General features: G+C 47.3%; 3 protein-coding genes across 15 annotated transcripts; 2 read left to right on the forward strand and 1 right to left on the reverse strand.

Moving 5' to 3' along the window:
* The first annotated feature begins 710 nt into the window (after positions 1 to 710).
* TM6SF1 (transmembrane 6 superfamily member 1) lies at positions 711 to 26,108 on the forward strand. 13 transcript variants are annotated; one of them, XM_051834261.3, is made up of 10 exons: positions 711 to 1,159; positions 6,982 to 7,085; positions 10,681 to 10,778; positions 12,782 to 12,885; positions 13,360 to 13,442; positions 14,049 to 14,170; positions 16,421 to 16,525; positions 18,222 to 18,314; positions 18,460 to 18,579; positions 25,224 to 26,108. In XM_051834261.3, exons 3-10 carry the CDS (start codon positions 10,758 to 10,760, stop codon positions 25,413 to 25,415), a joined length of 840 nt encoding a protein of 279 aa, XP_051690221.1. In that variant the 5' UTR covers positions 711 to 1,159; positions 6,982 to 7,085; positions 10,681 to 10,757; the 3' UTR covers positions 25,416 to 26,108. The 13 variants fall into 13 exon arrangements, 11 of the variants coding, with proteins under 11 accessions (XP_051690221.1, XP_089166910.1, XP_089166908.1 ...); XM_089310784.1 differs by lacking the exon at positions 25,224 to 26,108 and adding an exon at positions 18,933 to 19,126 and having other exon boundaries at positions 1,046 to 1,159; XM_051834256.3 differs by lacking the exon at positions 711 to 1,159 and adding an exon at positions 1,210 to 1,677.
* A 958-nt stretch (positions 26,109 to 27,066) lies between these two features.
* HDGFL3 (HDGF like 3) lies at positions 27,067 to 80,950 on the reverse strand. The gene is made up of 6 exons (XM_008251043.3): positions 80,638 to 80,950; positions 43,693 to 43,769; positions 40,445 to 40,583; positions 39,950 to 40,108; positions 37,646 to 37,792; positions 27,067 to 28,272 (listed from the first exon to the last, which is right to left on the reverse strand). The coding sequence occupies exons 1-6, from the start codon at positions 80,719 to 80,721 to the stop codon at positions 28,267 to 28,269; spliced, it is 612 nt and encodes a 203-aa protein (XP_008249265.2). The 5' UTR covers positions 80,722 to 80,950; the 3' UTR covers positions 27,067 to 28,266.
* On the forward strand, positions 77,245 to 83,178 carry LOC108175905 (uncharacterized). The gene is made up of 3 exons (XM_051834265.3): positions 77,245 to 77,312; positions 80,081 to 81,579; positions 81,969 to 83,178. The coding sequence occupies exons 1-3, from the start codon at positions 77,245 to 77,247 to the stop codon at positions 82,385 to 82,387; spliced, it is 1,986 nt and encodes a 661-aa protein (XP_051690225.3). The 3' UTR covers positions 82,388 to 83,178.
* The last annotated feature ends 30,235 nt before the right edge of the window (positions 83,179 to 113,413 follow it).

Here is a 113,413-nt window from a genome sequence, read left to right on the forward strand (position 1 = left end):
TGTTGAGCACAAGGAGGCCCAGGCAGTGATGCCGAGGGAGGAGCCGAGAGCTGGGAAGGATGACGTGGGATCTGCCAGCGTCCACATGGTCAGAAGAACTACGCGTGGACGAGACAAGAAGGAGAAGGTGGCACGTGGGGAGAAAGCTCAGGCCCTGGGGATGCCTGAGCAGGTGTCTGTGGCAGGGATAGGATGCAGAGGGTTCTGGGGGTTCCAGGCACAAAGCAGAGGGAAAAACTGAAACAAGGAGGACTGATGGGGGGGGGCTGGCTTCAGATTAGCAAGAGGGAGGCACAGGGGCTCAGAGATGTCTTCCTCATCGCCTGCAGGGAGGGGTTAAGGAGACCGGTGACCCTCAGCAGTGGTCGTGGAAGAGCGTGATGGGCAGGTCACAGGTGCGGCCACCTCTGGATGAAGCTTTGGCGTCTGGAGCTCAGACGTAGGGAGACCCACCTGCTGAGCCCGGTGGCCCTGGGGCTGTCTGCTTTGTGGCTCATTTCCCCTCATGGCCAACACAAGCCCAGCAGTAAGTCCCCCTGCCCCAAGTACAGACCCGTGCCCCTCTCTTAGGCGCGTCTGAAACTCCCTTCCCCACCCTCCCGCAGCCCCGGGCAGGTCCGGACCCTGGCTGCACACGGCAGCCACAGCCCCCCTCCCGCCCCCGCCCCAGCAGGAGCTGTGACCGTGACCGCGACCGCGCTGCGAGGCCCGCCCTGGCCTCCCAGCCTTTGTTCCCCCTCGGGTCCACCGGGCTCCTTTGGTGGCAGCCTGGCCTCCAGCAGCTTCCTGGAATAGAAACCAGCAGAGCCCTACCTACCCCTGCCCCGCAATCGCGCACTGCCCTGGGGGGCAGCTTCATTGCCACCCCCCCCAACCCAGAGACGGGAAGAGCGGGGCAGGGTCCGACTCCAGTGTCCTGCGCAGGGGTGGCCAGCCTGTTTGCTCCCAAGGGCCATTTGGATAATGAGAACATTATCCCGGGCCGTACAAAATCCTCAATTTACAGATTAGCCTGCGGTAGATTCACTGGATTTCGATATCCTAGGCAGCCCCAGGCGCAAGGATTCGGGGCCCTGCGTTCCCTCGCGCTTGCGTGGAGGGGGTGACCACAGGGAAGACACGCACAGAGGTTAAGTCATTTGTCCAAGAGTCACTGCCGGTGAGTGGGCACCCAGGGTTTAAAACCAGGATTCCGATTCTTCGCCCGCTCCTCCCAAGGTCGCCCGAGCGTTGGTCCCGCTGGGGACCCGGTCCCAGGCCCCTCCCGCTCCGACAGCCCCGGGTCCGGCCGCCGCGTGACCGTCAGCTCCGCGGTGCGCCTGGGGCCGCCGTCCCGCCGCGGGCGCGCGCCGGGGGCACCTGTGCCGGGGCGGGGCCGGCGCCAAGGGGCCAGCGGCGAGGCGAGGGCGCCTCCCGGGACTGCACCGCGGCGCTGCTCCGGGCGGCCGGGGACGCGGCGCGGGGCGCGCGGGGCGGGGCGCGGCCGGGGCTCCGAGGGCCGACGCCGCGGGGCGCGGGCGCCGCCGGAAGCGGGCGGGGCGCGGGCGGGATGCGGTGAGGAGCGAGCGGCGCGGCGGCGGCGGCGATGAGTGCTTCGGCGGCCACCGGGGTCTTCGTGCTGTCCCTCTCGGCCATCCCGGTCACCTACGTCTTCAACCACCTGGCGGCCCAGCGCGAGTGAGTGGCGGGCGCCGCGGGGGTCGCGCCCGGGGCCGGCGGGGCGCGGCGGGAGCTCGGGCAACTTTGCGATGGGGCCCCGAGTCCGCCCGCACCGGGACGCAGGGAACCGGGGCCGCCTGGGGGCGCGCGGGCCGGGGTCTACGCCGCCTGCCGGGGGCGGGAGGGGGCGACTGCCGGGTGCCTGCCTCTTGCCTGCCCCGCGCGCGTGGCCGGGTCACGGAGGTCAACGGGGCGATGCCCCTGTCCTTGGGCAGCGCGGTGGGGCGCCGGTGGGGAGCGGACCAACGCGGAGGCGAGGAGCCTGGCCCCGCTGCCAGCCGGCCGCCTCCTCCCCTCCCCATTTCACCGGGAAGTTTCCATGTATGGACTTCCACATACTCACCATTTCTTATTAATTTTAGAAACTACTGTGGCTGACGCGCAGGAGTCGCCCCGAGCCAGCAGGCAGGGCCGTGGGTTCCAGGCCTGGTTTGGGCACTATCGCTGGGGCCTGGCCTCGCTTTTCTCGTCTGCCAAGTGGGCTCTGTTTGCATCCTGTGGTCAGGATGCAGGGAGGCTTGTGTGTGTAGGCGCAGCCGCGAAAGGAGAAGTGGGGACAGGGAGGTGGGTGGGGCCGAAGGAGGGGCCCTGAGCCTGGGTCCGAAGCCCCGCCTGGGGTCTCAGCTCTGCAGGGGCAGCCCAAAGCCCCAGGGGCGCAGAGGGAAAGGGGACAGCTTCAGGGCCTGCCGTGGTGGGGGGAGGCTGGCGGTTGGTGCTAAGGAAATTGCATCAGTCTGCAGGCTGCAGCTGACAGCCGCTGAGTGTCTACAGCAGAGCAGGGACGCCTGTGTGGCGCTGGGGCCACCTTGTCCCCGGAAGCACCTGTACCGGGGGTTCCCTGTGCGCGGGCGGTGCCTGCCCTCCTCCTGCTGCCTCTCCATGCCTCTCCTGTTAAGTGTCTGCCATTGGACTGCCCAAGGGGACCCTGTGCCCCTCAAGTGGCATTATGGGCAGTTCAGTGACTATTTACTGGGTGCCTCCTGTATCCTGGGCTGTTCCAAGTGTGGGGACATAGCCGTGACCAAGCCAGAAAAGGCCGGGGGGGGAGGGGGGAGCACTGGTGTTCGGCTGAGTGGTGAAGAGCTGTGTCCCACATTGGAACACCTGGGTTTAATTCCTAGCTGCCCCCGACTGCAGCTTCCTGCTAAGGCAGACCCCGGGAGGCAGCAGATGATGGCCCCGGTGATGGGGAGCAGCCTCACACGGGGGAGGGAGAACCTGGATGGTGTTCCTGGCTACGAGTTTCTGTCTGAACCAGCCCTGGCCATTGCATCTGGGGAGTGACCCTGTGGATGGGACTTCTGTCTGTGTCTCTGCCCTTCAAAAAAAAAAAAGGTTGAGACAGACATCCACAAATGCATGAAGAGATGGGGACGGGAAGGGGGCTGGTGGCCAGGGGAGGTTTCCTGGAGGAGGGGACGCCAGTGCTGGGAAACACGGGGAGCAGAGCGGGCAGGAAGTGGGTGCACCTGTCAGGTATCTTGGAGGAGAGCAGGGGGATTTGCAGACGACTCCAGGGTTTCGGCCTCAGCCACTTGGAAGAGACAACGGCATTTGCATCTGCCTTGGTGGGGACAGAACTGGGTACTGCTGGGCCATACGGATCGCGTTGCTAAGCCCTGCCGCGTCTTTGAAGCTTTGGTTCCAGCTGCTCCTCCCGCCCTCCTGTAGGTTAAAATTCCAGTGGCCTCAGACCCTCACTCGCCTCTCGCCACCCCCTGCCCCACAGGTGCAGGGACTGGCCTGGTGTCTGTCCCCTCCCTTCCCTGCTCTGTGGCCCTGGCCCTCTCTGACCTGGCCTGCGGCAGAGGCTCCCAGGTGAGGCCCCACCCACTATGCTAGTGACCTTGCCCCTTGAACCTGCCTGGCCCTCCCCTGCCTCTTTGCTGGGGTGCCGCTTCTCTCCCTGGGGGCACTGACAGTTGAAGACATTGCATGGCCCACACAGAGTAAAACCCCGCCCCTTCCTTTTGTGGCTCTCCCTCCAAGTGAAGGGGTGCCTCTCCTCTTGGAGCAACCCCAGCCTCTGGATCGCACCTTTCCCACAAGAGTTCCTTCCTTGGGGCTGGAACACACCTCCCCAGGCTGTGGCTCACCTTGGTTTTGTCTGCCCAACCCAGCACCTGTGCAGAGTGGGCGCCTGGTTATATTTCAGACTTTGTGAAAGTCTGAAAAACAGAAAAGGCAAATTAGGTGGGAAGGTGGGGAGGAGGTAGGTCAGGAAGGGTTGGACTCTCTCTCTCTCTCTCTCTCTCTCACACACACACACACACACACACACACACACGGCTCCTACGCATCCATCCGTGCCCCTCCTTGGGAGGTGTCTGTTCCTGGAAGGGCATCTGTAACCCCCGTCCCTCCGAGACTAACAACCATGTCACTCTGGGCTTGCCTGCCCGAGCCCCTACTTGGCCAGTCCCTCTGTTGGCCACTCCCGCTGACCTGAGCAGATCCTGTGCTTGGCTGCTGCGGGAGGTCTCCAGGGACCTGCCGCCCCAGTTTCCCTTCGCTCTTTCCTCCTCCCTAGAGGTGGCGTGCACAGGGGATGCTGTGAACCAGTTTGCACGGCTTCCCCCTGCTCCACCAGGGCACCGGCCGTGTGACTGTGCTGCCTGTGAAATCGGGCTCTTGGTAGGAGCAGCCCACCACCTGCCTCAGGCTGTTCTTCATGAAAGTGCTGCAGCGTGCCTGACCTCTGACCTCCTCCCTCCCAGGCGCTTCAGCCCAGGGTCATGTTCTTGACCCACATCAGCCTTCCCTTTGGCTCATCCCTAAGGAGGAGCATGGAGCACTCACGGATGTGTACTACCAGGAGCCTCCTAGCTTTTAGATTCGACACGGCCATCCATTCTCATTCTTATCACACAGCTCTCTGTCCTTCCATCCATCCATCCATCCATTAGCTATCATCCATATTATCCACCATCCACCATCCATCCATCCATCTGTCATCCACCATCCATCCATCCATCCATCATCCAACATCCATCCATCACCCACCATCCATCCATCCCCAACATCCATCCATCCATCCATCCATCAATCCGTCATCCACCATCCATCCATCATCTATCCATCCATCCCCACCACCCACCCATCCATTCATCCATCTGTCATCCACCATCCATCCATCCATCCCCACCATCCGTCTGTCATCCACCATCCATCCATCCATCCATCATCCACCATCCATCTATCCATCCATCCATCTATCCATCCATCCATCCATCATCCACTATCCATCTATCCCCACCATCCATCCATCCATCCATCCATCATCCACTCTCCATCCATCATCCACCATCCATCCATCCATCCATCATCCACTCTCCATCCATCATTCACCATCAGTCCCTCCATCCACCCATCATCCTACATCCATCCATCCATCCACCCATCATCCAACATCCATCCATCCATCACCCACCATCCATCCATCCAACATCCATCCATCATCCACCATCCATCCAACATCCACCTACTCATCCAACATCCATTTCTCTCCCTCCCTCCTTTCCACTTTCGCTCCTAACCTCTTTCCTTCCCGTCCTCTTCCTTTATCCTGGGGCATATGGCAAAGGTTATCCAAAGTCCAGTGTCAGGTTGCCATGTTGGGGTGTGTGTGTGTTGCGTGTGTGCGGGGGGTGGTGTCGGCTCAGGAGAGGCACTTTCTGCAGCTCTGAAGATGGTAAGTCCTGGTGTAGCCATGAAGGCCATTGGCGTGGCCTCAGGTGGTTCTTTGTCTAGAGCTGGGGGCCCTGTTTTTGGAGGTGTGGGAGGGAAGTAACCTCGTGGAGGTGGGAGTTATTGAGGTGGGTTGTCTGTCGCTCCCCATCTTCGTGGAGGAACGACACTAAACCCTGCGCTGTTCTTTTGTCTGCTTGGCCCTTCCCGGGTTTGCTGCTGGTCCTTCCCGGGTTGGCTGCCGACCCCTCCACTCCGTGGAGGGGCAGCTCCCCCTGCCACTTTCCCCACTTCCGCGGGGGAGCGGCACACCGCCGGCCGGCTCTCTCGGGGGCTGCTCAGATGTGGGCTGCTCAGATGTTATCCGGATGTTCCTGGTGCATGTTGTCTCTCTCCTCCTTTATAGTCCTCTTCCACCAATCCCAACTCTGCTGCCCACACGCCGAGCACGCTGCTCTCCTCCAATCAGGAGCAGGATCAGCTCCTGCAGCTTATCAGTCAAATTGGCAAGAGGCAGCTGCGTAGAGGTTGTTTGGTCTCTTTCTCTCAGCGCCATATTGTGGGAGAGCAGATGCATAGAATAAGTCTTAATTCCAGTAACTTAGTCTAGTCTCAGTTGCTCCCCACAGTGGGTCTTCCATGCAGACAGGAGCCCCTTGTATACATGGTGTCCCCAGGACCTGCCACAGAGGCATGCAGGGTACGGATTTTTCTCAGTAGGTTTTTCAGTAAATTAAAAACCAGATGAGTGCAGAGGATGTGACTTTGCCACGGTCACGCAGTTGGAGAGGGCGCCAGGGTCCAGCCTCCTGACTGCCCACGCCCTGCTCTGCGGGGTCTCCCTGCCACCCTGCCTTTCCCGGGAGCAGATCTGGGGTTTGTGCCCCTGGTTTGCTGCTGGAGACCAGGCTGGCCCTGGTGTGGGCTGACTCCACGCTGGCCTCAGGCCTGGCCCACACTCTCCTCCTCCTAGGATTTCCTGGCCTCACCCTCTGGCCTGTTTGGATATACAAGGGGTCTTGAAGAATTTTCTAGAAAACCCATAGTGTATCATGAGAAAAACTATGCATGTGTTTCAAAACTGTTTTGCACTGAAATGAACGTATCTTCAAATTCCATTTTCTCACGAATCATTTGAAGTCCTCTAGTACACGTGACCTTGCCCTTGTGCCCCGGAAGGTGTGTGTGGGGGCAGGGAGCTCTGTCTGTGTATTTCTTCTGGCTGGCCTGGAGGAAGCAAGCGATGGGGCACTGGGGTTGGAAGAGGGTAGGTGGAGCCCGCAAGGGCCAGTGGGGGTGGGGTAGAGGGCGCTCCAGACCTAATGCCTGTGCACAGGAGACTGGTCAGGACACGTGGAGGCTGAGGGCCTGGTGGCTCCCTTCCCCTGAAGTCCCCGGGCTCTGGCCCGGAGGGTGGCAGAGGAATGTCCCTGCCTGTATGGTGACAGAGCTGCAGGCAGAGGCCAAAGGCCGTCCCTGAGGCCCCGGCCGGCCAGTAAATTCAATGGTCAGGAAGTTGCAGGCACCCGGTGTTTGTTTTCCTAAATGACCGCCTCCCTCTTCTGGTTGTTGCAGCTCCTGGACAATTGTAGGGGTGGCTGCCTTCATCCTGCTGCTGGTGGCCTTGCTGGCCCGGGTCCTTGTCAAAAGAAAACCGCCCCGGGACCCGCTGTTCTATGGTACGTCTCCTCCTCGCACCTGTTCCTCTTTGGTTGTGTACCCGCCGGTGACAGCGGCCGGAAGTGGGCGGTGTTTCAGGCGCCTGTCCTCAGCTGTGGCTCCGCCCTCTCGCAGGTGGGACCCTGGAGGAGGGTTTCCGCCAGGGCCACCAAGCCTCATTCCCCCAGCGCCTAGCATGCTGGGGCCCTGACCTCTGACTTCTGGCTTCAGCTCGGGTACCAGCCCCTTCGCGGGCTTCCTGTCCCCCGCCCCCCTAATCTGGCAGAGAAGTGGGGTGCCTCTGTCTGCACAGTTTGTATAAGACAGGAAAACAATAAAGCGAGGGCGCTTCAGAAAGTTTGTGGAAAATGGAATTAGAAGATAAGTTCATTCTGGGATTAAAAAAGGTTCACCAAGTAAAATTGGCTTAGTCTTCAAAAAGTTCATGGAAGCTACTTGTTATGTAAAAACTATGCATGGATTTTACACTTTTTTTTGCACCAAAATTATGCTTTCCTTTTAACTCTATGTTTCCACAAACTTTCTGAGATTCCCCCTTGTACTAACCATGGGGGGGTAAGATGAGGAGGGGGATGGGACAGTTCCCAGCCAGCACGTGTGTGTGAGTGTGGGGGTACGAGAGTGTCATTGTGTGTGATTGTGAGTGTGTGTATGTGTGTGTGAATGTGTGATTGTGATTGCGTGAGTGTGAGTTGTGGGAGTGGGTGTGAGAGTGTGTGATTGTATGTGTGTGGGTGTGTGAATTTGTGATTGTGACTGTGAGTATGTAAGGATGTGTGTTGAGTGTGTGTGTTGTGTGTGTGATTGTGAGTATGTGATTATGAGTCTATGTGATTGCATGTGTGTGATTGAGTGTGTGTATGTGTGTGAGTGTGTGTCAGTTTGTGTGTGTGAATGTGTGATTGTGAGTGTGTGGGAGTGGGTGTGAGAGTATGTGATTGTATGAGTGTGTGAATATGTGATTGTATGTGAGAATGTGTGAGTGTGTGAATATATGAGTGTGTGAGTGTGTGTATGTACATGTGTGTGGGTGTGTGGGTGTGTGTATGTGCATGTGTGTGTATATGTGCGTGTGTGTGTGAGTGTATGTGTGTGTGTGAGTGTATGTGTGTGCGTGTGTGAGTGTGTATGTGCGTGTGTGTATGTGTGTGTGAGTGTGTGTGTGCATGTGTGTGTGTGCGTGTGTGTGTGAGTGTGTATGTGCGTGTGGGTGTGTGAGTGTGTGTGCGTGTGTGTGTGTATGTGCATGTGTGTGGGTGTGTGAGTGTGTATATGTGCGTGTGTATATGTGCGTGTGTGTGAGTGTGTACGTGCGTGGGTGTGGGTGTGTGAGTGTGTGTATGTGCGTGTGTGTGGGTGTGTGAGTGTGTATATGTGTGTGTGAGTGTGTGTATGTGCGTGTGTGTGTGTGTGTGAAATGAAGCAGACTGCCGCCGGTGCTGGCTGAGCACCCGCTGGGCTCTGCAAGGGCTCTGAGCGCTCACTCACACTGTTGTTTTATTTGATCCTCATCACAGTAGCCCTCCATATGCGAAGGAAGATGCTGGCTCAGAGCTGCAGAGCCATGGGATCAAGGTCACAGGGGCCTTGACCTTGAAGCCCATGGCCACGTGTGCCGCCTCCACAAGGCTGCCCTTGGCCTGTGAATGCTTCCTGTGGCCTGCACTTTGCCAGGCGTTTCATGTTGTGTCTACACTCCCCAAATCTCCGGGTCTTCTCGAGGCATCCAGTTTTCTCACTCCTGGGGCTGTGGGTGGGATTCAGGGCTGTTCCCTGCGGCTCCCTGCCTTCAGACAAGCAGCTCCCTCCCCAGAGCCTGCCCTTCTCGCGGTGGGCAGAGCAGCACAGCGGGATGAGAGGAGGGGAAGCCAAGTCACTTAATGCCAGCCGTGCTCTGGAGTGGCCGCTGTCACTCGCGAGGCGGCGGGCTGAGCGCAGGGAGCAGTCTCTGCCCACGGAGGGCCTGGCAGAGGCAGAGCGGGAAGGGAGAGTGGTGAGCCGCGGGCTTCTCCCAGCGCCCGCCCACGGAACTCGGGAGCTGAGAGGAATTGTGCGGCTTGCTGCTGTTTTCATAGCCAGGGAGCAGATGCGCTGGGCCCAGGGACCTCAAGTTCCACATCCTCTTCCTGCCCCACTCCACGCAGCCCACACTTAGCTATGCCAGTGTCCTTGTCTGTTACAGCTTTGAGCGCACGGCGGCCCGAGCCAGGCTCCTCGCCCACTGGAAGCCAGGGACCACATCCTTGTCCTCGGTAACGCGGCATCTGCCAGCCGCGGTAGCATCTGCTGCTGTCGGTAGATTAGACTCTCATCGCCTCCTTCCCTGCTAATCCTGGCGCCTTCCAAAGGAGGAGAGTGAGGAAGTGGGGGCCGGCGCTGTGGCGCAGTGAGCTGAGCCACCCCCTGCAAGGCCGGCATCCGGTATTGGAGTACTGGTTCAAGACCCAGCCACTTGGCTTCTGCTCCAGCTCCCTGCTCATGCTCCCGGGAAGGCAGCTGAGGCTGGCCCCTGCTGTCCGTGCCCAGGGTTCGACACCAATTTGTTCTTACTTAAAATGCGGCTGTCTAGAAAAAATAACAAACACAAAGCTGATTCCCCATAGCCGTTGTCTGTGCCAGCTATGTACACCCCGGCCGGCGACACGGCTTTTTCTCCTGTAATAGCCCACCGTGCCATCTTGGCTTCTATTTTTGTCATCCCTTGGCCTTTTATCCTAAAGCCTCTTGCATAGAGCCCGGCCTGGAGCAGGCAAACAACCGGACACGCGGGGCTGCAGCCTGGCCCCGGGACCCATGAAACGATTCCCCTCTGCTAAGTCACTGTTTTCAGCCCTTGGGTCACCACTGTGCTTCACAGGCCCGTTGGCCGCTGGCTTTGTCCCTGCTGCCCAGTGGGATGCTGGGGTGGCCTGGTGTCATTCCCCACCTTGGGGACGTGCTCCCTACACCCAGGGTGGGCAGCCTGAGACCCACTGGGTGTGCAGCAGGTGTCTGGTCTGTTAGTCTAGGTTGATGACGTCAGCAAGATCTTCTAGAAAACGTGAAGAACATTCCATCTGCTGGTTCACTCCCCAAATACCCACAACAGCCAGGGCTGGAGCCAGGAGCCCAGAACTCCATCTGGGTCTCCTACGTGGGTGGCAGAGGCCCAAGCAATTGAGCCACTATCCCTGCCTCCCATGATTCCCGCTTTTTATTTTTATTTATTTTTTAACATAATGCACCGTATTATGCCTTTACAATTTTTAAAAATATTTATTTATTCATTTGAAGGTCAGTTATGGGGAAACAGGAAGAGACAGAGAAAGAGAGATCTTCCATCTATGGTTCACTCCCCAAATGGCCACAATGCCTGGGGCTGGGCCAGGAGTCAAGAGCTTCTTCCAGGTCTCCCACGTGGGTGCAGGGACCCAAGCACTTGGGCCATCTTCCACTGCTTCCCCAGGTGCATTAGCAGGAAGCAGAATCGGAAGTGGAGCATCCGGAACTCGAACTGGCGCCCATACGGGATGCTGGTGTTGGGGTGCGGCTCTACTGCTGCTCCACAGCGCCGCCCAGAGGCCTGCTTTGTAAACTGCTGCCTCCCTGCCCTAGTGTATGCGGTTTTCGGATTTACGAGCGTGGTGAACCTCATCATCGGGCTGGAGCAAGATGGGATCATCGACGGCTTCATGACCTACTACCTGAGAGAGGTAGGGGCCCCTGGCCGGTGGGCAGCTCACGCCGCGGGCCTGGGCGAGCAGGGCGGCCTGCGCACCTGTCTCCTGCTCCTGCGACTGCATCGTGCCGCCCACCCGCCTCTCCCCTCGACCTATACCTAACATAAATGAGGAACTCGCGAGGCCCTTCATAGAACCTGCGAAAGCCCCCATGTTAAATTTGCTAGGTGCCAAACACAGAGGCATTCAAGGGAGCCATTTGGTTGTGCTGTTTAACCCCCACCTCCCACCCCCTGTGCACACACGCAGCTCAGAGCATCTGGGAGAGAGAGCGAGCGAGCGAGCAAGCTAGAGAGCTGTTTCCTTACTTCTGATGTGACGATGTAGCCGCACAGGGATTCGGGGAGCTTCTCAAGGTCACACAGGGAAGCTTATTCTGCATCTGCATTTCAAATTCTGGACAGATTTCTCTGTGAGCCAAGAGTGTGGACTCCATCCTGTGTGTGGGGGAAGACTTTAAACTGTATTTACTTGAAAGAGCAACAGAGAGAGAGAGTGAGCTTTCACCTGCTGGTTCACTCTCTGAATGCCCACAACAATCAAGGCTGAGCCAGGCTGAAGCCAGGAGCCAGGAGCCCCATCTGGGTCTCCCACGTGGCTGGCAGGGACCCAAGTACTTGAGCCATCACCTGCTGCCTCCCAGCAGGGAGCTGGACCGGAAGTCGAGGCGGCACTTGTTCCCAGGGGTGAGGGAGGATTTTAAATCAGGGCGGGATCGGCCCTCAGGGAGGGGTGAACGTGTTTTTCTGCGTGGCAGGGACACGGCTCTGCCCACACAGAGGAACTGCCGCGTACAGCGGATGGCAAACGCTCCTGGCTACCCAGGGAGGCAGAAGGCACCCAGGGAGGGGACAGCTGGGGCAGAGGAGGGAGCGGACAGGGAGTCCGTGTCTCCCTGGGACACATCCCCACCAGTGGGTGGTGCTGAGGTCCCCTGGGACACGCGGGGGTTTCCAGGGCTCGGGGACATCCACAGGGCTTGATGGGGCTTTGTGCTGAGGGCGGGTCCTGCAGAGCGACTAGGGGCCTGGGACCCCCGGGGCCAGGGGAGGAGACTGGGCTGAGCTTGCTTCCTGCCCTGCTGGGGTGCTAACCCTGATTTGTGGGGAGCACCAGCCATCGGAGAAGGCCCCGCCTGCTTGGCTGACTGCCAGCCTGGTGGATCCGCACCCTTCCTTGCTGGGGAGGGACTTGGGGCATCCTTGGGCGACAGGCGAGGTGAGCCGGGAGAGCAGGAAGGTGGGAGAAAGAGGGAAGGAGACAAGGTGGGGCCAGGACGTCACCTCAAAGCCAGGCACACCTGACAGTGACTTGCCAGCAGCCACACCAGCACGGACGTGCTGTCCGTCATGTAAGATCTCATGTTCATCCCAGTGACGTTTTCTGGCTCTTCCTGGCTGTGCCGTCTCTGCCAGGTGCCAGCTGCGTGATCTCGGGCAAGTCTTGTAAAATCTTCCGGGGCCTCAGTTTCCTTATCTGTGAAATGGAGCCAGCGATGTCCATCCCACAGGGCTGCTGGGAAGGGTAGACGAGGGGCTGTGTGGAGCGCTGGGTTCCCCGCCGCCCGTCTGTGCATGCAAGGGGTCTTCAGAAAACTCACAGGAAATGGAGCAGAAAGATAAGTTCGGGGTGAGTGTTTGGCCTAGTGGTTACGACTTCAGTTAAGATGCCTGGGTTCGAGTCCTGGCTTGGCTTTTGATTCCAGCGTCCTGCGAATGCTGGCCCCGGGAGGCTGCAGGGGATGCCCAAGCATCGGGTCCCTTCCTGCCACCCACACCGGAGACCTGGGTGCAGCTCCCGGCTCCCGGCTTTGGACTCATGCAGCTGTCGTGGTCACTGGGGGAGAGAGCCAGTGAGCGGATGGGAGCTCGCTCGCTCTCTCTCTCTCTATGACTGCCCCCCAGTCAAATTAATTAACTAACTAAAAACCAGCGTTTGAGTCACTCACAGCAGCCTTCCGTCGGATGCCTCCTTAGGGTGAACCCTACCTGAACACCGCCTACGGCCACATGATCTGCTACTGGGACGGCTCGGCGCATTACCTGATGTACCTCGTGATGGTGGCGGCCATAGCCTGGGAGTAAGTCGGTCGCGAGAGCAGGTGAACTGGACGTGGGTGCCAGTTCCGTGGGTGGGAAACAGACCTGGCCTCCTCGTCCCCCCCCCCTCCCCCCCCCCCCCCCCCCCGCGCCTGCCCAGTTCACACAAAGCCCCGAGGCTCTGCTAGGTCTCTCTCTCCTCCTATCTCTTCTCACCTCACCTGGCCTGGCCCCAGTCTCCGTACTTCCTGGGACTTTTTTTTTTTTTCCCCTTGTCGTAGCGAGTTTTTTCCGCAGTAGGAAAGGCAGGCGTGCCGTGGCCGTGAGGATGGTGTTTGGTTTCATAGCGCCTCGGTGCACACAGCACCATCTCCCTGTGTGTTTCGTCCCTTGCTCCCAGCTCAGGAAGCTCCGATTCGCGAGCTTTGCTAATGAGAACGCGCAATGTTGAGCGTCTTTGCTCTCCTAAGACAAAGTGCGCCAAGTCAGATTTTTTTTTTTTTCATTTGTTCCAGGGAAAGTTACAGAACCGTCGGCCTCTACTGGGTTGGATCCATTATAATGAGCATTGTTGTCTTCGTGCCCGGGAACATTGTAGGTAAGACACTTTTTCCTCTTTTACGTCTCTGTCCTGGAAACAGGGGCGATCGTCTTTGAGCAGAGGTGCGCTTCCGGTTACGGTAGAGCCGGGAGCCCCCGAGCCTGTGGTGAAAGCGGAATTGCTCCCGTCTGCCTCCTAAACCTCACCCTTGTCTCAAAAGCTGTTTCTGAGTAGTTGTCAGACGTGTGCACGGATCACAGGCAAGGGTTAGGGAGTCTCGATTTCTTCTGGACCTCGCGGGGTGGAGGAGGGTGTTGGTGACGACAGTGGGCAGATACGGTGACGTCACGCGTCGCGAGCACTCAGAAAATGTTCTTGGAAATGGAGACCCCCGAGGGCCGAAGGAAAAAGACCCTGATGCCTACGGGGAATCAGGGTGCTCACTGTTGAGTTCTGAGGACGGGGGGTGCCTGTTAGGAAATGCCTGATGGTTTGAAACGGACATTGCTTTTTCCATCATTCCAAGTCCTGGCGGGTCTATTGCACATTTTCGATGACCGGGGATGGGGGGAGGGGTGTTCGGAGTGTTCGCTTGTGGCCGGTTAGCTGTGCTTTCGGTCAACTTCTGACTTTCTCTTTTTTTTTTTTTTCTCTTTTAAATAGGGAAGTATGGAACACGAATTTGCCCAGCTTTCTTCTTAAGTATACCATACGCGTGTCTTCCTGTCTGGGCTGGTTTCAGAATTTATAATCAGCCGGCAGAAACTTGTAATTATCCCTCAAAGGTGACTGGATTAAGTTTCAATGTAAAACGCGTCCCCAGACCCACGGGGGTCACCTGTGCCTCCGAGGCCCGAGCGCCCGCCGTGTGACGGCGTAGTTACGGGGGCCCAGTGCGGGGGCAGCTGCTGCTGTGGGGGAGGCCGTACTTCCGGGCAGCTCCTGTGCCCCTGGTCCCGCTGGCTCCCCCTCCCGACCCCGCGCCGGCCCACAGCCTGTGGTTTGCCGGGTGCTGTTAATGACACATTGAGCACCTGGGCGCTGCTTCCTTAGCTGGAGAGACAATGCAGCCCACAGAGCCGCAGGCTCTGAGACCCGAGATTTCAGCCCCACGGATGTCTTCCGGGGCACCTCTCTTCCCTGCACAGCCACGGTGGTGACAGTGGACCAGTGCCGGCCTGACAGGTACCCTGGGAAGGTCTTGGTTTTAAGCCCGCGACATCTCTCTCAGTCTCTCTTGCTTTCATAAGTATTAGATCCGTAAGCAGTGGCCTTTAAGCAAAGCTGAATTACTAGAGACAGAACACGATTCCACGAGGTTTACAGAAGCCGCTTACCGGGGCTCATGTACACCTGGTTTGTGAACATTTAGACACCTGCTGAGCAAACACAGGCCGGCACAGTGACCGCCGGCACCCCCTTCAGTCACTCGGAGGAATGAGGTAGTGGTTCAAAAGAAAACAAAAAGAGTGACCTTGGCCTTGGCCTTTACCTCCTCGGCTTTGGAAGGCTCCGCGCCTGAGTGTCGGCAAGAGCGGTCATGCCAGGAGACACAGGGATCTCTTTATTAGCATTGTTTTTAATGCCAAACCGCAGTGCTAACCAGGGGTGACCACACGGTGCTGACAGGTGCACAGTCCAGACTGAGCGTGCAGAGTGGTTTGCATTGTGATCAGCCTTAACAAACACAACGCTTTAACCCAGGGATTTCAATTCTTGGATCCTGTCCTCAGAAAAACCACTAGAGGTGCTGTTAAAGATTCACGTATAAAGTTGTTCTTCATCACATTAAATATAGCAGTTAAAAAAAATGCTTATATGTCCAGTGATGGGAGAGTGGCTAAGGTCTCTTCCCTATGGAATTTTTTAAAAAAATTTTTTGACAGAGAGAGACAGAGAGAAAGGTCTTCCTTTTTCCGTTGGTTCACCCCCCCCCCCCAAGTGGCCGCTACAGCCAGTGTGTTGCGGCCGGCGTGCTGCGCTGATCCGAAGCCAGGAGCCAGGTGCTTCTCCTGGTCTCCCATGGGGTGCAGGGCCCAAGGACCTGGGCCATCCTCCACTGCCTTCCCGGGCCACAGCAGAGAGCTGGCCTGGAAGAGGAGCAACCAGGACAGAATCCGGTGCCCCGACTGGGACTAGAACCCGGTGTGCCGGCGCCACAGGCGGAGGATTAGCCTAGTGAGCCGTGGCGCCGGCCGGAATTATTTTAGTTTTAGAAGAATTTTTAATAATATGGGAAAGTGTTTTTTTTTAAAAAAGATTTATTTATTTGAAAAGCAGAGTTACAGAGAGATGGAGAGACAGAGAGAGTGAGCTTCCGTTTGCTGGCTCACTCCCTAGATGGCCACAGTGGCCAGGGCTGGGCCGTTGGAGCACGCATCCAGGTCTCCTGTGTGGGTAGCAGGGGCCCAAACCCTTGCCCATCTTCCCCTGCTTTCTCCAGGCACCTCAGCCGGGAGCTGGATCGGAAGTGGAGCAGCTGGGTCTTGAACTGGCGTCCATACGGGATGCCAGGGATTGCAGGCAGCAGCTTTACCCGCTTGGCCACCGTGTCAGCCCCACCCGGGAAGAGCTTTTAATATAGGTAGAGGCTGAGGCCAAAAAGAACACATCAAACATTTTTTTAATATCCACGATATCCTAATTTTGTGAAAAAATAGAGATTTTAGGTGTGCCTTTGTATACATAAATGCATGCGACTAGGAAAGTATGCCAGCTGTTGTGGTGGGCAGGCTTATGGTTGACTTCTAGGGCTGTATTTTTCAATGAGCGTAGTTAACATCTGTACTCGTGGAAGTGGCATTTCAGGGAGCAGGCGCCTCCTCGGAGAGCTGCGAGGTGCCGCCTCTCCGTTTCCCAGATGGGGGGCCGTGACTTAGGGGGGATGCCTAGAGTCCCATGGCCAGTGGTTCCAGACGCGGACTGGGGGGGAACATCCTCTCCTCGGCCCTCGCCGTGGCGTCCGCCTCGCCAGTGGATTTCCGATTCTCCTTCGGCACCCGGGGCCTGCTGGCTAGCCGCACGCTCTGTTTCAGGTTGTGCAGGAAGCTCAAGCCAAGGACCTGCTGAGACGCCCGTTTGATTTCGTGCTGGTCCTGTGGCTCCTGCTGGCGACCGGGTTCTGCCTGTTCCGAGGCCTGGTAAGTCCCTGCTGGGCGGCTCCGGCTTGCAGGCGGGGAAGCCAGGCTAATCAGACCCCTGGGCCTCCGTTAGAGCCTGGGGGCCTGCGCCTCTGCTCCCGAGAGGGCTCCTCTGGCTCCTGAGACGTTTCTGATTCGAGTGTAAATGTCTTTGCGCGCGGGCGTGGCGTCCTCGGGAGCGGGGTGGGGGGCGATGGGACTGAGGAAGGGGCAGCAGGTGCCCACAGCCTAGCGGTGCAGGGTCACGTGACTGTCTCACTGGCCAGCACGGTGCTGAGTCCCCCGAGGTCAGGTTTGCAGCCTGTGTATCCAGGGGCCTGATTCACGTGCAGGCATGCGGGCGCCCTCTACCGACGCAAGAGCGCACAGGCGAAGAAAAAGACCTGTGGGCTTGGGAGCTGGGGTCCTGGCCGTGTACTAGATGTGTGGTCCTGGATGCCGGCTGTGCACTAGATGTGTGGTCTAAGGTCTTGGCCAAGTACTAGATGTGTGGTCTGGGATGTCGGCCCTGTACTAGATGTGTGGTCCGGGATCCTGGCCGTGTACTAGATGTGTGGTCTGGGGTCCTGGCCGTGTACTAGATGTGTGGTCCGGGATGCTGTCCGTGTACTAGATGTGTGGTCTGGGGTCCTGGCCGTGTACTAGATGTGTGGTCCGGGATGCTGTCCGTGTACTAGATGTGTGGTCTGGGGTCCTGGCCGTGTACTAGATGTGTGGTCCAGGATCCTGGCCCGTACTAAATGTGTGGTCTTGGACACAGGACTTAACCTCTTGGAACCACAGTTTGCTCCTAAGCTTACGATAATGCACCTCCAACTCTTGGTAGGGGCCTCACACATAGTAAGTGCTCACTGAATGGTGGCTGGGTGACAGGTCGTTCAGGAACCCAGGGCCCCTGGGCTGGGAGAGATCTGTGTGGGCCGAGGCTGGGCAGGACCTCCCCGGAGGAGCCGGCTCACAGCAGCAGGGGCCGCGGCAGGGGAGATGAAAGTGGCCAGGCCGGGAGCTGTGCTCAGACCCCCTCGCTGACACTGGTGTTTGCTTAGCTTGCTGTGTTTGCCACGGTCCAGACCCCAAATCACCAGTCCAGCGGTGTGCTCACATGGTCCCGTCCAGTTCCCCGCACACGGGGAGAGAACCGGGTGCACGTGTGGGGGTGCGGGCCTGGTGAGCGGGGTTTTCACCGTTTGGCTTTGGGGTGGGGCCCATTTGGGGCCCCCTGGTGGGCAGCAGGTGCTTCGGCCTGTGGTCTCGGCGGAGCAGTGCCAGAGCGGGGAGATGAGTCAGAGGGGACCCAGGGCTGTGCTAGAGGGATGCTTGTCTGTTGGATGGCCGGTGCCAGTCACTGTCCTTGAGTGCTCTGGGCGGCAGGGGGAGAGGGGACTCCCACAGTGGTAAGATGAACGCGGTGTGGTATGGGAACGGTTGACCAGTTAGCCGCTTATTCCCACACGCTAAAGCCAGCTGTGCTCTGGCTAGCCCAACCCAGACACTTGACCGCCGCTGCCCAAGGCGAGGGCTCCCCTGCCGTCCTCTGCTCCCCCTCCTTGGAGAGATGCTGCCTTGGCCCCCCCTCCCCCGCAAGGCCACACAGCAGAGCGGCCTGTGCCCGAAGCCGGCACCTTAGCCTTCCTGGCAAACCCGAGGAGCCAGGCGTGACCGCGCGCGTGTGTAACCAGTTCCTCTTTGTCCTCAGATTGCTTTGGATTGCCCCGCGGAGCTCTGCCGACTCTACGCCCAGTTCCAAGAGCCCTACATCAAGGATCCTGCTGCTTACCCTAAGATTCAGGTCAAGGCGTTGTGAAGCCCAGGAGTTTTCTGAAATTCTTTTTTTTTACTCTTAAACCACCACAGTGGGAACAACGCGGTCCCACGGAGGCGGCGAGCCGGCCGAGCGCCCGTGAGGTCGCTGACGGTGTTTCTGTTCCGTACAGATGCTGGCGTCCATGTTCTACTCCGTCCCCTACTTCGTGATCGCGCTGTACGGCTTGGTGGTCCCTGGGTGCTGCTGGATGCCGGACATCACGCTCATACACGCGGGAGGCGTCGCTCAGGTACGAGGCGCACTGCAGCCAGACGGTTTCTCCCCATCTCCCGGCTGCCGCCTGGGGGCTGAGCTATCCAGGGATGCAGAGGAGGGGCCCGGATGTTAAGTGATTTGCCCTAGGTGCAACCCCCCCCCCCGCCCCAGCAAATGGCACGGTGGCTGCATAGGACCACTGCCCAATCTCTAGACACCATGGCTACTAAGAAAGGTTTGGGAGCTGGGAAATCCCAATGCTATCCCTGTTTGAGACCTCAGCATTCTGCTGTTGGCCTCAACCACGAGACACAGAACCAGGGAACGGGCTTAAACATTTTTTTTTCTGCTCCTGAAACGCGAGGCCTGTCATTTCATTCTTCCCAGCCCCGTGCCTGGCCGGGAGGAGCTGTTCCGCGAAATCTTACTGCATGGAACTGAAGTGAAACTGTCCATGGAATTAGCGCACAAAGCGCAAAGGTAGCACTCAGCAAACAAACCGATCTTCTGAACAAAGAGATTAAAGTAATTGTATCCCCTTAACAGAAATTTAAAAATAACTTTAAATTTCATTTTTATAATTATATACTCGTGCTATATAAATAGACAAACTAGAATTTACAGGGTTGAAAAACACAGTATTTGTGGGGGCATATTTGGGTTAAATCCTTCCAATCTGAGGCCCTTTGTTACAAAGTTAGAATATTGGCATCAGAGAAGCGGATGCTGCATCGGAAGTGAGCATTCAGACCTGGGAATTCAGGCCTCCGTCTGGGGGTCTTTGCTTTTGACTTTTCCAGCAGCAGCCGCGAGGGAACGGCTTCCAGTTTCGTTTTTAGCCCCTACTGCTCCCAGGCTCGCATATTTGGTTTCACACTTGGCTGTCTCACAGGCACCTCAGATTTTATGTCTAGAGCAGGACTCCTGTTGATTCTATGTATAAATTATCCCCCCAAAAAACCTCAGGAGTAATTTACACCTGCCATGCGCTCCCCTCCCTGTCGAGCCCCTCTCTAGGTCTGGCTAGTTGTCTCCAGAGTGATTCGCAGATCCATCCATTCTCTCCCAGCTCCGCTGCACTGGCCTGAGTTCTCAGGAGCTCACGCACTTGAGGCTAACCAGACTCCAGCTCTTGCTCCTTTAAAGATCACGGGGTGGGGGTGGTTGGGGGGTGGGGGGGCATTTTCAAGGGCCAGGCCTGGTCAAGGTCATGTGCCGCAAGAGACACAGCCTGACGCACTCATGGTATTACCTTTGCATCTTTTTTTTTTTTTTTTTTTTTAATTTTTAATTCCCTGTTGCAAGATGAGGAAGCCGGGCCCAGGACGGCTTTGGTTCACTTGCCTCAGGTTGCAGGCTCGAAGATGGCAGAGTAGAGACAGGAAATGCTGGCAGAGTGCACGCCCACCTCTGCCCTGCATCCCTGCGCTCTGAGCCGTTAGCTAAGGCCCAAAGGTAGATGCTGGATGTGGCACAGGGCAGTTGAGAGCCTCCAGGGACCGGGGGGGGGGGGAGGCACCTAAGCTGATCTCTGAGGCTTTATAGGGCCAAGTCTCCCCAGGAAACACCAGGAGGAGGCATTTAGGGGTGGGAGGGAGCAGAGTAAGCCTTGGCTTTGGTTTTCTTGGTCCCCAGATCTGTTCTCCTGTATCCTCCACTACAGGGGGCCTCACATCCATCTCCCTCTGGCTGGCTTTTATTGGTTCTTACTATGCATTTTTATTTATCCAAGACAGAGACACAGAGATCTGCGTGCTGGTTCACTCCCCAAATGCCCTACCAATAGCCAGTGTTGGGCTAGGCTGAAGCCAGGGTCAGGAACTCAATGTGGAGTTTCCCACGTGGGTGGCAATGACCCAGCTGCTTGAGCCATCACCTGCTCCCTCCCAGGGTGCACAGCGCAGGAAGCTGGAATTGGGAGCAAAGCCAGGATGGCAGCCCAGGGCCCAGAGCCCAGCACCAGCCCCACGCCAGGCCTTTCCTCTGCATGCGGTGCGCCCCGGCCTGCCCTGCACTGGCCCCGGGTGCAGCAGCAGCGTTGTCAGCTAGGAGGCTAGCAGAGACGTGGCACCTGGGGCTCCTGCTGGGTGGTGCTGCGAAGGGCAGTGTGGCCCACAGAGCTGCAGCCTCAGGCAGATCTCAGGGCCTGCGGCCACTCCTGGGCTTTGTCCCAAGCTCCTCTCTTGCCAGTGGGTGTCCAGGCCCAGAGCCTGTGACTGTCAGATGGCTCTCCCAGCCCCCCGGGGCACAGCGGCCTAACTCAAGAGTGAGGTGTCGTGCCCGTGGTCCTTGGCCGGGCTCTAACTGATCAATTTCTTGGTACTAATTAGCCTAAGGAAAAAGCAGAGAGGCATGTGATCAGAATCCTGAATTCCTGATCCCAGCAACTTCATCAAAACCTGCTGTTTTGGAAAGACAGCACTCCCGAGACCCATGCAATTTAATAAGAAAAAAAAATCCTTGAAAAACTTTTAGGTCAGTGGAAGACACATCAGATAGTTACTGCATCCTGGAATTCAGATGTAGGAGTTCGTTGGTACTGAAGGCAGGATTTCTGCCTTCAGAAATCCAAAGAGCAATCAAAATGCAAAAAGAAATAGAATAAAGCCAGGACTCAATTTTAGACTTCCACTGGAGACTTACTCATAACAACTATCTTTTTATAAATATTTATTTATAATTTATTCCAAAGGCAGAGTTACACACACAGAGAGGGAGAGAGAGAGAACCAGCCACTGATTCACTCCACAAATGGCCACAACGGCAGGAGCTGGGCTGGTCTGAAGCCAGGAGCTTCTTCCAGGTCTCCCACGTGGATGCAGGGGCCCAAACATTGGGCCGTCTTCTGCTGCTTTCCCAGGTGCATTAGCAGGGAGCTGGATCAGCAGTGGAGCAGCTGAGACATGACCCAGCACCCATATGGAGTGCCGGCGTCACAGGTGGCGGCTTTATCCGCTGCGCCACAGTGCCAGCCCCACCAACTACCTTTTCCTAGCAAATCCTTACTGCAGCACTAAGGTGGCAAGTCTGACCTGGAAAGTCCAGTCCACTTGCTGGCATTGTATGGTTGGCCCTCTGTAGTGGAGGCTCAGCCACCTTTGAATGGAAAATGTAGTTAGGCTAACCGTGGTTTTGCTGCACTGAATAGGCACAGACTTGTTTGGTCCACTCCCTACACAACACAGTCTAAAAACATTCACATAGCACTTACGCTGTCCTGGGCATCCTACATAAATCAGAGACGGCTTGAAGTAGACAGGTTATATGCAAACACCATGCCACTTTATAGAAGGGACTGGAACACCCATGGATCTGGGTGTCTGCTGTGGTACAGGGGGCCAGCAGCACATTCTGTGATGCAATAGCCCTGGAAATCGAATCAGAGGCAACGTGCTCCATATGGCTGGGAGCCTGCGCTCTGGAGGCAGACGGCTTCCAACCCCAGCTGTACTCCCGGGCCCGGTGGCGCCGGCTTCTTCGCCCTAACCCTTTCCTCTCCTGGTGAGTGACGGCAGGAAGAGCTGCCCCCTAGCAGAGTTGCTGAGGATTAAATGGAAGAGTGCTTGGCACACACCAGCTATCTCACTCTTCATCACTGCTGGGAAACCCCTGGTCGCAAGGTTGCAGGAGAAATGCCTCACGTTGCCTAGGTGATGGGTTAGTCTGTAGACAGTGAAACCGACTCCTCAGTGTGTATTGCACATAATTATTACCTGAAACGTCAGCCTCAGGACTTACAGTGCACTCCCTCCTGCCCCTCAGCCGCCCCCACCAGCTCACTCCTGACTGGGAGGCACTTGCCATTCTTGTGTTACCGTTACTACTGAACATCATAGCCTTCACAGTAGCCTTTGGGGTTTACCATCTACATACTTACTGGCCCTCGCTGGAGACTCTTGACAGCCATAAGGTCAACAAGGGGAGTTAGAAACAGCCTAGGTGTCCAGCAAAGGAGAGCAGGGATCCCGGCTGAGCTATGTATGTGTCTGTCCTGAGCGGTCCCCGGCTGGGGGTGGGGTCCACCATGACCGGCTGTCCCAGATGAGGCCGCCAGAGGCGCCATGCCTTGCCCGAGGCCCCGCTGCAGGTTTCTGGTGGAGCTGGGATTTGACTGTAGGTGCCCTGCACCTCTACTATGCTGCTCAGAAAGCTCTTGAGACAGGTAACAGGGTTCTGACCCAACAGCCCTGCGACTGTTCCGTGTTCACGCTGGCTGTTGCTTGTTACTGTTCGGTGTTCACACTGGCTGTTGTTTGTCAGGGTTCGCGGCGACACATTAACACGCTTGCAGCATCTACAGCATTGTGATTTTCAGTCACCCTGTCCAGGCTGCCTCCATAAATATAGGACAGTGCTACTAAAAGTGAACCTTTGGGTGCCTTTAGCGGGTCATTTTCTAATCATCCATTATGGTAAGAAATCAGAGTATATCTCAATGATTTCTGTAAACAGTGATCTTGAACGACATAGAAAAAAATGACTGTTAGGACTCAAGCTCATGTTCCTGAGTTGTGGAGAAATTTCTGGGCCCGGAAACCTTAGGAGGCCCCACAAGCAGGGAAACCACTCCCGTGTCTGCCCCCAGCTGCTGCCTTGGGAAGGGAGGGGTCCTCAGGTGAGACTGCGTTTTGTTTGGAACTTTGCAGCCATGAAAACATAACAGGATTCCACCCGGGGGAGCAAACCGTGTGGCTGGGTGCCCCCCTAAATGCGCCAGAACTCGGCGCAGTCGCAGGAGAGCTTCCTAATTCAGAGCACAGAAAGAGGCTCTGGGGATCTCTTGGACTCCGACAGCCACAAGACCACTGTTGCTGAATGTTTATTGAGCTTGAACAATGCGACACATCAGACACAGGACCTGCCCCGTGGGCTTACAGTCTAAGGACACAAATGAGGCTTTAGTGCTGCTGTCTGTGAGAATGAGGTATTCACTGCCCTGGCGGTGCAGGAAACGGGCCTCCAGGACCCCACTTCCCTATCAGGCGGGCACGACTGCTCGTGTTCTTTGAAAGCTGGTTGGCCTTCCCCAGTTGTGCCGATCTTGTGATGTGAGCAAGTGTTTATAAAGGTAGAGCCACCAGGAACCCCTGCCTCTGAGACCGGCTATATATTCAGAAAAACGCGGCCATTCAAAATAGGCTTTAGGGAAACACAGTGGCCGGAGCCAGGCTCCGCTGCAGCTTTCCTGGAATGTCCACATGGTGGCACCTCAGGAAGCCCCACGTGTGCCCTTGCTTTCTCATGGTCGCCTGTCCTTGTAGCCCGCGGGTGCAGATACACTTGCTGGTTCTGTCTGGGCCTCTGCCTGCGGGAGGCGTGCCAGACGACTTATGTGCTGGTCTTTGGCCACACATCACGGGAACTCCTAGCTCGAGAGAGAAGCGCGGCTGTACCCAGGCGCCGTGAACATGTCGGTGATTTGTACAACTGCAGTCTATTATGGTGTCTGCCACGGATACAAACTCATGAAGGGGGCGCCTGGAAAAGCCCGCCGCGTTCCTGTCGTGGCAGAGTCAACAGGCTGTTATCTTAGCCGACTACACTGACTTCCTATGGAAGGAAACCCAAGTTCTGTGTTGAAGGCCAATCATTTAGCTCTCTTCTTGTCACTTGGGCGACTTCAGATTACAGTATCTTCTGTCTCTTCACCGCGACCCTGCTAAACTAATAATTTACTGCTTGTTATATTTAGATTCCCCATCTCTTACGCACATACATTTTGAATTTTGGCAAGATATAAAATGCAGACTCCAAGGTGGGGTGTGTGTGTGTGTGTGTGTGTGACAAGAAAAGCCTCCTAAGGACATCCTCTCATAGGAGTTTTTAACCTTGCTGCTAGCATTACCCTTTCCAAAAATCTTCCTCTGTGCTTAAGTATAAAAAAAAAAAAAAAAAAAAAAAAAAAACAAAAAAAAAAAACCTGGCACATCCTGAATGTGTGTTCTGAACGAGGACGCGAGTACCCTGGGAAGCCCCTGACTTCCCGTTTGGCAAGCTCACACCTCGGAACACATCCCTCTCTGCACGGTGGCCTGCATGAGCTTCTGCCATCTTATACACGGCAACCGTGCCCCTGCCCCACCGAAGCTGTTAGCAGCCTCATCTTAGAAAATCACCCTTAGTATTTCTTCAGTTGTGTAAAAACCAACCACATGAAGAAACAAACAGAAACTACATCGGAAGGGGTCTAGAGCCCTTGCTCCAAGGTGCGGTTCAGACTGACAGATGAGGTGCAGGTGCTTAGTTTATTATGCTAAAAGCTTTTAGAGATCTGTACTTTGTTTTTATTGGCACACGGTCTGGGAACCACAGCCGAGTCTGTCATGTAGGACCTCCAGAATGCACAGCAGAGTTTAGACTTTTCTGCTGGGTCACTGATGTTTGGAATGTGGCACTGCCTGGGCTGAGGAACACGTGACATGAGGAACCTCGCTGAGGAAGGTATATACTTTATCTGACAGCTGTATCAGGAATCGCCTGCAATTTCATGAAAGACTACATTTAACGGAAGACTACCATATTCACAACTAGATGTGCTGAAGGTGTCGGGCCTGTGGGTGAGCCTGGTTTGCAGGGCACAGGAAAGCAATCTAACCGAACCCTTCAGAACCCATCACGCATCCAACCCAACACGGATTCATGCTTACTCATCTTTTTGTTTTTGTTTTAATGCAACAGGCTCAGTTTTCTCACGTTGGTGCTTCCCTTCATGCTAGAACTGCCTATGTCTACAGAGTCCCTGAAGAAGCGAAAGGCCTTTTTTTAGCATTAAACATAGCATATGGAGTTCTGCCTCAGCTCTTGGCCTATCGTTGTATCTACAAACCAGAGTTCTTCATAAAAACAAAGGGGGATGAAAAAGTGGAGTAAAAATATGACTTCACGTGCTCCCTCTCCACGCTCCTGGTTTTTGTCGCACGGGTACTGGTTTTGCCCCACTGTATTCCCTTTTCATTCACGAATACTTAAGAAGAAATTCTTGCTCTGTACTGTGTGAACTCTAACACGGGATTTTGTAAGTAGACTTCTCCTTGAAGGGGAATTCAAGTTGTTGAGAAAGTTTATTTAAATATATTCAAAGTTATTTGTGAATAAACTTGGCCGTTTATCTCAATGTTCTGTTTGCATATAAGAAACAGTTGCTAAGTATGAAAAATTGTAATTTAATCACCTACAATAGTGAGCATGAAAATGAAACTACTCAAAACTGAATATGGCCCACGCACATAAAAAATTCATAACAGGAAATGAGGGTTGGGGCAATAATTAGTTACCAGACACATGCGCCTTATATGGGCCTCGATATCAAAGTCAAATCATCAGACTGTTTCATAATGCTTGAAAAATGTTTTCCCAAGGAAATATTCACTGCTGTTTTAAAATCTGCTTTTACTAAAATTTTTTCACGTGAATCTTAAGTAGCTAAAGAGAGATTAACTTTCCCATTACCTTTAATTGACACTTGTTTTATTGGTGGCTAGAAATATTTTTATTGTGCTTCCATGTGTATTTTTAATAAAATATTTTTGGCCTTTTATGAAGATAAACCTTATAAATTTGAAATATTTTGTCTTTTTTTTTTTTTTTTTTTTTTTTTACCCATGACAAGTTCTGGCATTTTGTTTAAGTAAATCTGTCAGTTACATAGCCCAGTTCAAAGACGCCGTCGGGGGGGGGGGGGGGGGCACATCTGGCCTAGTGACCAGGATGCCCGTCCCCCTGGAGTGCCTGGGTTTCACTCCTGGCTCTGGCTCCTGACCCCGCCGCCCACCAGCGCAGCCCTGGGGAGGCAGTGGTGATGCTCGGGTATTCAGGTCCCTGCCACTCGTGGAGACCTGGAGACTTCCCAGCTCCTGGCTCCAGCCCTGCCAGCTGTGGGCGCCTGCGGAGTGGCCAGCGAATGCAGCCCTGTCTGTCTGTCTGTCTGTCTCTCAGGTGTCTTCTACATTCTCCTATGTTTCAGTGTGAGCGATGAAGAATCCCTTGGTGAACTGATTTTCATTAGTCTCAAAATAAATTGAAGCCATTCAAAATCAAAAAGCACATTTTCAAGAAAAAGAGCTGGACCGGCATCCCTCTTATCTGTTAGCGAACTTCCCATATTTGGAATTGTGTTTAATAGAGAAAATATCTGCTAAATGAGAGAAACAAACCACAAGGACAGTTGCCTCCTCAGTGTCGCTGGCGTGGTTCAGTGCGTTGGCGCGTTCACACCCTGGGCTGTCACCATCCTCATCGTGGCCCTAAGCTTCAACATCTTCTCCCATTTTACCTTCATGCTGTTTATTAGCTCTTCACCAAGATACGCAGACCAAAATCAAATGGGATATAAACGAATGCACGGATGACGGCAAATGTGTGAATGCAGGCCCACTGAGCGGTACAGATTTTCTTACACGTGTGGGCAAATCATGTAATAATCTCCCGTAAGCCCCCCAAGTGTTTCCAAATAGGCAAGAATCCAGAGTGTTTTAAAAAAAGAAAAAGAAAAGCCTCACCTGCACTTGATTCTACCGTCAACTTGCTGTTAACAATTTTTGCTTTAATATATGAATTACATTAATACCTCACATTACATATATGAAGCCAAATCACACTAACTTAGTTGTTTACAGCCTCAAATCTTACTCCCAGTACACATTCCAATAAATTTATTCTGTAAAAACAATACATTTTTTTGTTTTTGATTTTTTTTTTACAGTAAACTTTTCAACTACAAACCTGGAATACGAGAAAGATGTTCCAAGGACAAGCATAATAGGATTGATAAAACCAAACTGACTAAATGTGTTCTCACAATATAAGCTGGCATAAAAATAAATAAAATTCTCTATTATCACAATAGCAACAATAATGTACACATAATAATGGTTTGTCGATGAATGTTAACTATTCTACCTCTAGTTCCAAAAGAAAACAGTTCATTTTAAAAGTCTATATTTAAAAGTCAGTGTTCTGTCTGGTTTCCCACAGGGCTGCTGCTCATTACAGCTGTAAAATGGAAGGACCCACCTTGAGTGATCAGCTCAAATTGTGTTGGCACTGGGAAAAAATAGATCATTGCCTTTATTTTGGAGTAACACAAAGAGACTCACTAACTTCACATACAGAAACTCAGTTTGTGTACATAACAACATGAGTCTTGAGAAGTATAAGCTGTCAACTAGCTATTTCTAATACAGAATAGGTATTTTACAATGTGGTTAAACTTTACACATGGCCTCAAAACTGAAGGACAATTTTAATTCTTCTTCAATATACCAATGTTATGTATCTAGGAATTAGTTCCTGGGTTCATTAAAGAGAGGAAATCCCACCCTTATGCATTATGTTGAGTGGTAATCTAAAAAAATGCAAATTAATATTTAATAAAGTGTTTGGTGATGGTGGGCCAAGGCAGGAAAACGGAGGACATAACTGCCTTGGTCAAAGGATCCTAGACATGTATGAGTCTGTGCAAAAAATCCTGACAATCCTTAGTGGTTAAGGGCAACCTCATGCAGCCAAATAACATGAAATGAAGTCAATAACCTTAAAAAAGGCTAAAATGTCTTTTGTTTCCCAAACACAAACAGGAATGTGAATAATGAACATACAAACTGGGGTTCTGTCAACAACAACAACGACTATGTATTGGTTCATAGTAAATCCAAGAATATCAGACAACCAAACATACAACCTTCTTGTGGTTTCTCTTAATATGCAGCATTCATTCTAGTAGTTAGGTCTGGAAAAAAAGAGAGAGAGAAAATAAACCCTTAGATGATGTAGGGAACTAGCAATGGGGGCTACCCGCACCCACAGAACATAAAACCAGGTTTTCTGAGATGTTCGTCCGCACTGCAGCATCAACAACACGTAGCGAGAGCTTCTAGGGCTTAACACCTGTGAACGCGAACGGAAATACTAAACTTCGCTGTCTGGAGGGCAGTCGTGTGCATTCTGCGCCTGTTGCTGGGACACACAGAGTTAACGGGGAAATGGACTTAAGCCATCTTTGTGGGGACTATGGTGTCAGAAAGGCAAGCCGCACAAAACTGAAGAAGCACTTGGAGTGCACACATGTTAGTCTTCAAAATATTTACAACCTGATTAGTCGTGTCAGGAGTTAACCAAATAAAGATCTATAAAGTCTGACTTCGTGCTTTTGAAAAAATTATAAGGTGAAATAAAATGTAAATATTCCATTTCATGAAGTAATGTGTTTGAATTTGGGACCCACTTTAAATGGAGTCAGGTTATATTTCTCCAAAGGTATCCTATTTTTGTTTTCCTCATCATTAATCCAACTATATCAAACTCCCCAGTAACACTCTCATGGGATGAATGAATGCGAACTCAGGCCCCAAACATCTTTTCAGAAAACAGCCTGTTTCCGTTCTTTCTTCCACTAAAGTGGATGAACTTGTGTTTAAGCACGTGCATGCGCACTCATGGGAATGTTCTCACTTAGACAGCCAAACCTATCCTATTCTGTATATAAATCATTCTAGCCCCTCAAGATGACAGAAATGTTTTTTAGCCTTCCCTGTCTCTCCCAAAATGAGAAAGATAATCTTAAAAAAAATCACTTAAAACCTGTGAACTTGCGAAGTGCAGTGCCCAGCGACTCCTAATTATTTATTAACAAAAACACTCAATGGGTACTGTGGGTGGGGGAATAGAAAAACGGATGCTTGTAAAAGTTAATTATAAAATCAGATTTTTAAAAACTCTGGTACCGGCCGGCGCCGCGGCTCAATAGGCTAATCTTCTGCTTTGCGGCGCCGGCACATGGGGTTCTAGTCCCAGTCGGGGCACCGGATTCTGTCCCAGTTGCCCCTCTTCCAGGCCAGCTCTCTGCTGTGGCCAGGGAGTGCAGTGGAGGATGGCCCAAGTGCTTGGGCCCTGCACCCCATGGGAGACCAGGAGAAGCACCTGGCTCCTGCCTTCAGATCAGCGCGGTGTGCCGGCCGCAGTGCGCCGGCCGTGGCGGCCATTGGAGGGTGAACCAACGGCAAAAAGGAAGACCTTTCTCTCTCTCTCTCTCACTGTCCACTCTGCCTGTCAAAACAAACAAACAAACAAACAAAAACCAACAAACTCTGGCACCATATCACTACATCTATGTACTGAAAAATTTAACTTGTTAATTCATGATGGCAGGTAGTCTGGACATGGTGTTTTAATTGTCTGCCTCTCAGTTGCCATTAGTAGCTCATCCTGCGCCGGTCAGCACGCGCTGTGCCATGCACCCTAGGGAATGGCTGCAGAATCCAATCCCATTCCCTCGGAGACTGCAGGCTGGCGGGAAGCAGGCACTATGAGACGCAGACTCACAGGGTACATGGAGCACCAATTTCATGTGAAAAAATGATGCTCAATATGGCCAGTTAGACTTAGGTATTTGGCGCTTTGTAAAAATAAAGCGACCTATTCAAGGAAAAGAACTGACAGTATTTGTTGCCAATGATAGAATTTGAGTGTTTAAGTGAAAATCAGAATTTTGAATCCTTCATGAGTGACAACTTCCCAACACTTAAAAGACTTTTTTGAAAAGACAGGTGGTAATATTTAAAAAACATTAAAAATATTTGATAATGAAATGTATAACAGCAAACCATTATCTTCCAAATGGGTAAAAGCTATTCAAAGTGCCAGAGAGCCCAGTGGATTTTAACAGAATACAAAAAATTCAGATGGCACACTGCAACTAACTCTTAAGAAATTACTATTTACAGAATTTACGTAATATCAAATAGTAATATCCATAATTATCTGGAAGGACTTCCAACTCCTTGAGTGCGCCTGGAAGAGGCGCCACCCCAGCGGCGCGCTGAGCCTCGCCCTGATCTGAGCCTCTGCTGACGGCTAGCTGCATCTGGGAGAAGCCGAGACACAGGACGCGCAGTTGTACCTGCCTGGACCCCCATCCACAGGAAAGACAACATAGTGAGTGCTGCTTTCAATTTATTTCTAAAAACATTTATTTGAGAGCAAGAGAATGCAAGGGTGCTTCCATCCGCTGGTTTCCTCCCCAAATGCCCCCAACAGCCTGGGACAGGGCTGGGGCTGAAACCAGGAGTCTGGAACTCAATTCAGGTCAATTCAGTGTTAGAGTACATGGGTGCTGGGAACCCAACATTATATGAAGCATCACCACTGCCTCTTAGGGCCTGCTAATCAGCAGGAAGCTGGAGCCAGGAACTGAATCCAGGTTCTCTAATGTGGAATGTGGGTCCAAACCAGCATCCTCGTTTGTTTTTGTGGAGGGAGAAGGAGTGTGAGGGAGCACTCCTATCTACGGGCTCACTCTCCCAGTGCCTCAAGAGGCCCAGAGCTGGGAAGTCCATCCAGGTCTTTCCCATGGGCGGCAGCGACGGTGTCAACTGAGCCATCATCTTGGCTTCCCAAGGTCTGCATTAGCAGGATGCTGGAGTCAGGAGTCAGGACTTGAAAAGGGCATCAGACCCAGGTGCTCTGATATGGATGTGCGTCGTAGCCAGTGCCTGGGCCACCAGGCCAGTTGCCCTGTTAACAAACGCTCCTTTAAGCCCATTAGGTTTTAGGGTAATCTTTTATGCGGCAACAGATAACCAATACAGCAGGCCTAAGCCCATTAGTGCTTGGTGTTCTAGTCACCTCTAACTTTGTATCCACGAGAGGCAAGAGGGGGGCTCCAAGGTGCTCTGGATTAGGCAGCCTGCCCCTCTGCCTCGGGATTCCTGTGGGGGCAAAGAGGGTGCCCTTGTGGAAATTCTCCCTCCCCTGCAGCGCTCAGCCTCAGCCACCACCACCTGCCTGGGACGTCAGGCTCTTCACCTGCACGTCCTTCATCCTCGCTTGCTTCCGAGGCCAGAAGATGGGCTCCAGAGCACCCGCCCCTGCCCGGGCTCTCAGCCCCTGGGAGCTCTGCGCATGCGCTTTTATGACCTCATCGCCCACCCCCTCCTCCCCGCAACGCCTCTTTGCCCCTAGCCCAGTGGAAGTCACAGTTAGCCACGAACATCTCCAACATTCCCAACGTGAACTTCCAAGATATTCCACTCACCAACTTGTTCTAACTGCGGCTGGTTTCCTAAACACTCACATGATGAAGAGTGATTCTACTCACTATACCAATACACCCACACCGTTACCACCAACTGCTGCGACTTTCCATAATTTGATTCGAACAGCTCACTCTTCTATCATCACCTGTGTCTGTAGTTGTTTTTTTTTTGTTTTTTTGTTTTTTTTTTAAAGATTTTATTTATTTGAAAGAGTTATAGAGAGGCAAAAACAGAGAGAGAGGTTTTCCATCTGCTGGTTCACTCCTCAAATGGCCTCAATGGCCGGAGCCAGGAGCTTCTTCTGGGTCTCCCATGTGGGTGCAGGGGCCCAAGGACCTGGACCATCCTCTGCTGCTTTCCCAGGTGCACTAGCAGTGAGCTGGATCGGAACTGGAGCCACCGGGACTTGAACCAGCGCCCATATGGGATGCCAGCACTGCAGGCCAGGGCCTCAACCCACTGCACCACAGCGCCGGTCCCTAGCTCACTCTATCTTATACTCCAACTCCACTAATTCTTTGACATTTACAATCTGTTGATCCAGTCTCTTCCTCAAGTCTACCTTTTTCTTTTTTATGTATTTTGGATGCTCTGGTCCATTGTTACAATAACTTTCTTGCGCTTCTCAATCCCCTGGCTTCAAACTCCTTTCTCTTGGGGTAAGCTTCAGTTCCAGTTAAATTCAGCTCTCTGACTCCCTGTGTAACTGAACACACCTGCAGCACACACACAGCCTCCCCACTGCTCTCTCCGTGCCGGCACGCCCACTGACCAAGAGCCACTGCTCTCACCGTGCCGGCACGCCCACTGACCAAGTCCCCATTGCTCTCTCCGTGCTGGCACGCCCACTGACCAAGACCCACTGCTCTCACCGTGCCGGCACGACCACTGACTGACCACATCCCACTGCTCTCACTGTGCCAGCACGCCCACTGACCACGTCCCACTGCTCTCACTGTACCGTCATGACCACTAAGTGGGCCCCTACTGCTGCCTGCCAATTCAGCTTCATTTCCCAAGTCCATGCACTCTTCTGCTTTTAAGTGACTATTTTGTACATTTTCCTCTCTCTTGAAACTTCCAGTACTTCTTCCTGTTCTTACTCTCAAATGCTGACTTTGTCTCCTAAGGAAATGGAAGTAATCAGATAACTTTTATGTGTTCCACCCCAAGTATCCACACATGTCTCTGTATCCCCAAATACTCTGCCAATCCTGTTGCAATGGATGAAATATGGTGCCCCTGCCTGCCACGGAACGACTTTTATGTCTTTTTGCCTTCTGAAATTCACTGTTTCAGCACTTTTTTCCAGTACATTATAATTGTGTGACAGCTCCTCACTTGGATCATTCTAAGAGCTGTAAATTCTCTCAAGAAAAGTTCCTCGGGACCTCTGTCCCGGACCATGGCTACACAGTTTGAGGCCACGTTCCCTGTGGGATCCTAGCACTCGCTAGAAAACTGCTATCATGAAGAGACCGTGGCACTGACCAAAGGAACAGGAGAGAGAACTCAGAGAGAGACCCATGGATATATAACAGATGACGCTGCAGCTCAGAGAGGCAAGCAAGGAGGGATGAGTCAATAAACAGCAATGGTTCAAATGCTTTGCTTAAACAAGGCAGAAAAATGCTAACCATAAAAAGAAAAGTTTGATAGAGCAGACAATAAAATTAAGACAGTCTATTTTCTATAAAGGTCAGAAAGAAATTGAATAGAGAAGCCACAAACTTCAGACACTGAAGGGCAAATGAAAATCCTTGTTAGTCAGAATCGACAGGCCTTATGAGTTTAAAAAAAAATCCAACAGGAAAATGGGCAGAACCGTAAAACAAGCACTGACCAAAACAGGACACAGGGGTGGTCAAAAACCATGGAAAGAGATGAGACTCCTCCTCACCATGGCTGGAGAACTGCAAATTAACACTTCACAAGACCTACTACATTGGCAAAAACTGAAGAGTCTTGATAATGCAGGTTAATCGCAGAAAGCTCTGACACACTGCTGGTGGCAGTATAAATTGGTCCAACTGTTAAAGAAAAATAACTTGGCATTATCTGGCAGGATTAAAGCCACACACTCAGGACAGCCCCTTCTTTTCTTGCTACATGCCCTCTGGGAACTCTCCTCCATGTGCACTTGCTAACGAGCAGGGGCTGCCTACCACAGCTCCTGACTGCACCACGCTGGAAACACACCAAACGCCCCTCGGCGGAGAGCTGATAAATAGGCTGTGGTACACTCCCAACACCGAGCAGCACACAGCATGGAAAGATGGAGCGACTACTGCTGTAGTTTCGGAGTCCGTGTATTTGAGGCCTTCAAGAAGTTCATGAAAATGTGTATCATGAAAGACTGTACAGAATTAAAAAATGTCTTGCATCAAAATAAGCTTATGTCTTAATTCCATTTTTCCATGAACCCTCTGAAGCACCCCCATATACTGTATACACCTATATGTGAGGTATGGGCTGACATTTTTTTAAAAAAAGATTTATTTATTTGGAAGAGTTACAGAGAGCGGTAGAGACAGAGACAGGTCTTCCATCTACAGGCTCACTCCCCAAATGGCTGCAATGGCCAGAGCTGAGCCAACCCAAAGCCAGGAGCCAGGAGCTTCTTCCGGGTCTCCCACCTGAGTGCAGCAGCCGCCAAGGACTCAGGCCATCCTTTGCTGCTTTCCCAGGTGCATTAGCAGGGAGCTGGATTGGAAATGGAGCAGCTGGGACTTGAACTGGTGCCCATATGGGACACTGGTGCTGTAGGCTGGGGCTTCAAACTGCTGTGCGACAGCATTGGTCCCTGGGCCAACATTTTTAAAATGGAGGCCAGCGCTGTAGCACAGCAGATAAAGCTACTACCTGCAACACCGCCATCCCATATGGGTGCCAGCTTGATTTCCAGCTGCCCCACTGACAGCCCAGCTCCCTGTTAACGGCCTGGGAAAAGCAGTGGAAGCTGACCCACCCATGTAGGAGACCCAAACAGAGCTGACTTCCGCCTGGTTCGGCCATTGTGGCCATCTGAGGAGAGAACCAGAGTATGAAAGATCTCTCTCTTTCTGTCTCTACCTCTCTCTTGGTAACTCTTTCAAAATAAACAAACCTTAAAAAACATTTTTTTAATGAAAGCAAGTAATACACATCTAACAGTGGTGCTCATCTCTGTGCAGAAAGTTGGGATGGAAGGAACATGTGAACCCACACAAGCTGTTGTTTCAGTTCTTGGGGTGTGTGATAGGGCCGCTGGCGTTCACTTTGATACTATGCTCTTTTACATACGTGTGTGTGTGTACGTCCCCTTGCATTTAATAAATATCTTACTAAAAACAGGTTAAAGATAGAAGAGGATCTCAGGCTCTTGCTTTCCCACTGGCTTCTACTAGTGGTGCGCCTGGGTCAATTCTTTTAACCCCAGCTTCCCCAGCTACAAAATGGAGACACGAGCGGCACCTGCCCACTGGGCTGTGTGTGAGCTGAAGGGAGGGCATTCACAGCATCTACGCGGCACGAGCCACAGGGACCGCTGCTGTCTCCAGCACCAGCTGTTTTCCGAGGTGCTTTCAATCTACTAGAGTAGAAATGGTTTCGGGGCGGCACTGTGGCGAAGCAGGTTAAGCCTCCGCCTGCGGTGCCAGCATCCCATATACATGTTGGTTTGAATCCCAGCTGCTTTGCTTCCAATCCAGTTTCCTGCTAATGGCCTGAGAAAGCAGTAGAGGAAGGCAAAAGGGCTTGGGTCCCTGTACCCGCATAGGAGACCTGGAAGAAGCTCCTGGCTCCTGGCTCCTGGCTTTGGATTGGCCCAGCTCCGGCCGTTGCGGCCATTTAGGGAGTGAACCAGTGGATGAAGACTTCTCTTTGCCTCTCCTTCTCTCTAACTCTGCCTCTGAAATAAATCAATCAATCTTTAAAAAAAAGAAAAAGAAACAGTTTCACTAGCCGTTAGAAAAATACATCTACACTGTAGGAAATAGACAGTGGGGACAGTGCTGTGGCACAGCAAGTTAAGCCTCTGCCTTTGTGGTACCGACATTCCATATGGGCAGTGGTTCTCACCCCAGCTGCTCCTCTTCCGGTCCAGCTCTCTGCTGTGGCCTGGGAAAACAATGGAAGATGGCCCAAGTGTTTGGCCCCTGCACGCACAATGGGGAGACCTGGAAGAAGCTACTGGCTCCTGGCTTCAGATTGGCCCAGCTCTGGCTGTTGTGGCCATTTGGAGTGAACCAGCAGATGGAAGATTTCCTCTCTGTTTTTCCCTATCTCTCTCTGTACCTGTGCCTCTCAAATACATAAATCTTTAAAAAAATTAAAACAAGGAGATAGACAGTAATGTATACTAGCTGAGACCACATGAGAGGTAAGACACACAGAGCAAGCTTTCCGAGGAGAGAAGTGTGCAAAGGTGGATGGAAGAAAGGGGCTCTGGAAAGAGACCAGCAGGAACAGGCAGACAAAGCAGACGGGGAGAGAGGAGGAGAAAGTGACTGACAGTATTAAGTGCCACAGAGGTAAAGACAAAGATTAAAGGAGCAACTGGGTCTGGCAGTATCTGGGCCCTTTCAGAGCAGCTGTCAGGGAAGAAAGGAACGCAATGGGTTACAAGTCATGAATCGGAGGAGATAAGGACAGGGAGACTGGGGGAAAACAGCAGTCTTCTAAGAAGGTTAGAGATAAAGAGAAAGTGAGGAGGGAGACAGATCGCTGGAGGTAGGTCTCCAACAGGGGGAAACCTGGGACTGTCTAGAGGCACAGGGGACAGGGACCAAGCCAACGGACAGGAGGGACAAGCAGGTGAGCACGAGCTAGATCCTGGCAATGCCAAGGTACAGATGAGTGCTCCTGGAGCTAACGTGCGTATGACTTACTCGGGGATTTAGTTAAAACGCAGATTATAATTCCTGTCTGGGGTCTGGAGCTGGGCCTGAGATTTGCATTTCTAACAAGCTCCCTCCCATGTGATACTGATGCTGCTCTTCCATGGACTGCACTCTGGCTGTAGAATAACTTCGTGTGTCACAGAAGTGCACTAGAAATAAATTTGGTAGTAAAGGAGACGGAAATTGTGGGCGTGTTTGCTACATGCATATTGAAGCTACCTGGGATGAAGACAGCAGGTGGGATAAGAAAAAACTCAAGCGAGCAGGTATTCAAGCCCTCAGTGATAGACAGCAGGTGTGTGTCCTGGGAAGGCTGCAGGCAAGGACAGAGGACATGTGCTGGGGAGACGCCAGGAGTGGAAGAAGACAGGCGGAGGACAGAGTGAGGGTCAAAGGTCAGACAGCAATTAGGCTCCCACTACTTGACAGTCATTTCAGATAACTAGGATGAAGCAGGAAACAGCTGAGAAGTGGACAGGACCAACTCCAATAGGCAAGAACTCAGCTGAATCTGGAGTTGGACAGACGGCTAGTAGCAACATATTTCATGGCTTACTATTTGAAAATGATTTGACACTGTCCAGCTATTCAGAGAAAAGATGTGTGGAAACTGCTAGGTGAAAACTCTGCCTACATTAACACTGTTCCTAAGGTAGACTTGCCGGTAGCTTTGAAGTTACGAAAAGTTAATGAGTTAAATTAGATAAATTTGACCCTATAGTTATTTCAAGTATTAATATTCCTTGAATACTTAATTATTTAAAGTTCACGTGGATTATGAGGTTACACATACTTCTGGGAAAGAAGTGGTGATACGCAATACTCTATTTTGAACTTATCTTCAATTCTGTGATAAGAGAAACACAGCTGTCCAGTTTCATAATTTCAGTATTTTACACCTCACTTTTAAAAGACTCTGACATTGCTGCAATTAGTTTAAAAGGAACAAACCTGCAGACAGAGCTCCAAATTGACGGCAGGTGTAATTCCTGTTCTGCTGTCTTATTCTCACACTCTAAGCAGCCAATCAGTTACGCAGGAGCTATGAGTGGATGTACTCACATAGCACAGGCCGAGAACACGTCTCCATTTGCCAACACAGTGTTTAATAATGCTGAGACGAGGATGCTGGTTCTGAAGCAAAAGGTCTTCTAATTTAATAGGAAATAAATTATAAGCATATCCTTACCCCCTCACTGGTTTTCTGCAAGTCTGAAGTTGTATTTCTTGTGTCATTGCCAGCATCTCCACCCTCAGAGCTGCTTTTGTTTTCCTCTTCTTTGCAGTCTTTGTCATCTTCATCTCCTGGAGATTTCCTTGACTGTTTAGAGGATTTCTAAATGTTTAGACAAGTTAAAGGTCAGGGTCAAAGGAGAACTACAAATGCACACATGTAAGCAAGAGATGAGAAGCAGCTGACTCGCATCCAGTCTCTGTCTTGACACACATGCAGTGTGCAAGGGTGAGCTAAGTGACACTGGACAAGTCCTTTCACCGCACTGGGGCTCAGTTTGGCCAGCTAGAAAGGCTGCGCAGATGACTAGATGACCTCTTAGTCCTTTCTAGAAGTGTGATATTAAACGCAGGAAATATTCATGCATCCAGAACACTGTCAATGAATAAACACGAGCGTGGGAAAGGTATAGAACGCCATCTTACTATTCCTGATCACGTGTTACATAAGCTAACCTTCATCTTTTAAATTATAGTTACTTAAGAACCCAAGGTTATACTGGTGAACCAGTCCCTTCTGATTCCTAGACTCCATGCTGGACGTCTAAACAGAAATTTGAGGGGTGAGTATCACCACGACGCATGTGAGCAAGCTGTCCATGGGGTTCTGATGCATGTGATGGTCAGAGAACCACTGTGCTAGGGTACGTAGTTGATATTTATAATGTTACGGTTCTTAAGTGATCATGGAAGATACAACCTCGAAGGAAAGCGAAGGAAACTACCCTTCAACTTAAAACAGATCAGCCTTAGGAAGTGAAGCGTGACTTTACTCCCTCATTGCCCCTTACTTCTGGGCTGTACAGTGGCACTGAAAAGCCCCCTCCCATACTACTAAATGTGCAAGTAGTGACATTACACAGAAGCTCAGCAGGCAACTGTAAATTAAATACTATCAAAATTCAAGTGGCTGTTCAAGTGAAGTACAAAGTGTTTTATAAAATCAGCCTAAAAATAATTTTAGTGGAATGTACAATTTGATAGGAAAAAAAATTCTATTTTGTTGTCATTTGCAAACTTTATCCTCACTCAAGGCATCATGTATTTTTCAATAGGTGCACAGAAAATAATGCTGTATTCATACAATTTTTACCGGTATGCCAGTTGGGGGGATTTTATAGACTGCCAAAATAAAACGTAAGTAGTCTGACAAACTCTTGGTAGCTGTTTGTCTCAAGTTTCCTAAGTATATGCAGCCTCTAAAAACAAGAATCTGAATGGAAATAATTTTTATCTATGTATTTAATTGTGTGACAGACCCAATAGTGTGAAACCTGTACAGATCTCTGGTCTTCAAAGATCTATTTATCTTGCTTTCAGTTTCTAAAACGTGAAAGCTTTTTACAACCTCATAGTTTTGAATGACTATATGAAAAACCTAGACTTTCGATCTATTATGTTACTCTTCTGTTTAAAAGCTTTGGTTATGGTTACATTAGGAATAAGATCCAAACTCCCTGATAAGCCCTGAGTGTCCGAATTACTTGGCCTTTGCCTCCTGCCTTGTTTATAATCCTCCAGCCGCACCTGCCTCCTCTCTGTTTAGGAACTTTCACACTCTACCCACCTTGGACTTTTGCACCCTGCCCCTGCCTCTGCCTGCATACCCTTCCTCCAGGTCTGATAAACTCACCTTTGCAGAAACGCCTGGCAACCCTATCTAACAGAGGTCCCGTATTCTGTTTCTCCCCACTCCCGTTCAGGGCCTGCCTGGCCCTTCCGCAACTTGCATTCACTCAGGTTTACTGCGGTTCTCCCATCCTATTCTAAGTTACATGAGGGGAGGGATGCGCTGCATTTGCAACCCTGTACAGTGCTTGTCATAGACCAGCTGATTAGAAGCTGTAAAAACGGAATAAATAAAAAACCCAAAGCACATTCTCTCAGGCAGAAAAACAAGTAAGAATCTACGTATCTGGCACACAGACACAGCATCGAATCATATCGTGTCTCCTGTATTTCTAAATCCTTCCCAACTCCTCTGGAGGGTACCATTCTAGGGAGAGCTACTCATCTGTCTTCCACTGAAGCAGTCCTCCTCCAACGAGCAGGCAGTATTTTCAAGGCCAAATCGGCCCGAAAGCGTCAACAGCCACATTACCCCGACATCTAAGGTGACCTGCCCTATTCCCTCTGCTTGTCTTCTTTAGAGGTAAGAAATTCCACAGACCTAGTCCCTACGAACAAACTGAAAAATTATCCGGAAACTCTCAGTGAACATGCATGCAACGTCAACAACAACAGGCAGCGCCGCAGTAACCTTTGAAGTGTATGACTTTTTCCGTTTTGAGCCTGCTTTTTCATTCTTTCTTTTGCCTTTTCCATCTTCTTCTACTCTATCACCTTCTTCCTCACTGCTGGCATCAGCAGTATTTCCACCTTCTCCCTCCGTTTCCGAGGAGCTCTGTTGCTGAATTGCCTACGAAATAATAAAACACCAGCTAAAATTGTATTTTTGAAAATAAAATAGCAGACTGAAAGGAATCACTCAATTTTAATTTGATAGCATTCAGCTTCCTCTTAAGGTTTTTAAAATAAAGGGCTATCAAAGTCAATATTCCAGCGGTCACTTGACTTGAACTCTTGTCAGTAAAAGAGTTACATCTAACCCAACATGACACTGGGGCCAAAAAGAATTCTCACTTCAAATGAATGCAAGGTGACTTAATACAAAGGACATGTAACAGAGCTGATGAAAAATTTAAACCAAAGGTTGAGACACAGTCAGTGACAACGAAGTAAACTAAACCATTACCTGGTAACCTGTAAACTTTACTCCTGGGTTATTTTCTATTTCCCATAATCCTTCATTAAATCCTTTCCGTTTGTTGGACTTTCCAAACTTGTCTTTGTATTCCTTATATGGAAAAAGGTCTTTGGGACCTAGAAATGCACTGCAGAGATATATTAAAAATAGAATTGACATGCTGAACTTCAGATGTAAGATATTTAAATATCAGTATCAATTAAGGTGTCAGAGCATATTACAGTAAACAAATTTAAATTAAAGGGAATCCTTCTAAGTTAGGCACATATCAAGATGTTTTAGATACATACTTCAGAAAAAATGGACAGGTGGAAAATACTACTAGGTTGCACTACTTTGATTTTACTTTTATTATTTTAAAAAAAGATTTATTTATTTATTTGAAAAGCAGAGTTAGAGAGAGAGAAAGAGGGAGAGACAGAGAGAAAAAGAGAGATCTTACACCTACTGGTACACTTTCCAAATGGTTGCACCAGCAGGGCCTGGGCCAGGAGGAAGCCAGGAGCCTGGAACTCCATTTGGGTCTCCCACATGGGTGGCAGTGGCCCAAATATTTGGGCTATCTTCTTTCCCAGGCTCATTAGCAGGAGCTGTATCAGAAGGCAGAGCAGCCAGGACCTGAACTGGCGCTCAATGGGATGCCAGAGACGCAGATGACGGCTTGATCTGCTGCATCACAACTCTGGCCCAATTTTACTGTTAAATTACCAACATCTTCTTTGTTTTATGTTTACTTCGACCATGTATATCATTTAAACTAAGATATAGCTATGTTAATCTTAACATAGGTAAGGGCTTTGTGAGATTTACAATTAAAGATATTAACACTGGGACCCGTGTTAGGGCACAGTTGGCAAAGCCACTGCCTGTGACACCAGCACCCCGTAAGCGTGCAGGTCTGTGTTCTGGCTGTTCCACTTGCAATTCAGCTTCCTACTAATAGCCTGGGAAAAGCTGCTGAAGAAAGCCCAAGTGTTTGGGCCCCTGGCACCCATGTGGGAGAACTGGATGAAGCTCCTAGCTTTGGCCTGGCCCAACTCTGGCTGTTGTGGCCACGTGGGAAGTGAATCGATGGATGGAAGACCTTCCACTCTCTCTGTAACTCTTTCAAATAAATAACTGAATCTTAAAATACCTGTATCTATCTATCTAGCTACCTATCTATCTATGAACATTGGAATACAAGAGTTCTAACTCTACATACCACATCATTATCTTTATTCACTATTATTTCCATAAATCCTGGCTAACAGACCTGAGCACTCCAGCTAGCATCTTCAGCATTAGACTATGGGGGTGGAGTGACTGAGGGAGCCCCTCAAGCTTACATGTCAAACAGAGCTACACTCATCATTCAGAAAATATTAACTGAACGTCTCCATGTCAAGACATGATTCCAGAGCTGCTGGAGATGCTGCAGGAAACAGAGACAAACATCTCTGCCCTCACAGAACAGGCGTTCTAGTGGGAGGGGCAGGAGTATGGATGATAACAAAGGGAAGTGAAATATACAGTGTGCTAAAATAAGTCACTGCATACATACACCAGAGAAGGAGGGGTGATTTTACAATTTTAGGTACACAGAGCTGGAGAGGCTTCACCAAGAAGATATCCAAGTAATTAACTAAAGGAGGTGAAGGTACAACCCATACACCGAGGTGGGGAAGAGGCTGCAGAGAGACCAAATACAGAAGCTGTGAGGCGGCAGAAAGCCTACCTCATGTGTCTGAGAAAGCCAGGCCACTGTGCCTGCAGTGAGGAGTGGGCCAGATAGGGGTACAGACGACGCAGGACACTGGAGGCCACTACAAAGGTTTTGCAATGATATGAGGCTTAAAACTAGTATCACTCTGGCTGCTGTGTTGAGCAGACTGACTGGGTCATGGGGTGGAGGCAGGAGGACCACCCAGAAGGCTATTGAAGCAGGCCGGTGATTTGCAGCAGAGTATAAGCAGTGAGGCCACCAGTAAGTGGCTGGATCCTGACTTCATCGTCGAGAGCCCAGTGGTTTGTAGATGTGCTGAACACGGCATGTGAAGAAAAGGTGGAACTAAGGGCATCTCCAAGGTTTTAGAGTCAGAAATGAGAGCAGAGTTGGTATTTACTAAGATGGGAAGATTTGGGGGAGGGTAAGATGCAGGGGTAAAAAGCTCAGTTTTGAATGTCAAGTTTGAAATTCCAGTTAGCTATCCGAGCGAAGGTATCAGGTGGGCAGCTGGAAAGATGAATCTGGAGTTAGGGGGAAGGTCTGAGCTGGAAACACACACTTGGAAACCATCAGCAAACAGCTGATATTGACAGCTTCAGACAGCAGGTTTACAAGTTTATAAATTCCATTTTAATGGGCCTCAGTATTGATAATTTACATTGTCCAGCTGATCAAACACTTCAAGTTGACAGACACTCGTGGAAGCTTTTTGACACCAGAGCTGTTTAAGAATCACCAAACCTTTTCTTACTGTTGACCTTTAATTGCTCCGTCAGCTTGATTCCATCACATTAAACCCAGAAATAACCTGTGAACATTTTCATCACAAACACGTCAAAGTCCTACTTCACCAGCTGAATGTGACAAAGAAATGAACGCTATCTGTGGACGCTTCACTGAGAGGGATCTGTCAGGAATGATTAGACTGCGGCTTCCGACCTTCCCAGCCTTTGACTCTACCTACAGGAAATCACCGCGAGGTAAGCTGCCTGTGTTCACGTCAGCCACCGGTGCTAGCCAGAGCACGTCTATGCTCCAATAGTGCCACAAGAGTTGGGATTAATGGTCACGCTTTTCTAACGTAAGACTTAGTCATTTCCAGCCTTCCTTATTTATATCTCATCCCTTATACCACCTTTGGATGTAGGAGACACATGTCTTTCTTACAAATAAACGATATGTTTTTTACTATCACCCTCCAGGAATGACTGACAACTGGCCATGTTATCACGTTCTAGCTGTTGCCAGAGCTATTCTAAAACAAGTGCGGGCTGGCGTCTGGCCTGTGACGAAGACATGGTTGAGACCCCCATGTCCCACATCAGAGCACCGCGGGCGGATGCCCAGCTCTGCCCTGATCGTTAACAATGATGAAAAGTCTTCCTATTAAGAAAAGTATTGCATTAGGTCAGTGATTTGTGTGACTATATGATTTTTGACAACACGTAAGACATTGCAGATAGTCTATAAACAGTGAAGTCTAGCAGAGTCAAGTTACAGCTGTGGAAACTTTACTTCGTTAACTTACGTTTCGTGGGTGCCGAAAAAGAAGATAGGGTATTTGTTTGCTGGAGGCTTCACAGCTCCCTCTGGGAGTTCATCAATCTATTAAACATAAATTTCGTTAGAAAACAGTTACTAGAAACACAATATAAACACTGTTCTGTTAATTTATTGCTAATTTCAAAATAAAATTATTCTAATCAAAATCTTCAGTTTTGCTTAACCTGACAAAATGATTCTAAAGGTCACATCTGGCCCACTACATGGATGTCCATACTCTAAGCTAATTATAAGCAATTATGATAATTCATAAGCAGGAGCCAAAACTACTAATTTCCTTTGACCCAAAAGAATTAGTCCTGGGAAACTGTGCTAGTGAAGTAATTCAGAATAAGAATTTTAAAAAGAATGAATAAGATGTAACTTTTTTTTTTTTTGAGTAATACCAAATACATTCATGTCCGTAGAAACATAAATGTGGTAAGATAGCAGAACTATGGAAAATTAACTTGATGAAATGTCAGGAAATTATTAAACGATGTCATCTCTTGCCTGGACTAGTACAAGTCTTTCTCCTAACTCAGCTGGCATTGTGGTGTACAGTTTCAGCCGGCATCTCATACAGGTGATAGTTCTGAGTCCTGCATGTTCCGCTTCCAATCCAGCTCCCTGCTAATGGCCTGAGAAAGCAGTGGAAGACTGCCCAAGTGCTTGGGCCCCTGTACCCACGTGAGAGACCTGGACGGAGTTCCAGGCTCCTGGCCTCGCAGGCAGCAGCTTCACCCGCGAAGCCACAACGCCAGCCCCAGTGACATCCTTCTTATAAGGTGGCTATGGTCATCAACTGAAGGGCAGTTTAGAATCCCTGGCATGCAATCAGGAGCTTAATAAATGATATAGTTGTTACTGTTACTCAGCTATCAGAGGCACCAGAGAAAGAGCTACTCCTCTGTGGCTTCAAAAAACCTTCCACTGCCAAGCTCTGTTCCTCCATTCCTCTTTCCTGTCAGCTGGGAGCCCAAATTGGTGGCACTATCAGGGTAATCTAATCAGGATACAGGCACAGGACTCCACATAATGGCTCAAGCTTGTATGTGTAGTAACTCGGTGTTTTCATTCATTCAAATGGTAGCTGGGGGTGGTGTGGTGTGGAGGGCAGGAAGTACAAAGGGCCAGGGAGATCAGCATGGATACCAAAGTTCCCCCCGAGGCAAAGTCTTCCCTCAGAACCCTTACTGCATTCAAATACTACTCAAATATCACTTAATCAGACACTTCCTCTATAACCTAACTTTAAAATTGCACCTCTTGGGGTTGGTTTTGTGGCAAGCTGGGTTAAGCTGCCGTTGTGATGCCAGCTTCCAATATCAGAGTGCTGGTTACAGATCTGGCTGCTCTGCTTCTAATATGGCTCCCTGTTAATACAGCTGAGAAAGCAGTAAAGATGGCTCAAGTACTTGAGCCCCTGGCTGAATTTCCCAGCTCCTAGCTTCAGTCTGGCCGACCTGGCTACTGCAGTTATTTGGGGAGTGAACCAGCAGATGGAAGATCTCTCCCTCCCTCCTTCCCTCTCTGTCGCTCTGCCTTTATAAATAGCACCTCTTTCCCTATCATTTTCTATTCCCTATCCTGCTTTATTTTTATTCTTAGCATTTTCCTGACATTGAGTATATGTTTGTTTCTGGACATTAAAATGCTCTCCATTGGTGGGGGGTAGGGAGACTTGGTTGGTTATCACTGTAACCCTACTGCCTGAAGCAGTGCCTGATAACTAACAGGTGAGAAATCAGTATTCCTTGAAGGGATGAAGTTCCTAAGTCTAGTCTCCGTGGGGTTATGCCGTGTGTGTGTGTGTGTGTGTGTGTGTGTGTGTGTGAGACACAGAGACAAGGAGACAGAGCAGGGGAGGGAAAAGAGAAGTGGTGAGCAGGTGTAAGGACTGCCATGGGGTGGGGTCTAGCTCTACAGCTGGAACAGTGGATATCGAATCTACTACTAGGAACATTTATTCCAGGCTTCAGTAACAGGACAGAGCAAACAACAGACGGCAGACAGCAGGACCAAGGTTTCCTGACTGACTCAAGATCTGACAACCTCTACACTGGCATAGGGAGAGAACCTCCAGCTGTGAGGGGGAAGAGAGAGGACAGCTATGGAACAGTTTCAGTAACAAATTACCGGGAAACACTATTATGAAGATACAGTATACAGCAGTCTCCATGCATAAGAGAAGAAAATGAGGGCAAGCAAACTTGTCTCTGAGTATGCCAATGAGGACTCTTTTTTTTTTTGGGGGGGGGACAGTTACTGGGAAAGGATGGCACAGGAAACCCACCAACTTCGTTTACTTAATGTATGCTAAACTGATCTTCTGTATATAAAGAGAATCGAAAATGAATCTTGATGTGAATGGAAGGGGAGAGGGAGTGAATAAGGGGAGGGTTGTGGGTTGGAGGGACGTTATGGGGGGGAAGCCATTGTAATCAATATTCTGTACTTTGGACATTTATATTCATTAAATAAAAGTTAAAAAAAAACTATAAATAAAGTCATAGAAATATAAAAAAAAGTGTACAAGGTATGGTGAACTAGAATGAAGAAGAAAAAAAAAGTGTACAAGGTATGGTGAACTAGAATGAAGAAGAAAAAAAAAGTGTACAAAGTATGGTGAACTAGAATGAAGAAGACCCAAATTTGTGATCTTATTCTAAAAATGAATTTAGACAAAGAGAAAATCTACAAATAAGTCAAGAAATTTACTGTAAGGGGGGCCACAGCTGTCGCGTAGTGAGTAAAGCTGCCACCGGCAGCGCTGGAATCCCATATTGAGATCCGGCTGCTCCACTTCCGATCCAGCTCCCTGCTATGGCCTGGGAAAGCAGCAGAAGATGGCCCAAGTCCTTGGGCCCCTGCACCCACATGGGAGACCTGGAAGAAGCTCCAGGCTCCTGGCTTTAGTTTGGTACAGCTCCAGCCGATGTGGCCATTTCGGGAGTGGACCAGCACATGGAAGACCCCCCTCTCCCTCTTTCTGCCTCTCTGTAGCTCTGCCTTTCAAATAAATAATCAATCTTTTTTTAAAAAAGGTATTTGGAATATCAGTCCCTAAAGTATACAAAAATCATCACCTACTGGTTGACTGATCAATTTCATAGTGAAAGACATTTTGATTTGATAAAACCTTGAAAAACATTGACATTTTATTTCCGAGGAGTAATAAATAATTGTGAAATGTCTTGATATACTTAGAACTTCTCACTTATGGTAGCATCTGGTAGGGACAGGCCAGATACTGAGGCCCCTCATTAAAATGTACATTGCTGCTTCTGGAAGAAGAATGCATATGGGGAATTAATTCATTCTCCTGGTACATCTGCAGAGAGCCAGTCTCCAACAAGAACTCAGGTTAATCAATGAGAGATTCCGGTTTATGACTGTCGCATGAGATCTTATTTAAGTCTCAATGGGATATTCTCATTCTTGTACATTCCCTCTTCATCCTTCCCTCCATCCCATTCTCACTTTCTTTTAGAATTCTAAAAGAATTTTAAATTGAGTTGTATAGAAATCTAGCATATTACCCTAAATCCCTTTTAATCCCATCAGTTTTCTAAGCAATTGTCCACATAGGTTCAATTTTGAATAGGCATAAAATATACTTCCTTATTTAGAGTTTATTTTCACTTTTGTTGATGTAAAATTTATTTATAGTGAAATGCACTTAAATGTATATTTTACGACAATCTGATAAATGCATATACCCCTATAACTGTCAGCCATTCAAGTACTGTTCAGAACATCTAAGTCATCCCAGCAAGTTTCCCTCTACTTCCTACTAGGTTCTTCCTATCCTTATAATCACTTTTCTAAGTCCTTGAACCAAAATAAAAAGAATCATACAGTAAGAACACTGGCTGGTCATTGGCTTCTCGTGCTCATGTGTTTGAGGTGAATCCAGACTGTATCAGCAGTTCACTCTTGTATATTGCCAAGTAGTAGTCCACTGCCTCAGTCTCCTGCTGATGAACGCCTGCATGACTGCCAGCTTTTGTGTTAGGAGGTAACATCACCAAAATGTGCCATCAACATTTCTGTATGCTTCTTTTTGTGGATATGTACTGCCTTTCTCTTGGGTAAATACCAAGGAGGATTACAAGATAATAGTGGAGGTACATTTTTAACTTTCTAAGAAACTGCCAGACTTTGGTTGATTTCATCCTCCCTCAAGTAAACTACGAGTCTCAGGTGTTCTACATCCTAATCAACAATTGCCAGTCTTTCTCGTTGCAACCATTCTAATAGGTGTGAAGTGCTGTCTAGCATGGATGTCTTTTAACATACTACACTGTACTTATCCAAAAGAAATGACAGCATATGTCCTCACAAAGACTTACTTAAGGATAAGCACATAGCTTTATTTATTATAGTCAGAATAGCTGGACTAGCCCAGGTGTCGATTAACGTGAAAATGCCTACACAAACTGCGGTACATTCATAAAAGGGGATACTATTCAGTAATAAAAATGAATGGTGAACGAGTATTTACAATAACATAGATGAATCTAAAAAACATGCCAAATGAAAGAAGCCTTGGCCAGTGCCGTGGCTCAATAGGTTAATCCTCCGCCTGCGGCGCCGGCACACCGGGTTCTAGTCCCGGTTGGGACGCCGGATTCTGTCCCGGTTACCCCTCTTCCAGGCCAGCTCTCTGCTGTGGCCCGGGAGTGCAGTGGAGGATGGCCCAAGTGCTTGGGCTCTGCACCCGCATGGAAGACCAGGAGAAGCACCTGGCTCCAGGCTTCAGATCAGCATGGTGTGCTGGCTGCGGCGCGCCAGCCATTGGAGGGTAAACCAACGGCAAAGGAAGACCTTCCTCTCACTGTCCACTCTGCCTGTCAAAAAAAAAAAAAAAAAAGAAAGAAAGAAAGAAAGAAGAAGCCTTACACAAAAGAGTGCATATTGTGTGATTTCACTTAAATGAAGTTCCAGAACAGGAAAAGCTAACGCAGAGTTAAACAATCTGAACAGTGATTACCTCTGGGGGAAGCTGTAGGAGGTGACCAAGACTTTTCTGCGGGTGATGGTAATATGTCATATCTTGATAGGGTTTTGGACTATATAAATTTGTCAGAACTCATCAAATAAAAACACTTAACATTTATGCATTCACTGTATGAAAATTTTACTTCAAAGCGTAAATAAATCTAGCTAACTTAATTCAGACTGAAGAGCTTAGAGATGAAATACATTAATCTCTGAAATTGACTTTAAAATATAAAAATAAGATGGATTGATGGATGACTGAAGATTGCTAGGTGGACAGAAATTTGATAAAGCATATTTGGTAAGATACGAATTATAGAATCTAGGTGGCATGCACATGGGTGTTCACTTTCATGTTAAATTTTTCTGTATGTCTGAAATTTTTATACTAATATATTGCTAAAATAGGTAGATGAGCAGGTTAAAAAGGATGAGGTACTATAATAAATTGGATATATTCTTTAAGTTATAAAATCAACAGATTGTTTAGTCAACAAATTAAGATGAAATAGAAAACTTTCATGCTTCATTATAAGCTGGAGCTGATTTTTAAAAATATGTACATATTTGGGGGCCGGCACTGTGGCACAGTAGGTTAATCCTCCACCTGTGGCACCAGCATCCCATATGGGTGCTGGTTCTAGTCCTGACTGCTCCTCTTCCGATCCAGCTCTCTGGTATAGCCTGGGAAAGCAGTGGAAAATGGCCTAAGCACTTGGGCCCCTGCACCTGCGTGGGAGACCGGGAGGAATCTCCTGACTCCTGGTTTTGGATCTGCTCAGCTCCAGTCGTTGCAGCCATTTGGGGAGTGAACCGGCAGATGGAAGACCTCTCTCTGACTCTCCCTTTCACTGTTTGGAACTCTACCCTTCAAATAAATAAATTTAATCCAAATAAATCTCAAAAAATACTTTAAAAAATAACTTCAAACTTGCCAATCACAGGGATTGCATCAATTATATTCCCACCAATAATATGTGAGTCCCTATATCTCTAGATACTCATGACGAGTATTATAAATTTCTTTTCTAAATTTGCTGTGTGAAAAATAGGCCTTTAATTTGCACTTCTTTAAAAAAATTATTTGACAGAGTTATGGACAGTGAGAGAGAGAGAGAGAGAGACAAAGAGAAAGGTCTTCCTTCTGTTGGTTTACTCCCCAAATGGCCGCTACGGCCGGCGCTGCGCTGATCCGAAGCTGGAAGCCAGGTAATTCCTCCTGGTCTCCCATGTGGGTGCAGGGCCCAAGCACTTGGGCCATCCTCCACTGCACTCCCGGGCCACAGCAGAGAGGTGGCCTGGAAGAGGGACAACTGGGACAGAATCCGGTGCCCTAGCTGGGACTAGAACCCGGAGCCCATAGGGGATGCTGGCGCCACAGGTGGAGGATTAACCAAGTGAGTCACTGCACTAGCCCCTTGCACTTTCTTAACTGTACATGTTGTACATCTTTTCAAGTAATAAATTATTTATATTATACTTTCTGTAAACTGCTTTTTCATATCCAATACTATTTTTCTATTGTGTCATGCTCATCTGCTACTGATCTGTAAAAGCTCATTTTATTTTATTTTTTTGACAGATAGAGTTAGACACTAAGAGAGAGAGACAAAGAGAAAGGTCTTCCTTCCATTGGTTCACTCCCCAAATGGCCGCTAGGGCCAGCGCTGCGCTAATCTGAAGTCAGGAGCCAGGTGCTTCCTCCTGGTCTCCCATGCGGGTGCAGGGGCCCAAGCACTTGGGCCATCCTACCCTGCCCTCCTGGGCCACAGCAGAGAGCTGGACTGGAAGAGGACCAACTGGAATAGAACCTGGCACCCATATGGGATGCCAGCGCCACAGGCAGAGGACCAACCAAGTGAGCCACGGCGCCGGCCCCAAAAGCTCATTTTATTATATCACTTTATTTATACATCTCTTGGTATGCACAGAAGACTGGTTTTGGATTTTCTGTGGGTATCACAATCTGTAGATGCTGAAGTTTCTTATACAAAATGGCATATTAATATATAAGCTATGCAATCCTCTATCACACCCTCTCTTAGATTTTAAATCATGTCTAGATTACTTGTAATACCTAATACATATACACAGTTGTGATACTGCATTGTTTAGGAAATAATGACAGAAATAGTCTGCATATTTTCTTTTTTCTAGATTTATTATTTTATTTGAAAATCATAGGTACAGATAGGCAGAGGCAGAGAGAGAGAGAAAGGTCTTCCATCTCCTGGTTCACTCCCCAGATAACCACAACAGCTGGAGCTGTGACAATCCGAAGCCAGGAGCCAGGAGCTTCTTTTGGGTCTCCCATGTGGGTGCAGGGACCCAAGGACTTGGGCCATCTTCTAGTGCTTTTCCAGGCCATATCAGAGATCGGAAGTGGAGCAGCCGGGACCAGAACTGGCGCCCATATGGGATGCTGGCACGGCAGGTGGTGGCTTTACCACAAAGCTGGTCCCTGTATACTTTCAGTATGGATGCATTTTCTGATTTTTTTTTTTTTAATTTGGGAAGAGAGAGCGAGTGAGCTAGCTCCCATCTGTTGGTTTATTTCCCAAAAGCCCAGAAAGGCAGGGGCTGGGCCAGAGTGGAGCCAGGAACTCAATCCAGGTCTCCCCCACACATGGGTGGCAGGAACCCAATTACTCATCACTGCTGTATCCTGTGATTTGCATGAGCAGAAAGCTCAATTCAGGAGCAGAGCTGGGTACTTGCTACTCTGATATGAGATGCAGGCATCACAGCTTGGCTAAAGGCTCGCTCTGAATATTTCTGGTCTTGAAGATGTGGAAATCACGGACGCTGACTGTGCACGTGTATACACAGCTCGGCCCTTTTTCTATTTCATATTCCAAACATCCCCTCCCATTCACTGACTTGACTTCATTTGCAGAATTTTCTAGCAGAAATTAAGGTTTTTTAAGATTTATTCATTTGAAAAGCAGAGGGGGAGGGAGGGAGGGAGAGAGGGAGGGAAGGAGAGGCAGGCACTCTCCATCAGCTGGTTTACTATCCAAATGGCCACAACAGCCAGAACTGGGCCAGGCCAAAGTCAGGAGCCAGGATCCTCCTCCTGGTCTCCCACATAGGAGCAGGGGCCCAAGCACTTGGGCCATCCTCTGCTGCTTTCTCAGGTACATTAGCAGGATCAAAGTGGAACAGCCAGGACTTGAACCAGCACCCCTATGGGATGCCAACACTGTAGGTGGAAGCTTCACCTTCTACACCACAGTGCTGGCCCCAGAAATTATTATTTATATAGTAAAAGCTATTAATCTTTTTCCTGTGTGGCTTACAGGTTTATATCTTGCTTCTGAGATTACCAAAAACTCTCCCCTGTCTTTCCTAGAATTACTTCTGTGGTTTTAATGAATTCTTTTCTTTCTTAAGATTTATATATTTATTTGAAAGGCAGAGTTACAGAGAAAGAAAGAGAGAGAGAGAGAGAGAGAGAGAGAGAGAGACACAGAGAGGAGAGAGAGAGACAGAGAGGAGAGAGAGATCTTCTATCTGCTGGTTTACTCTCCAAATGGCTATGATGACCAGGGCTGGGCCAGGCTGAAGCCAGGACCCCAGAACTCTATCTAGGTCTCCTATATGGATGGTACTTGGGCCATCGTCTGCTGGCTGCTATCCCAAGTACATTAGCAGGGAGCTGGATCAGAAGTGGAGCAGTCGGGACTTGAACTGGCTCCCCCGTGGGATGCTAGCACTGCAAGCGGTGGTTTAACCTGCTCCACCACAACACTGGCCCCTCAATTATTTTTGTAAGCTAGAAATCTGCCTAGTAGTATGTGGAGGGAAATAGTCATCCACAAAAATGATTACTGTTAGGATAAATTGCTACAAGCATTTAAGAAGTTGACATGTCTGTATATACCATAAAATTCAAAATCTACATGCACATGCCCTAACAATTCACTTCTAGGAAACAATTTATCCTAGAGAAATAAAAACATACGTATATAAACAATCCAAGATGTTCACTGGAGCTTTCCTGCCAAAAGCAGCCGCAACTAAAAGGGCCATCAGTGTAAGAATGGCTCAGTTATGGTGTATACTACTGCATATCACACAGCCAAGATCTACAGTACTGACTCAGAAAACTAGTACATATAAAGGAAGTGAAAGAAGGCAAACTACAGAATAAAAAAAAGTAACTCCATAGAGCTGTGTGTGTATTCATTAGGAAGGATATCCACCAAACTAGCAATGACATGGGACCAGCAATGATATGAGTTGAATTTACAATTCAAATACCTCATTTTTAATTCTGCAAGCCTTTCAAATATTTCAAAAACACTATTAAAACAATATTTGTACAATTCCAAGATGATATTTATCTATTTATTCTAATCTAACCCAAGGTAATCTAACACACAGTACTTTCCTTTTTCTTCTTCCCTTTCTCTTTAAAAAATCATTTATTTGAGAGGCAAAGAAGGGGGGAGAAGGGGAAAAGGAGTGGGAGAAAGGCAGGCAAGAGAGACAGGAGAGAAGAGTGAAGAGTGCGGAGAGAGGGGAGAGCGAGCCAGTGAGCACCAGGGCTCCCATCCACTGCTTCCCTCCCCAAATGCCCACAAAGGCAGGGCTGGGTTCAGGCTGCAGCTGGGAGCCAGGAACTCAATTACCTGAATCATTACTGCTGCCAGCCAGCGTCTACATTAAGTCTGGAGCTGGAATTGGGTGCTGAACTCAGGAACTTGGATGTGACAAGCAGCTAGCTGTTGTTAACTGCTAGGCTAACCCCTTGTCCTATTTATTTATTTATTTATCTATCTATCTATCTATCTATCTATCTATCTATCTATCTATCTATCTATCTATCTATCTATCTTATTTGAGAGGCAGAGGGACAAAGAGAAAGCTCTTCCCAGATGCTTGCAATGGTCAGGGCTGGGCCAGACTGAAGCTGGGGGTTGGGAATGCAATCCAGATCTCCAGGTGGGTTGCAGGAACCATAGTTGAACCAACACGCTGCCTCCCAGGGTACGCTTTAGCAGGAAGGAGCTGGAACCAGGCATTGAACCCAGTTAGTCTGATGTGATACAGGCATCTTAGCTGCTGCTGCTCTTTCCTACTCTTAAATTAACCCTTCTTTCATTTTTCTCCAATAGGTTCTACTGTTTGGTTTAAAAATCATTTAATAATCACTTTTCTTGCTACAATGACTTCGGGGAAACTCCCCAGGGCAGATGCTTTCAAACAGAGTAGGAAGAAGGCAAACAGATCAAACAGGATGTCAATAAGGAGCTAGGCAAGAGTCAGCTCCGGCTGAAGTTCAAGCAGTAGATAATACATTCCCCAAAGAGGCGAGCACTCAGCACAGCAGACCCGCAAAGGAGGTGGCCTGAAGGCTCCAAGTCTGCAGCCCTAGCATAGCAAAAACAAAAGCTTAAACCCAACACAAAAAGCAAAATAAAAAGGCAGAAAGCTTGGAGAGAGGGAGAAAGGAGTTGGCATCTATTAGAGGATCTCTGGAGAAAGCTGTAGCATGGCTGGGGTCTCTGCCCTCCTTCCCCAAGGACCTCAACCTCTTCCCTAAGACCACTTGGAGACGCCTTCTAGAGCCTGGGAGTCACAGGAGGCCTCTAATGTTTGATAACTCAGTACTTTTTTTTTTTTTTTAAAGTTTATTTTTATTTATGTGAAAGGCACAATGACACACACACACACACACACATACACACAGAGGCAGGGAGGTAGGGAGGGAGGGAGAGAGGGGGAGATAGATGGATGGAGGGAGGGAGGGAGGGAGGGAGGGAGAGAGAGAGAGAGAGAGAGAATATCTTCTATCTGCTGGTTCACTCCCCAAATGGCCACAATGGCTAGAGCTGGGCCGATCCGAAGCCTAGAGCCAGAAACCTCCAGGTTTCCCACATGGGTGCAGAGGCCCAAGAACTAGGACCATCTTCCACTGCTTTTCCAGGCACATTAGCAGGGAACTGGATCGGAGTGGGGCAGCAGGGACACAAACAGGGGCCCAGATGGGATGCTGGTACTGCAGGCAGTGGTGTTACCTGTTATGCCACAACGCTGGTCCCACATAAGCAGTCTTGAGAGAGCACAGTACTTTCTGGCTGGTTGCTCCCACAGCACAGCGAATTGGGTGATGGTAAATGCACTAAGACTGACTTGAACTTCCAGTTTCTTGTGGTAAAAAAATGCAAATCTTCCATGGCAGATTAGCCAGAGGTACTGTGGGGCTGACTTAAATACTGTCAGAGGGGGCTCCCTAGAGAAAGCCTCCCTAGTGAGGAGGCGACCATAATAGGTAAAGCCTGAAAAGATACTCTGGAGTGTGCAGAGTTATGAGTAACCACTCAAAAGAGATGCAGAGGCTGGCACTGTGGTACACCTTAAGCCACTGCCTGCCATACTGGCATCCCATATGACTGCGAGTTCAAGTCCCAGTTGCTCCACTGCTTTTTTTTTTTTTTTTTTTAAGAGTTATTTATTTATTTATTTGACATGCAGTTGGAGAGACAGGGATCGTCTATCCACTGATTGATTCCCCATATGGCCACAATGGCCAGGGCTGGGCCAGGCCCAAGCCAGGAGCCAGGAGCTTCTTCCAGTTCTCCCATGCCAGTGCACACTTCAGCCATTGTCCACTGCTTTCCCAGGGCACTAGTAGGGAGATGGATCTGAAGTGGAGCAGCTGGGTCTCAAACCAGTGCCCATATAGGATATGGGCATCACAGGTGAGGGCTTTACCTGCTACATCACAATGCCGGGCCTCTAGCTGCTCCACTTCCAAGCCAGCTTCCTGCTAATACACTTGGGAAAGCAGTGGAAGATGACCAAAGTGCTTGGGTCCCTGCCACCCACATGGGAGACCTGGATGGAGTTTCAGGCTCTTGGCTTTGGCCTGGCCCAGCCCTGGCCATTGAGGACATTTGGGGAGTGAACCAGTAGATGGAAGTGCTCTCTATCTCTCTGTAACTGTACCTTTCAAATAAATGAAAATAAATCTTAAAAAAAAATCCTGGATGCCTCTGCCTGTGTATCAGAAGTGAAGATGAGATAATCCCAGGAATGTTGGTGGGGGTGTGTGTGGTAGGATATTTCTAAAAAATCTCCAGTGATCCCCATTCCTGGCATTCGTGCTTTGTGTAAAATTCCCCCTGTGAGCATGGGCTGGAACTAGTTACTTATTTATAATGAATGGAACATAACCAAAGTGCTTGATATCACTTAAAAGATTAGGTTACAAAAGACTGACTTCTGTCCTGCTGACTCTTGCCCTCCTGCCTGTGTCTCTGAGGACCTCGGCTACTGCCAAGGGGCTGTTCAATGAAGCCCACATGGCAGGATCTGGCCAAGAACCCATGAAGAACTGAGGCCTGTCAGTAACTACCTCTGTGACCCTGAAGATGGTTCCACCCTGTCGGCAAGCTCTGGATGACTGTATCCTTGTAACTGACTCAGAGCCAAAGGACCCAGGTAAGCCATGCCTAGATTTTAGAAACCACAGAAACTGTGAAACTGCATTGTTTTAAGTCACTAAGTTTTGCAGCAATGATCAATATGGGGTAGCTCTGAAGAAACGACAACAAGTTTTTATGAGCAGGGCAGGCACTGTGGCACACTGGGTGAAGCTGCTGTCTGGGGCACTCACAGCCTGTACCAGAGCACCTTCTTCCGGTTCCCACTACTCCACAATTCTGATGCCACTTCCTGCTAATGTGCCTGGGAGGTAGCAGATGATGGCTCAACTAGTTGGGTTCCTGTCACTTACTTTGGAGACCCAGCTGGAGTTTCTGGCTCCTGGCTTTGACTTGGCTCATCCATGGCTTTTGTAGGCATTTGGGGAGTGAAATCAGCTGATGGAATTTCTTGCTCTCTGTCACTGCCTTTTAAACAAATGAATGAATTTTTAAAAAGAGTTTATGAATGGAATACTCAGTTGTAGGCAGCTGCCAAGGTCAGACAGCATCAGCATCAAGTCACAGTAATTATTAATCCAGTAAAAATTTTCTGCTACCTCCACCCTACTCCAACTTTGGAGGGCTGGAGAATGTGGTTAGCAAGAAAGTGGGAAGAGGGGTCAGTACTCTAGGTAAGGCCAGAAGCGTCAGCTGACCTCTCCTTTCCTACTGCAGGATCAGGATGCAGGAGGTATAACTTCTTTGGAAGGGATAATTTTGGCTTTAACTAAAGTCTGAACTTTTTAATGATTACACAGAATTAACCATATTAATGATGAACTTGGCTTGTGTGTGTGTGTGTGTATGAGACTAGAACTGATTTGAAGACTTTCATTGGCAGCAAGTGAACAGAACAGTTGTGGGACCTCACCCAGGAGGGAGGAGAGGCAAAGCTGGCAGCACACGGCGGGTCTGAGCAGGGAGCACAGGCTAAACCAAGCTTCAAAGGAGCAAGATGAGGAAAGAAAGCAGCCACAGCAAGCCGTATGTGAAGGTGACACTCAGAGCTACAGCCAGGCTAAGGTGGCACTTAGAGCTACAGCCAGGCTAGACCCAGCACTCTATAAATGTGGCCAGCAAAGCCACAGCTCTCCAAGGTGCCCGGGAGGTTTGCAGTATTAGTGACAGTCATAATGTCTACATCCATTTCCAGCTAAAAATCTGTACATCCAACAGCACAAGGACCGCATCATGCCTACTGAACAAATATGTGTAGCAACAGCAGGTATGAGTTAAGTTGTCCACACTTGAGACAACCAGTTAGGTTTATAGCTGAACCACACTGCTAGCTGCCTGTGGATTTGACTATTATCCTGTTCTTTTATTCTTTGTTTTGCATTACTTATTTTACACCTAGAGCAAAATGTTCAACACTGAAAGCTTAGATAGCAATGAAATATGGAAACAGAAGTTAATGGAAGCATAAAATAACCCTTTAAACTTATTTCAAAATCATCTTTTTCTTTTTTAAATGAATATATATTTATTTGAGAGGCCAAGTTACAGACAAAGAGGGAGAGACAGAAAAAGAGTTCTCCCAACTGCTGGTTCACTCTCATTGCTTGGCTGCAATGACCGGAGTTGGGCCAATCTGAAACCAGGAATTTCTTCTTGAGTCTCCCTGTCCAAGCACTTGGGCCATCTTCCACTGCTTTCTCAGGCCATGAGCAGGGAGCTGGATAGGAAGTGGAGTAGCCGGGACTAGAACTGGTACTCATATGGGGTGCCAGCGACACAGGTGGAGGCTTAACCTACTACAGCACAAGGATGGCCTCAAAATTATCTTTATTCTTTCAGTAAGTTTAACTTATCTGATCAAGATTCTTCATCTGAACCAGAACTGAAAGGTGAAAAAAAATGTTGACAAGCATATTCCAATTTAACATTTTATTTTTAAAAATTAATTATACTTTGGAATTAGTATTCTGTGACTATCTTTTCACATCTTTTATATATATGAATATATGCACATATATCTTACATAAATTGTATATGTCAGATGGACATCATTTTTTGTTGTGGAGATCCTTTTTTTTTTCAAGAGATCTGTGCTTATTGATTGAGTGAGTGGAGGCGTATCTCCCTATCTTTCCTCAGACTTGTCCCCAGGTAATCATTATTTATAACTAAGGATTTTTTCTCCATGTCCATACACAAAATCATATAAACCGGTATTTTATATTTAGCAAAGGTAGGTTCTGTTTTTGTGGGAAGGGGGGTCTAATATCTTCCTCTTGCTCTCACATGGATACCCTACACATGGAAATAAATTTCATACTTGAAGTCAGTTGGCATAGATATAATTAATGTTTATAACTGCTGCATAATAATCCAATGATTAGATCATCTTTAACCTTTCCCCAGGGGGAAGGCATTTACCTTGTTTTCAGTGTTTCTGCCCTTAAAAAAGGCTGCAATGAGAATACTTTTATTTTTTATGCACTGGCGCTATTTGTATGAGATAGATTGCTAGGAGCGATTGTTGCATCACAGATTAGTTATTTTTCATTTTAATATATATCACCAGACTGATTTCAAAAACGGCTCTAATAATTCACACTTCCGCAAAGATATGTAAATGACCTCCCTTCCAATCTTTGACAGTCTTAGATGTTATTGCTCTTTTAAGTTTGCATTTCCATGATTAATGGCAAGGGTAAGCACCTTTTCATAGGTTTATTGGCTATTAGGACTTGCCCTTCAGTGATTGCCTAGTCACATCATTTTTGCATTTCTCTACAGGGTTGTCTTTTTACTATTCATTTGCAATATATTAGGCTTCTATCTACACATCCCACTGCATATACATTTCCCCATTATATTTCAGTTCACTGAAACATTTTCTTCTCTTGAGCTTGAGGACACTACACTCGTGGTGTTCTTCCTGTCTCATCACCCACCTCTTCTCTTCTACCTGCACTCACACCCTCAACCATCTCCTGCAGCTCCATGGTTTTAAATGCCATCTGCATGTTTATGAGTTTCACATTTCTACCCCCAAACTCTACATCTCTTTTCTGAGCTTCAGATTCCTATCTAGTGGTGTCTCATAGGCATTTCAAATTTAAGAATTGTAAAACAACGACAACAAAAAACACTTCATCTTGGGGCCTAACATGCTAATCCTTCAAGATTCACTGTTTGAATAAACGGCATGACTATCCACCCAGCTCTTCCCTCTAGAAACTTAGTAAGTCATTACTGATTTATTCCTCTTCCTCAGATACAGCTCAGCTGTGAGTTCATTCAATTACACTCACAAACACCACCAAACTAACCATTTCTTTCTACATCTGCTGTTACTCTCCCCAAATCCCATCTATTTTATCTACTATCACCCAATGCCTAAACTTCCCCCCCCCAAAAAAAAGCCTTATAATTGGGTCCTTCGCTTCCAGCCCCCTGCCTGCTCCCCAGTAGTCAGTTTTTAGTCCTGAAACATAAACCAGATCATGATACTCTCCTGCTCACAACTCATCGTGCTTGCAAAATTCTAAACTTTTTACTAAAACCATAAGGCCCTGCATGCTAGGGCTATTATCTGTCACACCCCACCCCCTTCACGAACTTACTCTTCATACCCTACTTTTCTTCACTGAGATGTGCAAAATATTATAAAGAAGGGCTTCAGACAATCATAAGGCCTAACACAAATGACTAAAAAGGCTGTGGAAGTAGCAAGAAAAAACAAAGACAGAAAGGAAGATATACTCTTTGCATACTTTGAAATTTAGGATTGCAGCAATTATCCTTAATACTTCTGAAAACAGGGCCTATGCCCTAGACTGGTAACAGACAAAAAGCAACAATTACTGATGGAAGCACAGGAATGATAGTCTAACAATGTATCAAAAACCTCACCTATAGCAGCATTAACAACATCCTAAGAATTCAGAACCATTTGTTAAATGCATCCTAATGTAATTTATGCCTTTCTAAGGATACAGAAGTGAAGATAGTTTTGTCTTTCTGCCAAAAGTTAAAATAAAAAAATAAACAAAACCAAAAAGCTTTGATGGACATATATGTGTTCCTAACAGGATTGCTAAGCGAATATTTAATAACAGAAAGTAAACAGTGGGAAGAAAACGACCAATACATGCCACAGTCAAGAGAGCAGACAGTAGTGAATATTTTGATTAGGAAGCCAGTATTAGTTTTCTGATGGTTCAATGTAACTGACAACAAAATAATAAGAAAAAAAAAAGCACAGAGAGCTAATTTTAATAGATTCGCAAGTAGAAGAGATGACTTGGTTCTTAGAACTAAAATGCCCAGAAAAGGCAGCATGTGAGGAAAGAAGGTGTAGATGAAATCAGAAATTAACGATTTCTCTATCTAAAAGGAGAATGTATTAACAAAAACCACAACTAAAGTTTTTTTGGGAAAATGCCAATAAAGATGACATACCATTGGGCCCAGCACTGTGGCACAGCAGGTAAATCCACCACCTGTTCCACCTACATCCCATATGGGTGCCAGTTCCTGTCCTGGCTGCTCCACTGCCAATCTAGCTTCTTGCTAACAGCCTAGGAAAAGCAGCGGATGACAGCCCAAGTATTTGGGCCCCTGCTACCCACCTGGGAGACCTGGTTGAAGTTCCTGGCTTTGGCCTGGCCTAGCCCCAGCCGTTGTAGCCATCTGTGGAGTGAACCAGCAGATGGAAGATTTCTTTCTCTGTATCTCCCTCTCTCCCTGTTAACTCTGATTTTCAAATAAACAAATAAATAAATCTTTAAGATGATACACCTTTGGCAAGCCTAATTTACAAAAGAAAAAATATACAACTAGCAATGAGAGGCTGTAACTATAATTACTGCAGATTAAAAATTGCAATATTATATTTGGTACTCACCCTATGCAACATACAGAAAGGATTATACATCAGGACCAAGAGGATTTATTCCAAGGCTGGCACTGAGACGCAGTGCGTAAAGTCACTGCCTGAAGTGCCAGCATCCCATATGGGCACCAGTTCAAGTCTCGGCTGCTCCACTTCTGATCCAGCTTTCTGCTATTGGCCTGGGAAAGCAGAAGAGGATGGCCCAAATCTTTGGGTCCCTGCACCTGTGTGGGAGACCTGGAAGAAGCTCCTGGCTCCTGGCTTTGGACTGGCGCAGCTCTGGCCGTTACAGCCATTTGGGTAGTGACCCAGTGGATGGAAGATCTCTCTCTTTCTGCCTCTGCCTCTCTGTAACTCTGCCTTTCAAATAGATAAATAAATCTTTTTTTTTTTCAGAGAGGATTTATTCCAGGAATGGAAAGTTGGTTGAGCATATGAAAATCAAACTATGCAACACACATAGTAATAGAACAAAGGACAAAAACCACATGATCATTTCAGTAAGTAGATGAAAAGCATTTGACAAAATCTAATACCCTTTTATGATAAAAGCACTCAACAAATCAGGAAAAGAAAAGAAAATAGCCTCAACCTGATCACAAGGCACCTACGAAATGCCCACACCCACCATCATATTTTATGGTAAAAGAATAGCTTTCCCTCCGGGTCAGGAACAAGATAAGAAGGTTCATTCTCTCTACTCTGATTCAACATGTACCAGAGGTTCTAGCCAGAGCAATTAGGCTTCTGGGAATGTAAAATGGTGTAGTCCCTTTGGAAAAGAGTCTGCCATTCTCTTAAAGGATTAAAAAGTTATCGGGCCAGCGCCGTGGCATAGTGGGTAAAGCCACCGCCTGCAGTGCCAGCATCCCAAATGGGTGCCGGTTCAAGTCCCGGCTGCTCCACTTCCCATCCGGCTCTCTGCTATGATCTGGGAAAGCAGTAGAAGATGGCTCAAGTCCTCGGGCTCCTGCACCCGCATGGGAGACCCAGAAGCTGCTCCTGGCTTCGGATGGGCACAGCTCCAGCTGTTGTGGCCAACTGGGGAGTGATCCAGCGGATGGAAGACCTCTCTCTCTCTCTGCCTTTCCTTCTCTCTTTTTGTAACTCTTTCAAATAAATAAATAAAGATTAAAAAAAAAAACACCAGAGTTACCATATGACCAGTAATTCTATTCCTAGGTATATTCCAGAAAAATTCAAAACAGAAGTCTACATAACAACTTGTACAAGAATATTCACTGCAGCATCATTCAAGTCAGCCAAAAGCAGAACAACAAAAATGCCCGTTAACTGGTGAAGATTAAACAAATGTGATACACCCAAACAAAGGAATATTACTCAATCATAAAAGGAATCAAGAAGGGGTTGAGATTAGAGGGGAATAAAAATTTCTCTTAAATATGGGGTTACATGTATTGACACATCACATAGTGCTGCATAAATATTTATAACTTATGTATTAAAAATTTAAAAAGATTACTTTAACATGATGAACAGCCATTCAAAACAGCCAAAATACTATGTAATAATAAAATGAGATCTATTTCTAAAAATCAAGTGTAAGACAAGGATGTAAACTATTTCCCATGGTTAACGTTACTATTCTGCAAGTTCTAGTCAACGTACAAAGAGAATTCTCAATCTGCTCACCAAGAAACAAAACATCAGAAGAGATGAGACAAGAATCCTTATTTGTACATGATTTAATAAAAAGTAAATTATTAAGAAAACAGAGAGTTACAGTACAGTAGAATGACAAAGTAAGTAAAAAGCTTTGGTATGTATCACAAAAGGCCAGACTAAAATACAAAAGACAAAGACTGAATTCAAATATTCATTGAATGACTGTGCAAAACACTTACGGGTGCTGAGGACATACCAATAAACAAAAGGCAAGGATCCTTACTTTTTTTGACAGGCAGTGTTAGTGAGAGAGACAGAGAGAAAGGTCTTCCTTCCGTTGGTTCACCCCCCAAATGGCTGCCACAGCCGGCGTGCTACACCGTTCCGAAGCCTGGAGCCAGATACTTCCTCCCGGTCTCCTATGCAGGTGCAGGGCCCAAGGACTTGGGCCATCCTCCACTGCCTTCCCGGGCCACAGCAGAGAGCTGGACTGGAAGAGGAGCAACCGGGACAGAATCCAGTGCCCCGACAGGGACTAGAACCCTGGGTGCCGGCACCGCAGGCAGAGGGTTAGCCCAGTGAGCCGTGGTGCCGGCCAGGATCCTTACTTTTAAAAGGGAAAATAAAATAATAAATAACAACTATAATAAAGAAAAATTCTTGAGTATGCAAGAAAGTAAAAAAAGGCTGTAAAAATAGAGTTAACGATGAAGACTGAGTTTAATTTTAAACAGGGTAGCTTAAAATTTCTCAGTGAGAAAGTGATATTTAAATAAAGACTTGGAAGAGTTTAGGAGATATCTAGGGCAAGAACTTGAGCAAGGTCCCTGAGACAGCAGTACGACTGGCATGGCAGAAGAATACTGATATGACTAGAGTTGAGTGAAGCCAAATCTGTGTATTCTGCTTTAACAGGATCACCATGCCCACTCTGATGAGAAGACTTAGAGAGCACAAGTGGAAATGGGGAGTTAGGAATCCACTAAATAATACAGGGGGAAGACAGTAGCTTAGACCAGGATGCTGATAGTTTAAGTGGGCAGATTTTGGATATACTTTGAACATAAGGTGGGGAATGAGAAAACTTGAATTCAAGGATGTTTCCAAGATTTTTGTCATGTGCAACTAAAATTCAAACTGTAAAAGCACTAACAACAGCAAGTCCAGTAATTAACAACAAAACAGCATGCATCCTTTATGAGGAAAACCAGAACATGCTTTTTTAAAAAAGATTTATTTATTTATTTGAAAGGCAGTTACAGAGAGGCAGAGAGAGAGAGAGAGAGAGAGAGAGAGAGAGGTCTTCCATCCCGTGGTTCACTCCCCAGATGGCCACAAAGGCCAGAGCTGAGCCAATCCGAAGCCAGGAGCCAGGAGCTTCTCCGTGTCTCCCATGCGGGTGCAGTGACCCAAGGACTTGGGCCATCTTCTACTGTTTTCCTAGGCGACAGCAGGGAGCTGGACCGGAAGTGGGGCAGCCGGGACACAAACTGGTGCCCATATGGGATGTCATCACTTCAGGTGGCAGCTTTCCGTGCTCTGCCACAGTGCGAGCCCCCCCAGAAAATCTCAATAAGGTAAAGGGGCTGGCATTATGGAGCAGCGAGGTAAGCCACTGCCTGCAAACCCGACACCCATGCAAACTGCAGTCAGGTCCCGGCTGCTCTACTTCTGATCCAGTTCTCTGCTCATATGCCTGGGAAGTCAACGGAAGATGACCCAAGTGCTTGGGCCTCTCCCACTCACGTGGGAAATGCAGATAAAGCTCCTGGCTTCAGCCTGGCCCAGTCCTGGCTGTTGTGGCTATTTGGGGAGTGAACCAGCTGATGGAAGACCTCTGTCTCTCTAACTGTGCCTTTCAAATAAATAAATCTTTCAGGAGAGTTTAGTAATGTAGGAAAATAAATAGAACCATTTCAAGTTTCTGGATGAAAAGCTTCAACATTGGGAAAAAGGTAATTTCTCCTAGTATTAACTCATAATTGAATTCACTTGAAAATAAAATTCCGGGGCAGGTGCTGTGGCTTAGTGGGTAGGGCTGCTGCCTGCAGTGGCGCCATCCCATAAGGGTGCTGGTTTAAGTCCTGGCTGCTCCACTTCTGATCCAGCTTTCTGCTATGGCCTGGGAAAGCAGTACAAGATGGCCCAAGTCCTTGGGACCCTGCACCTGCGTGGGAGACCTGGAAGAAGCTCCTGGCTCCTGGCTTTGGATCGGCGCAGCTCTAGGAGTTGCAGCTATTTTGGGAGTGAACCAGTGTATGGAAGACCTTTACTCTTTCTCTCTAACTTAACTCTATCTCTGAAATAAATAAATAAATAATTTTGTTTAAAAAGAAAATTCCATTAAGAGATCTTTTGAAACTTAGGTGTTTCTAAAATCAATCTAGAAAAATAACTGAGTAGGGGGCCAGCATTGTGGCACAGCAGGTTAAACCGCTGCCAACGATGCCAGCATTCCATATGGGTACTGGTTCCAGTCCCAGCTGCTCCACTTCCACTCCAGCACCCTGCTAATGTGCTTGGGAAAGCTAAGTGCCTGGGCCCCTCCCACCCACGTGGGAGACCCAGATGGAATTCTAGGCTCTTGGCTTTGGCCTGGCTCAGCCCCAACCACTGTGGCTGTTTGAAGGAGTGAAATAGCAGATGAACAATGTGCTCTCTCTCTAATGTTGCTTTTAAATAGATAATTTTTTAGAAAATTAATTAGGAGAAACATGCTCTTCTCTCAATATTCACATGATTCTCTCCTTAACTTCCTTCAGATCTCTACCAACTCTCCTTTTATCAGAGTTATGAGAGAGGCTTTCTCTGAACATTCTATATAAGACAGAAGCATCTTCTATATACTCCAGACTCCTGCCAACACTCCGTATCCCCCTCAGGTAATCATATTTCTCCTTAGTACTTACCATCATTTGAGAAGTACAGGCATTCAAAAAATAGCTATTCAGGGAGTGGCTGTGCAGAACCTGACAAAACACACAATGTACTGTATGGGTGCTGGCGCCGGGTTCTAGTTTACTATGATTGGAGGCAACCTTGAGGAAGATACTTTTTTTAAAATTTTTTGACAAGCAGAGTGGACAGTGAGAGAGAGAGACAGAGAGAAAGGTCTTCCTCTGCCGTTGGTTCACCCTCCAATGGCCGCCGCGGCCAGCGTGCTGCAGCCGACGCACCACGCTGATTCGAAGCCAGGAGCCAGGTACTTCTCCTGGTCTCCCATGGGGTGCAGGGCCCAAGCACTTGGGCCATCCTCCACTGCACTCCCTGGCCACAGCAGAGAGCTGGCCTGGAAGAGGGGCAACCGGGACAGAATCCGGCGCCCCGACCGGGACTAGAACCCCGTGTGCCGGCGCCGCTAGGTGGAGGATTAGCCTAGTGAGCCGCGGCACCGGCCAGTGGAAGACACTTAAAATCTCTCCAAACTTCAAATTTTTTCATCTGTCAAAAGGTGGGTAATAATACCTATAGGGGTACAAGCTCTCAATGATAAGTACTAAAACTTCCTCTTTTTAAATTGCTTTCCCGTAAAATAAGCTTATTTAAATCAGTTCCCTCTGAATTTCTATCCTTTGATTCTAGTCCCATTCATCTTACAGCTGTCAAAGAAGGAAAGGAATTTTATTATATTTGTTTAGCTTCACTTACATGTTAGGTTCTTTTAATTAACTTACCTCTTTTTGGTTTACCTAATTTCTCTCAACAGCCTTGTGGGGTAGGCAATGAGAGTACTTCAAAAAGTATGTGGAAAAACAGAACTAAAAGACGTTTATTTTGGTGCCCAAAAAGTTGAAGTCCATGCACAGGTTTTTCCCAATATGCACTTTCATGAATATTTTGAAGATCCCTCACACTGTCTCCATCCTAAAGAAGAAAAGGCGGCTACCAGCGATGAATTATCTGCCCAAGTCACAGTTAATTAGTGGTGGAGCTCAGTTAACACTCATGGTCCCCTACTTCTTTTGCTAACTCACATTTCCTACCTCTCCCACATAAGAGTCCTTCAAATATCTGAGAAGCACTATCAGAGCCCTTACAGCTTTTCTTTGACTATAATTCAAATCTACCTCCTCATAGGTCTGTTTCCAAATCCCTTCCTGCAAGCACTCATTCTAGTTTGTTGAGGTCTCTAAAATTATGACGCCTTGAATTAACCATTTTAATTGTAAAAGGGAACAGAATCTTGTAGACCTCCAGCTGTCATAAAATTTTATTGTCAATGTTCTGAAATATGCATAAACTCCTTACGGTGTATGATTATTATAAGCACACATAAAATCCATATTAAATGGAAATAAAATTAGGACACCAATAAAATTCAAATGAATAATATTAATTTAATGTCATATTGTTCTGCTGAGATTATATACTGTTTACACATGAATATGCCTCAGGTTCTCTTGCGTTTAGCATCTTTACCCTGCTCTAAGCTGCATGGTCGATCTAATCTCACACTTTTCCTATTTCACAAGCACTCCAAGGCCTCCACCTGTACAGCCCGTCATAACATCATCAGGTGATCAATAAGAGGGAGGAGTTGAAGAAAAAGGATCAGCTAGGTGGACTGGAGGTCTCTGGTTTTTAGGGTGACTGGCTGGACAATCTAAGACAGGACTGTCTGGGTGGGGAGGGGCAGTAAGTGGCTCTGGTGGGACAGCTAGATGGAGCTGTTTGGTAGGGAAAAGGAGTTAGGAACCTCAAGTTCACAATAGGGGAGTCAGGGCTGAGACAGAGGTATGGAAGGTCCCATGGTGGCTGATGTCAAAGAAGCACCTGCAAAGACATCATCAGAGAAGCAGAGGAATCGAGAAAGGAAGCACAGCAGGGAAGCCACGGCCAAAGAACTTTAAACTGGGGGATTAAATTCCACAGAAGCACAGATCGAAATGAGTTCTCTGGTTGGGCAGGCAATGGGGACTTCTGGGTGAGGAAGACGTGGTGAGGCCAGTTCTTTGGAGCCCGGCTACCACGGGAAGCAGAGAGAGCAGCATCTGAAAGGTAAGACATCATTTCCAATCTGAAGAAGAAGAGCTAGTGGGAGGGAAGAGGCTGACAACCTAAATTATGTGAGAACAAAGCCTTTGTTTAGGCCACTTCTCTATCCCTAGCAACATGAACTTTCTCAAGTACCCTTCTACAGCCAGAAGAAAGAAAGAAAAAAAAAAAAAAAGCAGAGAGGGGGCTGGGGGAGGAAAGAGGAAGGGCCGGGAAGGAGGGAGATTCTCATTTATAAGCAAAGGATGGGAAGTTGTAATTCAAACCTGTTGGCATCTATTCTATCAAGTTTGAAGATAAAATTTTGCTACAAATGAGGGGAAAGGAGATGGAAGAGAGTCGTAAGTACCTGTGAAGAGAGTAGGGAGTGCTGACCCAGGACAAGCCAAAGGATAGATGAGCAGTGTTGAGGAAGCCTGGAGTCGCTCCAGTGCACAGAGCTGTGCCGGGGCTGAAGAGGCAGACTGCAAGAGGGACCCAGGAAGGGGAGGCAGCGTGAATGTGTCCAAGTAGAAAGGAGCCCGGAGACTAGAGGGAGAACTGCTCCAGTTACCACGCCTGGTGGAATAAAGCCAGGAAAGGGCTTCTCAGTGCTGCTGAGCAGCAGTGGAGCAAGGGAGGAGCTTTCAATCACAACCAACAAACCATTTCAACCACCCACTCTTGTTAGGTTGCTCTACTTTTGTAATTTGCTTTTACAATCAAAAAGCAAGGGACACATTTGTTCTGGCCACCTGATCCTTTATAGCTAAATAAATCTTTGCCTCAAAGAACCTGTTAAAAATGAAGAATGGGGAGCATCATGTTTCATAACTCCATCAAAGACCTGGTCTTTTCCCTGCTGCCCTGCATAGCACGAGACAGGGACGATAAACCAGCATCGCCACAAAAGGCTGACCTGGAGAACAATCGGAGCTCTGAAACACTTGTCACAACACAAAATTAACTTCACCTCCCTTCTTTTGTTCCAAGATATTGCAATAAGGATAGCAGGGCTATTTCCTGATAGAAATATACTTACTCTGAGTCATTTGGCCAGAAGCGATATAAAATTGTGCCTACTGTTACTTTCAGAAATTGAAGAATGCCTTCATCAGTACTGGGCTCTTTCTACTGAGACTGTACGTAACAGCAGCAAGGAAATCTTTTTGGTTTGACAAAGTGATTAAAAAGGAAATACAGGGGGGCCCGCACTGTGGCGCAGCAGGTTGACACCCTGACCTGAAGCACTGGCATCCCATTTGGGTGCCGGTTCGAGACCCGGCTGCTCCACTTCCAATCCAGCTCTCTGCTGTGGCCTGGGAGGGCAGTGGAGGATGGCCCGGGTACTTGGGCCTCTGCACCCACGTGGGAGACCTGGAGGATACTCCTGGCTCCTGGCTTCGGATTGGCGCAGCTCCAGCCATGGTGGCCAGTTGAGTGACCCAGTGGATGGAGGACCTCCCTCTCTCTCTCTCTGCCTCTCTTTTCTCTGTGTAACTCTTTCAAATAAATAAATAAATCTTAAAAAAAGGAAATACAGAACATTAGAAATATGTTAGTCCCAAAGACTTTACTTCAACTTCAGAGGGTGCCACAAACCTGCCCTAAATATGTCGCCCGAACTTAACTAAACCCCAGTTATTCTCTTGGTCAAGATGGCCTGACACAGACACAGTCTAGTCCCACAAACCCAGGAAAACCCCAGAGTTGCAGTATTATCAGCCAGAACACTTTGGTTAAACAGTGTATATAACGGGGTAGTTGGCCAATGTAGTCCCTGTTATTTGTAGTCTGAGGATCGGAAGGAAGATGAGAATAGAGATGTCTGATCTGTATACACAGCCTTTGAGATCGGGAGAAATATCAGCTTGGATGATTAAAGACCAAACACAGCAGCATGTTCATTCTAATGCCCATGTGACCTTCATGTAAGACTGTGACTACAGCAGAATTACAAGCTCAGGACTGCTAACAACTCATCATCACCTCGGAAGCCCAACTACTGTGTTTTCTAAGCATACAACTCACATGGAGTATATGCCCTTTGGCCTAACAGACGTAATCAGTGCTTTTCAAATTGTAGGTAATAAAATTGATTGAATGGGTTGCAACTTGATTTACACAAAATGAAATACCAAAATGCATCACATATAGGCAGTACAATTTGGTGAAAAAATGTTCTGGTGTGTGTGCAAGTGTGAGCAGACTGGGATGGTAATGAATATTTATTTCTTACAGTGGGTTACATTTAAAAAAAAAAGTGTGAAAGCCACTACACTACCTCAGAGTCAATCAACAATCACTCATTTCTGAAGCCCAAATATTTTTTTCATAATCACTGCCTTAATCTTCATGTAGAAGCCCCAGGAAGAAGAAATTTACCTTGTTTTAAAATAGTTGGTCTCATTTTGAAGGCCAGAGGTCCAGAGGAAAATTATTTTCAATCCATTCAACATGTTAACTCTAAGAAAATTAAGTCAGAATTTATACTACTGCTCCCTCTGAATATGCATGTCCTTCAAAATTACAGATGTAATTAGTACAAAGGTTCTACTTCAGTGTCAAAGAAAAAGGACATACAGATCTAAAGCTGTGAGTTTATTTTCTGACACCCTGCCTACATAAAAAATTTTTGAATCTTCTATGAAACTCATTTTATATGTGCTAACTACTACCAAACCTATCACTTAAACCATTCTCATCTTAAACATATTTTGCAACAGAAACTCAGAGGTTACGGCCATGTTATCAGAATTTTCCGGTCCCTGTGGAGGCAAGCTTGCTCCCTACCACTGACTCCTGTCTTTTGAAAACTGGACACCTCCACTTCTCGGGAGCCTTCCAGACTCTCTAATCAGAGAGTCTGCTCAAAGGCTTGAGTCTCCCTGATCAAATGGGCAGAGCAGTTTACTGACAGGCTCTTTCAGTAGGACAGCATAGTTAGTTTGTCTGGTCCCCACAGACTAAGGCTATGTGGAACCTCTAGAAGTAAATGGCTCACCACGCTCAGGAACCTGAAGGAGGGGTGACAATCGGAAGTTCCCACAAGCCCAGAGCCACAGGAAACTGCTGAAAAGCTTACTTGCCAAGCCACAGAAGCATTTACCAGGACTACTAGATTTCTTGCATGGTATTAACAATTTTAGCATTCCTGGAAGGTAATCATTTGGTAATTAATTAGCAGAGTTCTTTCGTGTACATTTTAACACTGAATCTCTAGGAAAAAAAAAACAAAGTAAGAAATTCTCATCCTATTTTACAAAGAAGTTGTGATAAAAATGATGCCCAATCTAAGAAACGAAGACAATGGCAAAATGAGGTGCCTGTCTTTTGAATTCTAGCCTAGTTCTTGATTCTTATGTTGCAAGACGTCCTCAGAAATCTGGAAGAAGTCTTTCTGAAGACTTGAGTTCAGCAGACATGATATTATTTTTTGTATTAGTACTTTATTTTAAAAGATTTATTTATTTTATTTGAAAGGCAGAGTTACAGAGGCAGAGAGAGAGAGAGAGTCTTCCATCTGCTGGTTTACTCCCCAAATGGCTAGAGCTGCGCCATTTGGAAGCCAGGAGCTTCTTCCAAGTCTCTCATGCAGGTGCAGGGGCCCAAGGACTTGGGACATCTTCCACTGCTATCCCAGGACACAGCAGAGAGCTGGATCAGAAGTGGAGCAGCTAGGACTTGAACTGGCACCCATACGTGATGCTGGCACTGCAGGCAGTGGCTTTACCCAGTACGCCACAGTGTTGGCCCCTGATATGTACTTTTTTTTTTTTTTTTTTTTTTTTTTTTTAGATTTTTTACTTGAAAGAGTTACACAGAGAGAAGGAGAGGCAGAGCCAGAGCTGCACTGATCTGAAGCCAGGAGCCAGGAGCCAGAAGCCATTCCCGGGTCTCCAACGCAGGTGCAGAGGCCCAACGACTTGGGCCATTTTCTACTGCTTTCCCAGGCCATTGCAGAGAGCTGGATGGGGAGTGGAGCAGCCAGGACTTGAACTGGCGCCCATATGGGATGCCGGCACTGCAGGCGGTGGCTTTGCCCAATAAGCCACAGCATCGGCCCATGTATTATTACTATTTTTTAAAAAATGATTTTTTTTATTAGGCAGAATTATACACATAAGGACAGACATAAAGATCTTCCACTCCTGGGCTCACTCTCAAAATGGCCACAATGGCCAGGGCTGGATCCTGCCGAAGGCAGGAGCCTAACTCCATCTGAGTCTCCCATGTGGGTGGCAGGAGCCCAAGCAGTACAGCTATCTTCCACTGCTTTCCCAAGCTTGATGGGAAGCGGAGCAGCTGGGACTTGAACTGGTGCTTATGTGGAGGCCAGTGTTGCAGGCAGTGGCTTAACCCACTGAGTCACAACACTGGCCTCCAGTACTTCTTTTTTTTTTTTTTTAACTTCTATATGATCCCTTGTAATTATACAGATGGTTATTTACAAGGCTAACTGCAATAAAAATTCCCATTGAGGCAAGAAAAAGATATGACAGAAAAATTAATTTACTATCTTTATTTTCAGCACCTGAAAGATTTACCTGTATAAATGACAGTAAAATAACATATGGAAACATTATCAGAACAGGGAAGATGGTAAATGGGCAAAAATCTCCACTAGCTAGTAGCTGTTCTGAAGATTTAGCTTCCAGGCTCCACTGAGCCAGTAGCTTTCCCAATTATCCTACCTGATGTTCAAAGTAAACAGATTCTCTCACATGTAAAGGCTAGGGAAGCTGTGTGTAAGCCAACACCATACTCTGTCTTCAGAGTTAATGCTCCTGGTTCTCTGCTTTCTCTACCAGCATAATTAACATTTTATTTATTTATAAACTTCCTTGTATAGAGGTGCTTTCAAAGAGATACAGGCTAGAGAGATAATCTACTACAATAAATCTTCTCTAAGGTGACCAACTTCATAGCTACTTTCAGGTACCACACACATGGTGTTCTTACAAACTGTCAAATGCCTCTCTAGTCCCTTCACCTAACCTAATGCCACATTTCTTATGTTCTCGTGACATTCTTAGCAGAAATGGGTCAAGACATTTGTTACTGTGTGATCCTGGGTTAATTTCTTCACTTAAGTGTTGGGAATAATATGTCTCACAATAGTGCTATATATATTTACCCTAACTTGTAACCAAGACATATGTACAACCTATGAGTTGATATATTCTCATGTGATCTATCTTTTTATCTAGGCTCAACCTAACTTGTAGGTAAAGAAATTCAGTTAAGTATTTGTATTTATTCAATTGTCAAAAACTTTAAAAATTCTGAACCATATACTTTAAGTAACTATGTAAAAGAACAGGCATTCTCTTATTCTGTTAATGAGTGTGTCAGACATTCAAAATTTTATGAAAGGCAATTTGGCAACGTAAGTCCAAAACTCCAAGATATGCACATACCCCCTGACTCAGAAATATTGTATGTAGAGGTTTTTCCTAGGGAAATAACCAGTGATTTAACAAAAAGAATGTTTCTGAGTCTTGTTTTATAGTTAAAAACTGAAAATTATTTTAAATGTCCTAATAGAAAATGGTTGTAATTTATAATAAATAGGTATATATCATATCATATTATATATATGTATTATATATTATATTATAATAAATAGGTCTATATCATTACCACATAGCTGCTACAAATATTGTTACAGAAGTATATTCACTGCCATTAAAAAATGTTTAAGGGGCCAGTGCTGTGGTGTGGTGGGTTAAGCTGCCATCTGCCTCACCCAGCACCCCCATATGAGTCCCAGTTTGAGTCCTGGCTGCTCCACTTCCAGTTCAGCTCCCTGCTAATGAGCCTGGGAAAACAGAGGAAGATGCCTCAGACACTTGGGCCCCTGCCACTCATGTGGGAGACCCAGACTGAATTCCAGACTCCTGGCTATGATTTGCCCCAATCCTAGCTGTTGTGGCCATTTGGGGTATCTCTTTCTGTCTCTCTCTCTGTGTCATTCTGCCTTTCAAATACATAAATCCAAAAAAAAATCACTTAAAATATATTCTTCTTGTTAAATCTTGACAACATTCTAAACAGTTCGCACTACCAGCACATTGTTTAGGGTTAAGGACCACTACTGGCCTTGAAGGGTTCTTAATGGTCAGCGCTACTACAGCCCTATCTGTGGTGAAGGATTAGCTTTTTGTAAATTACTGCAAACTGATGTTTTTATAAAATATAATAAGAATAAGCTATTAAAAATAAAATACATATATAAAATACAAGCCTCAGTTTTCCAATTAGAATTAGAAACATAAAGTTACTCTAGCAATTGCCCAAAATGTTTCTAAGCCTGTTCTCAATTTCTGTACCTATTTCATTACTGACAGGTAACAGTCAGCAGACCATGCTTCCTGCAGCGCTGCTGGGAGTGATAAGGAAGTCTTTTTCCTATGGACTAATGACCGCAACAAGTGCACTGGAGTCTCACTTAACACCTGGAGACTTTTCTGAGGTAGAAAACACTCTTTAATAAGTAAAAATACTTGGACTCCTCACCTATCATGTTTACTATCCTCATTAGCTTATAATGCTTTTCTAATGCTAACAGATATTTTCAATAAAGTTGTACATGATTTTAAACCATCAGTCATTTTCCAAAAGAACAAATACAACCCTTACAGTGGAAGTCTGCAGAGAATTAATAATATTTCCCAAGTCATGGGGAAACAATAATCACTATGGCATTCCAATAATCACCAAGGAATACAGATTTATGTGACTGAAATGGGAGCATTAAAATTGTACTTATTGGTATTGAGATTTAAATTGCCCATCTGCTCCCAATTTAAGTAGAAGAAAACATGACAATCTGCTAGTTCCTTGGCAAAGTCAACATAGTCCCTGGGGAAAAAGCTGCATGAGCTTGTGCCATATTACCTGAGGACTCAACTACTGATGGATTTCTCTGGACTCAGGCTAAAATAGGCACAGTGGTGTAGTGGGTAAAGCCATCGCTTGGAGTGCCAGCATCCCATATGGGTGCCGGTTGAAGTCCCAGCTGCTCTACTTCTGATCCAGCTCCCTGCTATGTCCTGGGAAAGCAGTAGAAGATGGCCCAAGTCTTTGGGCCCCTGCATCCATGTGGGAGACTGGGAAGAAGTTCCTGGTTCCTGGCTTCAGATTGGCGCAGCTCCAGTGGCCAACTGAGGAGTGAACCAGCAGATGGAAGACCTCTCTCTCTCTCTCTCTGAGTAACTTTGACTTTCAAATAAATAACTAAATCTTGGGGGGGGGGGAGGGGAAGAAGCAGAGAAGCCGGGACACGAACCAGTGTTGCGATGTGGGATCCTCCTATGGTATAGGCTATGGCTTAACCCACTGTGCCACAACGTGGGCCCAACTGTTGGAATTTTAATTTATGGGTAGGAAAGTAAAAAACTTACACCATGTACTGTACTTTACATAAAGTAGGTGGGTGAGCAACAAAAGTTCAGTAGAGGGCAACTCTTCAAGCAGTCTAGAACAGCAAGATTAAATGCTTTATTTCTTTCGTTTTATCAAGTAAGAGGTTGAGAGCTAGTGATTTAGTAAGAAAGGAATAGGAAGACCCTAGTGTGGGAAACAAATAAGACAGAGGCTAAAACCAGAACTAAAAAGAAGCCTGGCCGGCGCCGTGGCTCAACAGGCTAATCCTCCGCCTAGCGGCGCCGGCACACCGGGTTCTAGTCCCGGTCAGGGCGCCGGATTCTGTCCCGGTTGCCCCTCTTCTGGGCCAGCTCTCTGCTATGGCCAGGGAGTGCAGTGGAGGATGGCCCAAGTGCTTGGGCCCTACACCCCATGGGAGACCAGGAGAAGCACCTGGCTCCTGCCTTTGGATCAGCGCGGTGCGCCAGCTGCAGTGCGCAGGCCGCGGCAGCCATTAGAGGGTGAACCAACGGCGAAGGAAGACCTTTCTCTCTGTCTCTCTCTCTCTCACTGTCCACTCTGCCTGTCGGGAAAAACAAACAAACAAAAACCTAAAGATAAAATGTGGAAGTAGTAAATAAAATTTCTAAAATACACAACAGGGAAAAGGAACATACAACTTGGTAGGGCTGAAGACTGAACGGGGGAAAAACTCACTCAAAGCTAAAAATGGTGAAATTTAATCCATGTAGAATCTTGCAGTATTAGATTCTTCTTTCTTCTACCTCAGACAAAACGTGCTTGTAAAAGAGAAGCACAGCGCACAGAGCACAGATCTTAAATGTGCACCTTGATAAAGGTTTACAGATGCACACACCCATGTAGCCACCACCCAAATCAAGACACATTCCCAGGGCCTCCTCCTAGCCAGCGACTTCCCTCTGCCTGCTGCAAACTCATCACCAACGATTGGTTTTGCTTGTTTTTAAATATCACACAAATGGAATCACATAGCATGTATTAGCTTGTGTCACTCAACCTTACAATTCTGAGATTCATCCATGTTTTTGTGGGCATCTGAACGTTGTTCCTTTTTAATGCCAAGTAGTACTCCACTATACAAAGATATTACAAATGTGTTTATTCATTCTGCTGATGGACATTTGGGTTGTTTCCAGTCTTCTGTTATGAATAAAGCTGCTACTTATGGGCATTCTTACCCTAGTGTTTTGGTGGACATAAGCGTTCATTTCACTTGGGTTTCTGCCTATGTATATGCAGACTGCTGGGTCACAAGTAGATTAGGCCAGTTTTCTAAAATGATTCTACCAATGTACTCTCTTACCAGCAATGTTTCAGAGTTCTGATATGAAAGCCTTTAAATTTTAAAAAGCTCTTTAGTTGAAGTACAAGTTTCGAGGCTTTTTGTATTTTTTGTTTGTTTTTCATCTTTTAGAGTAGAAATAACATAAACAATGTGCTCACAAATCTCAGGAGATACATAAGATGATTTTTACGGGGTGTGGAAAGAAAATAGTAGAGTTTCTATTTTAGTTTCTTATTCTTTTTGCCAAAAGGTAAATTGTACTAACACAAATTGACATTAGTGCTCTTCTTCACTTGGTTCTATCACTTATTCACTTTGGGATCATTGTGATTAACTGCCACTTGTGCATGCCCATGCCTGGTTGAGAAGAATCATGGAATATTGACTTCTAATTCAACTAGCTCTCACCAAATAGACAAGCCACTAAAGAGAGTCCTACAAAGACAATACTGATAACCTATGTGCAAGCAACAAGAAAATGGCTGAGTTAGACACTTCTTTTCTAGAAAACTGTAATAGCAGATAAACCTTGTGACCATCTATCTAGTCAGATATGACAAACAAATATTAAAAAATTAAGAATGTTTAAAATATGGACTTAATCTATCACTGTTAATGATATTTTGCCAATAAAAAATTTAAAACATGAAATATTGGGTATAACAGCTGTTATCTCAGTTTTATGTGTTTGTTTCATAGTGTATAATGTATATAATAGCAGTACAAAGTACATGGGTGTAAATTTTAAAGTAAATTTACATACACTAGGGATGTGGTTTGTTTTTTTTTTTTTAACCAACAGTGTTTACATTCAAGAGTTCAGAGGCTCTGTTTTATGTATCAGTTTTTAGAATTAAGCTAGCTAATCCTTTGGCATAGGTGAATTTCTAATTTTTAAAGTCATACATAGTAAAGTACACTCCATTAGAAGAAGCCAGTTGCTATTTAATGTTAAAATACCACATGGGGGTGGTGGGGGTTGGCGATGGAATTCATGCAGAAGAGGCAGGAGAGGACCTGCCCAAGTATTGGTACTGTCCTATACCTTAATAGGGATGGGTGTTATTCCAATGCATACATCAGGCAAATTTAGTGAATGGTACCTTTAAGATAAGTATGTCTCATTCTATGTAAATTTTACCTCAAAAGAAAAACATTTACTTGTAGTTCATGACATACATATTGAAGTGTCCAGGAGCAAATTTTAGTGCCATATGTAACTTACTTCAAAATGCTTTAAACCAAGATGGACAATTGTTTGGAAAAAGAAACGGATGTTAAGAACTGATACGTGATAGGACAAGGGGAGGACAAATGTACAATCTGGGTGGTAGACATACGGGAGTTCACTGTACAATTCTGAAACTTTTCATAAAATATTGGAAAACTCGAGTTGATAACTGAAATTCTAACGATGAAAAATAGTGCAATGACACAAGGGAGAGTTACAAATTCACTATGGAAAATGGTAGGAACATTCAAGTACCACTCTGTGGTGCTTTAAGAAATAGAAGTCCCCCCTGATCTTCAGAGAAGATATTCCAAGTCCCCCCCACCCCGGCCCCACCATGGATGCTGGAGAGCACACAGTCCCAACATGACATGAAACTGTTTTTCCTGTACATATGTACCTATTATAAAGTTTAATTTATAAGTTAGGCACAGTAAGAGATTAACACTCACTAGTAATAAAATAGACAGTAACAATATACTATAATAAAGGTTGTATGAATGAAGTCACTCAAAACACCTGACTCTACTGTATTTTCGGGCTTCAGTTGACCACAGCTAACTGAAACCATGGGAAGTGAACCTGAGTTTAAGGGGAGAAGACTGTGGTTGAGATCTGTGAGGAGGGAACCGCCCCTGCAATACAGACCAGTAACCCGGAATGTATAAAGATTACAGAACACACAAAGGGCGCACGGTGTGAGGCCCAGCCGAGCTGAGCTCCACGTGTTCCATCTCTGATGCCCCTTGCCCCACGTGGCTCACAAGGCGCTGCCTCGCACCCGTCTTCCCGGCAGCTGGAGCTCCTTCTCCAGTCTGGCGTGGTCCGACCAGCTCTGACCGCTGTTAGAAAGCTCCTCCTCACAGCATCAACGGAAATCTGGGCCCCTGTGCTTTTCTTCCTCATCTTGATTCTCTGGGGCCATACAGAATCTAACCCCCTCATAAGTAAGTGCCCTTCATAGCAAAGCGACAGTACTTCCAGTCTGATTAGGTGGGATTTTTTTTTTTCCAGTTAGTTTTTTTAGAACGTGATCATCTATTAAGCCAGAAGTAGATATATAACAGGGGAAATGCCTCACGGACTCGGGATGAAAACGAGAACATACAAGAAGCATACGGAGCTGCGATCAAGGGCAGGGGCTCATGTACTGTTCTCTTCCTAAGGGTCACGTTTCCTTGCAAACTGTACCGTGCCACTCACTAGGATGCTTTTAGTTTGTCTGTTTCTTTAAAGAGTCTTAGGTCCTTCCCTTCCCTTGTTTTATTTTCCACTTTACTTTGGTTTGGAATTATAACTTCCAGGAATCTCAAGCACAATTTGACATACAACTAGGACCACTTCTGTAGCACTTTTCTGTTTGACAAACAACTACAGGTGGCCAACCTGTACCAGCAACACAGTCATGAAATGTTAAGTCTGCTTCCTTTTTGACTCTCAGAAGATATTTTTCAAAGACACGACAAAAGAAAGCTGATGTATTATGAAGAAATGACCAACTGGAGATAATCTTTATTTTTGATCAAGGATATACATATAGGCACTAAAGCTGTTTATTTCTTCCTTGACAAATATATTCAAGGATTCTCTAAGGGACTCCGGGATTCACAAATCTTGCCCCCTTTTAAGCAATACGGTACTACAGCTGGAAAAACACCCAGTTAGGCTAACTCGAAGACTCTGCCTAACTTGAGGACCTACAGTTAGATGTGGAGAAGTTATTTTCACGGTGTAATGGAGCCTGAATGAGACTGTGCCCCTCCTCGTAACATCTGAGGTTGCTGGTGTTGGAAGGGATTCTAGAGGGTTACTCTCTAGTTGCAGACACGGATATGCAGACAGTTGAAGAGGTTAGTCCACAAGCCAGCATGAACCAGACAGCAGTTCCCCCAATTCCCGGCCCAGGGTTCTTGCTATGTTACAATCAGGCCAAACCAAATTAAACAAACAAACAAACACACACAAAGTGATTATGTCCCTCCATGCCCTCAACTTCCAGTCTGGCCACTCATGATGTCACTTCCTTTTGTGAATGGGGGGTATTTTCCCCTCCTTGGTCTGGATCTCTCGCTTCACTACAGGGTAGCATCTCAAAGCTCTCAGCCTGTTCATGCCAAATTTCTCCCATGCCTATTTCTGTTCGGCACAGATGCCAATATCGCCTCCAAGATGCGGCGACTGCACGCCCGACTTCTTCCCGTCCTCTCTCTTATTTCAAGCAACCGACTGCCAACTATTAGAACGTGCAGAATAAGAGGGAGTCATTTTAAAACACAAAGCACACATGGCAGTGTTGTGAGTGCCTTCTCCGTCACTCCGAGGGCCTAAGAAGACATTCTGAACGCTGGGCAAGACAGGCAGATGCTTTCGAGAGAAAACAGCCCCGCGACAACCTCTGCTACCTAGGAAGAGCGAGCGAGCTATTGTGGAGTGCAGCGGGAGGCCAAGAACAAGCTTTGGGATTCCGATCTAAAACAAACATGGAGGTGAAAAGGCACCAGAAGCGGGGCTGGACCCAGCGGTCGGCGGCAGGCTGCGAGCCCTCGGCTTTCGGGGGTCGGTTTCCAGGAACGAGGGGGCACGCACCCAGGACAATGATAGGGCAGGCGGGGCACCCGGAATCGCGCCCAGGGAGAACTCAACAAGTCTGGAAGGCGAAGGATGCGGCGAGGGGCTGGGCAACGGCTGCCAAGCGGCTCCCGCCGGCCTCCGGGTGACCACTGCCCCTGTCCAGGCCGCGGGCCAAGCTGCCCCGACGTCCGCCCGGGTCCGCCCACGACCCCGCCGGAGCCCACGCCTCCGCCCCAGGCCCCCGAGCAAGCGGCGGCGACCCGGGAAGCAGGCGGCGTCGGGCCTGCGGGGGCCGGACCCGCCTTCGGAAGTGGGCGGCAGGGATGGCCGCCCTGGCGGGCGCGGGCGCGGCCCCCGGCCCCGGAGCCCTCGCCTTCGGCGGCCGCGACCCCGTCTGTCTGCCGTGCGCAGCGCCGCCCGAGCCGCGAGCCCTGTCGCCGCGGCCGGGCTCCGGGCCGAGGCGATGGGGAAAGGGGGCGGGCGCGCCATCATGAAGGGGAAAATGGTGGGCGGGCGGGCTCGCGCGCCGCCGCCGCCGCCGCCGCCGTACTCACCCGGGCCGGCCAGTGCGGGTAGCCCTTCATCTTGGCGAACACCAGGTCGCCCGCTTTGTACTCGCGGGGCCGCGGACGCGCCATCCCGGCCGCTCCCCTTTCCCGGTCGTCCTTGGTCGCCGCGAAGATGCCGGGAGGCCGCCCACCCCCCCACCCGCCGCGGGCCGACGGACTGCGCCGCGCTCCCCGCGGGCCTCGAGCCGGGCGGACGAGCGGCCGCTCCGACGAGGGGAAGCGGCGAGGCGGCCGCTGAGGCGAAGGGTGGGCGGGGGGCGCAGCAGGCCCGGCAAATCACGGCCCGGCAGCGGGGGAGGGGAGCCCCCCGGCCGCTCGGCGCTCGCCCGCGTCCGGCCGCGCCGAGGTCCCCGCCGCCGCCGCCGCCGCCGCCGCGCGCTGCTCACAGGCGCCGCGTCGCCTGCCTCATGCCGCCGCCACCGGCCTCTCTCCCGGGCTCCCAGGCGCGGCGCTCGCGCCGGGCCTCGCGCCTCCTCCGAATTCCTCCTCGGGCAGCGACCGCAAACACGATCTTATTATTGTTCTCGCGCGCGCTCAGCATCCCCCCCGCCCCGCTTCCCGCTCCCCTCCCCTCCCGCGCCGGCCGGTTAATTCCTAGGTGCACGGCCGGTTTTCGCGGAGAAACCGAGCGCGCCAGCCCGGCTGCTCGGCGGGCGGGCGGGCGGGCGATGGGTGCGTCCTCCCCCAGGAACGAAGCCCGCGACGGGCGGGAGAGCCTACTCCGAGGACGCCCGCCGCTTGCTCTCTTTTGTTCTTGGCCGGGAGCTGCCTGCCTCAGCCCAGCCAATCACCACCCGGCCGCCCCCCACCCCGCCCGGCCGCGCCACCTTGGGGGGCGCTCCCACCGTGCGCCCCACGCCCACCTCCCGCCAACTCGACCCCCGGCCCCGGCGCCCCCCGGGCCGGCCAGCTCTGCGGTGCTCTCTGGTGAGTGGGGGGACAAAGGCGCTCCGGGCCACGCGAGGAGACCCACCGCCCCCGGAGTCCGCGACCTTGTTGGATTCTTGGCCCCCCCAGGACCTGCCCTTAGCAGTGCCGAGGGACCCACCTGGGGACAGGCGCTTTACCTGGGAGCCACTGGAGGATGTCGCATTTGCCCCCGGTGGCACAGCCGGGATTCGAACCTGGATCGTTCTGCATGAGGCCAGAGTCCGGGAGCGGTCCTGTTTCTCTGGGTTGGGGTTGCATAGACCTGCTGCTTTTGCGGACGGTCTCACTCTGGGAGGTCACTTACTTCCTCCACTCCTGGCGGTATTTGGGACACCGTTTCTGAAATTGGCATGTGACCATGTGGTTGTGGGGGTCTGTGCCTACAGGGCCTGAAGCCTTGGAACAAGCTGAGCACGGACCACTCTTCTACTCTGAGCTTCCTAACAGGCTGTTTTCAAAGACATTTTGGGAGAGAGACGCCGCCCAACACCCTCTTCGTTTCAGAGGAGTAAATAAAATGACGCAAAAAAGTCTTAGAGTCTGGCTGCATCAACCTCCAGCCTGCTTTAAGAGGTCAGCTGGCCGGCCCCTGGGTGCAGCCGACTTCCTGTGGCCTGCACCCTGGCCCAAGGATAATCTGGGCTGGCTCTCCCATCCCTGTCTGCTCTCCCTTTTGCAGGAGCTACACTCTTTTCCCAGCACCGCCTGCCTCTGTTGCGTTGGAGAATCGTGTGTGTGTGTGTGTGTGTGTGTGTGTGTGTGTGTGTGTGTGGTTGTGTGTTTTAACTCTGGTCTTGTTCCTTAGTGCTGGACTTCCGAAACTGGGGGGCTGCAAAGTTTCAAGACCCCTTCCTCACCTACTCGGCAGGTTCACCTCTTTCTCTTTTCCCACTGGGAAAGGCTGATCTAAGTCCTTTCGCTGTACTAGTTGTCCACTGAGCTGTCTCTCTGTTCTGGTGTCTGCTGTGTGCAGCTGGCATGTCAGGATCCACGCAGGAGCCCGTGGAATGGTTCCTGGGTCCTCTGTGTCAAAGCCAAATCCCTCTGATTACCTGCCGGAGCGGCCAGCTGTCCAAAGCCAGTTCCACCCAACCTGTGTGGGCACAGGTGGGTACCAGGGAGAGGAGAGAAACGAGAGAGGAAATTTTGGAAGGCACAGTAGAGACATGATTATCAGATAGATTATCCTGGCGGCCAGTGCAGAGCTGGATTCGAGGGTAAGAGACTGGAGGTGAGATCCTGGCTGAGGGGTTGTCACGAGGAGAGAGAAGACAGGGCCAAGACAGAGCGTCCGACTTGTTGAGTGGCAGGTAGGACGGAAGAACGAGAGATCAAAAATGAGTCCCTGGTTTCTGACTTAAGCAGTAGGATGACTAGTTTGACCCTCAGCAAAGTGAGGGAATTCATAAAGAGTGGGCAAGATCTGAAACAAGTTCTTGAGTGGTTTTGGATATGTTGAGATTTCCGTGGGCATCCAGAGAGATGTCTAGTGTTCAGCTGAATAATGTAGTTTAGAGAAAGTGATAAAGGCGGAACATAGGGATTGGAGTCATACCAAAACACAAGTGGTGGTTGAAACTTTGGTGGAGGTTGCCGGGGAGGTTGTACAGACCGAGAAAAGGCAGTGCCCAGATTTGGAGCCAGGTAGCACCAGTGTTTAACAGTCAGGCAGAATAGTATAGCATTTCTTGAAGGAAGGAAGTGCACAGATATGTGTGTATACACACACACACACACACACACACACCCCGCAGGGAGGTTAAGACAGGTATGGAAGGAAATGGTCCATTGACTGTGACGGCTGAGAAGTCATTGGAATCTTTCACTGAATGGTAGTAGGAAGAAGCTGGAGGGAGAACAGAGGCTTGAGATGTGAGTGCAGAATGCAGTGTGGCCGCAGGAAGTACACACAACTCATTGCTAGCTGTGGAGAGGGGTAGCGAGAAAGTGTAGGGGGAGAGTTGGTCCATTGTGGCTGTTTGGGGGGTGGGGGGAGTTGGTCCGTTGTGGCTGTTTGACTGGTTTTTAAAGGGAGCAGAACTTTGCATTTGTAATGAGAACAAGCAGGCCATAAAGTGGTTGAAGACGGAGGCCAAAGTGGGTGATGGATGGAGTCTGGTTATTTTGAAAAGGGGCAAATGTCTCCCAGTCTTGGTTTTGGTTTCATGTTTTCAGTTGAGTCTGACTGCTCAGCCCATATCACTTGTGGGACTCCCATGCTTAACCACGCCAGACTCAATAACACACCAGGTGGGCTCCCCGCATGGGCTCCTTCCGGCTGGGCATCAGGAGTGTCCTAATGTCCCTGGCTGAGAGCCTGCCTGACATTGCAGCCAGGTTGGATGCAGACCACCTTGTCGACACGTGGCTGCGGGGGATAAAGCACTGTCCTGAGCTTTCACACAGGTTCCCCGCGTTATGCTGTGGCCATTCCAAGCAGTGCTCTATTCAAATATTTAACAGGTCATATGCAACCCTCTAGAGATATCATTTAGGACCATTAAAGAGCTTGATATATTTTATTTTAGTCTTCTGCTACTTGGGAGAAAATCCATTCACAAATGGTGATAATATCAACTCGATCTGATCCCTTTTGATTTCAACATCCTCAAATCCTTGTGGGCTGAGACTTTACCTTGCCCTTGGCTTCTTGCCATCCTCTCCTCACTCATACACATCCACCTGTTTTAGTGGACTTGGGTTCTGGGTTTTTTTTGTTTGTTTGTTTTGTTTTTTTTACAGGCAGAGTAGACAGTGAGAGAGAGAGAGACAGAGAGAAAGGTCTTCCTTTTCCGTTGGTTCACCCCCCAATGGCAGCTGCGGCCAGCGTAATGTGCTGATCCGAAGCCAGGAGCCAGGTGCTTCTCCTGGTCTCCCATGCAGGTGCAGGGCCCAAGCACTTGGGCCATCCTCCACTGCACTCCCGGGCCACAGCAGAGAGCTGGACTGGAAGAGGAGCAACCGGACAGAATCTGGCGCCCCAACCGGGACTAGAACCCGGGGTGCTGGCACTGGAGGCAGAGGATTAGCCTATTGAGCCGTGGCGCCGGCCTTGGATTCTGTTTTAACCTTTCTCTTTCATATCTTGACTCAGCTTCCTAATACAATGCCTAATAAAACCAGTTCCCTCAAATTCTGCCCCCAGATCCACCCATTACATAACGCTGCAGCTGCCTGAATCTGTCACTGCCCCTTGTGCATGGAATGATGGTTATAAAGAATGTGCCTGGCGCACAGTAAGTGCTCATTAAATATCAGTTGATACTATTACCTTTGTCATGTTGCTATCATAAGATAAAAAAATGAGGAAAGGAAGTCAGGAAAAGTTGGTATTAATCTAACACACACACAGACACACGCACACACACACAACACACTCACACACACACACACACACACACACCATGGTGGAAGAGAGCTCCCTGGCCCTTACATCAGAGTCCACCAGAGTCCACGTCCACTTGTTCCACTCGACTTCTCTCTCATGTCCTCTGGCCCAATCCCAGGGGGACTGATCTCACATTCCTTGAAAAAAAAAAAAAAGGCTGTTAAGGTACTGACACCCCCTTGAGAGACAAAAGAACTGGAAAATACTATTTGCGGTGAAAGAGAGAGCTCCCAACTTGGCGTGGGAGGAGAGAGCAGTTCTTGGCCAAAGGCACCGTGAAGTCAACATGGGGGCCTTGATGGGAGAGGGTCGGGGTCCGAGGCTGGGGTCAGCCCGCATTGCCAGAGCAGGCCTGGGGAGCAGCAGACATGGGGGCCTTGATGGGAGAGGGTCGGGGTCCGAGGCTGGGGTCAGCCCGCATTGCCTGAGCAGGCCTGGGGAGCAGCAGACATGGGGGCCTTGATGGGAGAGGGTCGGGGTCCGAGGCTGGGGTCAGCCCGCATTGCCTGAGCAGGCCTGGGGAGCAGCAGCAACTGTACAGAGAAGCAGCTCCCCAGTAACACCTGCAGAGGCCTGGTCATGGTCTCAACAGAGACTTCTTGAACTGTGACTCTAGGGAAGGAAGAGAGGTTTGCTTCAGCTCCTGGGTGTCCTTCCGAGACTCTGAGGCCAAAGGCCGATGGCACTGAGGTTGTTGGGGTTCTCACCCCTTCACTGTTCCGTCCCAGGCTGAGGAACAAACTGGGTAAACTTAATGAGCTACTGGCTATCTGTGAAGAAGGGTTCAAGCTGTAGAATATGCTAAAGGTTTCTATAATTTGCAAAATTTTCTATTAGTTTTGCTAGCTTTATACATTATACCAATATTGGTGTGTGTGTTGTTGAAGGGAACATTAGGTCAATAGGTAGTTCTTGTTTATTGAACAAACGTTTGTTGAGTACTGCTGTGCACCACTCGCTGCTCCAGGTCTAGGGCCCGTGGAGAGTAAGGAGAAGGATGAAGGAATCAAAACCAGATGAAGGAGTGTTGTGTGTGTGCTGTGGCACAGCAGGTTAATGCCTTGGCCTGTAGTCCCTGCATTCCATATGGGCACCGGTTCGAGACCCGGCTGCTCCACTTCTGATCCAGCTCTCTGCTGTGGCCTGGGAAAGCAGTAGAAGATGGCCCAAGTCCTTGGGTCCCTGCATCCACGTGGGAAACCTGGAAGAAGCTCCTGGCTTCAGATCAGTGTAGCTCCAGCCATGCGGCCAGTTGGGGAGTGAACCATTGGATGGAAGACATCTCTCTCTCTCTCTCTGCCTCTCCTATCTCTGTGTAACTCTGACTTTCAAATAAATAAATAAATCTAAATAAAAAAGAGGCTAGGATATCCATCTTTCTTTTTTAATCTTTAAGATTTATATATTTCTTTGAAAGGCAGAGTTACAAAGAGAGGAGAGAGAGAGAGAGAGAGAGAGAGAGAGAGAGAGGTCTTCCATCCACTGGTTCACTCCCCAAATGGCCGCAATAGCTGGGGATGGGCCAGGAGCCAAGGGGCCTCCTCTGGGTCTCCCACGTGGGTGCAGGGGCCCAAGGACCTATGCCGTCTTCCACTGCTTTTCCAGGCAAAAAGGAAAGCAGGGAGCTGGTAGGCAGTGGGTGGATGCTGGTGCTGAAGAGGGAGGCTCAACCTGCTGCATGTGTCACAGCCCCAGCCCCAGGATATCCACCTCTAATCATCTCTATGGGGTGGAGGGTGTGGGGGAAATGGTATTTTACTAAATTCTGGTGCTGAGCATGAAGAGGCCTAGCACCTCTTGGAATCTTGACCCTTCGTGTAAAGAATCGTAAATACTCAACTGGTGTGGAGAGGGAGTGGGGCTCACGAAGCGAGACAGGTCCTGGAGAATGAAGAAGTGGGGGCAGCAGTGGTGTCAGGCATGTGAGTGAAGCCGTCATGGCTCCTCCAAGCCTGGTGAAGCTACCGTAGACAGCACCATGTGGCACACAGCGGGCTGTCTCCCTGAACCGTGCTCATCTTGCAGAGTCATGAGCAAGGGCACAGCGGCCGCGTTTGAGTATCCCTCCTCGGAAATGCTTGATTCTGAAGCGTTTCAGATTTTGGATTTTTCCAGATTTGGGGATTTTTGCATATAAATAATGAGATCGCTTAGAAATGGGGGCCCAAGTCTAAACATGAGATTCTTTTATATTTTGCATATACTCGCTTATGTGCATAGCCTATAGGTAATGTTATACAGTACTTTAAATAATTCTGTGTGCTTTGACTGTGACTCACTCTGAGATCCGGAATGGAATTTTCCACTTGTGGTGTTACATTGGCACTCAATAAAGTTTTGAATTTTGAAGGATTTCAGATTTTCAGATTAGAAATTGTCCATCTGTCGTTGTTTGGGGCTACAAAATTTTGGGGTGGGTTGTCAATGTAGGAAAAGACAACTGAAGCAGGATTTATTAAATTAGATACAACGGAAGAGAGTTAATGGCCTGGAAGATAGATCAGAGGGGAAACTATTCAGACTGAAGCCTAGAGAGATAAAAAGGAAGGAAAAGAAAATGCGAAACACCATAGTGTAGACATGCCAACATGCCATTGGCTAGTATTTGCAAGGGACTCTATTTCTATCTTACGAATTTGGTGGAAAAGCCCAGTAGGGAGTCCCAAATCGTGATGATGAAGGAATGAACCATAAACAGCGCTACATACAGCAGTGGTCACAAGAATTTTCCAAAAAAACGATGAAAGCTGTTGCCGTGGGTCGAGTGTATTTCCCCAAAATTCGTGTGTTGAAGCCCTAACCCCCGATGTGACGCTAGTTGGAGATGGAGCCTTTGGGGACTAATCAGGTCAACAGTGCAGAGCCTGTGGTGGGCCGATTGCCTACATCAGAAGAGGTGTAAGAGAGCTTGCTGCCTCTCCCGCTCTTTCTGCCACACGAGACGCACTGAGAAGATGGCATCTGCAAACCAAGCAGAAGACAGTGGGTCTGCCCTCACCGGACGCCAGGTCCGCTGGGGCCTTGCTTAGAAACTTCCCAGCCTCCTGAACTGGGAAGGAGAAGTCTGTGGTCTAAGCCACCCAGCCCATCATACTTTGTTTCAGCGGTCTGAATTGCCTGAGACAGGTATCAAGCCACGCATTGAAAAGCATTTTAAACACCAGTCGAGATAAATGAGAAGAAAACCACACTCAAGAACATTGCAGTAAAACTGGTGAAATCCGTAGGCAAAGAGAATAAGGAAGACAAAGGCAAAAACAAGAAAAAGTGATGGATGACTTGTCGACAGAAAGGATATAGCCAATAACCCGACGTTCTAAACCAAGCAAATATCTGTACAATAAAAGATGAATAAAGACAGTTTTTAGACATATATAAGCCTGAGGGGCTGGTGCTGTGGCTCAGTAGGTTAATCCTCCGCCTGCGGCACTGGCATCCCATATGGGCACTGGTTCGAGTCCCGGCTGCTCCTCTTCTGATCCAGCTCTCTGCTATGGCCTGGGAAGGCAGTGGAAGATGGCCCAGATGCTTGGGCACCTGCACCCACATGGGAGACGCAGAGGAAACTCCTGGCTCCCAGCTTCAGATCAGCACAGCTCTGGCTGTTGCAGCCGTTTGGGAAGTGAACCAGCGGATAGAAGACCTTTCTCTCTGTTTCTTCTCTCACTGTCTGTAAGTCTATCTCTCAAATAAATAAATAAATAAATAAAAACCCTAGAAAACAAAAAAGAACCTGAGAAATCATCAATAACAGACTTGAACGAACTAAATGAAATTCTAAAGGGAATTAAACTTTTCTTTAAATGACCCAGATGGAAGCAGGGAGATATGGGAAGAAATGAGGAACAAGGCAAATAATAAATATTTGAGTAAACCTAAATAAAAATGGATTATCTAAAATTAAGTAGGGATTAGTTTCTTGGGTTATTTATATAGGGAATTAAAAATTCACAAAAAGTTTGAGGTAAATGGAATAAGAAAGTCCTAAGATAATGCAGAAAGTGGCAAAGACACAAACATAGTACATTTTAATAAGTTAAAAACACATGTGTGGGGACTGGCATTGTGGCTCAGTGGGTTAAGCTTTCACCTGAGTTGCTGGCATCCTATATCACAGTGCCAGTTCAAGTCCCTGCTGCTCTGCTTCTGATCCAGCTCCCTGCTGATGCACCTGGGAGAGCAGTGGAGGATGGCTCAAGTTCTCCCGAGTGGGAGGACTGGATAGAGTTCCTGCCTCCTGGCTCCAGGCCTACACCAGCCCTGGCCATTGTGGCCATCTGGGGAGTGAACCAGCAGGTGGAAAATCTCTCTCCTCTCCTCTCCCTCTCTTCTTCTGATGTTCTGCCTTTTAAACAAATAAAGAGATATTTTAAGAAAAAGATTTATTTTATTTATTTGAAAGACAGAGTTACAGAGAGAGGTAGAGACAGAGAGAGGTCTTCTATCCGCTGGTTCACAACCCAGATGGCCGCAACAGCCAGAGCTGTGCCGATCTGAAGCCAGGAGCCAGGAGCTTCCTCCAGGTCTCCCACGTGGGTGCAGGGGCCCAAGGATTTGGGCCATCTTCTACTGCTTTCCCAGGCCACAGCAGAGAGCTGGACTGGAAGAGGCGCAGCCAGGACTAGAACTGGCGTCCATATGGGATGCCGGCACCATAGGCGGTGACTTCACCCGCCATGCCGCAATGCCGACCCCATAAAGAGATCTTTTAAAATACATGTTGTGATCTCTAGGATAACCATTAAAAGAATAATAAAACAGTGCTCAACTAATGGGGAGATAACAACATAATAAATAATCCAAAATGGCAAGAAAGGAGACAAAGAAGTACATAGAACAGTGGATTAAATATGAAGCAGTTACATGGCAAGGTTAAACCCAGATGCATCAGGACCACGGGAACTGAAAAAGGAGCAAATACTACCACTACAGTGAAAAGACTGTCAGACTGAATTAGAAAGACAACTGCACACTGCTGAGCAATGATGTATCTTGAGTAAGGATATCAAAGCTCAAAGTAAAATGATAATGAAAACTTTGCAAGGCCGGCGCCGCGGCTCAATAGGCTAATCCTTGTGGCGCCGGCACACCGGGTTCTAGTCCCAGTCGGGGCGCCGGATTCTGTCCCGGTTGCCCCTCTTCCAGGCCAGCTCTCTGCTGTGGCCAGGGAGTGCAGTGGAGGATGGCCCAGGTGCTTGGGCCCTGCACCCCATGGGAGACCAGGAAAAGCACCTGGCTCTTGGCTTCGGATCAGTGCGGTGCGCCGGCCGAAGCGCACCGGCAGCCATTGGAGGGTGAACCAACGGCAAAGGAAGACCTTTCTCTCTCTCTCTCTCTCTCTCTCTCTCTCTCACTGTTCACTCTGCCTGTCAAAAAAAAAAAAAAAAAAAGAAAGAAAGAAAAGAAAAAGAAAACTTTGCAAGCACCAACAAGAAGTGACTCAATACCATACAAAATAGACTTGAATGCACAAAGTATCACTAGAAATTAGTGGCTCTCAACCAAGAGCAATTTTGCCCCCAAGAGGACACTTGGCGATGACTGGAGAGATTTCTGGTTGTCACCACTAGGGGTGAGGTGTCACCAACAACCAGGGATGCTGCTGGAGATCGGACCATGCAGGAGACAGTACCTCACACCCAACATGCAATTATCCCGCACAAAACCATGCACAAGTGAGAAATGCTGTTATAAAGAGACACTACATAAAAATAAAAGGGTTCATTCACCAGAAAGATAAAATGCTAGGGGCCAGCATTGAGGCATAGTGGGTATAGTCACTACCTGTGATGCCGGTGTCCATATGGGTGCCATTTTGAGTCCAAACAGCTCCATTTCTGATCTAGTTTCCTGTTAATATGCCTGGAAAAGCACTGGAAGATGGTCCAAGTCCTGGGGCCCTGCACCCACGTGGGAGACCCAGATGAAGCTCCTGGCTCCTGGGTTTGGCCTGGCCCAGTCCTGGTCATTGTAGCCATTTGGGGGAGTGAACCAGCTAATGGAAGATCTCTCTCTCTGTCTCTCTCTTCCTCTGTGTAACTCTGCCTTTAAAATAAATAAATAAATCTTTTAAAAAATGCTCAATTTGTGTGCATAAGATAACATAGTCCCCAATTATGTAAAGTAAGAAATTGACAACTAAAAGGAGACTAGATAAATATGCAATTATGGAGGAAAATTTCAATATAATTCTCTTAGGAACACAGAACAAGTGGGCACAAAAAATCAGCAAAAATTTAGATGGCCAAGATAATAAGTACTAAATATAACTTTAGTGTTATGTTTAGAACACACTAAGTACCAAACATCCATAGAACACATATTACTTCCAAGTATATATGTTAACATTTACCAAAATCAACCATATGCCAGGCCGTAGGATAAGTCCCAACAGCTTCCAGAGGGTTAAAATGAGACATGATGTATTCTCTGGCTGTAGTGGAATTAAGGTAAAAATCAATAACAAAAAGACAAGTAGAGAATTTCCAAGTATTTGGAAATCAAATTATTTTTATTGTTTAATTTTTAATAACCTAGGAGACAAGGAATAAGTAATAATGGAAGTTAAAATATAATTTGAGCTGAATAATACTGGAAACATGTGTATTTAAACTTGTGGGATGAAGGTAAAGCTATTTAGAGTCTTAAATGCATGTATTGGAGGGAAAAAGGATAAAAACAATGATATTTGCATCCACCCAAAGGGTTTGGAAGAGGAACAGAAAATTAAATCCAAAAAAAGAAAGAGGGAAGTTATAAGGAACAAAAATTAATAAGCTATAACATCTATCATAGAAAGGACCAACAAAGCTAAAAATTGGCTTATTAGAGAAACTTATAAAATAAATAAGCCTCTCACGTATGATAAAAAGAAACAGAAAAAAGTACAAATAAAAAGTACAAAGGATGAAAAAGTGGAGATAATTTCAAATCAGAGAGATATTGAACATTATAAGCTGGACAGTGTGGCCAGTCCTGTAGGAATGCGTTTGAAAATTTAGATGGAACGGGCAATGTCCTGGCAAAGCACGTCTTCCCAAAACTGACACAAGAAGAAAGAGAAATGTGAGTAGCCATAAATCTGCTACAGAAAACATTTCATCTGTAATTTAAAATTTTCCTCCAAAGAAGATTCCAGATTGCACTGGCTTTACTGGTGAATCATACCAGACATCTTCAGGAATAAATAGGGCCAATTTCACACAAACTCCTTTGGAGAAGAGAGGGAACACTTTTCAGTTTATCTTATGAGGCCAGCACAATCTTACTACCAAACTCTGAAAAGGGCCACGCAAGGAAGGTAAGCAACACACTACCAGGATCCAAATCCTAATATCTCTCTATCTGCAGAATAATACATCACGACACATTTGAAAATAATCTAAAGAATCCGGGTTGTTTGACATTTGAAAATCAATCAGTGTCATTAGTATACATCTTTTTTAAAACCAGCAAAATAGGAATAGACAGGAGTTTTCTTTTTAAAATTTTTTTCTATTTGAGGAATTTTCTTTTTTAATTTACATACTTTTTATGATTACATTTTAAAAGTTTATTTTATTTGAAAAGTAGAGTTACAGAGGGGGAGAGAGAGAGAGAGAAAGGTCTTCCATCCGCTGGTTCACTCCCCAGATGGCCACAATGGCCGGAACTGCGCCGATCTGAAGCCAGGAGCCAGGAGCTTCCTCTGGGTCTCCCACACGGGTGCAGGGGCCCAAGGACTTGGGCCATCTTCTGCTGCTTTCCCAGGCTACAGCAGAGAGCTGGATCAGAAGTGGGATGCCGGCACTGCAGGCGGCAGCTTCACTGGCTATGCCACAGCGCCGGACCCTATGGTTACATTTTTTATTTATCTGTATTCATTTTATTTGAAAGGCAGAGAGACAGAGAAACATCTCTATCCGTTGATTTCCTCCCCAAATGCCCACATCAGTGGGGCTAGCTTGAAGCTAGGAGCCTGGATCTCAGTCTGGGTTTTCCACGTGGATGGGAGAGGCCCACCTACTTGAACCATTACCTGCTGCTTCTATGGTGTGCACCATCAAGAAGCTGTTAACAGAAGCAGAGCCAGGACTCAACCTAGGCCTTGTGATATGGGATGTGGGCGTCCCAACTACTGCACCAAATGCCTGCCCCAGGAATTTTCTTATTAGAATAAGGGGTATGTACAAAAAAAACTCTATATATAACAATAATACCAAACAGTGACATACTGAAAATTTCCCTAGACTCATGAACAAAGTAAGGGTATATGTTGTCATTCCTCTTCTATTCAAGACTGTACTATGGCCCTTACCGTGTTTAAAGAAAAAAAGTATGAAGTTGGAACATGATAAATACACTGTTATTTTCAAATGACATACTTAACCTGTGCAGTAAGTCTAAAAGAATCTACAGATAAACAATTAGAATTAACAAGTGAATGTGGCAAGTTTATTGAAAAAAAATCAAATGAATCTGTGTAGTCACTGTAGAGGAAGTCAGGTTTGCTGGAAAGAAAAGTCTCAGTGGAGGAGTTTGGCAGTCGGTGAAGTGGGAAGAGACTCGGAGGCCGGGCTGGGGACTCCCGGTGTCCGCACTCAGCCCTCCCGGGCGGACGCTCCCCGGAATCCTGCTCTTCAGGGTGTTCATAAACGGACCTCTCCTGATAGGACTGAAAAGGTAGAATCAAGCGAAGATTCTGTTAGGGAAATGTGTTCTCCCCACAGGCTTGACAAATCGTAGCTTCCAAGTTGAGAACTGGAAACCGTGTCCGCCGCATGTGACTGGAAGAGGGCAGAACTCACGGGCAATGAACTCAATTCCTACTGTGCCTGTCGGCTGTCCTGCTGAGTTCTGCCGGTGTTTGGGTGGGTAATACAATAAGGCCAAACGTGAAATCAGTTATTTTATATTCATTCCACAACACTTATTTCCTTGTCTTTGTTTCAGCAAAATTGAGATTTACACAGCATGCATCTTATTGACAATAATGTGAATTAGGTATACCTAATGTCTGTAATATATGACTCAAATTCTGAAAAACATTATTTCAATTTGGAAAAATATTGCTATGCTGGGGCAATTAACAACTATAATTGTCAATAATATTCTCAAAGCAATACCTAGATTTGCAAGCCAACCAGGAAACTTACATATCAAATATATTGTTATATAAATAATTATTATTGCAGAACACATCACAAAAATAGTTTAATTTTATCATCTATTTATTTATATTTATGTCATGATTAGTACCAAATCCTAATGGAAGATAAATACAGTATTTGTTAATTTCTTTTTTTTTAAGATTTATTTATTTATTTGAAACTCAGAGTTACACAGAGAGAGGAGAGGCAGAGAGAGACAGAGAGAGGTCTTCCATCTGCTGGTTCATTCCCTAATTGGCCACAACGGTCGGAGCTGCGCCGATTCGAAACCAGGAGCCGGGAGCTTCCTCCAGGTATCCCACTTGGGTGCAGGGGCCCAAGGACTTGGGCCATCTTCTACTGCTTTCTCAGGCCATAACAGAGAGCTGGATCAGAACTGGAGCAGCCAGGACTAGAACTGGTGCCCATATGGGATGCTGGCATGGCAGGCAATGGCTTTATCCACTATGCTACAGCACCGGCCCCATGTTAATTTCTTTAAAGATAGTTTTCAATGTTGGGATATTCTAAAGGAAATAGAAATAACAATATTTTGCTTAATTGGTTCAAGTTTCTCTTTAAAAGAGACCACATCATGGGGCTGGTGCTGTGGCATAGTGGGTAAAGCCACCGCCTGCTGTGCCAGCATCCCATATGGGTGCCTGTTAGAGTCCTGGCTGCTCCTCTTCTGATCCAGCTCTCTGCTATGGACTGGGAAAGCAGTAGAGGATGGCCCAAGTCCGTGGGCCCCTGCACTCCTGTGGGAAGACCTGGAAGAAGCTCCTGGCTCCTGGCTTCAGATCGGCCCAGCTCCAGCCATTGTGGCCATTTGGGGAGTGAACCAGCAGACGGAAGACCTCTCTCTCTCTCTCTCTCTCTCTTTCTCTTTCTCTTTCTCTTTCTCTCTCTCTCTCTCTCTCTCTCTCTCTCTCTCTCTCTCTCCTTTGCCTCTCTAACTCTGCCTTTCAAATAAATAAATACATCTTAAAAAAAAGAGACCACATCTTGCCTTCTTTGACAGAAAGTGGTCTCCATTGAATTATCTCCAGTATTATTTGTAGCTAAATCTTCTCCTTCAAAGTAATGCAAACTCTGGTTTCCATCTTCTGGTATCTTAATATTTTGTTGAAATAACATCCTTTTCATATATTTCACATGCAGTTTTTTTAATTTAGAAAAGCAATTTTCTCCAAAATAAAGAAAAATTTGATTATTTAAAAAGTGAGTTTTGGGGCTGGTGCTGTAGTGCAGTGGGTTAAGCTGCTGTCTGTAGTGCCAGTATCCCATATGGGCACCAGTTTGAGTCCCTGCTGCTCCACTTCTGATCCTGCTCCCTGCTAATGCACCTGGGAAAGTAGCAGAAAATGGCCCAAGAACTTGGGCCCTGTTCTCATGTGGGAGACCAGGAAGAAGTTCCTGGCTCCTGACTTCAACCTGGCCCAGCACTGGCCATTGCAGCCATCTGGGGAATAAACCAGTGGATGGGAGATTCTCTTTGTCTATCTTTCTCTCTCTCTCTCTTGCTGTAACTCTGACTTTGAAATAAATAAGTAAATCTTTAAAAAAGTGAGAGTTTTTAACAATAAACTTTTTTCTAGCAATTTTAGAAATAAGCAACAGTTTTTACCAAATAACTGTGTATAGCACAAATTTAAAATTACTTTCTGACAAATAGCATAGTTTATTTTTCACTGTTTTACTGTTCCATTGTTTCATTGAACTCTTTCTGGGAATTCATTGTTTAAATTAAATTTAAGTAAACAATATTCAGTTTGATTATTAATTAGTGTCCTAGAATGGTTTTAAGGACAAATATGATATGTTTTCATCACCTTTGGGTAGACCTAGAAAATCAAATATATAACTTTTGCACTATATCAAAGATTTCCACTGTCAGAATAGCAGAGTTCACATCTTTTTTTATTTTCATTCATTTATTTTTTTAAAGATTTATTTATTTATTTGGAAGGCAGAATTACATAGAGAGAGAAGGAGAGCCAGAGAGAGAGAAAGAGAGAGAGAGAGAGAGAAAGGGAGGTCTTTCATCTACTGGTTCACTCCCCAAATGGTCGCAAGGGCTGGAGTTGTGCCGTTCTGAAGCCAGGAGCCTGGAGCTAAATCCGGATTCCCACTTCTTTCAGGTCTCCCATGCAGATGCAGGGGCCCAAGTCCTTGGACCATCTTCTACTGCTTCCCCAGGCCATAGCAGAGAGCAGGATGGGAAGAGGAGCAGCCGGGACTAGAACTGGCGCCCATATGGGATCTGGCACTTCAGGCCAGGGTGTTAACCCGCTGTGTCACAGCACCGGCCCCGTTGGGCCCCAGTTTTAGCTTATATACTCTTTATTAACCACATTAGTACTCTCAACAATCTTTGCCATTATTATAAAACCACAATTTATTCTTCTTAATTTTAATTAAACCTTACACACAGTTTCACAAAAATAAAATTATTTGCCTTTAGAACAGAAAATGTCCATGAAGTCATCAATGTAAAAGGGTTGGCTTCCGGGGGCCGGTGGTGTGGCACAGCAGGTTAGGCTGCAGCTTGGGACACCGGCACCCCATATCAGAGTGCTTGTTTGTGTCCTAGCTGCTCTGAGTCTGATCCAGCTCCCTACTAATGTGCCTGGGAAGGCACTGGTTGATGGCCCAAGTATTTGGGTTTCTGCCACCCACATGGGAGGTCTGGATGGAGTTCCTGGCTTCCAGCTTTGGCCAGGTCCTGGCTGTTGTGGTTATATGGGGAGTGAACCAGCAGGTGGAGGATCTCTCCCCGTCTCTCTCTCTCTCTCTCCCCCCACCCCGTGTGTGTGTGTGTGTGTATGTGTCCTCTCAGTCACTCTGCATTTTAAATAAATAAGTAAAAGAGATCTTTTTTAAAAATATATTTCAAAGATTTAATTATCCATCTGAAAGGCAGAATTACAGAGAGGCAGAGGCAAAGAGAGAGAGAGGTCTTCCATTCACTGGTACATTCCTCAAATGGCCACAACAGCTGGGACTGCACCAATCTGAAGCTAGGAGCCAGGAGTCTCTTCCAGGTCTCCCACGTGGGTGCAGGGTCCAAGCACTTGGGCCATCCTCTCTTACTTTCCCAGGTCATAGCAGAGAGCTGGGATGGAAGTGGAACAGCCGGGACTCGAACAGTCGCCCATATGGGATGCCAGCGCTTCAGGCCAGGGCTTTAACCCGCTACGCCTGCTGTGTTTTGACACAGTCCCCTTTGGCTTTGAGGATGCAGGCAAGGTGACACAGAGCATCGTGTAGCTGTTCACTAGTGTTTGTTCCACGTGAGGCCAGGCAAGGCTCCCTCTTGCCTGGGTCTGTGACTTGCGACGTGTTCGTAGGTGTTGAGGGGAACAATCTGGTTTCACAATCAGGTAAGAGGGAAATCAGGTAAGTAAAGCCGAATGAAGCCATCTTCCTGCTTGGATTCTTAGAGCCTTTAATACGTTAGCGAATCCAACGAGACGAGGACAGATCTAACAAAACTGAGCATGAGAAAAGACAGAGGACGAAGCTCATCTCAGAGGAACTCACTCACGGGGCCACCGTTGCTGGCACATCTCACAGGTCTGGCGGTGCAGGGAGCGGGGGCTGGGCGGTGCTGCTGCAGCTCAGAGCACAGGGGTCCGTCTCCTGGAGCTGGGGAGGAGGAAGCCCCTGCAGGGCCTTGAGGTGTCTGTGAAGAGGCCCTTTCTTCCACTCACCCCTTAAAGCCAGAGAGCCCCTAAGAGTGTGGCAAAGCCGCTAGGAAGGGGAAGCTGCTGTTTCCATCTCTGATTAGGTGCTTGCTTGAAAAGATGAGTTGCTTGTGCTGCGAGAGCAGGGGAAAACAGCGCTGGGAACGCACGTCGGTAGTCAGAGAAGAGCCAGGACCGCTTGCCCTCCTTCCCAGTAGCCAAAGCTTAGGGAAGAGAGACCCCCACAGCAAGCTAAGGGACCGTGGGTTGCCCCAGACAGCAGATGACACAAGGGAGCTCAAGTCTGCAGGGAAAGGGGAGCCAGGTGGCACGGACCCCTCAGCCATGCAACCTGATGCCACCTGCTGGGGATGCGGGTGAAGATGTGGCCCAAGTGTCCTAGTGGCCCCCCAACCCCGGAGCTGGTCCCTCAGCAGCAGGGCGGGGTGGAGCCCCCACGGTGCACGCCCAGCCAGCAGTGAGCCGGGAGAGGCTGCTCACATGGAGGACCCTGTCTTCCTCTCCATCCTCCTGCCCTGGACAGAGGAGAGGTGGCCGCGACGAGGGTGTGGGATTACATTTGCCCTGCAGCTTCCTCTCGATGATGCTATCGCAGGTGCTGGGCTGAATCTTGAAGGAGGAGGTGATGGAATTTAGGGAATTCAAGTGAAAAGTTAGGAGGCTGGTAGGGAAGCAGCGTCTCTGGAAAAGAAGGCAGAAACACAACTATTTCATAGTGGCTCAAAGCAGATTTTTCTGGTAGGTACCCACATGGAGATGTTGGTTCTGCCTCTTGTGAACGGAGTGAACTTTGATAGGTTATTATTATTATTTTTTTTTGACAGGCAGAATGGACAGTGAGAGAGAGAGACAGAGAGAAAGGTCTTCTTTTTGCCGTTGGTTCACCTTCCAATGGCCGCCACGACTGGCGCATTGCGGCCGGCGCACCGCGCTGATCCGATGGCAGGAGCCAGGTGCTTCTCCTGGTCTCCCATGGGGTGCAGGGCCCAAGCACTTGGGCCATCCTCCACTGCACTCCCTGGCCACAGCAGAGAGCTGGCCTGGAAGAGGGGAAACCGGGACAGAATCCAGTGCCCTGACCAGGACTAGAACCCGGTGTGCTGGCGCTGCAAGGCGGAGGATTAACCTATTGAGCCGTGGCGCCGGCCTGATAGGTTATTTAATTCCTCGAGGTCTCAGTCACCTCATCTGTAAAATGGGGATGACAAGACTATCAATTCTATATGTTTACTTTGAGTTAGCTGTAAAGCATTTGGAGGTATGCCTGGTGGGGCCGGCACTGTGGCACAGTGGGTTAAAGCCTGGGCCTGCCGTGCTGGCATCCCATATGGGTGATGGTTTGAGTCTCAGATGCTCCACTTCCAATCCAGCTCTCTGCTATGGCCTGGGAAAGCAGGAGAAGATGGCCCAAGTCCTTGGGCCCCTGCACCCACATGAGACACCTGGAAGAAGCTCCTGGCTCCTGGCTTCAGATCAGCGCAGCTCCGGCCGTTGCGGCCATCTGGGGAGTGAACCAGCGGATGGAAAACCTCTCTCTCTCTGGCTCTACCTCTCTCTGTAACTATCTTTCAAATAAATAAAATAAATCTTTAAAAAAAGTATGTCTGGCATATAATAATAATAAAATGTGTATAAATATTTGCTAAAAGCCAGAAGGATTTCTTTTTAAAATTGATTTATGTATTTATGACACAGATAACTAGAGAGAGCACCCACTGCTGGTTCACTCCCCACATGCCCGTAATGGCTGGGACTGGGCCAGGGCTGGAGCCAGGACTCGGGAATGCAATCCCGCTCTCCCAGGTGGGTGGCAGGGAGCCAACTACTTGAGCCATCAGCTGCTGCCTCTGCATTAGCAGGGAGCTGGAATTAGGAACCAGAACTGGGGCTCGAAGCCGGGCATTGTGATGCAGGACATGGGCATCCTAACAGCAGAGTCAAAAGCCTGCCTGGTGTTTCTTATAAGCTGGTTATACTCAAATACCTACACGGCTGGGCAGGAAAGGTAAGGGTCTGAAGCAAACTCGGTGTGAGATGAGGAGTGGTGGGGACTAGACCGAGACTGAGAGCCGGCGCCCTGTGCAAGCGGACTGACTGCCACGCTCAGCTGGCTGACCAGTACGGCACTCTAAGGAGGTCCAGCTGTTTCCGTGACTTCTAACTTTTTAAAGAAAGGCTTGAGCATTTCATTCTTACCTGAAATGTCTCTATTTTAAAATTTGAAAACTAATCCAAACCTTTAAAAGTCGCTGCGTGGATCAAACACAACGGTCCGTGAGCTGAACGTGGCTCCCAGTGACCAGTTTGAATTTTGTTAGTTTGTTTGTTTGTTTGAGCTGGGCAGGCCCTGCCTGCAGCAAGGTTTTAGTGCGTAGCAGGGCAAACCAAGTGGAAATGGGTTTGGCTGTGGGCTGTGTCCACTCCAAAGGAATAAGGCGGTCACTAAGACTTTCTTTTTGGCTGGGGTCCTAGACCTGCTCTTTGGAGAGTGCTAAAGGCATGGTATACCCCAGTCTTTTTTTTTTTTTTTAAGATTTTTTTATTTTTTATTTTATTTGAAAGACAGAGTTACAGAGAGAGGTAGAAACAGAAAGAGAGGTCTTCCACCTGCTGGTTCACTCCCTAGTTGCCCACAATGGCTGGAGCTGCCAGGAGTCAGGACGTTCCTCAAGGTCTCCCACGCAGGTGCAGGGACCCAAGGACTTGGGCCATCTTCTAGTGCTTTCCAAGGCCATAGCAGAGAGCTGGATCGGAAGAGGAGCAGACGGAACTAGAACCGGCACCCATGTGGGGTGCTGGCGTTTCAGGCCAGGGCTTTAACCTGCTGCGCCACAGTGCCAGCCCCATCTACCCAGGTCTTAAGTGCAAGGAATCTTACAAAGAACCCTGATGTGCTCTGATGTCAAAGCAATAAGGTGGGCCTAAGAAGAATCTTATAAAAGAATGTTGATTAATAATGATCAATGGATTCCTGGAAATCTGGGGACTGGCTCTGAAGACCTGGTCAAGATGACTTCAAAAAGTTCATGGAGGAAGACAAGCACTTGGTGCCGTGCTGAAGTTTCTGTGTGCTGTGTCTGCGGCGCATCCCTGGGTGTCTGGTTTGAGTCCGGCTGCTCTGCTTCCAAGCCAGCTTCCTGCTGATGCACACCCTGAGAGGCAGCAGGTGAGGGCTCAAGTGCTTGGGTCCCTTCCCCCCACGTGGGAGACCCGGATGAATTCTGGGCTCCTGCTTGTGGCCGGCTCAGCCCTGGCTGTTGTGGGAGTTTGGGAGGTGAACCAGCATATGGAATCTCTCTGTCTGTCTCTCTGCCCTCCAAATAAAATGAAAATACATAAGTAAACAATTTTTAAAAGTTCATGGGGGTGGATGTTTGGGCCAGTAATAAAGATGGTCAAGTGGAAATGCACATTATTAAAAATTATGAATGGATTTCAAAAGTTTGTGAACAAAGGTAAACTTATCATCTAATTCCATTTTCCACATACTTCGCTTTTTTTGAGAAGTATAGAGAGTGACATATACGGGGTGGGGAAGACACACACACACACACACACACACAGAGCTCCCATCTGCTGGTTCACTCCCCCAAATGCACCCAAAGGCAGGGAGCCCAAGCTGAGAACCAGGAATTCATCCGGGTCTCACGTGTATGGCAGAGGCCCAGTCACTCCAGCCATCACTGCTGCCTCCCAGGGCTGTGCCAGCGTGAAGCTAGAATCAGGAGTTGGCGCGGGGCGTGGAGCCCAGGCACTCTGATGCGGACTACACGTGCCTTAACTGCTCGGTCAAGCGCCCGCCCCTCCACAAACTTTTTTGAAGTCCTCTTGTACTTGATCTCTGTTTTTGGCCTTGTTAGGATTGGCAATTAAATATGATTTGCACAAGTGAATAATGATCTGATTATCTCTATATTTTTTGACTGTATAATTCTAAGGCATCATTAACACTTTGGACTAGAATAAAAACCATTCATATTTAAAACTCAGTTAAAAGTCTAAATTGTAACACACAGAAGTACATAAAGTAAAATCCCTTCCTCCCACAACTCTCCAAGACAACTACTCTTTACATGAAAAATCATGAATAATATCATAGTAAACATATGGATCTATAACTTCCGGGTTTCATTTAGCCACCTATGGTAGCACAGGGCTTCAAAACGTTTGTGGAAAAATGGAATTCAAGGATGCAAGTTAATTTTGGGTCAAAATATTTGAAATCTGTACATATGTAAGGTCCTCAAAAAGTTCAAGGAAATGTGTAATAAGAAAAAAAAAATCTGTCCCTGCTACCCATGTGGGAGACCTGGGTGGAGTTTTAGGTTCCTGACTTCAGCCTGAACTGGCACTGGCTGTTGCAGCCATTTGGTGAGTGAACCAGTGGATGGAAGATCTCTCTCTCTCTCTCCCCCCGCCCCCGTCTCTTTCTTTCTGTGACACTGCCTTTCAAATAAATAAATATCCTTTAAAAAAAAAAAAAAAGAAAAGAATGCATGGATTTAAAAAAATTTTTTTAAAGATTTGTTTTTTATTTATTTGAATGGCAGAGTTATAGAAAGACGAGGAGAACCAGAGCCAGAGAGAGATCTTCCATCTGCTGCTTCACTCCCCAAATGACCACAATGGCTGGGGCTGGGCCAGGCTGAAGCTAGAAACCCAGAACTTCTTCCAGGTCTCCCATGTGGGTGCAGGGGCCCAAGGACTTGGGTCATCTTCGGCTGCTTTCCTAGATGCATTAGCCGGGAGCTGGGTCAGAAGTGGAGTAGCCAGGACTCAAACCAGCACCCATATGGGATGCTGGCCCTGCAGACAGCGGCTTAACCCGCTGTGCCACAACTCTGGCCCCTCGAAAATTCTTTATATCGAAATAAACCTCTTAATTCTATTTTCCATGGCCTTTTTGGAATTCCCTCATCTTTATGTGGTTTCTGAGTTTTTCCTACTGCCCATGACTCCTTCATTGCTAACAACAGTGCTACAATGAACATCTTTGTATGTAACACCTTTGTAGGATTGTGGAAATGCTTTTGGATAAAATTCCTAAAATTTACTGGATTACAGGTAAGTGTAATTGAGTTTGTTCCCAATACTGCCTCCAAAAATTTAACAATGGGCCCTTCCAATTACCATACACCTGTTTTACGACATCCTCATCAACACTTACTTTTTTTTTTTTTTTTTTTTTTGGACAGGCAGAGTGGACAGTGAGAGAGAGAGACAGAGAGAAAGGTCTTCCTTTGCTGTTGGTTCACCCTCCAATGGCCGCCGCAGCCGGCGCACCACGCTGATCCAATGGCAAGAGCCAGGTGCTTCTCCTGGTCTCCCATGGGGTGCAGGGCCCAAGCACTTGGGCCATCCTCCACTGCACTCCAGGGCCACAGCAGAGAGCTGGCCTGGAAGAGGGGCAACCGGGACAGAATCCGGCGCCCCGACCGGGACTAGAACCCCGTGTGCTGGCGCCGCAAGGTGGAGGATTAGCCTAGTGAGCCATGGCGCCGGCAACACTTACTTTTAACTCTTTGCCGGCCTTATGACAGATAAATGAACCAGTTGATGTTTGTGGTGGCTGGCCTTGAAGATGGTCTCCCGGGATCCCAGCCTCTTGTTGGGCTTAGAATTGCTCCTCTTTTTGTCTCTTTTCCCGTTGAATTAGAGATGATCTGAGTGACCATGACCAGCTATGTAATTTGTCAGATTCAGTGTAAAGGCAGGAAAAAGTCCTGATGAAGATGTGATTAAAAAAACCTCTTTTATTTCTTCTGACGTGTCTCCCTACTTGTCATGGTATTTTTTATTCGCTCTTTAGTGTCATCCTTAGCAGAGAAAAGTCAACATGTTAAAACATTAGCATTCATCTTTACACTGTACAATGCCAATTTTGATGTAAGAGGACTTAACTTATATATGGAATTACCAACCTCACATAATCCATATTTTATAGCTTACACATGCATGTGTTTTGTTATTACCAGAACTAAATGATGCATGAAATTAACTCTTTTTAATTTGATTTCTTGATACCTGCACCTTCTACCTACACACTGGAAATTAGTAGCTTCCAAAACTCTGTTAGCTTGTATTTGCTTGAACTATCACTAAATTCTGACCAGAATTTTGTACGTTGCTAATGCTGTATGTGAAAGACATGGTAAGGACACACAGTGTGTATAGGAAATTGAAAAGTTCATGGAAAATATGTATTATGGAAACAGCTATGCATGAATTTCAAAAACCTTTGGACCAGAATAAACTTATCTTTGAATTCCACTTTCCATGAACTTTAAAAACATTTTTATTTAATTTTTAACTGGCACATTGAAAGTATACGTTTTTATTCAATGTTTCTATCCATGTATATTCTGCATAATGTCCAATCAGGATAAACGTATATATCTCCTAAACAGGTAACATTCACTTATGATGGTCATTCAAAACTCTCTCTTCTAAGTTTTTTTTTTTTTTTTTTTAGAGAAATACACAGCACATTGTTGTCGTCTATGGTCCCTCTACTGTGCAATAAAACTCCAGAACTTCCTATTCCTATCTTTTTTTTTTTTTTTTTTTTTTTTTTTTTGACAGGCAGAGTGGACAGTGAGAGAGAGAGACAGAGAGAAAGGTCTTCCTTTGCCGTTGGTTCACCCTCCAATGGCCGCCGCGGCCGGCGCGCTGCGGCCGGCGCACCGCGCTGATCCGATGGCAGGAGCCAGGAGCCAGGTGCTTTTCCTGGTCTCCCATGGGGTGCAGGGCCCAAGCACCTGGGCCATCCTCCACTGCACTCCCTGGCCACAGCAGAGGGCTGGCCTGGAAGAGGGGCAACCGGGACAGAATCCGGCACCCCGACCGGGACTAGAACCCGGTGTGCCGGCGCCGCTAGGCGGAGGATTAGCCTAGTGAGCTGCGGCGCCGGCCTCCTATTCCTATCTAACAGTAACTTAGCAACCGCCAATCAACCTCTCCTCACCCCTCCTTCTCTCTGCCATCCTCAGCTATGGTAACCACCATTATATGCTTCAATTCTATGTCAACTTTTTGGATTCCACATACGAGTGACATCATGTGGTACTTTGTCTTGCTGTGCTTGGCTTATTTCATTTAAAATAATGATCTCCAGTTGCATCCCTGCTGTTGCAAATGACAAGATTTCACCCTTTCTTGTGGCTGAATAGTATTCCAGACATACATGTAAATCACATTTTCTTTATTGATCAGCTGATATATATATAATATTTTTTAATGTTTTTATTTATTGAATACAAATTTCATATGTACAGCTTCTAGGAATATAGTGATTCTTCCCACCATTCCCGCCTTCCCACCCCCACTCCCATCCCGCCTCCTACTCCCTCTCTCATTCCATTTTTCATTAAGATTTGTTTTTATATACACTTTATATACAGAAGACCAATTCTCTACTAAGTAGAAATTTGCACTGTTTGGACCCACACAGACACACACAGTATAAATTATTGTTTGAAGACAAGTTTACCATTAATTCTCATAGTACACCTCATTAAGGACAGAGGTCCTACATGGGGAGTAAGTGCACAGTGACTCCTGTTGTTGATTTAACAACGACATTATTTTTGATTTCAGTGAAATCCCGAGGCTTTTGACATGAGCCGCCAAGGCTATGGAAGCCTCTTGAGTCCACAAACTCCGTCGGTATATAGACAGGGCCATGTGCAAAGTGGAAGTTCTCTCCTCCCTTCAGAGAAAAGTACATCCTTCTTTGATAGCTCCTTCTATACAAAATAGTTTTAAATTTCATCAGCTAATGGGCACTTGGGTTGTTCCCTTTTCTTGGCTGTAGTAAACAGTGCTGCAATAAACCTGGGCGTGCAGGTGTCTCTTTGACAGAGTGAATCCGTTTCCGTGGGTATATATCCAAGAGTGGCCTTGCTGCATCACGTGGTGGCTCTGTTGTTAGTGCTCATACCATGATGGCTGCCCTTGTTTACATTCCCACCAACAGTGTGCAAGCGTTTCCTTTCCTCCACATCCTTGCCAACACTCGTTATCTCCTGCTTTTTTGACCGCAGTCCATCTAACTGGAGTGAGGTGATTTGCATTTCCCTGATGATTAGTGATTTGAGCATTCTTTCATGTACCTGTTGGCCATTTGTATGTCTTTGTGAACTTTTTTTTTAAAGATATATTTTATTTATTTGAAAGGCAGAGAGAGAGAGAGAGAGAGAGAGAGAGGGCTTTCATCTGTTGGGTCACTTCCCAAATGACTGCAACAGCCCAGGCACAGTAGCAGGGAGTTAGATAGGAAGTGGAGCAGCCAGGACTTGAACCAGTGCTCATATGGGACGTTGGCCCCTGAGTGTGAATTCTTTGAGGTATCTTTGTGTTTCCTCTGCCCCTACATATACCTATTTCCCCCCTTGGATTCACTTACAAAACAAAATTCAAAGATACAAAAATAAAGAATATCAGTTTGGCAATAGCAGAGCTTCAAACCCACTGCAGGTCTCTGCACAGGTTGCATACCCACGACAGTGGCCCTGTGTGACCAGCAGATTACGGTGGAAGTCATTTGTGTGACTTCAAGGCTAGATCATATCATTGTAGCTTCTGCTTTGAGCTCTTGGATTGCTTGCTGACTGATATACTCTGATATATGTCAGGGTCTCCATTTTTTTTTAAAGATGTATTTATTTAGTTGAAAGGCATAGTTACAGAAGGAGAGAGGAGAGGCAAGGGGATGGAGAGAGAGCGAGAGCGAGAGAGAGAGAGAGATCTTTCATTCACTCCCCAAATGGCCACAGTAGCTGGGGCTGGGCCACCAGGAGCCTGGAGCTTCATCTGGGTCTCTCACATGGGTGCAGGGGCCCAAGCACTTGGGCCATCTTCTGCTGCTTTCCCAGGTGCATTAGCAGGGAGCTGGATTGGAAGTGGGGCCACTTATATGGGATGCCAGCATCACAGGCAGTGGCTTAGCCCACTGTACCATGATCCTGGCCCCAACTAAAGATACATATTTTTTATTATATAAGTTTGAATTTTTACTGTGATTAAATTGATCAGTCTTTCCCATTATACCTTTCAGATTACTTCAAACTTACTGCGTTTTTTTCCCTCATTCTACAGTTATAAAAATGTTTATCCCTGCTTTGTTTTCGTGCTTTGAAGGTTTCATTTTTTCTATTAAAATTGTTATTTCTTAAGAGTTTTTTTTTTTTTTTTTTTGTGGAGAGAGGGGGATAGAACTCTTCCACTTCCCAATAGTTAGATCATTCTACTTTCTTTTTTTTATTTAAAGATTTTATTTATTTTATTTGAGAGTTAAGAGTTACAGACAGGAGAGACAGTAGGAGAGACAGAGAGAAAGGTCTTCCTTCCATTGGTTCACTCCCCAAATGGCCACAATGGCCAGAGCTACGCCAATCCGAAGCCAGGAGCCAGGCACTTCTTCTGGGTCTCCTACGTGGGTGCAAGGGCCCAAGGACTTGGGCCATATTCCACTGCTTTCCCAGGCCATAGCAGAGAGCTGGACTGGAAGAGGAACAGCCTGGACTAGAACCGGCGCCCATATGGGATGCTGGTGCCGCAGGTGGAGGATTAACCTACTGTGGCACAGCGCCAGCCCCAGATCATTTCATTTTCAATGATAAAGTCATCTTTTCCCCCAATTGAACTGAAATATCATCTTTATCATATCCCACACTCCCATCTATCCTTGAGCTTATTTTTATATTCTTGGGTCTCTTCCATTGCTTGTTCTCTTGTTGTACCATTGTTACTCTTCTATTTCTGGATATCCTGGGTCTTTTCATGTGTTTCATTTTTTCCAGTATTATTTTGGAATACTTTTTCAACTTGAAATAAATAAGTGCATCAATGTTGTTTGGTATTATTAATGCACCAAATCTGTGAAATTCAGAGTCCCTTTAAAAAAGAGTAAAGCCTGACTTTCTACGATTTGTGTCTTTTACATTGTTTTTTGATAAGTCTTTCAAGATTTCCTTTATATATATGCTATATATTGCTTATTTTAAAAGCTGAAATATAATTGACAATCAACTGCACGTATTTAAGGTATACAATTTGGTAAATTCTGACAAATGTAAAGAATTACAAAAGCAGCAACACCATCAAGATGATGCACAAATTCACCTTCATAGCCCAAATACTTCTTAGTACTCCTTTGTAATCACCACTGGTTTGCTCTGTTGCTAGGATTACATTTCGCATTTTCTAGAATTTTATTTCCATGGAATCATACAATATGCACCTTTCTTGGTCTTTTTTTACTTGATATAATTATCTTGAGGTTCATCCACGTTGTCCTGTGTATGCATACTTCATTTTTCATTGGTGGTTAGTATTCCATTGCATGTCTGTGCCACAACTATTTATCCATGACAAATTGTGGGAGGTATCCAGGAGTTAGCTACTACTAACAAAGTTGCTATTAATAGTTGTATATATGTCTTTGGGCCTATACTTTCTTTTCTCTTGGGTAAGTACCTTGGAGTGAAATGGCTGGGCCATATGATAGATGTATGCTTAACTTATGAGAGACTGCCAAAGTGTAGTGCATAGTGGCTAGACCATTTTACTTTCCCACGAGCAATGTGTAAGATTATTTTGGATCCTCAGTTTTAGTTTTACAGCCTCATTAAAACAGAGTAAGGACTGGTTTCATTCTAGTTTTTTGGAATTTATGTAGGTTTGCTTTATGGCTTTACAGAAGATTGATCTTTATAAAAGTTATATGTTGGTACTTGGAAAGAAAGTGTTCACTAAGCCCAGGTTATAGAATTCAACTTATTGATTATATAATTCGGGTGCCTTTAGAGGCCTACTTATTTTTTGTGTATTATATCTGTCATGTTCTGAGAGAAATGAATTATAATCTCTTACTGCTATTGTTTTGCCAATTTCTTCTTATTATTTTCTGCAGTTTTGTCCTCTGAATTTTATTTATTGCAAAAAGATTAATGACTGCTTCTAGCTTCATTGTAGATTTTCCCCTTTAACATTTTAAAATCTCTCTGTTTCATAAACTACTTTTTCATTTAATTCAACTTTACCCAATTTTAAACATACTCTACTTGTATTCTTTTTTGCTAAATCTTTACAAATTTTGATCATGGAAAATTTCAAACATATGCAGAAGTCTAACAAAAAGTATAATGCATACACATTGTATCTATTACCCAGTTTCAACAATTGTCATTTGATGTTCAATCGTGTTTGTACTCTGACCTCTTCCTCTTTAACCTGGATGATTTTGAAGCAACTCCCTGATTATAATTTCATCTGTAAATACTTCAGTGTGCATCTCCAAAAGGTCAAGACCCTTAAAGATAACTACTGGGGGTCCGTGCTGTAGCACGTAGGTTAAACCGCTGTCTGCAGTGCTGGCATCCCATATGAGCACTAGTTCGAGTCCTGGCTGCTCCACTTCCCATCCAGCTTCCTGCTAATGGCCTGGGAAAGCAGTGGAAAATGGCCCCAGTACTTGGGGCCTGCACGCACGTAGGAGACCCAGATGAATCTCCTGGTTCCTGGCTTCACCTGGCCCAGCCCTGGCTGATGCAGCCATCTGGGAGTGAACCAGTGTATGCAAGACCTCTCTCTGTCTACTCTGCACCCTGTAATTTTGCTTTTCAAAAATAAATAAATAAAACTTTAAAAAAAGGTAACTATCCTATGACTATCACCCTTAAAACCGACAGTAACTCCCTCAGATCATCTAATAGCCTCCATTTTCAAAGGCACCAAATTGTTTCACAAGCCTTTTATGATCTCAAACGATGAGCCAGAAAAACCCTGCATGGAGTAGTTGTGTCTCTTAAACTATAGGTTTTCTGCTCCATCTCTCTTTTTAAAAATTTTATTTATTTAAGAGGGAGTGAGAGATACAAAGAGAAACAGATCCCCTCTGTTCATTCTTCAAACGATCACAATGGCCAGGAGTGGGCCAGGCCAGTTCTGGGAGCGGGGAACTCAACCCCGGTCTCCCATGTTGGTAGGAGGAACTGAACTACTTGAGACATCATCAGATGCTTCCCAGGGTGTATACTAGCAGGAATCTGGAACTGGGAGCCAGGACTGGGGCTCAAACCCAGGCACTCTGATACGGGCTGGGGGCTTCTTAACTCCTAGGCCGGATGCCTGGCCCTGGTTCTCTTTCTCTTCCTTGAAATATGCTGGCCACAGACCAGATTGTCCTCTGTCGCTTTCTACAGCCTGGACTTTGAAGAGTTCATTCCACAGTCCCTTGTGTTTCCCGTAGCCTGGGAGCTGGGTCTAGAGAGGCTGGGCCAGGCTCAACATTTTGGCAAGAGTATTTCATAGGTGGTGGTATGTGTTTCCCTCAATTAGCATATAGCATCTCCTTATCTATTTTGGAATATCTGATTTTTTAATAATATCTGAATTTTTATGACTCAATGATCGTTCTGGGTTGCAAAATGGTGCACTACATTGTATAATTAGTTCTTCATTTATAAACGTGAATTCTGCTATTAGAAAAAAAAATCTCCTAATCAACTTTTATTTTTCCCTTTGAGGTATAGTTCATATAGGGAAATCAGAGTAAATGGCTGAATTTTTCCATTTATTTAAATTTTTAAAACAATGAATTGTTTACCAAAGAAGTCCATTCATTTCTTCTCTTTTTTTCTTTTGTAATGTCATTATAAACTAGTGGATTTAAACACATTTGACATGTTTCAATTGTTATGTTACCATTTTAATTGTCATTCAGTTGTCCCATTGTTAGCCTTTAAGTGCTCTTGAAGTTATAGCACGAGTGTCTTCAACATACTGGTCATAGAAGTCTTTGGTATATCCCTTTCTGGTACAAAATATATCATTCCGTATCCACCTGTTCTTGTGAATCATTCACTTTTCCAGTAGACACTCATTCTTTTAAATGAAAGAGAGTTCACAATCTGGGAAATAAGGATATTTTAAAAATGATTTATTTATTTATTTATTTGAAAGGCAGAGCTACAGAGAGGCCGAGGCAGAGAGGAGAGATAGAGAGAGAGAGAGAGAGAGAGAGAGAGAGAGAGATCTTCCATCCGTTGGTTTACTCCCCGGATGGCTGCAATGGCCAGAGCTGGGCCAATCTGAAGCCAGGAGCCAGGAGCTTCCTCCAGGTCTCCCACGCGGGTGCAGGGGCCCAAGGACTTGGGCCGTCTTCTACTGCTTTCCCAGGCCATAGCAGAGAGCTGGATCAGAAGTGGGGCAGCTGGGTCTTGAACCAGTGCCCATAAGGGATACTGGCACTGCAAGAGGCAGCTTGACCTGCTATGCCACAGTGCCAGCCCCAAGGATTGTATTTTTTCATGTTATCATTTGCCTGCTATGTCTATGTCCCTACTTTGACTTTTAAACTTTCAGAGTCATTTTATTTTATGTACACAGATTCGGTTTTGTTCTAAGGTGAACAAAACAAACTGGGTTATCTCCATGGTTCTTTTTAAACATTTATTTATTTATTTGAGAGGCAGAGTTACAGACAGAGAGAGGGAGAGACAGAGAGAGGTCTTCCATTTGCTGCTTCACTTCCCAGATGCCTGCATCTTGGCCAATCTGAAGCCAGGAGCTAGGAGCTTCCTCTGGGTCTCCCATGTGGATGCAGGGGCCCAAGGATTTGGGCCATCTTCCAATGCTTTCTCAGACCATTAGCAGGGATTTGGGTTGGAAGTGGAGCAGCTGGAACTCAAACTGTTGCCCATATGGAATGTTGGCACCACGGACAGAAGCTTAACCTATGATGCCAGCCCCATGGTTCTTGATTATGTAATTGGAGTAACTGTATGTAGCAACTGGAAGAATCCCTGTGTGGTTTCCCTTATCTACTAGAGAAGACTGCATCTTAGGATGCAAAAGGCCAAGTGACATATCTGATAACTCTCCTTCCGGTCCAGGAGGTAAACCACAAACATCTTCAGAAGTCAGTGCCACCATCAAACACTTAAAAGGCATAAGGATGTCGATTCAACTGCATCCCATTTGCCTTGTCTGTTGGTCCTGCAGAGAAGGTGTTTAGGACTTCATAAAGCGACAATCAATTTTTTATGTATTTTATCAGGTGAGGATGCCAACAGCAGTTGTTGGTATACGTGTAATATCTCTCCTGGACCCAACCAACTAAACACGTCATGCTTGGTACATAGGCAAATTGATGTGACAAAATTTTTTTTTCTTTTACGCATTTGCAAGGCTTCCTGAACAGGTTGCAGTCAGCTAGTAGGGATAATGGCACACCTTCACTTGCTTTAGGCCATGCGAAATTCCTGCTCTCTATCATAATATAATCAATTGAAATCTTGGCTGTCTTGATACCCTACAGAAAATCAAAATAGCCTACTACATTGGCGATATACAATAGTCACTGGTTCTGATGAGAAGAAAGTGGCAGGTATATTATTTACTTAATTAGACAAAACACTGTATTGTAGCCAATCTGATCACATACAGCATTTCTTCTTTTTCTTTCTAAATTTTATTTCCCATATTTAAGGAAGGACACACAGTATTTGTCTTTCTGTGTCAGGCTTCTGTCACTCAATGTCATGTCCTCTATTTCCAACCATTTTGCTGCAAATGATAGAATTTCATTCTTTTTATAGTTGAATAATATTCCAGCCGGTGCCGCGGCTCACTAGGCTAATCCTCCGCCTTGTGGTGCCGGCACACCGGGTTCTAGTCCCGGTCAGGGCACCGGATTCTGTCCTGGTTGCCGCTCTTCCAGGCCAGCTCTCTGCTGTGGCCCGGGAGTGCAGTGGAGGATGGCCCAAGTGCTTGGGCCCTGCACCCCATGGGAGACCAGGAGAAGCACCTGGCTCCTGCCATCGGATCAGCGCGGTGCACCGGCCGCAGCGCGCCGGCCGCGGCGGCCATTGGAGGGTGAACCAATGGCAAAGGAAGACCTTTCTCTCTGTCTCTCTCTCTCACTGTCCACTCTGCCTGTCAAAAAAAAAATAGTTGAATAATATTCCACTGTGTACATATACCACATTTTCTTTTTTCACTCATCTAATGATGGACACCTTGATTGATTCCATATTTTGGCTATTGTGAACAGTGCTGCTACAAATATGGTGAAGATGGTATCTCTTTGATACACTGAGTTAATTTCTTTTGTGTATATCTCCAGTAGAGAGATTGCTGGATCATATGGCAGGTCTATTTTTAAGTGTTGAAGAAGTCCCCATACTGTTTTCCACAGTGGCTACACTAATGTGCGTTTCCACCAACAGCGTAAAAGAGTTCCCTTTCTCATGTTCTTGCCAGCATTTATTGCACTGTCTTTTGGATAATAGTCATCCTGACGGGGATGAAGTGATATCTTTTGTAGTTGTGATTTGCATATCCCTGATGGCTAGTGATGTTGAGCATATATTTTTCATATATTTGCTGGTCATTTGTATTTCTTCTTCTGTGAATTGTCCAGTCAGGTCCTTTTCCCATTTCTTAACTGGATTGGTTGTTTGTTATTGAGGCTTTTTTTTTCTTTTTAAGATTTATTTTATTTATTTGAAAGGCAGAGTTACAGATATCTATCTATCTATCTATCTATCTATCTATATATATATATCGAGAGAGTCTTTCATCCACTGTTTTACTCTACGATGCCA

This window comes from Oryctolagus cuniculus, chromosome 12 (genome assembly GCF_051225735.1).
Source record: "Oryctolagus cuniculus isolate XC-2025 breed Fujian yellow rabbit chromosome 12, ASM5122573v1, whole genome shotgun sequence".
Classification (NCBI taxonomy): Eukaryota; Metazoa; Chordata; class Mammalia; order Lagomorpha; family Leporidae; genus Oryctolagus; species Oryctolagus cuniculus.

Bases quoted from the DNA above. Each gene is read 5' to 3' on its own strand.
- TM6SF1 (XM_051834256.3), top strand. From the start codon at position 1,586: ATGAGTGCTTCGGCGGCCACCGGGGTCTTCGTGCTGTCCCTCTCGGCC. The intron at 10,779-12,781 runs GTAGGGGCCCCT...ATGCCTCCTTAG, and splicing joins TGACCTACTACCTGAGAGAG to GGTGAACCCTACCTGAACAC. The intron at 18,315-18,459 runs GTCAAGGCGTTG...TGTTCCGTACAG, and splicing joins CTGCTTACCCTAAGATTCAG to ATGCTGGCGTCCATGTTCTA.
- LOC108175905 (XM_051834265.3), top strand. From the start codon at position 77,245: ATGGGGGTGGTGGGGGTTGGCGATGGAATTCATGCAGAAGAGGCAGGA. The intron at 77,313-80,080 runs GTACTGTCCTAT...GTCGGTTTCCAG, and splicing joins GAGGACCTGCCCAAGTATTG to GAACGAGGGGGCACGCACCC. The intron at 81,580-81,968 runs GTGAGTGGGGGG...CTGTGCCTACAG, and splicing joins CAGCTCTGCGGTGCTCTCTG to GGCCTGAAGCCTTGGAACAA.
- HDGFL3 (XM_008251043.3), bottom strand. From the start codon at position 80,721: ATGGCGCGTCCGCGGCCCCGCGAGTACAAAGCGGGCGACCTGGTGTTC. The intron at 40,109-40,444 runs GTAATGGTTTAG...ATTATTTCGTAG, and splicing joins TAAAGTTTACAGGTTACCAG to GCAATTCAGCAACAGAGCTC. The intron at 37,793-39,949 runs GTTACTGCGGCG...CTAAACATTTAG, and splicing joins AAAAGTCATACACTTCAAAG to AAATCCTCTAAACAGTCAAG.